This window comes from Chlamydotis macqueenii, chromosome 2 (genome assembly GCF_036417535.1).
Source record: "Chlamydotis macqueenii isolate bChlMac1 chromosome 2, bChlMac1.mat, whole genome shotgun sequence".
In the NCBI taxonomy this organism is placed as follows: domain Eukaryota; kingdom Metazoa; phylum Chordata; class Aves; order Otidiformes; family Otididae; genus Chlamydotis; species Chlamydotis macqueenii.
This window is the reverse complement of record NC_141557.1, coordinates 105,726,114-105,870,292: the sequence shown is the minus strand read 5'-3', so window position 1 is coordinate 105,870,292 and position 144,179 is coordinate 105,726,114. Positions and strand designations below refer to the sequence as shown.

General features: G+C 37.0%; 1 protein-coding gene across 1 annotated transcript; it reads left to right on the top strand.

The window, feature by feature from the left end:
* Positions 1-31,366: 31,366 nt before the first annotated feature.
* Positions 31,367-103,322, top strand: LOC104478246 (cadherin-7). The gene is made up of 11 exons (XM_086742176.1): positions 31,367-31,576; positions 63,530-63,824; positions 71,283-71,402; positions 73,285-73,452; positions 74,677-74,864; positions 84,809-85,062; positions 89,012-89,148; positions 91,221-91,342; positions 92,827-92,944; positions 94,996-95,247; positions 102,691-103,322. The coding sequence occupies exons 1-11, from the start codon at positions 31,367-31,369 to the stop codon at positions 103,182-103,184; spliced, it is 2,358 nt and encodes a 785-aa protein (XP_086598302.1). The 3' UTR covers positions 103,185-103,322.
* The last annotated feature ends 40,857 nt before the right edge of the window (positions 103,323-144,179 follow it).

Sequence of the window (144,179 nt, the reverse complement as noted above, 5' to 3'; positions counted from 1 at the left end):
ATTATATTTCCTCAGTCTTTCAACTCAATGGCTGGCACCATTCTTCATTGACCTCACAACTAGCTCCTTTTTTTTACAAACATCTCGATTAGAGCTACTCTTTCTGACTAAAGTAGCCATCTGCCAATGCTGTGAGTCCTTCTGCCCCTAGAGAGGACTATTTCACCTCACTCTTTTTAGAAGAACTGACTGCCTGGACGTATTTCTACTTGCAGTGTTTGGCCTACAAAATGAACTGCTGATTTCAGGCCATTTCCCATTCATCAGGCATACCAATTGGCAAAAACCATTAGAACAGATGTTGCTATCTGCTAGTGGCTTTAAAAGAGAAGACACTGGAGAGCTGAACTACCTTGCAGAAATTTCCAGATGTGGAACGGTCTAATGCACATCTGAAATACATATTAAAATAAAAGTTTGGGATTTTCCTCCAGATAACTATCTCTATCCACCATTACAGTACAAAGCACAGTCTTCCAAATTAATTCCGTTCTGGAGCCTAGTGTCACCTTGAGCATAACTAGGTTTTTCAAGGTATCTTCTTCCAGGCATTGGAAGTTGGTGAGTTGCCTCTCTTCCAAAAAACAGTCATGATCTCAGTCTAAGGTACTTGTAGCCTTCCAGTCTACACAGTGAGTACAGTGCAGATTTCTGTTTAGATCCATACCTCCTGACAATTTAGATTCAAACTTCATACATCCTTGTCTTAGACCACTGAAAGACTCTGTTTTTTCATAATTGTGTTGGGAATTAAACGTGTCAATGCATTCGACCTGGGTTTGATAGTCAATAAGCTATTGTCAATAGCAACTTGAAATATTCGTTTAGGGCCTAAAGTAAATTTAATAAAAATTGCATAAGAGTTAATTAGCATAAAACAGCCAAATGTGAAATGAATTATACAAACTAAAATAAAGTTCATGTTTTAATCAGCAAAGCCTTGTTGCTTAACAGCTCCTCCAGGCTTAATGTTCAGCTTAGTTTCTCGATCACACTCTTTCAAATTGCTCCACAGAGACATAAATCTGACTGTAGCTACTGTATACTCTTGTGAGAGTAAGTACATGTGTGTATTTCTGAATGGGAATGGAAAATATAGTGCGCTGGTGCATTGCATATGAATTAATTTTTTCTGTAGTAGGAAAAAATACACTGTAATATTTTTCTTTTACAGAATGCTGTCAAATATTTTCAACTTTCTTTTGTTTGGGGTGATACCAGAGAAATTCAAGGATTATATTAGACTCAATTAGACTGCATGGAAGCAGAATAGCGTTATTGACTTCACTGGAATTTTCTCGAATATACTTCAACATGTCTGAAATCTAATGCTACCCCAAAGTTTCCTGCTTTGGAGTGCCTTCACTGCAATATTTTTCTTTCTTGAGACAAATGAAACAAACAAAAAAATTCACAATCTGTTAATCCATTGATCCAGGACACATATATTTCAAAATAATGTCCAAACTTACACTGAAAAGCATGCAACTAGATAAATTATCCAGATTATGCCACATATGTTAGCCTGCTCTGACTGATCTGTTACATCTCATCATGCAATCCTCTGAATACTGTGAACACAATGAGTGAAAATGCAGCTTAAGATGTTTTTTCTACCTCCGGTCTCTTGCACGTGTTCAGAAAAAGCTGACCACAACATGCTCTACGCAATAAGGATGTTCTTGTTTGACAAGGTACAGCAACTAAACAATCAGTACACAAGCCGGCCACTTCTTGGATCTAAAGTGAGTGGGCTGAGCTCCCAGCAGGTGTCCACTGCCCGCCCAGGACCCTGCCCTGGCTGCTGTGTCTCTGTCTGGGAAGATCGAGAGAGAAATGTTGGATGGCATTATCTGTAACACTGGGTCCAGGATGTATTTTTTGTGTACTCAAGGATATGTCTGAATTTTCCTAACAAATGTAAAAAAAAACTTTAATTTTTTTGTTAATTTCTACATGGAAATCTGCCTGTATGGTCACCTAGCTTAAATGTATATTAGTAATCTATGCCATTCTTCAGCCTATATGTCTGCTAAGGACTTCTATTATCATGTTATCTGAATTTTCTTTTCTAATTTTCCTTATCTGTAAGATCGTAATGGTACTATCCTGTATCATAAAGAATGTGAAATTTCATAAAAGTGTCAGGAAGTGCGTTTTGAGCCTCAGGTGGAAAGTTTCACACAAGTGTAAAGCATTTTTTTTTTTAGTTTTTGAAGTCTATAAATAAATCTGCACCTCAGAGCAAGCTTATGAAAAGCAATTGTCTGGGGCAAAACAGTTCACATGGTCCTACATAAGACAGGTAATTTCTGTTGTGGAAGTTATGTGCTTCAAGTACAACTAATTGAATTCTAGAATTTTTTTTTATATGGGAACAATTACAGAATGAAATCATGCTAATATTCATAATTAATATTATTAAGCATAAGTTGTTTTTTTTTAAGCAGTACTGATTTCAAGTATCTGGAGATCACTATTAAAGAAAATCTCCCCTGACAAGCCTGTAGCCATCAGGACTGTACCTGAAAAGCAACACTTGTGAGAAAAAAAGGCCAATAATTCTTTTACTATTGATATGACTTAGAGAGTCACTGCATGAAGTTTTCTGTGGTTAAGAACATATTCAATGAAAAAAAGGTTTTTAAGGGAGAAAAGTAACAATGTGTTTGACAGCTGGGAGAAGACAACTCCTCAGGTACACGCTTGATTTTAAACAAAATTGGTAAGATACTAGATTTTGATGAATGGCATTTATAGTTTGAAATACTTTCTCTGAGACCAACAACTCTACATCAGCATCTCACTGCTATACCCACACAGTAAAACTGATTTGATTTTGGTCATGTGGAGGAAGGTGCTGAGGCTTCTTTAGACACAATTTCCTACAACTTGTCTTTGTTAAAACTTAAAAAAAAGAATGAGGTCTAATGGATAGCCAAACTGATTTAAAGGCATCACAAGCCAGAGGAACATCATGAATTGCAAAAATAACTATTGAAACACAGGTAGACTTTCCTTGACTTGTACCGAATGATGCAATGTCACTTGTCCTCATGGTATCTCTTTGACGGTATGATGGAAACTAAGGCAAATAACATTCTGCCCCAGATAATATTTCTTGGGAAATTTTTATTGCCTGACTGTTGATATTTCCCATAAGCAAGGATGGTCCTGGTTAAGGCACCCAAGAAATAGTGGTAAGAGCTCTAAATCTGTTTTAAAGTAGATTACATGCACTGAAATAGGGCAAGGATATTAAAGCCGGACCTATACATTGTGCAGTCTCTCCATTCAGTTCACATACAGCACATGCTGCTGCAAAAAGCGTTGCTGTGAATTTGTTAGCAGAATGCCTCCAAATCAACATAAAGATAGAGGTCAAAATAAAAGTGAAGAGGAAATCGGTTATTGAGTAACATCTAAAGAAAACCAAGGCCAGGTTAAATGCAGCTTATGCAATCCTTTTTAAAGAAGAGATTCAATAAATTTATTGAGCTGCAATCCTGATTCTCAGGCTCAAGCAAATAAGAGTCGAGTGGAGAATACATTTTCTTCATATCAATCTTAGCTGTTCTGCCACAGACAACTGACCCCATGAATGACTTGAAACACAGTTCTATCAGTCATTGGATCTTTTGATTGTTGTCTTACCTTACCTGGGATCTCTGCCCAGCAGAACATTTTATGTTTTGAGAGATTGTTCATCAGTTATAAGGACAACTACTCAGAGTGAAGTAGAGGATTTATCCAGACAAGAAAAAGAGGCTAATGTGCCAAAATATAACAAAATTTAAAAGATGCAGTGTCTAAGCATAGATGCTTGACAGTTAAAGAGAGCATGATTTCAGAGGACTTGCTCTATTTGCAGAGTTGTTTCAATATACCAATTGCATATTACTCATTCGAGAAGTTATATGTGCAGACTGGTGACTCCATTTTGCTATATATAATGTATTGTAATTTAACCCTTTAACACTCATCTTCATAGGGCTTGTGTTGATTCAATATCTACAGTAATTCTAAGTACTGTGGTTTTATTGATTTAACTCTAATATGCCAGTAGATCAGTTTGATGCATTTTTTTTTCTCCAAAATAAGTGACTTGACTTGAAAAGTGAATTTACATTTTGTTTTCTGATTACATCTCAGAACTACCAGTCAATATTAGATGAACCAAGGAACTAACTGAATCTGTCATATTCTTGCATTCCTTATTTTCAGTGCATGTTTACATTTTAAGATTTGATAGCAACATTCAAAATATACCTCCCAGATACATAGACTTTACTTAAGAACTAAAGTAGTTAGTAGAATGGTCTAGTTATTTTATTTTAATAAATTAAGTACCATCTGCATCTTCACAAACCTGTAAATCTTACAGTATTGACATTCTTTCTGTCAACTAGCTCATCTGAGTATGGATGGCTTTGCTGGAGACAGAGTGTATGTTCAGATTTAACAAATCAGCCTGGTGTTCCACACAGTTTAAATTAGTTTTAGTAATGATGATCATGGTACACAACTTCAGATGTATGCTGTAATGTTCTTGAGGCTGAGATGTGTATTGTCTTCCCAGTTTGCACTGATTATTACTTTATACCTAGGGAATTAAAAATTCCCAGTAGATATTGCAAGGTTTTGTTTCTATGTAATAGAGAAAGATTCCCTCAGATTGTCATTTCTTTCTTTGTTTCTTTTTTTTTTTTAAATCAGTAGAGGTTTTTTTTTTGCAAACATAGATTTCTGTTGTCCATTTGTATACTGTATTAAAATATTATTTTATCTCTTAAATGTATTTCTATGCCTTTTTACTCATGGTTTCTTCATTCTACATTACAGCAAAGTAGATGAGTGCATTGAATTGCTTTTTATAGATTTCAGAGTCTGATAGATGACGACGATTTTCAAAAGTATAGAGGGCATTTGATATCCAGTTCAATTCCTTCGTGTCTCTAGGAAAGTAGCAACCTCACCAGACATCAGTTTTGTAGGCTGTTTCTTCTTTTCATTTGAGAAAAAAATGCTCTTTTAAAATGTATTTTCTTTTGAAGGGGCTTGTAGCAAGCAGTAGTGGAATGCCCTTTGCCATAATCTCTCCAATTAGAGATCATGCTTGGGACAAAGTGACACTGTGTATTCATGATATTTCTGAAGAATAAATTTAGCTTGTGTGCTATTTGATATCATTGCTGTGTTAAGATTGCTGTATTTACTGAAAATAAAACACCTAGAAAAAAATACTGTTTAGGTACTTTAAGGTTGATTGATTTTTTTTTTTATCAATGGAAAATAAGCACTGAAGTTAAAAAAACTCTAGGAACATTTTATCTTTACTTCATATAAAGACATCTTCTAAATCTTCCTCTATATAGAAGACTTCAGGATGCTCATAAATATTTATTGAGTGACCAAAACCAAACAAATTTAATTTCAGGAAAATAAACTCAAAGCTAATTTTAAATGTATTTAATTGGATATGCAAGGTTTCATGGTTTGTGTTTTACATTTCAAGACTCAAGTTATTGTAGCGTGCTTAAACTATGGCTTATTCCTGTTACTTTTTGATTGGTTTCTCCTGGTACGTTATGATGTACTCTTCACTTAATTTCTTCTGTAGACTTTTTTTCAAAAGATAAGGACTGTTGTCGGACCAAATAACTGGACTGCTGGGGACCAAATACATTTGAATGTGATATTCAACCCAGTGGCATATCTTGAAGCTTAAGTAGCCTGTAGGAGTTGGAGAATAGTACTTTATGGAACACTTTATCTTGGAGATACATCTGTAACCTATATCTTTGCTTTAAGACTAGTACAATCCTTGTCTTCAGTGAGAGTTTTTTTTTCTGAATAAGTAGTGACAGAATTATTCACATAAATATATAAATACACACACGCACACACACAGATGCATAACCACACATATATAAATATGGAATAGACAAATCTCAAAATACGATAAATGAAAAAGAAGAAGAAGGATAAAGAAAAAAAAAATAATATGAGTGTCATATTTTAGAACCGGTGAGAGTGCCATTTCAGCTGCCAGGAAAGAATAAATTTAAATTCAACAAGAGTGAAATCCTTTTATTTCAAGATGTCAGTGATATTCCTCCATCAAAAAGGAAGTTGAAGACATTAAATGGGGTTTTATAAGGAATTTTTAGCATTGATTTGTCTTGACTGTTCAAGTAAAAGGGTTAAGGGAAATTCACTATTGAAAACCTGTTTGTATACTCTGTTAAGTAAGTACTAATTAGTTCATGCTTATAAAGTGCTTTGAGAAATCACATTGTTACATAGAAGGAGACATGTTTTTACTGTAATATAATGAAACTCCTCTAGCTATTTCCCACTTTCACAGTATATAATTTTAAACTGTTCAGTAATTGATACAGCCTGCCTTCTTGGGCAAAACTTGCGTGAAAGAGATCATCATTGGATTGTTTTAGAGAGGAAAAGAAGTGACAATATGTTAACTACAGAAACTTAGAAATGTTCCTGCAAATTTGCAACCAGTTCTGTGACTGCTTTATTCTATAATTACACAGGAATTGCAATAGTGGTTCAGATCCAAAAATCTATCCTGAGCAGTCTTTCTCTAAGAAAGTAGCTCGTGTCAGATATTTTAAAGTCTTGGAGCCCTCTCCATGGGTGCTCTTTATCATACAGTCTGTGTCCACTTTTGATGTTTTATTTGGTTGCAAGTAGAGATATAGCATGAAGTGCTTCAATATGTCTCGATATACAAAAATCTAATACTTGATATATTGTGTGCAAAAAAGAAAAGTTGTCCAGGTAGAGCTGGATGAAGAAAAGTTTTTGGCAATTATACACAGAGGGAATTAAGTGAACCAGTGGACTGCCATAACTCTCTTAATCATGTGAGGGATGCTCAAGGAACAACGGTATGTACAAGTAATCTCCAATCCTTAGCTGACTTTCATTCTGTAAAACCATTATCACCTCCATTATTGATCATCTCATTTTCAGTCAAATTTGCATCCCTGTTCTGATTTTACTTCTCTGATGTTTTATTGCACTGTCTTATTATAGTGCAGTGTAACTTTCTGTATATGCTAATCCTCTCACTCATAAATCAATTCTTTATTCTGAGCTTAAAACTAAACCAAGATAAAAAACCTTCATAATCTTTTGTTTTGTGTTTAATTTGGATAACTTTTTTTTTGATAGATGCTATAGATACTGTCCAAAGAGTAAAAGGATACTGTGCAAGCGGGAATAAGTGAAGTACCTTCTCTGTGAAAATATGACAGGAGTTGTTACTAAACCCTTGCTTATGTTCCTAATTTGTTGATATTTCCATCTATATTCACTGTATCCTTAGCAGGCTCTATTCAATTTAAACAAGATGGAGCACAGTAGATTCCTGTGCAGTAGAAGGCTTCTTTGTAGAGATGTTAGTTACCTTAGGCTCCTAACTTCATTAGGAGACTAATTGCAGTTGGTGGTCTCAAGGGCCCGACAGAGAGAAACTTGTGAACTAAATTGGGGTAGTGAGTTCTCATCGGGGTGTGCTTTGCAGCTGGCATGGTGTTAGAAGGATCACCCATCCCTTCAGCATTGCCATATGCAAATGAGTGCCAGAGGTTGTGGTTAGCAAAAAATCGTTACTAAAGGGAGCCCTATGAAAGGCTAGAAATGGATGGATTGAGCACAGTCTGCCCTGAAGGGTTCCCATGGATCTATAGTGGGCTAAATCTCTGAACTGCTGCCCAGTCTTCTTGAAGGTCCTTGATTTGCCTGAGATTGCCAGCCTACTAAATGTAGGCATCTCACATAAACACTAAATTAGGCAGGTGATCACCCTCTAAGTCACCTACAGTCAGTGAAAACTGTGGCCTCCACAGGGAAAGAAGCCATTTCAAAGCTGAATATTCCCCTTCAGTTTCTGTCAGCTTGCTTCAAGTAGAAAAAGAAAGACCATGCAAATTCCTTATAACTTCTTTCTTCCAAAAGGAAGGATAAAACTATAACACACTGTAGTGGACCAGAACATCACTGTATACCCAGTCCTAGTGAAAAAGGGAAGAAGAAAGATTTGAAATAGTGTTTTGATTTGTTTTTTCTTTAATTTGTAAGGATACCAGAGGGCAATAAATGCAGTTTGGTGCAAATAAGGCTTGCTTTGGCACTGCTGTGGAAAGAAGCTCACTTCTGGGTTGTGAGCTGGAATACATTCTTACTGTGTTTTCTGTCTCCTAATTAGTTTTTAATCCATAACATGACTGTGCATCATCCCCTCTCATTGCTTAATATCCTCAAAAGGAGAGATTTTTCAAAAGGCTCTTGAAATTCTAAATCAGTTATATTTTCTGCTTCTATTATGTATTTTGTTAACTATTCCAAGTACTACTAACCCTTTAACAATGTAAAAATCCCTGTAACAATAAGCTTTGCAGTTTTTTTCCTTTTCATGCTGTACTCATCAGAGATTCTTATGGACCCTTGGTCAGTGATACCAGTTAGGAGCCATACCCATACAGGAGATCAGACTTAGCTCTGTACAATTCTTGCCTGTTCCTATGAGTACTGAAAGTGACTGGAGTAGAATTAATGTGGTATGGATAGTATCTCTACCAAAACATGGCATAGCAGTAATCATCCATGAATTCTCTCAAACAGTAAGGTTTTAAAAATTTCTATTCTTTAGTAACTTATCGGCTTAAATTTTAAAAGCTTGAGTATTTTTTATATATATATATATATATATGAACTTTTTTAGATATCACCAAATAATTTGTGCACATCTGAATATTAAGATTTGTACCCTTTAAATGAATATATTGAAACTAATGTAGGTTTTTTGAAAGAGGATTCACTACTCAGAAAGGGCAGGAACAAGCTTTTAGACACTTATTATTATTATTATTATTATTATTATTATGCACAAGAAAAAACCATACTGAAGCCCAAATGAGAGCTTGCTTCTGTCAAAGCATGAATTCAGGTCATTTCTGTTCCCTAGTGCCTAGCTTATTAAAGTGCATATTACGTCAGACTGACAACTGGCAAATGCCCATACCCTTTCTACTGGTCTCCTCAGCAGTGTTTGACACTGTCAGTCATACATTCCTGCTTACATGCTGTACAGTTCTGACAAGTGTAGGCAGAAGTACACTGAAGTGACTCGATCTTTCTTGTCAGATTAATCCCAGAAGGCCCCATTTCCATCTCCAGATCTTGCCACTAAAGAACTCTGTAAGATTCAATTCCTTCTCCTTTCTCGTTCAATAGCTATACTTCAGGAAACCATGACTTGGCAGAGGCTTGGGAAAAGAACAGCAAGTAGAATCACAGAATCATAGAATGGTTAGGGTTGGAAGGGATCTTCAAAGGTCATCTAGTCCAACCCCCTTGCAAGGAGCAGGGACATCTCCAACTAGATCAGGTTGCTCAGAGCCTCATCCAACCTGGCCTTGAATGTTTCCAGGGTTGGGGCATCAACCACCTCTCTGGGCAACTTCTTGCAGTGTTCCACCATCCTTACTGCAAGTTTTTTTTTCCTAATATCTAACCTAAATTTACCTCCCTCTATTTTGAAACTATTACCCCTTGTCCTATCACAACAGGCCCTACTGAAGAGTTTCTCCCCGTGCTTCCTGTAGGCCCCTTTTAGGTACTGGAAGACCGCTATAAGGTCTTCCTGGAGCCTCCTCTTCTCCAGGCTGAACAGCCCCAACTCTCTCAGCCTGTCCTCATAGGAGAGGTGCTCCAGCCCTTTTATCATCTTCGTGGCCCTCCTCTGGACCCTCTCCAACAGGTCCATGTCCTTATGTTGGAGGCTCCAGAACTGGATGCAGTACTCTAGGTGAGGTCTCACCAGAGCAGAGTAGAGGGGCAGAATCACATTCCTTGACCTGCTGGCCAAGCTCCCCTTGATGCAGCCCAGGATGCAATTGGCCTTCTGGGCTGCAAGGGCGTGTTGCCGGCTCATGTTGAGCTTCTCATATACCCTGCCAGCAGAATGGGATAAAAACCAGATGATATACCAGCAGATCTGCCCAAACACCTTTTATATTGAGCTTCCCAATTAAGTATGTACAAAATTTCTGAAAGAAACTTAAAGTGTAATTTTAATTTGTTTCTACCCTCTCATCCCTATTTTCTGTTCTGCATAGTTACATATGTACTTGTGCTGTAAAGTTGATCAGGGAAGCTATCTATGTTAAATAAAACAAAATGGAAACTTCTCTTGTTTATTGCTTGATTTCACTTGAATTATTGAACTCTATTTTACAACAGAGCCTCAAACACATGACATCACTCTAGCTGACTGAATGGTGAGCAGCAGCCTGGGAGCAGGAAAGAAGGAGAAGAGGAATGTCTCAGCTGGCTTTGTTGCCAGTGACACTGAAACACACAATTCTCTTCCTTGTCTAGTTGAAAACCACACATCTTACAAAAGTGAGTTTTTCAGACGCAGCTCTTCAAAACTCATACACTTAGTATATCCAATGCCTTAAAGAAAAGAAAGTTTAAGAACCACTATGAAGGAGATTTCATGATATACATATTCATTTACTTATTGTTTCTATGGAGAAAAAGAAGTTAATTTTCTGTTGAAGATACAAACTCTTCTTGGTCTTGTTTTAAAACTTTTATTTGAACACACAGCATTTTTTTTCTATTTTATATGCAAATATAGTAGCAAGTAATAAAATGAAATACCAATAAAGAAAAATGGAGATGTACCTCACTTTTTTGTCTGTAATTTAAGGAGTAAAAAAGTTGGGGTTTTTTTTGAAGGGGAGGAAGTAATGTATCAGAGACTCTAGCATACTATTTGGACACTTTCTTTTCTACATCTCAATGTTTCTGAGACAACAGGCAGATTTTTACATATCTTTTCCCTTAGCTTCCATTTCTGTACACACTAACTGAGTAAATAGTAAGATCTTTTTCCTTTCTTCTCTGGCTTACTAAACTACCTCACGGATAACTGTACTTCAAAGGCCGCGTTTTATACCCAGCCATTCCATCTAAATGCAGAGCCAGAGTAAATGCTGTAATTCCTAATTTCCCCTGATATTAAATCCATGGTTTTATGAATTAACATAAAAATCTATTTTTTTTTTATTACTCTGGTAAAACTACCTATATATCTGTAGAGATTTTGCTCTCCTTTCAGAGGCATCAAAGAATGCTTTCTTTTGAAGTGGTAAGTGCTTGGTATCGTGTCTTAATGCAGTACTGTATTGTTTTGTTTGGCCTCAGCCTCAGAGAGTGGTTGGTCTGATCCTTCACACAGTAGAAAATACCGTGATTTGATATCTGGGACTGAACCAAGTAATTGCAGGAGACTGGCTGCACCAGGGAAAGGGGAAGGGTTATGCCTTCATCTTTCCCTGCTAATGCCTGCTGTGTGCTCTTATCTCATTTAGTAGATTAGAAAGAATTTTAAAAGAGGTAAATACCAAATCTTCATCTTCTTTTTCTTTCTTTTTTTCTTTAATTTCCTTCACCCCCCCCCCTTGAATAACAGCCATGTAGCATCTTCCAACCACTGAAATACATTGATAATATAGTAGGAAATGGTTATAGTGATTATTCCTCTTTGTAAATCGATCTTAGAAATAGTTTAGAGAACTTACAGACAGAGTTTCAAGCAATATTGGGAGTGGAGGGGACAACAACTGATCTTGATTCATGCTTACATCAAGAATATTCTGCCAAGGGTTAAATAGCAAGATGTTCCCGGGCCTGAACTGTCAGTGTTACTATTTTAAATGTTCCCCAATTAAATAATTAGGTGTAACTTAATAAATGTTTGGACACCATTTTCTCCCCTCTTCTTTCAGTTCAACTGTCTTGTAGTTTATGTCACGATGGCCTACTTTTCAGTAAAGGCATGTCTTAATATTGAGTGTATCAAATCTAATCCTATGGTTTATTGTGAGCAGCCCCGGTTGGTCCTGTTCTAAGGCTTTCCCTCCCTTTCTGGTGAAAAGCACTTGTACTCTGGCCCTGCTGGTGGCCTGAGTCACCTCAATTTGTTCTAGCAATCAGAGGCAGCTGCTCCATGTGAAAGGAGTGTGGACCACTGAAGAGAGCATTAGGACTGACCTCAGGCTGAATGCAAAAGGCTCAGCCTTTTCTGCAAGGCCAGTCGAGCATGTGCAAACAGATTTGCTGAAGTACAAAATGGTCCAGTGATTTAAAGCAAGTTTTCTTCTCTCTTTCTCTCTTTTTCCCTTTCAGAAATGAAATAGGATAGAGGATAGCCTGGGTACAATCTTAGCAACATCTGTTGCCTTTCACCGGGGCCTTGGCCAAGGACAATATCTATTCAAAGAAGTACTGACATTTTATTGAAAGAGAAAAAAGCCTTAAATAGAGGAGTGTTTGGACATGTTTCCCAACATACACAGTTGGGTCTTTTTATGGGTCAGAATGTTTTTGAAGAAACACTTTTTCCCTTTTTTCCCCTCCTCTCTCTCCCTTTTCTAGTGAAAGTGTCAGAAAACAAATCTTCAGCAAATTGCAGAGCCCAGTGGGCTTACAACACTGAAGAACAGTTAAATTTTCCTTTGTTTGCTTTTATTCTCTGAACCAAAGGGTGTTTGACAACTGAAATCTTAACCACACTTAATAAGAAGTGTGAAGGAATTTATGCTTAAGATTATTTCACATCTGTTACTTTCTAATTTCCACATTAATTTATCTTTTAAAACAACTGGTAATAACAGGGGAGCAGCTGCAGCATTTTAGCACTATTGCAATGACTGATATTGTGTGAAGATATATTTTGTAAAGTTATTTTTTATGTTTGTTTTCCTGTGTGCACTCCACCCCACCCCACCATAAACATTAATTTCATCCAGCACTTAGGAAGAGGCAGTTACCTGTTTCTCTCTCCCTTTTTTCCTCACATAGCTTTTCATAGGCAATTTTGCTCTGTCCAACCATGACATGCCTTCATAAAAATGACAGATGAAGCAGTTGAGTAACTGGTGGGTATATTATCCTCCTGCAGGCATCTGCTGCTCAAAAGGCACCTATTCTTTTGTTGGCCTTGAGACTGAGTATGTATATTGCATCCCATACATGAAGCTATTCTTATCAGCCTTCCACTATTTTGGAGGTAATAGTGGTAAATTAAATAAAAGCTACTCAAAAGAAGTCTATTATAGTTATTCGGTTACATAGATTAGCAATAAAGCTTTATATAAGTACAGATTTTCAGACAAAGAAGGTAGTGCTAGAATCCTGAAAGGAAATCTTGTGCTGCCTCCAGTTTTACTGAATCTTGGTTGATCAGGCCATGGTCATTAAGTTCAAAGCAACATGAATATGTATGGATGAACACAAGCTCTGTGACATGAGATGATTTAAATGCGCTAACTTATGTGTATATTGCATGCATGTGTGTATTTGTATGTATTATTAATATTTGGTGTGGTGGCACTTCACACTGAGATCATGGTGCTCGTGCTCTATGTCCCATGACTGACCTAAAAAGACCTTGTCCCAGAAAGTTCACAACAGAAATACATATGACAGATTTCAGTGACTCAAAGAAAAACAAAAGCAGTACTTCTGTTGAAAAAAAATAAAAGGCATATAGGACTAGACTGGTAACACTAAGGTCAGTGTTGCCAAATGGTTAGACACAGCATCCTAGTGACCAGTGCCTGCTGTATCCAAGGGCTAGACTGGACAACACACTAAATGAGTGAAGGGGATTGAATGGCTCTTCTGATGCTAGGGCACTATACCATTAACCTGCTAAATATGGGAGGAAGCAAGTTCCAGAGAACTGCTATTTTATTTCACCCTTTTTTTTTTCAGCCCTTTTTTTTTCCCCTTACACATACAGGCACAGGTGGAAGTAGGAAGTAATAAGAACTGATAAACCTCTGTTTTTATTCTTGCAGCACAACAATTGGTGTAAAGTCATGGGACCTGCAGCTTCACAACAATGGGCAAAGATTTCTACCACTTTCTGTGGGAGTGGGACAAAGTGGGACAAGCTTGGCTCAATACTCAGCTATTTTTTTAACTGACAATGACTTAGATCTTTCATAAAACTTTTCTTCTCTCGTTCAATCAAAAGATGTTTTTCCACTGATTTTCATGATACAAAATGCAGAATCTATCCCAAGAACAAGTAGAAGCTGAATAGGATTAGGGATTTATAATGTTTTTAACATTTTAAGTATAAAAGTGATGTCTGAGTTGTCATTCCTAAGGAAAAAAAAAACTTGATGGATACATTAGCTGGGTGGAAAATTGACATATCAAATTATGTTTCCTTCGGTACTCACACCAAGTAATTGCGAGAGTGGGCAGTTCAAGATTATGAAGATAGTCACATTTTTTTCTCTAGCTCACTTAGAAGATATTTCCATCTGCTTTCTATACAACAGCTTACACGCCATTTTAGAATTATTTCACCATAAATATTCAGATATAGGAGTTTAGCACTTAGGTTAACATTCAAACATTAAAAGTTTCATTACCTGAAGGTGAAAAAGGTCACAAGCATGCTTTTTCCTTGTAGCGTTTCTTGTACTTATAATGCTTAGATCGTAAATGTTTAGTGTTTGGCGGTTGGGTTTTTTTTTCCACTTGTTTTTGTCTTTGGTTTTGGGGTTGTTTTTTTTTTGAAAGAGAAAGAGAGCTTGTCCAATTATTGCTATGGTCGAGGGGAAAACACGCAGATAAAAAACCTTTCACTTAGCTAATGTGTTCACACAGGGAAGGTTACGAGCATCTTGAATACCAGTCATGATGTAGGAGTATGCACATTTTGGGCAAAATATTCAGAAAAGCCTTCTAAAATCGCAGATGTAATCTCTGATTTTGTTCATGCAAGTATTCAAGCTTGTACTGACGAGATACATTGGAACACTGAAATCTGGTTTGGGTTTAGAGGTCAGTGGGGGAGTTATCCACATTAATTTTGTACGGTTGATGCAGAGCATAGACTCTGTCCTGAAGTGATACATCTTGCTGTGTATGGGCATTTACTGGTTTCTTTGTGTATATATTGGCATTTTTCCTAAGTAACTTAGCTGCAGATTTTCAGATGAATGCTGCACAGTAGCAGTCCCCTGAAGCATGCAAAACTCCCCGAAGTCAATTTGACTTCCTGTGTATAACTTTTCATAGATTCAGATAAATGTTTTCAGTATAGATTGCAATTCCTCTGAAAAATTGACCTTAGTTGTACCACAGTGTGAATGCCCTGTGGAATTGAGCTTAATATCCAGTAGAAACTTATCTAACCCAATTTTTTTTTCTGCATACATCAGAAAAGATAAGAGTGCTGATTATAAAAATGGTGATGCTTCTTCACCAGCAGGATCATGTTGGCATGAAGCATTAATCTGAGATGCAAGTGTTTTGGATTTCTTTATTTCTTTATTTACAATCTGAACTTTTGTATTCATCATGAGATGCTCGTAAGTGTAGTTATGTGAGGTCTGTTACAGAGCAACTGTTTAACTTGTTTGGAACCATTGCAATGTTAATGCAGGTCCAAGGATACACAAGTAATTGGCACTTTGCACTTCTCAGAAACTGGATTTTCTTCTGTTCCTGCCCTGACTGTGCCTCTCCCAGCATTTTTGTTTGAACAACCTCCTTGAATGAAACAGAAAAAAAAAAGGCTTTTTAAAGAATACTTCCTCTCTTTTAATTCTCATAATATCTCATTTTCTAGCTTTTATTCTAGCTCTTTTAAAAAAAAATTGAATATTTTAAAAATTATTTTAGTGTTTTTATTATCAGCACTTTTCTTTGGCTGCTGTTGATTTTTTTTTTCTTTCCTACCCTATTGGTAATCCATGCTTCTTGCAGAGCCCTCAGTGCACAAAACTGCCAGCTTTGTCCTGCCATATTCTATCTCAGTGCTGGCCAGCTTGGTACATCCACTTACAATATGATGAATAGCATCTGGAGCCTGGCCACACAGCCTACGTTCTGGTCTTAGGGCTTTTTTAAGCCATCTATCCTGTCGTGTACAAATAGCCCATTCCTGTGTGGCCATAATGAAATTTCCCATTTCTCTTTTCAGTCTCCTGACAGCCTACCTGCCGTTTGCCACCATCTTCTTCAGAGATTTTCAAAATTCTTTCCATGCAGTTGTTTTTCAGTTGATTTCTCCTCGTGCTGCTCTTACTGCTGTGTGACTAATAAATTACCCTTAGTGGTGGAATATTTTCCTTTTAATTTTGCAGCCTCCTCATGATTAAATGAGCCTGTTTTCTACCTACAGTTTCTTAAGTTTACAGGTTCCTTTCCTATAACTCCCTCTGTTGCTTTTCTCTGTTCTTCCTGACAACATAAACTCAATTTTTGTCTGCATTCACATTTATAACTTAGGTAACAGCAACTTCATCTTACTTTTAGAGTTACATTGCCTTAGATTAACTAGATTTACTTCTGAAGAAGAATACCATTCTTGCAAATATATCACTTACCCAGATTTGCCAGGACATGTGGGCCAAACACATCATCAAAAGGCTGTGGAAACTCAAGAGAAGATACAGAGGAACCAAAGAGGAATAGATGGAGCCATGGTAGTAATGTTGAATTGACAAGGTAACACTTCCTAAGTTGAACAGTAGATTGTGGATACATAAAGAGACCTAATGAATTGACCAATTGAATCATCAATATTATTATTTGCTATAATTTATTTCATACTATTATGCATTTTGGGATGCCACATCTTTAAAAGATGTTCTGCAAAGTATCTTCTAAACAACAGGTTGCTGAATTTTTGGGGACTATTAGGTATGTCTCAATAATTACTGTGGCTCCCCAGGGACTGGGGAAAAACTTCTGGAAAGTAAACGTCAATGTAATTGCCTAAAAAAAAATGAGTTTAAACAGGGAATTAAGTCATAACTGGAAGGACAGAGAAAGTCAGAGTCATTCCTGTGTTGAATATCTTGTTAAAGGCAGCGAGTGTCTTCAATTTCAATAGGCCTTTTGTTTTTCCTTCTGCTATTTGTAGAAATGAGAATAAAAGAATACTGAAGACAAGCAATGTTTGGTTCTAGATTTGAATCAGAGCTACTGTAATGGACAGTAATTTCCCATGTGATACAGAAGGTGAGAAATGCACATCAGAGTTATAGCCATCTGTAAATAATATCTCTGGACAGATGAAGTCCCTACCTATGAGCCACTTACAAAGGCATTGGTACTTCTACAGGGAAACCGTGTGCTAATGACAGTAGGAAGTGCTTTCCGTTAAAAAATATCTTAAGCTGCAAGCTCTCCTACTTGCCTCATGAAAGCCTAATATCCATATAAATTTTCAAGAAAAGTAAGGAAAAGTTAGCATTTTGCCTCTGAGCGTGATACATTCTCATTTTGAAGGCAACTCTGTAAGCTGTTACTGAGTGCATAATGGAAGTTATTTCTGCCCACACAGTTGGTGATTTACCAACATCCAGGTAGCAGTTACCAGACATTGCCTTTTTCAGAACGTATGCTCTGAGTGTACAGGTAGAAATGTCAATGCTGAGAGATTGTCAGTGGCTTAGGGGACTGAGGACAACTGTAAAACTTTTCAATTTTCTACCTCACGTCAAAATCCTCCCTAAGCAGTGGCCACCAAAGCTCTCATTGTCTAAGAAGCATGTGAGAGCATGTTTCAGAGCAGGTTTTGTGGTTCTTAATCTGCCTATGGTTCTACTATACAGAATAGCATCACAACTCATACTGTAAAGAGGCATCCTTGACGCTTTCAAAAGTCAAAAGATGGGAAAGGTGCCAGTACCAATGCACTCTTCGACACCTGCAGGCAGTCTTTACAGGGCCTACCTAAAAACCAGTCTAGCATGGTTCAATATTTGTTTTTACAAACTGTAGACTTTCCTCTGGAAACGGTATACACATACCTCTCACGATGACTAAAGGCACTACAAAACATATTAGAAAGACATACAACAGCACTGTAAGTATGGATTGCAGACAAAGAGATCCAGTTGATGTATTGGAATGGACTGACTCACTGGCAAAAACCCACCACCAAGACAGTCAAGAACAAATTGTATAAAAAAATATACATTTGCTTGTGTTACTAAAAATGGAAGACTGCCAAAAGTGACTAAGAATAATTACTTCTTTATATATCATTCTGCCTGTGCAATAAAATTAAATTGGTCTGCTTGGTCACACTATTTGCTTGGACTCACTGCACTGTTTTGCTCCCATGAAAGTCAAAGGGTTTAATACATTTTATTTTGGTATGACAGCATAAGCGTTTAGAAAAAATAATCAGACAAAAATATCTATCCTATTTTCAACACAGTAAAAACAAGTTCAAATGTTTTCACAAACATACAGTTTAATGAAAAGTTTTGCTTGAGAGAATATCGATTTTTGGAACATAAAGCACATCCTTGAGAGAGGTCTGTTAGTAAGAACATCATGAAATACTCAGTGAAGGTCTACACATGAAAGCTTTTTAATTGGGTGATAATTGGCTATTCCAGTTCTCCATTAGTAATATCTGGATCAGAATCAAAATTAATGAGAAATAATACTTCCTTTATAAAGATTTTAAGTGATTGTAAAACTATTTAGTCCCTATTTTGAACCTGAAGAGCAAAGAAAAGGTTTGAAGACGTTAGGTAAAGTTTACAAGGATAGTGACCCCTTACAGATTCTTTTTTTTCTGTATCATCCCATTCCCAAACAATGTTTGGTTGGTTTTTTTTCTTTTCTCTTTTTAAACTGTTCTATTTTCACCATTGAAGTAATAGCTACTGAACTAAGTAGGAAAAGATAAGGTACTGGTTACATTTCAGAATGAATTTGAAGGAAGATAAAGCAGAGGTGTTGGTGATATTTAGTGATGAAAAAAGATAATCTGTCCTTGAACCTTGTCCTCCAAGGATCAGTGCAAAGAGTCTTATTGTGATTAACTTGAGAAAGATGAATTAGGGATTGGGGCAAGGAGGGCAAAGGAAAGAAGAATCCTTAATTACAATCTTAAGCAACTGTGTGCAATCATGTTTCAGGATTTTCTTGCCTGAATACATCTTATTAAGTTGTAACCATGCACTCAGATGCTCCATAACTTGGAGAATGAAGATTACTTCTAGTTGCCCTCTTTAAACTACTTCTTCAATTTACAAATGTCATGATGCTGAGTTGCCTTTCTCTGATTAGAAGGGTGACATTGGAAATTGCATGTCTGAAAATTAAGCTAAAAGACAAAGAACATAGAGCAGTCACAAATTGCACTTATTACAGTACTCACTCATGTTTGCACTTGTGTATTCAAAGGCTACAAAAAACTCCAGAAATAAAAATTATCAAAAAACTGCCCTTTGTGATCTAAACCAATTATTTTGTTGTTGTTGGTTTTTTTTTTAAGAAATGAGTTTATACTCACACTATTTTAGTATTGTTGATACCACACTTCATAGTATAATGCATAATAGGAATGAAAATTAATTATAAATGCACATTATTAGTTTGCTCGTAGTATGTTGAGAATGCTTTTTCTGAATGCTATAAATCAAAAGACATTGTCCAAGGCTCATTTCTTACAGTTGCCCTTGGTACGATCCATTGTTCTAAAAACAGTAGGTGTTAAAAATATTTTTGTCCGTGGAAAATGTCAGTTCAGCAGGTCTGCCAACACTTGGAAGCTCTGCCTTTTTTTTTTTTTTTTTTTTTTTTTCCAGGAGGCCTCCTGACTCCTGGGTGATTACGTTCCCAGTTGTAGACCTGTTTCATTCAGCAGTCCCAAAAGGCTTCAGCCGTGCTGAAATGAGGCAGAAAGTTTGCGCTGCCGCTTTCCCAGCCGGACCAAGCCCAAACAAAGCAGGTATTCATTTCCCAGAGACGCTTCCCCGGGCAGCGCTGGGGATGCGGGGCTGTGCGCGGATGCTGCCAGGCACCAGCCCCAGCGTGACTCTGCGCCTTCTCCTCCTACCGCTGCGCAGAGCCCCAGCACGGGCACGGTCTCCTTTCTCCACTGCTTATTCTATGAAAGCACCTGGTTTATGTATTCCATGCTTTTTTCCTTTTTTTTTTTTTTTTTAATATCCTCTCCTCACTCTCGCTGGTTTATACAGGGGCCGGGTAGGAGGGACAGCAGCACTGGGGAGGCGGAGGGCAACAGGAATGCGGGGTTTGGGGTCCCTTGAGCAGGTCAGTGGCAGGTCCGTGCCTTGCCCCAGGAGACCCCGTCCGCGGCCACGGGGAGGGGACCCTGGCCCGGCCCGCTCACTGCTCCGCAGCCCCCTTTCCCACCGCCGGCAGAGCGAGGACCCCGGGGAGGAGGGGTGACTTTTGCAAGAGGGAGCAGGGCAGGCTGGCGAGACCAAAAGGGCAAAACTGTCAAGCAAGGACCCAGCAAGTTCGGATTGGTTTCGCGACTTTGCGTTCACGCCTCGGGAGCTGAATTGATCGCGGCTTCCAGGACAAGTTGGGGGTGGGGAGGTACCGGGAGGGGGGGTAGGGGTGGGGAGAGTGGGATAAAAAAAAAAGAGTTCTTAAACTGTCTCCTTCAGCTCCGCGTTTCAAATGCAAATCGGGAGATAGATTGGCTCCCGCCCCACCCCCTAGCCCAGCTCCTGATTTTTCTCCAAAGGACTCCATCTGTATATCCTGTCGAGGAGGAGGAGGAGAGGCGGGGGGCAGCGGGGCCGGGCGGGCGGTTCACTCCCCGGATCCCTTTCCCGCAGCCACCGCTGGGTCTCCGGCTGGTACAAAGAGCCCCGGCGCTTCCTCCCAGCGCCCTCGGAGGGAGCTGGCAGCCGGCTCCGGCCGCCGAGTAGTGATATCCCCTGCCCAGAGCAGCATCTCCACCTCCTCTGCCTCCCTCCTTCCCTCCCTCCCCCTTCCCTCCCTCCTCTTCCTCCTCCTCCCGCAGCCACGATCCGCACCCAGTCGGAGCTGGGCTTGGCACCGGCACCCACTTCTCCCTCCCCGTGCCCAGCGGCTGGCCGCGTCGTGCCGCGGAGGAAGAGGAGGAGGAGGAGGCGGCGGAGGGAGGCGCGGAGCGGCGGCGGCGGCTACTCTACCTCCGCGGGTGCGGGTGAGCGCGCGGGCGGGCGCTCAGCCCCCATGCCAGGCAGGCGCCCCGCCGCCCGCAGCCCGGCCGCCGCCCGGGAGCATCCCGCCAGCGCTCCGCCGCCCGGGCACCCTCGGCCTTTGGGATTAAAATACTCACCGCGCTGGGTAGCCGGGGGAGAGGGAGAGCAGGTAAGTACCGGCTGCACCTGTCCCTTTCCTTCCCTTCCTCTCCCCCTTCCCCTCCCGTGCGGACAGAGGGAGGCCGGAGCAGCCGCAGGGAAGGGCTGCGTGCGGTTCCTCTCCTCGCCCTTGCCCCCGGGCTAATGCGGCTCCTGTGGCTCTGCGGAGCGGCCGGGCGGGCGGCATGGCCGCGGGCGCGCAGCGGAAAGTTTGCGGTTTTTGCCGGGGGGCGGCGAGGAAGAGGGCGGCGGGGCGGCCCGGCTGGGAGCGGCCGCGGGGACACCGGCACCCGGCGCGGCGGGGAAACCGCGGGAAGTAAGAGGAGTGATGCTCTACTCCTGTGTGAACCTTCTGAGAAATAAGGGAACAATAGTATCGCTCTGACTCTTCGGAGAAGTCTCAGCGACAAGCGGGGAGGTGGGGTGGGGGAAGGGAGGACCACCGACTTCTGCAAAATACGGGCAGCACCAAGTCCTGACTACCTCAGCCCTTTCTGCCAAAGCAAAGCGTCCGTCTTCCTTCATCTCGGAGTCCGGCACTTGATGCTACAGAGCAAAAGATTAACGAGGCCAGGAAATGTCCCGAGTTATTTCCCAGAGCTTTCCTCCTTTTATGTCGAGGATGTTTTAGAGTTTGCAAATGTTGAAACGATGGGATCTTATTTCTTGGATTAGTATTCAGCTGGTAAGGCGAGCTCTGCGGTGCTTGGCTCTTTGGTACTGACCCTTCCCCCTCCGCCCTGTGCCCCACGCCTGTCCACAGGCATGTCCTGCTTTCCTGGAATAGGTTGTGTTCAGCGGTAGCAAGTGTTTTGTGATCAGGATCCTTAGATCTTCTACTTGCTAAATGGAGAAAAAAAATACCCCTTTTTGAGATAAGATTTAGCCTTTAAACTCATGCTTTCAAAAGGTGAGGTAGTTCAGGTGAGCCAGAATTCTGCAAGTGTCCCTGGCAAATCGGGAGATTTAGGGAGGGACGGGAGATGGATACAAGAGAGGCGCACTGATTCCGGGAACTGAAATGTTGATACTTTAATCTTTTCCATTGCAAGGATAAAATCTTGTGTTCTGATAGATAACTTCTCAAGTCAAAGCAGAGACTTGAAAGGGCAGCATATACTTTATAGTCTCTCTAACAAGACATACTGCCTTGCCATTTTTCAGTGCCAAAACATAGGTGATTGTACAGCTTTGCAGAAAATAAATTGCTTTTCCAGGACAAATAAATAAATAAATAAATAAGACAAACTCTTAAGAATGCCAGTTTCTGAAACAAGCTCTCCATGGCAGTGATGTGGGACTTCATTTTTCTACCCTTATGATATTTACTAATTGTTCCTCTGCTACCTTATCTGAAGTTTTCAGGGAATTGTTACTGGTGAGAGCTAGGTACTTATTCTGTTTCTGAAAGAGATAGGTCTACTTAATCTCAGGTGAAGAGGTATTCAGATGGACAAGTTAGATTAATAGCATGAAAGTTGCGTAAGTAAATTGAGTTTGCTTAGAATACAGCTTCTGAAGGTACAAAAGGTCAACAGATAAAGATCAGTGGGGAGATGATGCCGGTTTGCTTTTAGCAATATCATAACAGTTTTAAAGATGCAAAAGTGAAGTGAGGATGTTTAGAGGTAATAACTGTGCCTCATTAGAGACAGTTCAGTGCAACGGGTGTGTTATTATCTGTGGGGGGAAAAAAGAACAAAAAAACCCACTAAACAAATCCAAAAGAACTATCTAGGGACCAAATATGACATCCTGTTTAAAGTCCTTGTACACACTTTTCTAGCTCTCCAGCCTGCAATTACCAGGGGATCTCATCTAGACACACTTCTTTTTTCTTGGGTCATGAAGAAAAGCTAGGTAAGATTTAAAAAAAACCAGTTGCAATAAAATCCACAGCAAGGGGAAAAGAGTAAATGAGCTGACTCTGACAACTTTTGATGTTAAGTATGTGAAATATCTTGGGTTTGAGTACTTAATATAGATTAAAAGCTACCTGGATTATTAGGAAAACATCAAAAGTAATAATCTGAGCTACTACTGCATGTTAGAAGTGCCCATTAGTTGATGTGAATAAAAAACCAAATATCTGTAACGTAGACTATTTTCTTGCAAAAAGTCATTAAAGACTGCAGTTTTAATCAGAGGGCATTTCACCCTTATAATGGGAGACTTTACTGTAATTAAAGGCTGATGTACGTCATTAGAATTGTGTTGAGTCGGATGACAGCCTCACAACTCTCTTAAGTCTACTTCTATTGATTTAGTAGCAAAGCGCTCTTGATTATTTGCTATTGATTCAGTACCAAAGCGTTCATATCTTTCTTTATAAAAGGGTAATTGTAACACATTTGTGTAGCTGCAGATTATCTGTGAATTATCTAACGAGCAGAATGGATACGGCATCCATGTAGATATTCACCTATTCTTTTAATGTATAACTGTGTGCATGTGCATGTTGTGTCCACATTTTTTTATGTTTCTTCAGCAGAGACTTGACTGAAGAAAATAATTTCTGAGTTAAAGTCCTACTTTGCTATAAACCTGGCTAAGCCTTTACTCAAAGGTTTTCAACTCACAAATTGACTCCATTGTCCAATGAAAATAGAAAATATTTTCAACTTCAAATGTTTTGCAGATGAATATACTACTTGGGAGTCAGTTTGAGTGACACGTTGTCCAGTAAGTTTCTGTGTACGATTTTGGCTATAGATTCCAGTATCTGACCTGCTCAGTGGCTCTTCACTGAAGACCCCTCCTGAGCCGTCCAGTTTCTTTTAGTTTAGCATGCACATTTTTTTTTTTTTCATGTATGCTTTCATACTACTACTGGATATTGTTTTCCCATGGCAATAAAAATCATTAAATTATATCTGAGGAAGGGTGCATAAAACAGATGATAGTTACTTCAGTTCTTCTTGTCAAACCAGGCTTAACTCTAAGCAGTAATGCAGGAGTGCCTCCTCTGGGAATTCAGCAACTCTGCAAGAAAGTCATACCTAGGTATTACATGAAGCTCCTCAGCTTAAATGAGGCTGCAGAAATTGAGCTGGTGGAAATTTAAATATTTGACTTGATTGGTCACAGATATACAAATACTGCTAGCGTTTCTTTGCAATAACTGATCAAATTAGCATAATCCTTTCCAGCAACTTAGATCTATAAAATGTACCATAGCAAGGTGAAAAAACCCACAAAGCACTTTCACATGGAGGAAATAATATTTTTTTTAAAAGAATAATCTTTCTTTTGTTATTTTTTCTTGGGGAGAAAAAAGAAATGTAACAACAACCCAAGCAACTTAGTACTCTAGCCACATACGATCAACTGCAGAGCAGTGTGAAAGACCAAAAGCTGTTGCCTGGTTTTCTTTACGCATTTTCTGAAGCCATATCATTTACTGAAGTGTACCTAGTGTTTTTCTGTTGTCTCATCAGGTCCTTTCACCTGAGTCAGAGGGTATTGGAGCCAGTTTAGTGTAACAGTGCCATATGTTTGGAGCAGTGATAGTTTTTTTGCTTGATAACCAGATGCAGACTGCAGGATGTGCGGTACATTTACAGATCTCCCGTGTGAATATTTAGGCCAGTTAGCGGCAGGAGGTTGTGGTCTGTAGTTGTAATGTCATCTGGCACAGGGAGTTAATAGGTTTCATCGTACTGCCTTGACTTGCAGAGCTTCATTTCATGGAAGGGTCCCCACCTCACTTGCTCCAAGGCACCCTCTTTTTTTTTTTTTCTTTCTTTCAATTTTTTCTTTCCCTGAAAAAAGTGGTAACCAGACATTGCAATCTACACCATAATTAGACATGTTATCTTCTAAACCCTTTATCTCAAGGATCACAGAGTTCCTGTGCCTCTGAAAGAGTCTCCTGTGATATTTAGGATGTGTGACATTGAGGAGCTGCAGGCTGGTAACAAAGGGGGATTTTCTCAGCCACGGAAAGTGACACCCTTTCCAATGGGCATTGTAAAACTGAATGTCAAAACATAAACATTTCAGTGAGAGTAGTTCAGCTAGCAGGGGGCTCACCTGCTGATTCCACTGTATTTAGGGGATCATGGTTCAAGATCCAGTGGCAACAGTCACCCTCAGAATTATCTCAACGCGCACGGTCTTATTTTATTGAACGACTAAAGTAGAGAAAAAACTCCCAAACACAGGATAGCTAAGCAGTATTGAACAAGCTGAAGCAAGATCTACTAGCAGATGTTTTTTGGGGTTGCACTATCAGAGATAGTGAGGTTCAGGTTTCAAAAATTGAAGCAATCTGATGAGAGGAGAATAATAGGGATGGTGGGGGAGGTGGGGGCAGGAAAGACAAAAGGCAATAGGAGTGGAAAACTCTTCAGTTGCACCTTAAATGGACGCCCTGAGCTGACAGCGAGATTTCAGAATAGAGAAATGTAATCCAGACTGGTGGATTTCAGTAATGGAAAAAGTTTTGGATTTCCACTTCTTGTGCATTGGAAAGACTTCAGGACAACATACAGTGAAGGACAAAATTCCCTTTTGGGTTGAAGAGATTGACAGGAAAATTACGTGGTTCATAGATTTGGCTGGCACTGTGACAGAGGTAGCAATGTGTGAGTAGAAGTCTATAGGAGTTTGCACTTTGGCGGCAAAGGTTAGGTGGGACAAAGACAATATCAAAAGCCTTCAGCGAACGGCCCTACAAGGCTACAGAAATCTCAAGAGCAGGGTAAGAGAGCTTCCACAAGAATATCTAGGAGACTGAGGACATGTTTTGTCCATATCTACTCGTGCTCTTACACACAAACAGCAGGGACTAGTCTTGATGTGTTGTTTTAGAAATTATGGAGTGAAGCAAAATATTCACAGAGATTTTCAGTGGGTGTAAATTAACCGTAATTGCTTGCAGTGAGGGGAACTATTCCTTAAAGCTGAGGATCTTATTCACGATCTGAATGTTTTCAACAAATCAAGATTGTCCCTCGGAGACAGTGCATAATAGTGTCTTTTTGACACTAGCAGATTGTTTTGGCAAAGTAGAGTAGTAACATTTTTCAGATTAGAAGTGTTCACCAGAACACTTCTGCTACTCGACTGTGGCTTAAATATAGTTCAATTTCTGTACAGCAGATGGGAGAAAACGTAAGGTTTATGATATATATTGGATAAGGAGGTTATTTTTTTTTTTTTGGGGGTGTATATTCTTCAGTCTGATGTTTTATATATCAACCAGCTATTTAAGAACACAAACATGATAGAGTAGACATTTAGTGGATATTTTTAATGCACTTTTTTGGATTCTTATACCCGTTCATGCAGACAGCGTGTTACTGCTCTGTAAGACATATTATGTACACAGTCCAGATCACATAACATACTCTTTGAATTAAGCATTGGTTTGTTATACTTTATATTTTTCATATTTGTGATTGTCAGGGCTACATGCAAAGTAAATAGGGAATACAAGCTTAGATGTGAAAGTCGGAGCCTAGTGCTTTAAATATACCAGCAGACAAATTAATTTTATTTTTAAAGCCTAAATTAGTTTTTATGTAGGCAAAGTGTGAGTGAACAGACAAGATTGCATTTGCCCCTGTTTGGGAAGGGGAGTAGTATTTTGGAGATATGGAAACAAGGTGTAAAGGTGGGCTTATGTCCTGGGGTAATTAATTACAACAATTACAAGTTCTCAGTTCTGTGTATTCTGAGTCCTGTTTGGGCAGAAGGCAATACTGTTTTATAAAAGAGCACTTTTAAACACGAAATACAAAACGGTTGCAGGTCAGATTTGCCTTCACTTTACACTCAAGCCTGTAAATGCTTGAGAATGACAGAGAAGGCACTGGCATCAGAGCACTGCATTCCCTCTGTTGCTGTCAGTGTTAGTCATATACACTGCTGCGAGTGCGACCCTGAACACTGAAGTTATGCCTTGATGAGGGAAAAAAAAATCCAACAGCACTTTTTAGTTTTCAGTTTTAGGAATGCTATGATATTGCTTATGTGATCTTATGGACTTCACAGAACACATGATGTTGAAGTGCTAGTTACGCTTGGAAAGAAATATAATACTTTTATTTTTTTTTAACACATAACCATAAAAAAATCCATACAAATATATGTATTTTTATCAGTAAGAAAGGTTGTGAAATGCAATTTAATAAATAGTTATTCCTAAAACAGGAAATATTTTTAAATACCAGACACTTTTGCTTTGGGAAATATCACACTCGAAAGGCAATGTGCTGAAAGAACTATAAATAAAAACCTAAAAAAAAAGAGCTCTAAGAGGAATATGAAGACTTATCCTGAAGAAGGGGAAGAGTATTTCAGAGCAGAAAGTGCTGCCACACAGCTGAATAAAAATAATTGGAATTCTGGAGACTGTGTGGTGAAAGTATTTGAGAATGAGTAAACGACAACAATTTTTTTTCCATGGGGTGTGAGTATTCTGCTTTTCATCAGATTGTGCTGTCTAGCATATGGGCTGTTTTTCAGTTGGTATTTTGGGTGCGTTTTTCAGTTCTGTGCTGTGGTGCGTGGCTGGGGACCATGGCACTCCATATGGTGTCTTTCATACTTCCCTGCAGGTGTAAAAGAAACGATATAAGAGAACACTGTTTGAGATAAAGGTTAGAGCAATTCTAGGTTTGAAATGTCTGTTCGGAGCAAGAACAAGACATTTCAAACTGCTTAGTGGAAAGATGCTAACATATTGTAAATGTTTTACTGACATTTCTTAAGAAAATCCATTTCGTGTTTTTGCCACTGTTAAATAACAATCTGCTGACACTTTGAAATAAACCGACAGTTTATCAATATCAGGTGTCTTTAACCTGATGTAACTTAGGCACAAGGAGGGAAAACTAGATGGTGCGTAAAGAGCCCCTACTACAAACAGCATTTATCTTATTTGAACTCAGTGGTAGGAAGTGAAGATGTCATCGAGGAAGCACAGCCACCCTCCTTAACACTCATGGCAGCCCTCTCAGTAATTGCTGTGTCATGTGGTCATAATTTACCCGGAGGGCCAGACTGAAATTGAGCTGTGACTAGTTGGGATTAATAATTTTAAACTGTGCTCTGCTAGTGAGGATGACACTTGCGTGTTAATCCCGCTGCGAGAAGAATCTTGGTCCATGTTGGAGAGACGTCTTTTATAACTGTAGCGTTACATTTTGGAAATTAGAGTCTTTAAGTAAGACAATGCCTATTCTTTTTGTTTTGCCTGTAGGGAGACACTGGATTTTCACATACGGAAGCTTTCAAATTGCTGCTGCTCAGCAAACATGCTCAGTAGGTTTGTGGTTTATCCCACTAGTCTCTAAGCAAAGCCTTTCTGGTGCAGGGCAGTACCACAGAAGGGATTACTATAAAAAGGCTTTAAATACAGTCTGTAATCAGAAGAGCTTTTTATTTGTTTCATGTTTCTGCCCTCTAGGTACCTTTGGCAGCAGGATGCATAGGCTTTCTTCAGCTAAAAGAGCCTTACAAACTGAAAACAGATAACAGAGATCACATTTCACTCAGTTTTAATAGTAGTGGGTAGGGATGTAATGATAATCTATCTGGAGCATTTAACATGTATGTGATTTAATGTCTAGCGTTTTTAGATTAATTAAATGTAGAAAGGCTGAAATCTTCTTTCTTCCATGGCTTCCTAATTGGCAGCAATTCACTACAAATAAATGCCTTGTTATCCAATTTTATCTTAATTTTCACCTTGTGTTTGGCACTTCTTAAATATTTCTTGTCTGCCTTATTGCTCACTCAGACAAGGAGGATGCCTGTTTCAGAGAGAGCTCTACTTACCAGGAATTAATGCAGGAGATTCCCCTGGAACAGAAAGCTATGTTTGGTTCTGACTGACAGAACTTACACTCTTAAAAACATTAGACTAATTACACATTTTTACTTGACTAGAGCAGGCTCACAATTGTAAAAGGCAGAATTGCAAAAATCTTTTTAAATATTGGGGGGTGTTGTAGTTCAGCCCCAATCGGGACCAGACTACACAGTCTCTCTCTCACTCCCCCCACCCTCCGAGAGAATAGGGAGAGATAATATAAGGAAAAACTCGAGGTTAGAGATAAGAACAGGGAGAAATCCTTAAAGTTACCGTGACAGGCAAAACAGACTCGACTTGGGGAAAACTATTCATTTATTACTACAAACAGCAGGATAATGAGACAGAGAACAAGATAACCTCCGCCCACCCCTCCCTCTTCCCAAGCTTAACATTATCTCTACTACCTTCCCCCCTCCCCGAGTGGCACAGGAGGGAAGTGGGAATGGGTCTTTCGGTCAGTTCATCACGCATTGTTTCATGCCGCTGCTTCATGGTCGGGGGAAGAACTCCTCACAATCCTCCCCTGCTCCATCATGGGGTCCCACGCATATGCCACAGTCCTTCGTGAAACTGCTCCAGCATGGGTCATCTCTTCCATGGAGTGCAGTCTCTCCAGAACGGCTGTCCCAGCGGGCCCTCCACGGGCCACAGCTGCCTTCAGGCATCCACCTCCCCCGATGTGGGGTCCTTCACGGGCTCCAAGTGGATCTCTGCTCCTCCGTGGACCTCCATGGGCTGCAGGGGGACAACCTGCTCCACCATGGTCGTCACCACAGGCTGCAGGGGAATCTTGGCCAGGAGCCGCATTACTCCTCCCCCTCCTTCTTCACTGACCTTGGCGTCTGCAGCCGTTCCTCACAACAGGCTGGTAGATGTCTCTCAGGATCTTTTTTACATCTTATTCACTTCTCATCTCCTTTCCACTTCTTGTAGCCAGGCTGGACCGAGTCGGGCCCAGTCGGCTGCCTGGCGAGAGGCCAGAGGGTGGGGCCTGCAAGGCCCATGAGGCTCGTGCCTCCCCCTCTGCGCCTCTGCCCCCGCTCAGCTTCTTCACATCTTCTCTTCTCTCTTTTTTTTTTCTGTTTCCCCCTTCTTAAACACGTTATCGCAGAGGCGTTATCACGGAACATTCTGCTACCAATCGGCTCGGCCTTGGCCAGCAGCAGGTCCACCCTAGGCCCGGCCGAGTCCACTGAACAAAGGGGAGCGACTTCTAGCAGTTTCCTACAGAAGCTACCACCTTAGGCCCCCCTCACCAAACAAAACCACAACAGGGCGGAGGGTGCGGGGTATTATTTAAATGATTTTTTTTTTTTTTTTTTAGTGAGTTCTATCCGTTGTTAAATGATCAAGATTTTTAACTAAAACAAACAAGATGCACAAAAGGATAAAAATAGTACGTTAGTGCTGAAAAATCATTCCTCATTAAATCAAAGTTTCACTGAAAACAGAAAATCACATTATCCTCTGATCTTTCTGAACATATTTGTATATAGGTATATAAACTAGTCTAACATACTTCTTACCGTGCCTGACATTTACTTTAGGAATGTAGTACAAATGAGTGAGGACACTCTGAGGGCTTTTTAGCTGGTCAGATTCAGATCAGAACAAATCATAACATCTGGTGTACTGTGACTAAAAATCAATCTCATTGTTCCGATTCATCTTACACTCCTTTATTTTACTTTTCACTCATATGGAAGAGAGTTAAGCTAGCATATGTCCTTGCCATTAATAGAACTTCCTGCCTGTAGCTGGTTTGTAATTGTATCATGGTAATGATGGCAAGTAAAGCAGACGGTAGCAGGCAGAGGAGGGAAAATCAAACCAAATAACTGCAAGTAAGTACACTTGCTTTGCTTATTTTAAAGAGAAAAAAATTCAGCAAATTTTGTACTGGGGAAACTGGTGTATTAAGAGAACAGTCACGAGAAAACTTTATAGCTATAAATACGGATGTATCAGCAGTAGTAATGCCATCCAAACAATCTGCTCTAAACTCTCAGAGACTTATTATGTAAACTCAACTATGCTGATGATGAGAAAAATAATAAATAAATATTTTTGATGCATTATGTGAAAGCTGCAAAGAATTTGCATTCTTTTTTTTTTTTTTTTATAAGAATTCTGACAACAGTTCTTGTCTTTTTCCTGGGTAGGTACCTACTACCTTTCTTTGGTGAAGGCTATTCAGCAATTGTGACTTCTTCCAATCGACCACTCCACGAATTAGTATCTCTGGACGCCCAGCTGACACCCTGCCAGAGGACAGAGCTACGGAGACAGCTGGAGTTGTACCTGCTCTCATCAAGGTTTTTTCTTTCACGGGAAAAAAAACCCCAAAAAGATGAAGTTGGGCAAAGTGGAGTTCTGCCATTTTCTGCAGCTACTAGCTCTTTTCCTGTGTCTTTCTGGGATGACTCAAGCAGAGCTCTCAAGGTCCAAGTCAAAGCCCTACTTTCAATCAGGGAGGACGAGAACCAAACGCAGCTGGGTGTGGAATCAATTCTTTGTGCTGGAGGAATACATGGGTACAGACCCACTCTATGTAGGAAAGGTAGGGGATTTAAACAAACTTTGGAGGGTGCAAATGTTTGCTTTTTCATGTGTTTATATGCTGCAACCTGAAAGGTGTAATTCTGTCAGCATGGTTAACTTAAGCCAGGATGAGACAAAGATTCATAGTTTGAAAAAGAAAAATGTTTAGCACTTCAAAACAGCAACACCTGATATTCCTGATTCCTCTTCCAATTTCCTTTAAGAACTCTACATATTAGCTATGCTTCCTTAAAGAAATACAATAATGAAAGTGTTTTACCACCACTGATACAAAGAAAATATTTTTTAACTAATATTTTTTTATGTAAAAATAGAGAAACATAATGATGAATGTTCTTTTATAAGAGCTAACAGCTAGTCCCAGAAAACAGAAGTTCTGTGTTATGCTGTTTGCTCCCTGAAGATCAGTACTGCTGAAGTCAAGAGAGAAAGAATCAGGCATCTGGGGGTGTGACAAGTAAAAAGAGGGCATGTCTACATTGCTGTTTTGCTTTGACGTTGCCTGGCTGGCAGATTGGCACCTTGGGGGCCTCACTGCCCTCTGTGCATAGCACAACCTCGCGGCTTTACCTTCCCTCTGACGGGCACCAGGCCAGTGCAGAACAAGCCCTTACATCAGGGCATCCCAAATGGCTCGTTTTACGCGCCTGTCGCTGCACATGGAGCGTGCTGAGCACAGCTGTGAATCCGGGCCTCAGCTCATTCACTGCCTTGTGCTGGTGGGTAATACGCTTCCCTCAGCAATTATGAAGGAAAAAAAAAACCTCTAACAAAAAACCCTCTTGTGTTTCTCTGTAACATTTATGTATAAACATCTTATTGAAAGAAAACTCAATTTTTCTATGTAATAGCAGAATCAATAAATAGTGTTTCTCATTAAAATACAGCAAATGCATAGAAAACAAGGGAGTGACAGCTTTTGGCAAAATGGAATGCTTACAGAAAAGGAGATGAAGTAATCTGAAATACACCACTTCATATATACGAGTGTGATGAATTTCAGCTCACTTAATTCGTCCTACTGAGACAAAAACCTTGATGTTTGTGTTAACAGTTAAGCACTTAGAATTTAATCATGCCAACTGAATAATCAAGTAAAATGAGGAACTCTTCTCATGATTACAGCTATGGTTGTGTTTAGGAGCTTTTCTGAACTAGGTCTGGTACATTGCACAACTGAGCCTTTAAGAAAGATACACTAGAATCAGAAATATCATCTTTTATTACAGCAGTCCTGAAAATTTTAGTTAAGTTTTATGTTATAGAGCAGTTTCCTTTCTGATGCCATGCAGCTGCTGCTTGGCTTTGTAAGCCTTGTCTTTTAGGCAAATTTGTTCTCAGGTTGGAGCTTCTCTTGTGCCTCTGGAAAGTGGAATATTTGACATTCTTGCCTGGTGTTAAAAAGGGAGAAGGCTTACAAATTAGAATTTCTCTCCTGGAAAAGAAGCATCTTTAAATACTTGAGACCATTTTTGATCTGTAGCAATTCTCATATTCATTCAATTACTGTATTATGGCCAAAGATGCTGTGGTAGAGCTACATTACATGATATTTGCATGTATGTGGTTATTTTTAGCTTCACAGTCTGCTCTTTCCTGTCCTTTACAGAAGTCCTAGCATTCAGAAGCAGATACCTTCTGAAAAGCAAACCTTTTTTTCTGAAGCAGTCTGTGCTCAGCCTGCTTTTGTATCGGCAATATGAGTTGTTGGCTCAAGAACTCACATTTGTACCAGCAATTCATTTTGTAGGAAAAGCAGGTAAAAATTTGCACTTGCAAAAGGAAGCCCATCTTCCTGGAAACAGCCCTTGCTGAGCATCGTATAAGATAAGACGTGCCCAGTTCCTAACCTTCTCACTGGAGAGGCTTTTTACTGTGTTGTTCCTGAGGTGCAATCATGACCAAAGCTGCATTCCCACGCAGGCGAGCAAAGAGGTGAAGAAGTGATTTTCTTTCTACATGTTAACATATTCTATGTAGCACCACTCTGAAGGGAGCAGCGGTTGCCTTCCTCCCCCTCTTCTCCCTTTAAAAATGTTGCTCTTCTTGTTTCAAATCCTTTGCAAGCAGTTAGGGACTAAGACGACTGAGATTTGGATAGGAAGGTGGTTTTTTTTCTTTTTTTTTTTTCTTTTCTTTTTTTTTTTTTTCTTTCCCCTGAGTGAGGAAGCTACAGCAAGCAAAGAGTTGGCATAACTCACTTCTCTCATCAAGTGAAGTGGAAGCAGCAACCAGACTCTGCCTCGTGTTCCGCAGAGTGCTCTGCTCCTGGGGAGGTCAGTCCTGTAGTGCCTTACATTCAGGATGCTTTGCAGGGTGCCAATATAACTGCACATCCAGGAACAAGGAACCTTTCCCCAGATTTTAAGGGCTGCGAGATAAAAATGCTTCAGAAACACTAAGGCAAATGGAGCTGCAATAGGGAATATTTTCTCCCTGCTACTATTCAATTTTACAAAGCCCTAGGCAATTCTGTTTGGAAGGCAGCATTCGGGGAATGTTACAGTTACATGGCAACTTGTTCAAGAGTCATGAAATACCAATGCTAATTCCATGTTCAGCATTAACTCTGTCCTCCTGGGTGTGTGCATTCTGACACTTTAATTACATGATCATGCAGGGTAAAATCCTATTTCTTTTAAATAAGGTAACAGGATTCCTATTCACCTCAATAAGACAAGTCTTTCACTTAAAATAATTTTTCAGTGTTGTCATGTTTGATTAACAAGAGTTCAGATCCTTACCTGAGGTATACTGCAGCCTTTCTTCTTGCATCCTTGACATCCATTTATTGGCAGAATGTTTTTTGTTTGTTTTTTTTTAAAATGTATTTATTTTCTTCAGGCAGCAGGAGCCTGTTTCTTGCATCAGTCTGAAGAAACCTCTGGAGGAGTTCCATTAGTTTTACACTAATAGGAGTCAGAGGTGACTGAGGTTTTTTGCCCTTTTTTTTTTTTTAATGTAGGTCTTTCCTCTCCATGATATGAATTTTAATAATCTTGGATTCAATCCTGAGTAATTCTGAGTGTCTCTTGGGAGGTGCTTAACATGTAATCAGATTGTGGACTGAACCGTGTACAATTTCTTTCTGTCTGTCAGCGCAGCATATGTTATGTTCACTTAAAGGGCTGAAACATTTAACTCTTTAGCCCATTCACCTGTTCAGATAGGCACTGTTCTCTTCCAGACATGTCATGTAGGAGATGAGGTAGTTAACTATGATGCTAATTTAGCTAGAAGCATAGGTGGCCTCTATTTTCTGGAAAATGTTTACTATTGTTTGGTAATGTGTTTTGTGAAATGCCTTACTCTGTATTTTCCATATAAATTACTTTAACAGAATCTATTTGGGCGTAAAAATAATAGTACAGAGCAGTTTTAAATGATTCAGTGCAAAACACCTAAAATTAGGAAAAAGCATATGCTATTATATTGAATGTTTGAAAAGCTGTATGCAATCTTGTAATTAAATTCTGTATGAGAACACATTGGCAAAAAAGGGGTACAGTTAAAGTAGAACTTGAAAATTTTGTTGGTATCTTCTTTGAATTTGTTACATTACCAAGCCCAGAGTTTGCTTTTGGTTGGGTTTTTTTTTTCTTCTGTTGGTTTTTTTTTTTGGGTTCTTTGTTTCTTTGTTTTTAATTTCATTTAATGTATTCTGCTGCAAGACTATCAGTCTCATCAGAAACATTATAATGACACAAAGTCTCAGACAGTAATCCTTTCATTTTTCTCATTAAAAAAAAAAATCAAAAGAAGCCACAAATAAACCTGAAGAAGTGAAACAAGGCTGTGAACTCCATGTGAGATGCTGATTGATGGCTAGCTTCACTGTTTTCTTTCGGATCCAAACCAAAGCTCCTTTTAAAATGGCTCTAAATTTAGGTATAGTTAAAGACAGGGACAGTTTCAAGCTCTTTGCTGAATTCAACTCTTTTTTTTTTTCCCTGAAACCTCGCTAAGGTATGAAGGACTGAAAATAAAAGAGAAAAAGACATAGGCTTGATTGAGCACAAACCCAAGGAGCTGATATTTAACTTTGAGAGGCTCACTGGTACTTCTCAAAAATAACACTTGGAAATTGAAGGTGCCCTGCATATAGTTATTGTTTATAATCTACGGGGAAGGGAAGCATACATCCTAATCTGCATTTTCTAGATGGTAAAATCAAGAAAAAGAAAGGTTAAATGAGTAGACCTAAGAGCATGTAGTTTGTTAGAGCTCACAGTCATTGCCTTCCAATTCCATTTTACCTGCCTCTTTGTTTTTCTTCTAACTATTTGAAGATAGAAAAGATAGTTGGATTCAATTTTCAAATATGGACCAAAGTGCATAAAAGCTCATATTTGCATTATTATTCTCTGGAGTAGTACAGAATGAGTGAAACATAAAAAAAATGCAGTGAACTTAAATATTTCCTAGAAGATTGGTGCATTAAAGAAAATCTACAGGTTTGCAGCAAGGCAGGATGAGGAGATGGCTTTTCAAGCAGCAAAATAACAAGAGACATATGTTGTTGATGGCATACAGAGTGGATTGGTTTTTCCAGTCTCATCATTTTGGAGGGAAGGAGGCCATGTAGGGGAGGATACTGTTTTTTTTGTGTTTGTTTTTTTTTTTTTTTAAAGGTGTTGGTGAATGTGTCGATAGAGTGACAGATTTATTCACATATGACATTTATCTGTAGTGTTACCTTATATCAAGCCATACAGATGTAGTCAGAAGTAGAACTCTTTTTTCTAGATCATAGCCTGACACTTTCAGATGTGTCTGATGACTTTTTGACTGACTTGGGTAATAAGTGTCTTTGCTAAAATACCTTAAGGCAGAGAGTACTGTGGAAGCGCTGGGCACTCAGACCTATGTGGGGGAATATCAGCTACTGAGAAACTGAAGGAACTTCATCTGCGATGAAAGAGCTGAGGATCTCTGAATAGAAATTAGGCCAAATAGCTTTTTTTCATCTACACTACAGTGATTTTACTGACATTTTGGGAAACGAAGAGGAGATGGGGTGAAATTACAAAGGCTAAATGTAGGTAAAAGAAGCTAGTCAGCCTCATTTGCAGATAGCGGAGCAGGAGGTAGGTCGAGTGCAATTCCCTGGAGGGCTCTGTCCCTCCTGCTGCCTCTGGAGGCAGCCCATGGGGACCTGCACTCTCTGCCCAGCCTCAACCTGAGGTCTTGCCCCTCCCAGCATCCTACACAAGATAAATGTTCACAACCGCTCTGCAAGTAAACTCATCACAACTATTCTCTCAGCTGAGAATAGTTATGGTTCTGCACAGATGATTTCTTTTTTTTTTTTTTTTCCCCCCCGAGTACTTTTGGGGAAAAAGAAAAACAAACCAGCTATTCTTCGTTTGTCTTTGTGCACGCTATGTGAAAAACAAAGATGGCCTAATAACTCAAACAGAAACTTATCCCTTTGTAACATCTTTTGCTCCTTTTCTATTTATGTTGTCTTTACTTTTAGCATAATCTTTGAAGCACTGTTGTTTTATATACTTCCCAAAGGCCATTTATGAAAGTGAAAAAGCACATCTGCTGTATTTCTGATATTTATCCATCTCATGAATTCTTTGTTGTTCTGGGCTATGAAAATTGATAACAGTTGACCTTTTAAGTAAAATGGGACATGACATTCCTGTCAATGTTTTTCTACCACCAGTGCTGCAAATGAAACAAACTAACAGACAAAATAGTCAAGTCCTGCTTGCCTGCTTTGTGGATTGAATAGGTCTTGGTGAGGGGACGCTTCAACTGTACAGCAGCGGTATGAATTTACCATCTCAGCTGGTACTGAACAGTTACTAGTACCACACGCTTTTCTTCACTGGGTAGTCACCGTGGGCTTTGCATTATTCCATGCTTTGCTTTATTTGGATTACCCTGAATAACTGAGAGCTGGCAATCTGAATATTTCCTACTTAGCATGCAGGGCTAAAGTGTCTCTGGGGAGAACAGTGAGATTAAGGCACACAGGAAGAATTATCCAAAGAGATAACCTCAAATCTACTGCTTTTTCCTTGTTGATTTCATTAGCCTGCACAGCTATACTGTAATTTCCTCTTTCCCTCTTTATAGGAAGTCATCTTCTCACGTAGCTGAATGGATACAGAAATGGGTTTTATGCCAGGGATTTAAAGTGAAGACAATTTCACATGCTTAAAGGCTAAAAGACAATTTGTATGTAATTTCATTATTAGAAGCGATAATAGAGTTGAGAGACTTATGATTGGATACTGAAGCAGAACATGCAGCTTTTTGATCTTATAGTATAATATAGAACATTGATCCTTAACATGTGGCATTACAGAAGAGGAAGGTTAGTGAAGGTGATGACAACATCTGTAAATTAAGTAGCCCTCATCACAGCTTTTTATTCAATGGCACAGCTATGCTATTTATATAATCCTGTAATATCAGTTCTGTGTTTCAGTAGACTAATGGGCTCTACCTGCAGCACTCTGCTATGAATTCATTTTAGACATTGTTTAAAGCTATATTTTATGGGTCTCTGACAAAATAGAAAAGCAAGAGTAAAAGCTAATTTTGCAACAATATGTAGATACAAGTTGCCTTTATGCTTGGCTAGATATCAGAAAATGTGTTCTTTTCATGAGAGCACGAGATTTACAGTTTTGATATCAGACAAGCTCATGCTGCTTCAGATGACTTTTTTTAGCCATGTTCTAACATTTCTTGTTTTCATCTGCTGAGCTTGTTTTTAGTCCTCTAGTTCACGCTATTGGCTGTCACTCAATATCCAATTTTACCTCTGTCCTCTAGTCTCACAGTTGTGTATTAATCACACTGGAAATACAGCACTGTAAAACCAGGACTACCAAGAACTGTGAGTATTTGCATTATTCTAGGTCTAAGGGAGTCCAGTCATGAACCAAATTCCCATTGTGCTAGGCACAGTGCAAGCAAACACAACCCCTGCCCTGAGGCAATGGTCTTGTAAGACAAGAGGCAATAGCAGGTTGAGAAGCAACGACAGAATCCAGAGAAATATGGAGAAGTTAGTCAACATCCCAAAAACAGCTTAAGAACTATAGCCCACTATTGTTCTTTGCTATGAAGACAGAATATATTTTGTTCTCAAAACGAAAATGATGCAACATTTTTAAATGTTATGGACAGAAAACAGGGAGTTCTTTCCTGCCTTTGTTTTCCATTCTTTATGGGTGACAAGTTAGTTGAAATTCGTAAGTGCAGATATATTTGATATCTATGGTAGTACAAGGCTACTTCTTTTTTTTTCAGACCAGTGAAGACAAAGGATATTTTTCCATTGCTTTCAAAAGATCTAACTGCATATGCTTTGAAGTTTTACATCTTGTAGCCTGCTAACATGCTACCTTTTCCATGTTGCCTTTTTTCTTATGCACGTACTGTTAGACATAAGTGTCTGGGCATTCATTCTATGTATTTAGTATTTTCAATGTGTCACAGTCTGAAAGTGCTGCCAGGACTGTTGCTGCCTTGTCACAATTCTCCAATACAATTTATTCTTTGCTCCGCACTATTTTTGTTTTTTTTTTTTTTTTAAATGTCACATTGCACTCATCAAGTTCCTTGTCTTTTTTTTTTTTCAATAATCACTTGATAAAATAGTACGTGTGTAAACATGTCAGTTTTTCAGTGCTAACTTTTACCAGTTAAGGGGAATATCTGGGACAACATATTTAGAGATCCCCAAAAAAATCAAGGAATGGTTCCTTCATGTTCAGTAAGTTGGTTTTTACATAAATATACTAGTGATAAGTCCTGAAAAATCTCTACAGTATTGTCGTAGTTCAGGCCTGATCAGGACCAGACTACGCAGTCTCTATCTCACTCCCCCCACCTTCCAAGAGAACAGGGAGAGAAAATATAAGGAAAAACGGCTCGAGGTTTGAGATAAGGACAGGGAGAAATCCTTAAAGTTACCGTCACGGGCAAAACAGACTCGACCTGGGAAAAACTATTCATTTATTATTACAAACAGCAGGATAATGAGACAGAGAACAAGATAACCACCCCCCACCCCTCCCTCTTCCCAAGTGTAACATTGTCTCTACTACCTTCCCCCCCTGAGCGGCACAGGGGGGGAAGAGGGAATGGGGGTTGCAGTCAGTTCATCATACGCTGTTTCACGCCACTGCTTCATGGTTAGGGGAAGAACTCCTCACATTCCTCCCCTGCTCCATCGTGGGGTCCCTCCCACGGGCCACAGTCCTTCGTGGAACTGCTCCCGCATGGGTCATCTCTTCCACGGGTGCAGTCCCTCTAGAACAGCTGTCCCAGCGGGCCCTCCACAGGCCACAGCCTCCTCCAGGCATCCACCTCCCCCAGTACGGGGTCCTTCACGGGCTCCAAGTGGATCTCTGCTCCTCCGTGGACCTCCATGGGCTGCAGGGGGACAACCTGCTCCACCATGGTCTTCACCACAGGCTGCAGGGGAATCTTGGCCAGGAGCCACATTACTCCTCCCCCTCCTTCTTCACTGACCTTGGCGCCTGCAGCCGTTCCTCACAACAGGCTGGTAGGTGTCTCTAAGGATCTTTTTTTACATTTTATTCACTTCTCATCTCCTCTCCACTTCTTGCAGCTGGGCTGGACCTAGTCGGGCCCAGTCAGCTGCCTGGCGAGAGGCCAGAGGGTGAGGCCTCAAGGCCCATGAGGCCTGCGCCTCCCCCTCTGCGCCTCTGCCCCCGCTCAGCTTCTTTGTATCTTCTCTTCTCTCTTTTTTTTTCTGTTTTCCCATTCTTAAATACTTTATCGCAGAGGCTTTATCACGAGACATTCTGCTACCAATCGGCTCAGCCTTGGCCAGCAGCGGGTCTGCCCTAGGCCCGGCCGAGTCCACTGAACAAAGGGGAGCGACTTCTAGCGGTTTCCTACAGAAGCTGCCACCTTAGGCCCCCCCTCACTAACAAAACCACGACAAGTATAGTCTTTTTTTTTCCTCAGCATTATGCACTTCCCTGAAAGAGGAGGCTGAGCCAAGTGCTAATGGTGGAACTACTGAAAGAAGAAAGAAGTTAATACACTAGGTTGCTTACTTCTCTCAGAGTCTGTTAGCTACTTTATGCTACCAGTATCTTCTCTGTCATTTTTGCACTGGAGGAGACACTTACTGTCACGTAAATTAGAGACAAGTAGCTCTTAGAAAAAGCAGTGGAGTTTACGCTGTTAAGAGAACCCTAATTCAGTCCCAGCTGTCCAAACCATGGTGATGTTATGAATGCCAGCCTACAATACGAGCAGAAGTTTGAGAAGGTCGTAATGCTTTGTCTCTCATAACTTCAAGTCTGTAAGAAGGAGGCCTAGACAGTTAAAAATAGGGGCGTTTGGTTCACATGATGTTAAAAATATGTTGTTGTCGTAGTTTAGCCCCGCTCGGGATGAAGCTATACAGTCTCTCATTCGCTCTTCCCACCCTCCGAGTGAACAGAGGAGACATAGTATAATATAAAGGTTCAAGGTTTAAGAGAAGGACAGGGAGAGATCATTGAAGTTACCATTACGGGCAAAACAGACTCTACTTAGGGAAAATTATTTATTTATTATTAAAACCAAAGCAGGATAATGAGGAAAAGAATAAAAACAACTTTCCCTTACCCCCTCCCTCTTCCCGGACTTAACTTCATCCCAGTTATCTCTACCTCTTTCTCCCCAACCAGGAGGCACAGGGGGGAATAGGAAATGTGGGTTATGGTCAGTTCATCACATGTTGCTTTACGCTGCTCCTTCCTCCTCGGGAGAAGAACTTTTCACATTCCTCCCTTGCTCCAGCATGGGGTCCCTCCCACGGGCTACAGTCCTTCATGAAGTGCTGTGGAGTGGGTTGTTTTTCCACAGGGTTCAGTCCCCCAGGAACCAGCTCCCCCAGCGTGGGCCCTCCATGGGCCACAGCCTCCTTCAGACATCCGCCTGCCCCTGCATGGGGTCCTCCACAGGCTGCAGGTGGATTTCTGCTCCTTCTGTAGACCTCCTTGGGCTGCAGGGGCACAGCCTGCCTCACCATGGGCTGCACCATGGGCTGCAGGGGAGTCTCTGGCAGGAGTAGCATTACTCCTCCCCGTCTTTCTTCACTGACCCTGGTGTCTCACAAGAATTTCTTCATAATGGGCTCAGGCAGACGCCTCTCAGGTTCTCTTCGCATGTCCTCTCTTCACTTCTTGTGGCCAAGCTAGGCCGAGTTGGGCCTAGACAGCCAGAGGCCAGAGGGTGGGGGCCACAAGGCCCACAAGGCTCATGCCTCCCCATCTCTGCCCCCCGCTTGTGCTTCTTCACTTCTTTTTTTTTGTTTGTTTTTCCCCTTCTTAAATACTTTATCTCAGAAGGGTTATCACTGAATATTCCACCACCAATTGGCTTGGCCTTGGGCAGCAGCAAGTCTACGCTAGACCTGGCCGAGTCCACTAGACAAAGGGGAAACTTCGAGCAGCTTTTTGCAGAAGCTGCCACCATAGCCCCTCCCTACTATACAAAACCAACACAGCTATCAACACCTAACTATAGATCACTTGACCTCAGCCTATAAATAGGAACCACCTTAAACTTCCCAGGTTAAGTGTAAACTTAGCCAATGAAAAAGATCAATTGACAACAGAAGAACATATTATGAAAAGATGCTGATTACCAAAATCAATAAATATGCACATAAAATCATACAATATATTTAGAATTAATTATTGCAGGTATTTTTGACTCAACTCAAAAATTACTACCGTTAATATTTCCTTCTATACTAATTATTTACTGGTGCTACAGCCCAGTGCTGTTGCAAAAGTAATATTGTTATTTGCACAAGTGTAAAACACGTAGTACAGCGGTAGTACTCTATAAATAATGAACAATATAGTGAAGAATAAACACTATTTTATCTTTCAGAATAATAGGAATACCAAGACAAGTACAGCTCTTTTGCATGTAGTAGTTCATGTACATTACTCACATATCAGAAAATACAAAATATACTTACTGGCTCAGACTTTTTCAGAATGCTTCCTTGGAGAAAAAGGTAGTTCTAAACATTTGAGAAGAAGGCAAAAATCTTTTAATATGTGTTGTTTATTAAATTGTGCTGTTCATAGCATAACTAAAGATTCAATCCAGAATTTTGAGATCAGTTCTACCAAATCTAGGAGACCATTTGAGAATATTAATTTTGGCCATTTTAAAATTGAATTTTTAACTGATATTTTATTCTGTAGGTTAGTAAAAGAGGAATACGAAGGACTGATTTACAACAGGTAGCAAGATATTCCTGATTTTGGGAGTGAAGAAACAGTGGCTTACTTTCACAGAGTCATTGAGTGTTCTTAGAGCACTGAAGGCCTTCGTTATGGTGTTTTATATGGGTGAAGAGAATGGGTAGATGTTAAGAACAGCTAACGACAGTCCAACATAATGTTTTACCTACATCACAGGAGACTCTTTGGCTCTCTCTGAGTAGAAAGAAATAAATTTAATGCCATTTTCCAGGTAATATAAGGAGATTTTGCTGCATGAATTCTACAAAATGTTATCGTAGTCTTACTGTCCCTTTCAGTTTTCCTGTTTCTGTAAATCAGGAGAAATTACCTTGAGGACTATAAACACATGTAATTTTGTTGCTGTGGAGTGCATGTGAGAAGAATTGAGCCCACAAAGTTATTTTCCTTTTGAAACGCTTCCAAAATATGGAAAATCTGGTACTTGCATACGTGTGTAGGGATGATAAGCTGCTTAAACATTTCATACTGAGGTACTAAATTGTAACCCTGCTGACTAGGCAATCAAGCAATTCATTTTCCTTATAAGACAGGCAGGTGCTGTATTAGGCAAAGTTTAGCTTGTTATTCTGTAACAATGAAAAGTTTTCAAACACAGTTTGGAAGAGCAGATGGTAATTTCTTAAGTTTCCATGATCATGATATAAATGCGGTGCCATAAATCAGCAAAATATTAAACTTGTCTTTCTTATACGATTTACACACATTATATGGGCAGAACAGGCATTTGGGAAGGTACTTGGCATATTTTTATGTTTCTTTTTTTCACTTGTAGGGTTATAATGCTGCATAGTGTTCATACTAAAAACTGTTCAATTATTTCTTCTGCTCCTGGATATTCATAATCTTCATGCCTATGTAGATGTCCTACCCACCCATCTTCTACCCTTTGACACTTAACTGTTGCTTAGTCAGGCAATGTATATTTCACACTTTTAAAGATTTCCTCATTAGTCAGCACTGCAGTCCTGTGTCCATCTTTACTGTTTGCATTCATTCCTTCTATTTTTTCATTCTCTTCCTGATAATAAAAAGCCGTGAACAAAAGCACACCTTCAGTTAAACAGGAAATAAGCCAAGTGAAACTGTTATTTCCTGTCTCATTGTATGGTTCAAATTGCACAATTCATATTTGTTTCTTTCTTTGCAAGCTCATGTCCACTACTACTCTAAGGATCTTATAACGTTATTGCTTTTCAGTTTTATTCTTTCTGCTGAATCAAGTGTACTCCTGAGTGCATATCAGTCCCTCTTGAAAAATTTGGAGAGCAAAGGAGATGTTAGTTGTTTAAAAACTTCTTTCAGTTTATCTCTATGACCGATAAACTGATTGAAGCCATGTAAAAGGAGGTTTTATGGATGAAACCAGCAGAAACTGGAATGATAGCAGTGATGGAGTGTATGCATAAATGTGTGCATATGTGTGTAAGTATAGGAAACAGTGGAGGTGCCTTATGCTGAGAAATAATTCCCACTTGTACTAACATATTTATTCAATTCAGATTTATTTTCAGGTCTTGAATTCCTTTGCTTTTTGCTAAGGATGCTATATGCATGTATATGGGACATACTGTGCTGTAAGTCACATCAATCCACCACACAGGGGTTCTAGAAAGGCCTTGTACTTACCAATGATAGCTGACTTAATTATGTTAACGCAGGTGGGAAAGGAGGGTAGCTAGCCAGAAATCCAGTAACACCTAGGTTTAAGAAATATGCAAGAGACTAGGTCTGGTAAAGTAGCAGATGCAGTTGAAAGGGACAAAAAGTTAAGTAAAGTTAATTTGCAATGGAAGAGGAAGATGCCGTGTACAACAAGGTAGTCTGTGATACAAGACAGCAGCAAAACCAAATATCATCAAGACAAAAACTAGTAGAAAAGTGATTTATGTTTCTTTTCTGGAAACAGGGAAGCAAAAGATAGAAAAGGAATGATGTAAATATTTCAGAACACTGGAACAGGTTGCCCAGAGAGATGGTGGATGCCCCATCCCTGGAAACATTCAAGGCCAGGTTGGATGAGGCTCTGAGCAACCTGATCTAGTTGGGGATGTCCCTGCTCCTTGCAGAGGTGTTGGACTAGATGACCTTTGAAGGTCCCTTCCAACCCTAACCATTCTATGATTCTATGGTTGTTGAAGAGGGCTGGAGAATTCAGAATATGATAAAAAAAAGAGCCTAAAACATGAGAAACATGGTGCCAAACAACATAGGACAGGAAAGAAAAACCTTCCATCCATAGAGGTTCCAAGAATTACTGTGTCAAGATAGAGTGTGTATAAGCAAAAAAGCAACATGCAGATCTGGAGGAGTCCAAGGAGGTTTGAGCTCTCAGCAGATGGATAGAAGGATGTGAATATGTGCAGCTGTAAGGACAGCAGCTGGTCCATGTCCAGACTGTTTCCAAATTAAGAGCTGAAAATCAAAAGGATTAATGTTCTGATCTACCACTAAGGAAGGCAGCTCAGACCTTACAAAATAAATTTGCATTTGGAGTTAAGGGGATGCAGTAATAATACTCGTGTATTTTCTAGGTCTTTCAGAACCTCAGTAGACACCTTTCCTTCTAGACTGGTACTTTGATATTCATAATTTCATGTAACTGTATTTCCTTCAGTCTATTTTCAGGTTATGTAAGACTTTTTTTCCTGCAGATTAATTTCAAAGTCCTGTCAAAATTAGATTTTGTTCCATACTATGTACGCCACAGTATCATATTCAACAATTTCCCTTCCTCTGTTATTTTAGACAGTGGAGCTGGGTAAAACATGGTCCATTCTGCCAGTCTGACAGCAAAATTGTCTTTCCAGAATATTTTTTTGACAATTTTACTTCTAGTAGCACAAAATGAAATCAATGACTGATTTTCTTGTGGGATGATACAGACTGAGAGCCCAGGTGCTTTGTCTTCCAAAATATCTGCCAAGCAAGCAATGAGGCTATGAGGAAGACAGAAACATTAAGATACTCACCTTAATGACAGATCTTTCTGATAGCTCTAGAGATATGAGGGTCTGTATCTGCAGACTGTGCTAAAAAATCAATACATGTACCTTTGCTTCTGAAATAATTTTATCTTTCCTGTATTAGATACAGTGCCTCACCTTCCAGTTCTGACCATTTCATGTGTGTTTTGTCCTATGCTTAAACTGCAAATATCAATTTGGAACACAATTTTGGACTGTAGCAGGGTAATCTAACAGGTTGTGGATCAGATTAAATTCTCTGGAAAATTACTTTGAATTAGCAAAATACGGGGAAAACATGCTGCCACTTAACCAGCAAGGCCAGAAGAGTTAAGTTTATTACAGTGAACAAAGTGATCAGCAGTATCACAAATTTTCCTGGAGTCCAGTGCTCTTGGACCTGTAAATAACCTTTAGTGATAACAGAACTCTGACAGAACTGATACGAGTGCCATTGTAGAGAGCAATGGGGTGAAACTGGATCTTTTTTTTCCTGTAATTACTTGGATATATTGACAATATAAATATAACTGGTGGTGAACATTACATTCGATGGTTTCCTAACATTCTCAAAATCAAAGTACACTTTTGATTTTGTTGGTGACAACATAAGTAATGCAATAAAATAAGAGATTTTTTTAAACTCTAAAACATTAAGATAGTATTTAATAACGTTTGGTAGAGGTTAACATTATTTTATGAAGGATGTTTTGGAAGGCAAAATAAGAGTTGTTCTGTTCTTTCATACTCCTGAATTTGTGTGTGTCATTAATCAATAGACCCTTGCTGATGTTTTGCTGTAAGGTTGGGCTTAAGGAAAACATTCAATACTGTTATTTTTTTTTTTTTCCTCAACTGAAGATTTAAATACCTTCAGGGTGGAGAGTGGGACTGTCAGAAGGAGCAGTAGGTTGCTATGTGGAAAAATCATCTCAGGGCCACGAATCTTCACATTGGATTAGAGACCCTGAGTGTCTTCACTAAACACAATATGAGGGTCTGATATGTGTCTGATTGTTTACAGAGTAGCAGAAAATTTGCTCTTAAAAGTGACTGCATAAAATTATACTTCGTTACTCAGTAGATGAGTTCTATGTGTGAGTCACACCTGTCTGTTCCAGTGATTTTTTTTTCCTACTTATTATTGCTATTAGCCCTGCTGAGCTAACACAGCTGAAAGACAGCAAACTGCATTCTGTTATTTCTTGAATGTCCTCCACAGACTTGTTTGTTATGTTCCACTGACTTACACCTGCATAACCCAGTTGTAAGCTATGGGACCATACATTTTTACAATGAGAACAGAATCTGAAGATAGCAGGGGTTTTACTTGCCTATGTAACTGGAGGCATAATTTGTCTCCTGGAAAGAAAGAGCTTGTCTTTATGAGACACAGACAAGGTTGCTATGAACAGCTTACATATGACTTGCCCACTGAGTCTTTTTGAAATGCAAGTTACAGAAGAACATTGCTGGTTTTATACTACCACTTTTCAGCATGAAGCACATTAATAGGAAGCTTGTTTACTGTCTTAATATCTTTTTTATGATCAAATTGGTTTACTTGGTTAATTCAGTTTGTTCTTTGCCAGTTAGCATTGAATTCAGTAGATTTGCTGTTGAAGAACTACTATCCTTCCACTTGTACTGCTATTTTTGTGCATATATGGACACAACAACATGGCTCTATTACTGAGCTGGCATGCTTCCTCTTTGATAAAAATTGGATAATTTAATAGTGCATTCTGGTTCCTTTTTTCTCTTATATAGCCATTTTTTTTTCCTGGCAGTCCTTTTCTAAAAGTAGCTGCAGAGCAGACTGAAGATTATTCCTTATCTTCTGCTGTCATAAGCACTGACCACCAGTGTTTGATCACTTCTGTGAACAACATGCTTTAGAGTTTCTCATGTATTCTTCAGTGAGAACAAATTTAAAAAAAACTGAACAATATTTTTGCCTTCTCGTAAATTTTGTTGAGCAAATACAAGTAGAGATTAATGGAGAAAATGAAAGAGGAAGAAGCAATAGAAAGGATGTATGTAGGAAAAAAATAAGCCGATGCTAGGCAATCACAAATTCCCAGAAGGGCAGAGGATCTGTGGGACCGTTAGGAGGACAAAGGATTCACCAGTTAGGAATGTGAGAAATAGAGTATGGTTGAAGAAACACAATGGCCTTTGAAGATGTATATAAACTAGAGACACGTGGGGAATATAAATTCGAGCTGTGAACTGCAGATAAGATTATTAAGTAGAAATTTCTGTTCATTTCAGAAAGTTTGATTTTAATGATATTTGAAATTAATACATCCTTGATCTTCATTAGTTTGACTGATCTGCCTGTGACTTTTCTTTGCAGAAGCTTTTATTTGTGTTATTTTCACAAGCTAGATTTCACCTATTTATAAGTAATACAACTTTTTCCTAAACTGCCATTGTATTTAAATGACAATTTGCACATTTTTGAAGTGGAAAAATACAGAAAAATTCCATACATATGATTTCTGTTTCATCTGCAAAACCAGTTACTATTTGGAAAATATTTACTAAATTTAAAATAACATTTTCCTTTTAAAATATACTTTTTTTTTTGGGGCAGTATCTATTAATGTACAAGGCTCAGAGCTTTATGAATGGGGATATAATTAATTATTTGTTTTCCCTTAAAGTTGTAGGAGCAGATCCTCAATGAAAGGAAATTGGTCTTTCCTTCCAGTGCACAGAGCTGTGCTGATTTACACTAAGCCGTACAGAACTTCCCTAAGGGGGGATGTTTAGCACAGTTTGTTAAATTAAGTGATCATTTTAATGGACCACACAGAAGGTGTGAGACAAAAGTGAAAATGCCTTGAGTATAAGGTTCTGAACATTACAATTGGTGACAGAAGGCCTATCAATGAGACAGTAATCCTATAAAAATACAGAAATATCAGATTGTTTGTTGAATTAGAACTGCTTTAATATGGATACATGCAAGGGGACAGCAAAGGAGTTGGAAACTTTCCATCTGCTTTGTATACAAAGTGATTAGGTTGTGATCACTTAGTCCAAGAGAATAGAAATGATGCACAATTCTGCCAGGATGAGACATGCAAATTGGATCAATTAAGCTTTGAGAGCGCTCAGACAATCTGGTAGAGAAGTTTACATGCTGTGTCAAGTGAAACTTAGCAAAGATCAGTCTCAAATGCTGGAGGCAAGTATTATAGTGATTTAAACTCTAATCTCCAAGAGTAATTCATTGTTTTCGGATTTGGTTATAAAACTGATCAGATATTATAATAAAACAATCAGATACTATAATAAAAGATCCCTTCAGGAGATATTTGATGGTATACACAAGAAGTATGACAGACACATTAGTAACACTCATCTCAGTTGAAACATTTGAGGTAGATGAGTGTAAATTCAGATGACTGATTTTGTTTGCAGCTAATGAAATACACTATACTAATAACTCCTGTACCTTCATTTTAAACACAATGCTTCAGAACCAAGGAGTATTCTCATACAGAACTCATTCTGTGCTCTATTTTTCTGGAACCAGAGCGCACTCAGAAGGGGAACAATGTGAATATGATAATTAGATAACAGTGTTCTAATTTCATCAGGAACCATCTAAGAATTTGTATTATGTACCCTATGTAATGTCTTTTATAGTGGCAAAAGGACATGTTTCAGATAATCAGAGAAGTCTTTATGCAAATTGAAAGTTCTGAATATATGTGAAGTACTGGAAACTTCAGAAAGTAGTTTCTGAAGTAGGACTTTGAACATTTTCAGTAGAATCCAGATGGCTTTCAGAATTAGAAACAGGTCGGCACAATTTGAATTTTAGTGTAGATTCAGCAAGTATACATGGCCAATGTAAAATAACATCTGTGATTTCAGTATTTTCTCATCATTTGTTTGTCAATGGCATATAAATTAATTGTATTACCAGCATTTAATAGTAATGAGTAAGAAACATAGCAAGAATGTGTTTTGGTGAAAACATGAAGAACAGACAAAAAAGTCTTTGGTTGCCATCAGCATTGTACACGGCAAAACTCATATCTATGGATGGTTTTTTTTTAAAAAACAATGAGTGAATTTCAATTTTAATCCATAAATATCTTTTGTCATCATATGAAATATCAAAATATGATTTAAGGAAAACCAAGTGTAATGACTGCATAGGAATTTTATAAGATTGTCTTTATTGAACACTCATCGTACTCACCAAAATAGAAAAAGGCACCAGGAGAGCAATGCCCTTTGCATACAGCTGTTAAAATCCTTCTAAGCTGGAAGGCTTTACAATTAACCTAGTATTGTTCATGTTAAGACAGTTTGTTATGGTTTTGAAATACTAATGCATTATCCCCCCTCAAGTGTTTTCTGAAAAACAGCAAAAAACATGGGCATTAAAAGCATTTCTTTCTCAGCCCTTAATCCTGTGGAGTAAAAATGCCTATCAAAATATGAATTACTATCTTGAGATCAGTCTGGTTATATCTGAAAGCCCTGGCAGACCTGCAAATTTGAATGGTTAAAAAAAAAGGTAAGAAGAAATAGAGCCTTTTAAAGTATTTATTTGCGAAGGATCACTTTGAATGATCTGAACAGTTTAAGGCAGACTTTCAAATGTCTGCATTTACTGTACATACTCTACTTCAGCTTGTTCTGAATACTGATCAGCTACAGTGTGAATTTATGTAATGGAAACACTTAAGCTTTCAATTCTGCTTCTTACAATTAGTCTATGTGATGCACATTGCTGCTCATTAAAGCACCCTTCCTTTGCACAGGGATTAAGGCTCTATTTCAGAAAGGCGCTTAGGCATATGCTTAGTACCAACTTTCACGAGCACTAAGCAAGTCCTGACACTCTGTACATGGATAAGGATGATTTCCTAACCTACAGAATTCTAAACCAGAGATTTAATTTGATGTAGAACAGAGTTAAATTTCACTACTCCTTCGAGTAAATTTTGAACAATGAGCTGTTGATTAACTAGCTGATATATACAGATGGATGGATATGTATTTTAGAAACACTTTTGGGTAAAAATCAATGTAATAAACCATCCTCAGTGAAATATGTAAGAGTAGGAGAAAAAAGAAAAAAAATCATTCTCCTAAGTCTGCTGAAAAAAATAACAACTTATTTGTCATACAGTATTTTACCTTTACTGAACTGCAATATTAGTAATCAGTTATAGTAGTTAATAGAAAGCACTGCAGAAATGTTAGGATGTTTGATCAAGCCAGACTGAAAAAGAGAGTCTAAATGAAATGTAAACACACTGACAACAGTTGCTCGTGTTTTAAGATAGTAAGTTAACCAAGGGATTCTTCTGCCCTTTTAAAGTGAATTCATTTTAGGACACAAGACAAATCTCTACAAGAAGATAATCTAGTACTGCACTTTATTTGGTCATGCATTGTTTTTTCATGTTATATTGTCATACCAGCAATGAAACTTTAATGCTTTGCTATAGATTTTCATTGCTGCCCTTTTCATATGAAATAATTTACTAATATTAAAATGTTTTAGTAAAATTTTACTTGCAAAATTCTCTGTTCTTGCTTTATTTCCTTGACCCACTGTCAGTTCTGAGCAGTTATGACTCTTTCCCTAACATACCTTCCTAGGGACTAATTACGTGTGATATGGATATTGTGTCAAATTCTTAATTTCACACTTTAAATCTAGGAGTAGTCACATTGATCTTAGTGGGAATATTTATGGGATTAGTTTTGTAGAACATGCTTTGAGAACTATCTCGGTGGTGTGAAACATTTTATAACATATAACCAATATAAGCATATGAAAAACTGTCAATTGCAAGTTGACTATAAGTCTTTCAAAAAAGCGAGCACTAAGTTTTACATTTATCCAAACATAGAAAACTTTATAAAGAAAGACAATAGAAATTTAATTTTTAAGAAGCAAAACACAATAACAGACACTGATGCCCTGACATGTATATTACAATTTATGTATGTTAAAATTGGAGATGTAGATCAACATGTTAATTCTGCTCTGTTTTCACACTTTAATAAACTTTATTTAATGACTTAACTGTTTTCAGGGAATTATAGGTTAGTGTGGCTGTGGACCCTGTTAATTATGTTTTTCTGTGCTGTAAATGTTTCATAATTAAAATGATCAGATCATGATGTCTTCTGTAGTCCAGTACTTTATAAGCTTCTATAGACACAATTAGTCACAGTAATTACTTCAACTGCTTTACAGTTACATATTTTACTGTTATCTTCTAGTCTGTCAGGGTTTCAGCACTTCCCACTAACACACAAAATAGAATTGTAAGCTGATTTTTAGTAGCATTAAACTTTCAAGAGCAAATGAAATTTGAGGAATTGATACAACATAAAACCAAACCAAAAGCAATAGAAAAACCTCTACATCCTTTAGCTATCTGTTACTGGGTACTAATGTTCTTTGGAAGCAGGTTCCTATGAGAAAAATCATTATCAACCAAGAAATGCTGCAGGCTATTTTGGATAGTTGAAGCAGAAACAGGATAATCACTCTAAGCTATAGATCAGTAGTTTGACAAAGAAGAGACGATATGGGAGGTATAATTTCCAAGACATTCAGTATAAGCACGTATCTTGTCTCAGAAAATACTTTAATACCGAATGAATTTTTGTTTGTAAATTTGTTAGTATTGATATGGTAGTCAAACAAGAAATGTGTATGATTATTTTTCCTGTTCAGTGCTATTACAGATAATTCTTTAGATTATAGAGTTAGATATGAAAAAAATAGATCCTCTAATATGCTCTCATTTCTGTGGTTGAAATCCCAGGCCTGAATTATCACGGCTAAGTAGAAAAAGCAGTATGGGAAAAACAACTTTCCAATCAACATATTTGTATTCTTTTTTCTTATTTCTGTTTTCAAGAACAGGGAAAAAGTAAAGCATTCATTTCGCATTATTGCAGGTATATAAATTCTGCTATTGCCTTTCTTTTTCATCTCCCCTCTTTCCCTCTTCCCTGTGCCACAAGGAAAAGTGCATTCATGCATTCTCTGGTCCTAAAAATAACTAACTAACTAAGACTTAAAAATAATAAATAATTAATAAAATTATTAACAATTTTTACAATGTATAGCAGTATAAGAACAGAAAATATTCATATCACTGTAAATATTTATGTATTTATGCATATATACTTGTATGTATTTCATTCAAGAAAAGCATATGCTCAAGAAACTGTTCTTTATGTATGCTAATAATGTGGAAGTAGAGCTTGTTTGATGTATAGTGGTGAAGCAGTTTGAGAAGAAGAAGGAGTGAAGCTTCTTTAAGGCTCTGTTTCTGTAAGCTGCTGCATATGCATAAACTTTTCAAGCCCATAGACATCTGCTAGCCCAGAGATATTCTTCCATGAAGCATATTACGGCCTTTGGTTTGCCATGCTACATTTTTTAAGCCTGATCACTTTCATAGAAGCTATATGAGGGGAATGCAGGGAAGAAGCTATATGTGGGGAATTGCATCCTCACGCAATTTTTATTACATTGCTGAAATAGAGAGTAATAAAGTAATAAAATACCTTTCAAAAAAGAGGGGTGAAACAGGAAAAAGAACAGTGAAACTTTTTTAGTTCCTTAATGGCTATTGTTTAAACAAACTTATTACTTTAAGATAAGTTTGTCTTACAGCTTCAGTGATTCTTGGCAACAAAATAAATCAAATCACTGAACCACTAAATATGTTGGTGTATTATATAACAGCAAGTAGTATGGTGCATTATAAATAGATATGGATCATGTGAAAATACTGTTGGTACATATGGAAGAGAACTTTGTTCGTTTTCTGGAGAATAAGCAATGCAGAGTCCCAGATACAGCTGGGAAGAATAAATAATCAGAAATTTGTAAATAGAATTTCACTTCACTGGTATTTTCACATGACTTAATTGTTTAAGACACTTGTATAAATGAGGTTTGAGTCATTGGTTTCTTTAATCAAAAATTAAATCTATTAGGCTAGAAAGAGAAGCGGATTTTATATGGTAAGTTAGATAGCAAATCCACTACTCTATGGTGCAGTTTGTCACTGATGCAGTTTTGTTACTCAAATACTCAGAATGAGTATTCCAAGAAATAAATACTGACGGACTGAGAGTGGTTTGGGAAAAAAAAAAACAAAAAAAAACACCTAAAGCTGAATATTGAACATATTTGTGAGACTTCCAGTGCGCGTATTGTTTTCAAACACTGTGGTCTGTTTCCCCATTCTAAATTCTAGCAAGATAATTTCTGAAAAGCTTGAAGTGTGTGTATGAGGGGAGAGCAGGTCTCTTTTTCCATTCCTATTCTGAAAGTGTTATGTTGCCTGCAGGCTCTTGGTGGTGCTAAAATACAGTATTGCTATCCCCCCACTCCCAATAAATATTATGCAATTAGTTTGTGAGGATGCACAGTATGCAGATGGCTTTTACCTCCCAAAGCTGCCAAACTGTCTTTTTAAGAGTGTGGATGACAAACAGTCATTTTGGAGAGTGACATGTCATGATGATGGCCCATTAAAATGCCTCAAGAATACTCAGTCGGCTACATATGCCCACTCAGCTCCATCTACAGCAGCAGCTGCTTCTGAGTTCCTTCTGTAGCTGCACTAATCTTAATGGGCTGGCTGCACAATTCCCAGTCGCTGCAGGGCATTTCGTGTTCTTATTAAAACTAGCGGGGAGAAGGCACATATTTGTGAGTACAGCATCTGCAGAGATTGGAAAAGAAGAGGATAGAATAAGGAAATGTACATGTGTGGGTTTGTGTGCACGTGTGCACATATGCATGTATACATACATGCACTTAAATGGATGCATACATTGTATACACATATACAATCACTGTATCGCTTTCTGTATAAAAAGCTGAATTATATAAACAGAGAGAGAACACTCTAGATACAAGTGTTATTAAGAGAAAAAATGTTATTAAGAGAAAAAAATGTCATAAAAATGTGACATGGTTGCTCTTATCACATCCAGTTTTCAGTATTTCCTATTAATTATTCAACTCACTAGCCTTAAGATGACAGTATCTCTTATTCCTAGAGGAACCTTTCATCTGAACTTTGTCTTCCACTTAGAAGCCTTGAGGGCTTACTTAGATACTAACTGAAATGTTATGAAGTTTAAGTTTTAGAATTTTGGTACTTCTAGTTCGAATTTTGTTTAAACAATAGCCATTAAGGAACTAAAGAAGTTTCACTGTTCTTTTTCCTGTTTCACCTCTCTTTTTTGAAAGGCTGGCAAAATTAAATATTCACTTCACTTCATTTTGCTGAGGTGATGAGGTGGTTATCCTCCTGGAGCACTGATCAGTCACTCAGGAGTATAAGGGCTATATAGTCTTCACTAAACTCTTCCACCAACATTTTTGAAACTTTTACTGGGGAAAAACAGGGGAAGGAGGGGATAGTAAAGCCTAACTACTTATTCCAAGTTTGGTCATGGAAGAGAATAAGTCTGAGAAAATTAACAAAAATTCTTATTATTTTAATTTTTTAGATACAGAAATATACATTCCGTGTCAGCAAAAAAAAAAAGTTCAAAAATTACATTAATAGGGGAAAGAAGGATTTTTTTTTTTAAATGAATGATGACTAGTTAATTCAGAATAAGCTGACATTTATGCTACTCTCCCTGCCCACCAGTCTGATTTCTTATGTTTGCCTCTCTAGTTCCAGCACTTTAAAATAAATGACAATTTAAATTACACTCTCTTCCCACCTCCCCCCACCCCCTGCTGAGTAGGGGAACTTGGAGTGAACTTGTCAATTTGGAGTAGTAGTAATATACACCCTCAGTAAAATGGCACCTGACCAAATTCAGGTTATCAGCCTTACTGATTCCTATTGCATTAAACAGAACATGAAAAGAAGATGCTGGTGAAGTTATACAGCTTTACTTTCAAATGCTATTCTTGCCTAATACTGATCAGTCATTGAAGATCAGCTCCACTTACTACTTCAGTATTTTCTTTAATTTGTACTTCTTATTTTTCCTTGCTGTTTCCTCCTGTTTCGACTTCTCATTCTTCCTTTTGCCTGTCTCCTTTTGTCTTCCTCTGCCCCAGTTTTCTCCTGGTCCTACAGACCTGTCCATGTTCTCTTCCACTTTGTTTTTTTTGGTTTGTGAGTTTTTTTACCTAGGTTTTTTTTTTTGTTTTTTTTTTTTTAAACTCAGCTTCATTTCTTCCCTCTTTAGCCTTCTTTTCTCTCTTATCCTGTGCTTTCTTAATCATGCATCTGCATGAATACCTTAATCATGCATCTGCATGAATATTCTTGGCTGTAGATGGAGCTTTGTTCTCATAGGCTTTATATACACTGTTGAATATGAAGATGTTGGAGGTCAAAAGACACCTAATGACATACAATTTGCCTGCGGGAGGAATATTAAGGACAAGTTATGGAATAACACAGCTAGTACTCCGAAAGGTCTGTGCCCTGATTTTACTTTGGAGGTGAAATGTGCTCATGTGATAGGTCGCCTCTCATTCTCTCATTGCCTTTGTGGTGATCCTGGATAGATCTATTGGCTTGTGGTCATTTGTAGGACTCTCGATTACCTGTAGTAAGACAAAAGAGGATTCAGAGACAGTCTGAGTTCAGGCATTTATAAAGACAGTGCTGAATGTGAAGCGATCTAAGGAATGTCTTGGATCTTGTTGTCTCAGCAGCTCTTAGGTCTTTGGTCAGGTCTAAGCACTCTAGACACAATTTTGGGGGTTTCAGATCAACACAGAACAGAAGTCTTGTCTAGGCTGACTGGGTTTTGAGCAAGCCTGTCACCAGCTGCTTGTGTCAGGTAAATATAATGTGGTCATACTGTGGTCTACAGCATGGGACCTTGTTGCATTCTCTCTGACTTGCCTGGCAAGGAGAAAGTCTGGAGGCAACAAAACAGTGCATGAAATTGCTAGTATGTCAAAGTGGGAAACTGTGCCACAGTGGCACAGCTGTTTGTGCTGGTTCCCTACTATACTGACAACATTGCTGAGACAAGGAAACTCTGGCAGCATTGCAAGCATATTCCTTCTTTTCAAACTCTAATTTAAAATGTTAGGGTTTTGCCTATACCTGTTTATATTGACTTGTTCTCTTGCCCTCAATATTATCTGTTATGCTGAAAGCACAGAACATAGACCAGCATATTTATTTCTGAGCTCAGGCTTGTACTACAGTTTTACATAAATTAATAAAACCAAAAGCAAACAAAAGCCCTCAAGGAGCTCCTTTATCACTTTCTCAATGTTTCTTGGAAAAAAAAAAGACTTTTATAAGAAAATCATTACCTGCTGAATAATACTTTTGCTAGTGCCTGGGTGTGAAGTCAATTATATGAACCACAAGCCTTTGCTGACATCAGTAAAATGCTGAGGAACCTGTTTCTGTCCCACATAACTTCTGGAATGACACTGAAAAGGAAATTAAAAAAGATATCTTAAGCTGTTGATACAGAAATATTGTTACAGTTTACAAGAGTGAGACTTTCATAGCTCCCTCTGAAAACAACAATTGTATTAGTAACTATTGTGTTTGTGAGGCCTTTAAACATTGCAGAAATGTGGTATGTGTGCACACTGGATTTTACTTAAATGTTAACTCCATTGTCTATGCTGTATTTTAAATTTTAGTTATTATTTGCATTGAAATTATTCCAAATCAACAATATTGAACCCTCAGTAATACTGATAGTTAAAAAATATAGTGTTATATTTAGGAAAAAAAAAGAAGAAAAAAGTACAAATATCTAGTACTTTATGAATCATCACAATTCAGAACACTTACTAGCAGTGATAATCTGAGGGGAAAAGGAATTTCCAAGCATTATAGGTGCAATTGCAGTAAATATCCAAGAAAAGAAGTTTTAAGAACCTGGCTATTGTGATGAGGAAGTTTAATAGAAGTAGCCAAATTCTTTGTTTCAGATGACCTACTTGCTTCACCTTCTGGCAATTACATGTTTAATCTGTATACATCTGACAAGTTCCCTTTTTAAGTCTCCCCAAAAAGCAGGGTGGGACATGTTGTATATGAAGGTAAGAGTGTCTTCCTCCCACAGTCAATTCAGTTGTTTTGTGATAGTAAGTTGTGGTTGTAAAACAGACAAGAGGATTGCTCCTGGCTTGGTGTTCTTTCTTCCTTTTGTTCTTTTTTGCTTCCCAGTCCCTCCTTGCTTTCAGTGAGAAGACAGGAATAAAGTTGCAGTCATATCAGTTCCATATCGTCAAGAACTATGGGTGCCTGTGCAGTCATGCAGAGGCAATTTTAATTTCTTTCCTCCCTTTCTAGTTACTTTCTCCTCCCTTTCTCGTTACTTTCACAGTGAAAAAGGAAAGGGTGCAGGCAAAGTAACTCCTCCTTGAGAAAAGTCTTCAGTTGTTCCGCAAACAAGTGCACATTTCTTGTGGGCTCAGAGAGCTACAGGAGTTAGGTTGTACGAAGCATCTCGTGTTTCCTCTGCCTGTCTCTTTCTCACCATTATCTCTCTGATCCTGCTGGTGCTGGACATCCAGCAGCTCTTCTTGTTCTCCTTGTCCTTTTCTTCTTCACCCAAAATCTGTAGACATTGCAATGAAATGTTAGCCATGCTGCCACAGGGAGGAACAGCTGCAAAGATAGATCTTTGAGGAAGAAAAAAGGAGAAAAGAGGCATAAGAACATTGCACCTGCTTTAAGACAGCCTGAACTGAAAAACAGAGAAATAGCAAACCTCTCATTCAGACCTCAAACAGATAAGTGGTGGCCAGGTAAACTGATTTTAACACAGTGCAGTACCTCTGCTGACTGATAAAAATAAATATTATTGTCTATTGAAAATACTACATTACCATACTTTAACGGCAAGTGATGCAAAATTACATCATCTTTGATTGTACAGATCTGTACCTACAAACAGACAAAATCCAGAAAATATTAAGCATTAAAGATCTTGATGGAAATGTATTATTTATGTATCCTTAGAATAATCATAATCCTGAGGCTTCAAAGAAGTAAAAATATATTGAGTGAGACCCTATACTAAGCTTTTATTGCTGCACGGACAAAAAGTTTAAGTGAGGACAAAATTGCCTTTATTAAAGGAGTTAGGGTAATAGTGCCTTTGCTACTGAGTTGAGTAGACGCCTTCCTTCTCTCACACATATTTAAATAAGCATTTTCTAAAATTGAGAGGAGTTTTAGGAGATGGGCCTAAGAAGATAAGAGTGCCCTCTTTTTATCTTGTTTTCAGAGACAAGTAGAGGGCACTCAGTAAAAAAAAAAAAAAAAAAAAAAAAAGAGTGCACTTCTTATAAGCACCGGCCCTCTGCTTCCACAAAGCTTGTGTGGCTTTTCTTATTCGGTTTGTTCACTCTCTGTAACTTTCCTAGAATATCAAAAGTTATGCTCCTATTAAAAGGCCTCATCTGTGCAGAAGCTTGCTACTTCCTTTTTCTGTTCTTCTGTACTCTTTCTTGTACATGGTCTAATGCAGGGAACACTCAGTGTCAAAACACTTAAAATATTCTGGTTAAATGTATGTAGAACGTGACAAAGAAGCAATAATACCAGCATATAGTAATTGGATTCTGAATCTCGTATTGGGAATAAGGTTGCTTGAAAACCAAGGAAAACTGGAGAGTGACCATTGTGGATATTGCATGGAGATGGCAATGGACTAAACGAATTGGAAGTATGCAACCATCTTTACCTACATAATTCCCCTTTCAGAAAATAGGGGGAGTAATGAAGCTCATTTCCCTACATTATGGCCTAGATTTTCATCTTCTCACACCAGAACTTGTAAGAGACACAAGGGTGAGAAATTATTTTATTTACATTATTTATTGCAAGCTTCTTCTGAAAGAAAATTTGTCTAGGATGTTCCAGAATAGGATCAAATGAGATTTACCCAGTGAATCTTTGAATCCTCCATATCTCTTGAAATAATAATTTGAAACTCTCTTTCTCTTGATCCTCTCTACTTCTAAAGCTATAGTTTCCCTGTGCAGCTATAGACTGAGCTGCAGTTCTGTCTCGTACATGGATGTGTCTGTAGAAAGTGTAAGAAGTAATAGACAAGCTAGTAGATGGCACTGCCATAGCTGCATTCTGGTGATTCCTGTAAAGTACTGAAGTACCACGGTTCTGGGGACTAATATCATTCTGTATAATTATTAACAAATCAGTCACAAGAACAAATAACAGCATGTGCTTAGTCCCAGGTCTCATTCTTAAATGTAGTTCTTAAAAAAGGGGTAAAAGGCAAACAAAAAAAAAAAGGAAAAAAAAAAAGAAAATAAAAGGTGCAAATTGTTTTCTAAAGCCAACATTTTAAGGAAAATATTACTTCTGACTTCCTAGAATGTTGAACTAAATGGCTGGAAGTACAGGTAGTTTGAAATCCCATTTGGTGGCAGCAGAGCTGAAAATATGGTACAAGACTCCTGCATTAAAAAAAATTTGTTCCTAATTGTAAAGCACTATTGTCTCTACATTAATGACTTTGAAGATCACTGTTTGGAAGGATTATATTGGAGGGAACTGGAATAAAGGTGATCTAAAAACTGCACCAAACATACATCTGGATCCTGTCAGCCTAGGGTTTTTTTTTCGCATTGTTCTTTTGTATTGTACTATCTCAGATTGACACTGAAATACATACTAAAAATGTTGAAAAAATTCTTTAGAATGCTTTACATGGAATTGATTGTAATATAGTGCCAAAGATAAACTAATTCTTGAGCTATATCAACTTCCTGGGGTTAAGTAGGTAGAGAATGGTGCCTTGTTAACTTCAGCATGGACCAACATTGTTTATTAAAGGCTTAGTAGAACAACATTTTAATAAAAGATACAAAGAAGTTTACTCTCCCACAGCCTCAACCTTGGAATAACAAAGGTCATTGCTAATCACTTTACTAATCCATGCGGTAGCAGTTTTCTACCAAGGCATTGTTCCAAAAAGTGGCTTCTGTTTAGCATTTCACTCCAGGGCACCAGCCACTGTAGTGTAATCCATGAGGAGATTTATGAACCTCAGAGTGGGACTCCTTAAAAACCAATATGTTAATCAGTGAGCCACTGAGTGAGCAAATGGGAAATGCTGAAGCTACAGAATTTATTTTTTTCTCTGGGATGTGAAAGGCTTATTCAGTGCATTTTTGAGGATTTACACTTCTGGCCTCACCCCGAAGGTCTCTTTTCTTTCAAAACACTGCTAGAAATTTATTCAGGACAGAGCTGGATGTGAATACAAGGTGAAAGGAAGGCTGTACAGCCCTGCAGCATGAGACCCCGGTGTGAGTGCTACACTCTGGTGTGCTTATGGGTTCGGCTTCACCCCCACAAGAGAGTACTATGCTGCTCTCAGTAAATTGGGGTGTGGAATGCATTCCCTTATCTGTCTGAAGAGATCCACTTGCACATCTCTAAACTTCAAAAAACTGTTCTGCCTGATAAACTACCAGATATGCTGGTGTCATCTGCTTTTCTCTCATCCGGCATATCCTTAAGCATGCCACAAAAGGTGGAATAACTTTTATAGGGAGATTTGGAGAGTCTCAGCCCCCACAGAAAGACCAGTCCTCTGCTAGAATATGGGATATGGAGAAAACCAAATCACTTCAAGAAGGCAAAAGCATCAAATCTTTGTATCCCATAACTTCAGCTCTTGGGTAATGTGATGCTCTGCATTTCAGTCTAGACTGTAGGATTCCGCCTAAGTATGGGAACCCACAAAATGCCTCTGCAGCACATAGGAAACTTATAAACCCTGAAGTAGATCTTAGAAAAAGAAAAGAGGGGAAAAAAAAGTAAAATAATATGCAACACAAGCCAGATGTGTTCTTACTTGCACAAGCCACTGCTCCTTTGCAGGGAAGATCTGTACTTCTTCCAGTCAAATTTGAAAAAACAGCAAGAGCCCCAGCTGCCAGATTTGTGAGATGATCAGAGGCATGGTTTACTAAATAAACCCTCAGCCATTAGGTCTGAGGACTATGCAGTGCTGTGGATCTTGAAAGAGTCTGGATGTGAGATAAATTTTACCTTGATCTGCTCACATTGACTGTTCCTGAGTGTGCTGAGAAGTAGGACTTTAAATATTTGGGGAACTCCACTAAAGAAATCTCAGGCTTGTTTAGGCATCTCGGGATTTAGGTAGCAACAGATGAGGATAAGCCATATTTTGAAATGATGTACGTAATCTGATTTAGACACCCTAGTTCTGTTTTTTTTTGATCCAGTCCAAAGCTCAGACTCCATTTCTGTTTGTCTTAAAAGACAGAGGGAGTGCACTGTAATTGCATAAGTATGAGATATCTAGACAGTGTAAGTTAAATAATGTGTAAGAAATAGGCAGCTCTTTACCCAGATGAAAAATTCAAAACTGATCACGAATACTTCCCTGCTGACATAGGAAAAGGTTTTGCAGCTGTGCTAAGTTATGCCTGAGACAGCAATTTTCCGCATGTATTCTGGAAGTGATTACTATCTCAGTGATACTCCCAGCTGAGAGAAAAAAAAAATGTTAGTTGATTAAATTATGATGATGATGACAGTAGAGTTACCTCCAAACTCAACATGACATGGAGTTAGGGCAGGTACAAAGTAGATAAGAGACATAAAGAATTCAAACATCTTTAACATTGTCCTCAGCTATTTATAAGTAATAATCCACTTTTTAACAAGTGAGCAAGTACTTTGAATCATACTGATGTTCTTTTCACTTATACCATATTAAATATCTCATGTGTTCATGTTACTTTAATGTGATATCCACCTCAATTACATTGCTGATACAAGTTTGAAAAGTGCGTGTGAATCATTTGAGTCTGCATTCTGTAACAGAAAGGTGAGATAGGCATAAAAGAGATACAAAACCTGTGGAATCTTGCTCTGTAACTTAAAATAGCTTGCATGATGGGGAAGAAAATTTCTGTAAATCTGTCTTGCACTTCTAATGAAAAATACGTTTCGATCTACTAGGGTACATTTGTTCTGTGCCTGCTACAAGTAGTGCCAGGGAAACTACATCTGATTTTCGAGGCTCTGTAGTTCAGGTGGTGCTAGGACACTTCTTGGTCTTTTTCAGACTCTGCATTTTTCTGGAGTTAGATAATGGAAAACAAGACATGCAAGTGCAGTTACTGGTCCATCAGATAGTAGCAAGTAATCTACCAACCAATCCATTTTAATTCATTTGATATGCTTTACTATTCTACACAGTAAACACTGAGGAAATCAGTGTGTCGTTTCCCATACATGCACAGGAGCAAGCACACACTGACATTAGGTTTATAGTGACATTTATTTGAAGTCTCAGACTTCAGTAGGATAATCAACTGAAATCAACAGTTTAGTTAAAGTCAGGTAGGAATAAAGTTGCAGTTATAATCATATATGTGCATATGTTTATGTGTGTGGCTATGAAAAATCTGATATGAGAACTGTAAGATGATATCAAATGCATTTAAAAATGAGATTGTTTACAGGAAAGAATGAAATTATCTTGCTCAAAAGAGCAAGCTGACAGAATCTAACTGTCCCTCACATGCTGTGCATGATAAGCATTCAGCTTATTTTTCCAAGGACAATAAATTTTTGTGTACTACTGCCCAACATAATAATTATTTTTACATATCTCCATGCCAGTGACTGTCTTGTAAGTTAATCTCATCTCTCATCAATTTTTCACCAGCTTCACTCTGATGTTGATAAAGGAGATGGTTCCATCAAATACATCTTGTCAGGCGAAGGGGCAAGTTCCATTTTCATTATTGATGAGAACACGGGGGATATTCATGCTACAAAGAGGCTGGATCGAGAAGAGCAGGCCTACTACACGCTCCGAGCACAAGCACTAGATAGGCTGACTAATAAACCTGTGGAGCCAGAATCTGAGTTCGTCATTAAAATTCAGGACATCAATGACAATGAGCCAAAATTTCTGGATGGTCCTTACACTGCTGGAGTTCCCGAGATGTCTCCTGTGGGTAAGTGCAAAATACACTGTTGATGTTGTGGGAAATTTGTTCCTATTGCCTTTTTAAAAATTTCGTTATTTTTTACTATATTGCACTAAGCTACTTAATTATCTATGAGGCACCTGCAACAATTAGATATTTCAAGACTTGACTGGAAATAACATGCTAGATTAAGTATTTACCCTTTCAAAAATGTTGTGAAACTCAAATTGCTATGTAGGGATTCAGATAAGTGTTTTATGGTGTATTTCTCATTCCAGTGCCCAGAGGCTGTGTTTTATAATTCTCATTACCAATAATAAGTTTCACACCTATGCTATGCTATGGTAGAGGTGATAATATATCATTTTGTTCACATAAAGTCCATTATTAACAAACTCTTCACATTCCTGCTAATGCATAGCATTTTTTTTTTAACAAATGTTGGATATATCAGTAACAGTTTACTGTATATATTTTCTAATATTGAAATCCAGCTCTCTGGGAAATACATGGAAGCAGCAGGGACTGGAGTACAACTTGAGATAGTTTCAAAATTCCAGCAGACTCAGAGAATGGCTTTTAGAGGCTTCAGAACCTCTGTTGGAAAAGAAAAAATGCTAATTTTTTTTTCCTGAGTTTGAATTAGAGAAGACTTTCAATATTCAATCCTCTTAATTTTAAAGAGACCAAATGCTCATCTGTTGTCAAGTGTCACTGTTCTTTTGAAAGCGAGCTGATTCAGATAGGAGTTTGACCCCAAGAAAATTTAGTAAATTTTACTTTAACCTGAAATTAAAAGTGCAATCATGAAGCTAAAAAAAGCAGAACAACTTCATCTGCTTCAGTGGAAATACATGTATGGCAAGGTTAAGGGAGTTATATGGTGATTGAAATTCGGATTTTCTTTGCTTGACTGATTTTAAACTGTATCAAAATTTGATACGTTTACAGTAAGACTGCCCATATAGAATTAGCTATAGTTTCTTCAATACCATTTCCTGTGGTTTTGGATGTTAACAATAACTCCAAATTAAAGCTAGAGAGAGAAGAAGAATCTTCCCCATCTAAGCGCCCTCCAGCAATCATTAGTCAACATTGCTTTTATATTTGAAACTCAGCTTAGGAGACAATTGGAGATAAGTAAAACATTGCTAATGAGCTTTCTATTTATTTATTTTACTAAGCAGTGAGCATAGACGTTATTTCTCATTTGATACTTTGCACTTCTTCATTGTCATTAGAACACTACGTGGATGGCTGAAGAGGTAATAGTAGTCTTGGAAAGAAAGATGGACACCACAGATTTTGAGGAGTATCAGGGAGCAGATGAAATTGTGATACAATGCTGGGAACTTTTTACTGGTGCACTTTGGAAAAACAGAGATAATCAGATAATCTAAGACTGTAAAAACTATATATTCAGCACTTCAAAATTATGTTGTGTAAAACATATATCTTCTTTTTATTTTTTTTTAAATTGCTGTTTTATTTTAGAGTTAGATTATTTAAGTGAGCTGCAGGATACAGCAATGATTAGATTTTTGCACCTTTGTCTTTTGCCCTGTATGTATCTCCACATTACCCTTTTGAGTGTGCTACCAATATCTTGTCCTGAACTGGTATACTGATGTATGAACAACTACTACAGATATATGAGGTTCACCTACACACACTAATCCATGCCTCTGCCCCTCGCTTATGCTCCATTTGTTCCAAAAATATATTGGGAATCGATCTATAGGGAGTGCATAGTGTGCAGTGGAGAAGATAAGGACTGTTTTTCAAAATGAGCTGCTTTTGCATATTTTATTGAATCTATACCATATAAATGACTGAAATAATAAAGTCTTTCCCATATGGACAGCAGCACCAAATATGTATTCAACTTAAGTGAAATATTATGCAAAATTATTAACCAAGACGTGCACTCATTGGGATTTGTGTCGACTAAGGGAGGTTTCATCTTCATGAGCTTTCTGAAACTGTACATTTTAAGCATCTTCACTGTTTGTATTACACAACTACGCATCTACATTGTTACTGAATTAAAGATTAACATGAAATGCCTGCGTGGCACTTGTCTTACATAGTCACACCGATTCGTAGTTTATTCATATAACACAGTTTTTAATTAATCACCTAGAGCATTCATGAAATATTAAGGAGAAACAAAGTATGTCTCTCCTATTTTGTTTAAAACTATATCCATGACAAGGATTTTTAATTGAGTATTAAACAATGTGAAAGAGATTACAGGATTATAAACTCAAATTAAACATAAAGCTAGGAGAAATATAACCTTCAACCTAAAAGATGGTTATGCAAGTGTAATGATTCTGTATTTTATTTGACAAATATTTTAGGACTTTATCTAAGGCTAATTGAAGTAAATCTTTTCTGTTATATGAAATTACTTCGGGTCAGGTTCAAATTATATTTGGGTCAGGCCCAATTATATTGATTATCCTGGATAGGATAAATATCTTGATAGCTTGTAAATCTATTCATAGGAAAAAGCTGAAAGATAGAACTCATATGAAAATCATAGGGCTTTTTTTTTTTTAAAAAAAATCTTTCTTACTTAAAAAATCTAGCAGTATTATATTAAAAAAAAAAAAGATTGCAAATTAGTTAAAAGAGTATTAAAATAATACTCCTGTGATGTTCACCAAAAAAATAGCTAATGTGAGATATTAATCTGTTTGGCTTATAGCTAAGGGAACTGGGGATAAAAATTCCTATACCCAACATAGTTTTGGTTTTGTTTAATCTTCTCTATTCTCCAGACTTATCAACAGCTTTGCTTCTTACCCAGCACAGCAAATATCTTTCTTGCCACATTTATTATTTGTGATTGAGATGGATAGAAACATCTAATTTGTTTACCAAAGGGGGAAAAAAAAAAAAAAAGAGCTTTATACCATGCTTGAATATTTGCTACAAGTGGACAATGGGTTCTGAGAGCCTGAATGAAGGGAGCATTTTTCTCTCCAGTCACAAGCCCCCTCTACTTCCGTTTATGTGGCCTTGCCGCTGGGCTGGGACAAGTCTTGGGCTTTGTCCTCAAGTGAGGGCAACCTAATGAGGCTGTGGGAGGAGAGGGAGGAGATGAAGAGTGTAGAACCTGCCTCCAGGTGCTGTCTGTCCTCCTTCAAGCTCCTGGAGAGGAAAGGCTGTGGAGGCCTTGCTGCATCAGCTCTGGGTGAGGGCCAGTGACAAAGCAGAACTAGGCCAGGCTGTTGTATGTAAGGATTAAGTAGGTATTATGAATAACTTGGTAGTAAAGGTGCTTAATATTTCTAGTAGCAGCTGATATCATGTAGAACTGTGATGCCATCAGGGAATTGTTTTGTGTATTAGACATATTACACACCATTAATTGATATCGGTCGAAGTCTTTAATAAGTGACTGTTTTTAAGGATCTGTTTTTAATTTCTGAGTGTGGCTACAACTCAATAGATAAGAATTTGTGCAGTTTCAAAAAAAACTATTTGTTAAGTTAATCTAGTTTTAGAAACCAGTTTTCCCCTTAATGATTTCACCAATGTTAAAAAAACCAGAAGTAATATAAGCATTTCTCATACAAACTCGTTTTAAAACTTTGATAAAATGCCACACAAATTACTAGCAAGCTTTTTAAAAAGCTCCATGCAGAGATTTCTAAAACAATAAACTCGGAGATGTAAAAAGGATCCCTTTGAAGGATCTTCAACTCAAAATAAACTTTCAGCAACAAGTTTACCTTTGTCTGACCTATCACAGAAAAGATTGATCTCTGCAACATGTCAGAAACATTGCTGAATCTTGACTTGGGTAAATAGCATTCTAAATTCAAGGTCTTTTCTGCAAAAACTCCTCCCTTCCTTTTGCCCTAATATCAGAACTTAAATAGGTCAAGTTCTCAGATTACTGACATTCAGTAATGACTACTAATATCTATTAAAGCTTAGGTTAAAACATGGCTTAAACATTCTGGAAAATACCCAGAAATCTGTGCCAACCATGCGTGTTATTAGCTAGTATCAATTAAAAAATATGTGGAACACCCTTTGATTAGCAGCATGGATTTTCCCTTAGTATTTGCTGCAATTGCTGAAAAAGTTTATGAAGTTGCTACATGTGATGTGAAATTCTTTTTAATGAACTAATATTCAAGCTTTGTTACAAAGACATAATAGTAGAGAAAAATAACTGTAGAGGAATCCATATCTGAGAGGGAAAGACACTTTTTGAGTAAATAGCTCCCTTTTATTTTTTCAACCCTTATCAGATACACAAATTGTAAGAAATATTTAAAGTTGTAGTTGCGAAGCTATAAGTTATAACAAGTCACTAATGAAAATTTGGGGTAGGGGTAGTGTCATGTTTAGACCTGCAGTCTAGGGCTCTGAGCAATGCTGCCATAAACAAAATTTATTGGGACACTCATTTTGATGGATGGAGTAAAGGTGTGGTGCCATTTGTTGACTGTCCCATGTTACCTGTAAATCCTGATCTTGGATGCATGTATGGCAGCTGACTGTCTGTGTTATGAAGTAGGGGAATGTGTTCAAGGATAAAAGGAAGACTTAATTTCAGTGCAGGAACACAAACTATCCTTTTGTAAAATGATGTAGTTGAAACTATGATGCAACTACCCATTTTTCCTCAACCTATAGATTTATTGACTATCCATGAGTATCCATAGACCTTTATTGGTTTTGTTTTTTTTTTTTTAAGGAAAACAAGCATATGAATTTGACATCAATCCATTGCAAGAAAAATTAAGACAGCTCTATATTGCAATGATCATCCTCTGAAGGAATTCCTATTCTTCAAGAGAAATCTGCTTCCTCTGGGAAAATCTCTGGAAATCTTCACATACTGATCTCTCCATGCATTATGTTTCCTTGGAACTGATTTCTTATACATAGGACTTTTCACATAGCTAGCATTTTATGTTAGCTTGCATATTCTTTTTAAAAAATACATTGTGCAGGGATCTCCCTCTTGGCATGGAACTCTTTGAAGCTCGAATTTTTTTGTGTGCATCTAGTCAAGAAATAATGACAATAGTAGTTGTTCTAAAAGGTCTTTCCCCCATGAGGTTTGAAAGCAGTTGACTAGAACAAAAGGACTAGAAGAGTATCACTGTTTTTTTAGTTTGTGATTACACTCAAATGGGTTAAGTGCAGAAAGATTTGGTGTTAGAATTCTCCCTAAAAAAACCCTCACCATTTCTAAAGGATCTATGTGTTCGAATGGGCAAAACTTCATTTTAGGAGAGAGCCAGTTAGATTCAGATACTGACTTTATTCATCTCATGGAATGTAGAGGATTTGTTTCCTACATCAATGGATTGTTACAGCAAATAAGCACTTCTAAGCTTGCAGGATTTCCAAAGTGTCTGTATGGAGGTGGCAGAGCCTGTAATTTCTTTGATCTTGTATTGGTCTGGAGTCCTTGAAAGCAGCAAGAGCAAGGAGGAAAGATGTAACTGTCTGTGAGGTTTATAAGCACTTTTGCCAATATTTGCAGACATTGTAAGCTCCATTGGCAAGGCGTAGGGACTTTGTAAATGTGGTAAGCCTGACTTTCACAAAGAACACAGGATGTCAAATATTCATTATGATACCCTTGTACTCAAGAGCTGGAGAGATTTTGGTAAGTTTAAAATAGGTCCCTGTATGAAATTACATTATAGAGTAATCTGTAAAATCAGTTTGACATATTGAATCAAAGCTTTTAGTTACAGGTTAACAGAAAATCGATGTATTTTAAGTCCCATAATTGATAAACGACTTCATGGATCAACTACCAATTTTCTTTTTAAACTTTCAATCTACTTAATAGTTGCTTGTGAAATTTCAGGTTGAGAAGAACCTTTTTCCCGTCCAAAAATGTTAGACAGTCCCTAGGAGAGAAAAATTGCATTTAAAATAGAATTTCAATCATAATACTTTGACATGGATACTTCAGGAAGAGAGATCAGGGATGTGGGTTAGCTAGACCATAACTTAAGTGAATGAAGTTGTCTTATAAATGTTCATTTCTGGTTAGAATTCATTCAAGCAGGTCCCATCCTTTGTAATCTGTACCATTTTATGGACGGCTGCACTTAATCCTCTCTCTCTCCAAGCCTCCAGCCTGGTCCCATTTATGATCCTCTACTTACCTGAAAGCTGAGGAAAATGGATGGGGGACATACTATATCAGACATGAAGAATTTCAGAGCTTTCTCCCAACCATTTCCTGAAAAAATCCAAATAAAACTGACGAGAATACAGCTTAGGTTAAGTTCACCCTGGACACTTACTATTGCATTTTGTTGTAGAGTTATTTCTAGACTTGCTGCTCTCATTTTCACATGTCAAAAATGAATTCATTTGGAAAATGAACACTCTCTTTTACAAAATGCTTTCTTCTAATCTTGTGCCTAAGTGCAGTTTATGAAGGAATCTAGTCCTCTATTAAAGACCTTTACTGGGCATCTGCCAAAATGCTACAATATTAATTTGCAACCTAACCTCCAAATGGGTCCCTGGGCTGTTGAATGGAAGATCTCAATGTTCCAGACAATCTGCCAGTGAGAAAAAATAATCCTTTCTGGCTATCAAAGGGTAATGACCGTGGCCAAGGCCCTGGCTCCCAAATATTGTTTTATTCTGCTCTCAGCATACATCATGGAAGCTGTTGCACAGAACAAAACAAATCGGAACTGACATGGAGAACATAATGAATAGGAGCTGGATGCAGAAGGCGATCTTCACAAAATATACCCTTCTTGCCAGCCAGTTAGACATTTCACTTTCTTATTCCTGTCAACATAGAGACACTTCTTACTCAAGAAATATTTGTGCAGTAGATTGTTGCTGTAAATGATACTAAACTATTGCAGATTATTGAAATAAATGTGTACTTTTCAAAGGAATTTAGAGACAACTCACCAGTTTTTCTTTGAGCTGAAACAGAAACTCTTCAGCTATCTCTTCATAAAAGGGTAAATCAATTTATAGGCTAAAATTAATGTTTTATATGAACGTATCTACCATTATAAAAAATAATACTTACATATGTATGTATATTTAAATCTATAACTACTCATTACAATTTTAGCATGCAGGTTTCTCTTCAAAGGTAAACCATTACTGTATTTCATAAGCATAATTCAGGCATCACCATCGTTTAAGAAATATTGTTCACATACCCTCCACCAACCAAGGGCAGAGATAGATATGGGGAGCTACTGAGTGAGATGTTTTTTAATGCTATGAGTCAAAGGCTGAGGCTATTTGGGAAGACGGAACTCTGTAACAGCTGATACTACTGGTTTACAAGGAGCACTTTTTACTCTAAGCTGAATCGGCATGGAAATTATGAAAAGTTGTGAAAAAACCACCTCACACTGTTCCAGATATATGTTGGCACATGTCCTGGCATGCTGAATAAGTACAGCTCAGATTTTTGGATCTTTTATGTACAATAATCCCTTAAAAATTTTACAGGTACCTCTGTGGTTCAAGTGACAGCCACTGATGCAGATGATCCTACATACGGCAACAGTGCTCGAGTGGTTTATAGCATATTGCAAGGACAACCTTACTTTTCTGTGGAGCCAAAAACAGGTAACTTCCCATAAACTCTCTGGAGTAATGCTGAGAAAAAAAAAAAGAAAATTTGCATTAAAACTTGCTAAGAATTTATTAATGTGGTCTCTTGGTTAATTGAATACATTTGAATTTTGTTGATCTTTTAATTTCTTATACTTCAGAAGAGATTGTGAAAACCACACATCTGAGCTATGTGATAAGCAGACATTACTGGAACAGGAATTTTCACCTTCTTCTCAATCTACCAGTTCCCTGGTCTGCTGCCTGTTGCTGTCTTTCTGATCAGTGAAAATTTCAAGATGATGTGAGCAAGTTTTTTTGCAGATGTTTGTTTTAGGAATACCTAAATGTCACATAGCCAGATTCCCTTAAGTGTAGATTTACCCCTCTATTCTACTTTTTAAAATTGGAGATTTGTTGTGGGGAATGTATCTTTTCTTTATTAGTTTGGAGAAGAAAGCACTGTGCTTCCTATCCTTATCTGACATAACATTTTACTGCCACTTTCACTATAATTATCTCCATATTGCAATAGCTCCATCCTCAGCAGGGATATATAGCACTTTCTTTTTCCCCACAATGTGTATGATTTATAGTGGTTTTCTCTCTGTCCATGCATATGTATATAAAGTATATATTGTCTTGATGACTGCAGACAACCCTTGAACAATAATATGGTAGTTTCTGCTAAATCAAAATATTTTAGGTTTCAGACTGAAGTGTTTCCATATATTTTCACTTTGATGTGATACTCAAATTTCCTGTGTGCATAATAATTATTTTTCAAATTATTGGTTAATGTTGCCTGGTAATTTAACTATGATAGAAAAACAAGCAGGCCAGAAAAAGCAATGTAGAAACAATAACATTATGAACTTGTATATTAATTGTATTTTAAGATGTCTTGTAAAACAGATTAAATAGTGCCAGAAAGTGTGTTTGTGAAATAAATGTTTCAACCCAGAGATGATTAATGGCAAGTCCTGCATTCATAAGGGAAGAAAGAAATAAAACTCTAACTAAACATTCAACAAATATCAGATGGAGATATATGTGTCCCAATGTGCCTCTCCTTTATTTAGTTTGTTTATGTTTCTTTTGCTGCTGACACTAAGTGCTGGTGGAGTAAACGACTGCCTCTCTGGAAATCAGAGTTAGCGGCTGTACTGTGTGCTGAGCGTAAAATATTCATAAAGTCATCACATTCAAGAAGATTTTCTGATCTATATCAACAGAATGGAAAGGATGAAATGTGTAGCGTTCTCCTAGTTTTCATTTTGAATCAATTAATTAAATATTGTATGCAAATCATCAAATGCATATAGCAAAAACTACTTCAGATGTTAAAATATTTCCATTGATAAATAAAAAATCTCTTTATTACACTAATGTTTTAGAAGTGGGTATTATTAAGCAAATATATGTTAAAATAAGATAATTTCATATATATGCAGTGTGGCATAATATCAATATTAGTAAGAGTTAATGTTCAAGACATTGTGAGATGAATCCTGAGTTTTGAATCTTAAAAAATAATGCAGAACATTCTGTTCTTTCCAGCCCTAAAAGAGTGGAAATCAAACAGTGAAGATTACATCTTCCAGGAAAGGGAGTGTTTCCCAAGATATTATGAAGTCTATAGTTCAGGGAGAAGATATTTGGAAAACAGTTATGCATGCCATTACCCAAATAATCTAATACTAAATAAAACATTACTTAAAATAAGCCTGTAGTACTTCAGTTCAGCTCCTAGTCAAAAATTGTGACATAAGTGTTGAAATTAACTCATTCCTCTCTTGTTGCAATCATTGATTGCTGCTACCTTTTATAGGCAAACTCAGCTTTCACAGTAATGCATTTGCTTGTGCAACCATTGACATACCTTGTCTTACTGCAGGCGTTATCAAGACTGCCCTTCCGAATATGGATAGAGAAGCCAAGGACCAATACCTGCTAGTTATTCAAGCAAAGGACATGGTTGGGCAGAATGGTGGATTATCAGGGACTACATCTGTAACTGTCACTCTGACTGATGTTAATGACAACCCACCCCGCTTTCCCCGACGTGAGTTACGTTGTAAAAATACGACTTGTAATATTATTTCTAAACATTGTTATTTTCCTTACAGGTCATGCTATTTCTAAACAAAGGGTAAAATTACTCAGCTTCCATGTTAAGTACTTTGAGAATCACTGACTGCAAGATGACGATGATAAAGATTATTATTATTATTATTATTGCTATTAATACTATTTTTATTATATTGGAAGAATTTTTTTCTTTACCTAATATGTTTCAGATCAGTTGAAACGAAGTGATGTACAGCAGGTGCATTTATTAATGTATGTTACCTGGTCTCAGTGAATAAAAAGACAAAAAAAAAAGATACTGTTTAATAGAAATTTAGCTCTTGCCAGTTGGACTTCAGGATGCATAGTTGTGCATACAGTGTTTCTTAAGCAGTATATCACAGAAGAGGTGCAAAGTCATCTTCTCTCCATTTACTTTCTTTGGCCCACATGGTTCTCATCCTAACCAAAGGAGTACGTGCAAACCTGAAGAGCTCAGTTTGTTAATATCGTTCTGTCTGAGGAGACTTTTTCTTTCAGAAAAAAAAAAGAAAAAGCAAAAAGCCAATCAAAACTTGCAAAGTTGAATTAAAATAAAGTGAAGAATATATTCATGTCCACTCCAGTCTCACCTCCAATGATATAAAAAGTAGACCTCTACATAATAGATTTCCTGCTTTTTTCAAGCCATCAATTACTTGAAACAATAATAGAATAACTGAAGTTATTTTTGAAGGTGAGGGTGTTATTTGCTACAGACTGCACTCAGATACCTTTTTGACAGCATGTGTATCATTTCCTACTTGAATGAAAAAGCTGGAATTTTCAAGAATGCAAATGGTGTACTTACTGATAGTTTCTAGTCATATTCAGATTGCACACTGCCTAATCAAGATACACAGCTATAAAATCATAAGAGTTTATGGCATTCACCTCATAATTTGCGCTTAAGTTTTGAATTATATTTTTGCGTCTTTGCCCTATATTTCTCTCATCATAGGAAGAAATTATGCCCATAGCACTCAAAGTAGAGTCCATCACAAGGAAAACCTAGCAAAAAAAAAGGCAATTCTATTTTAAACTGAAGAATGTATTCTGGTAGCCTGAGTAAGTATTCAAGTATGTGATTTAATGAAGGCAGATTTTAGGAAGTCTGGATTTTTTCTTTAGCCTACAGTCCCAGAAGACTCTGAATTCATTAAATTTTTAAATTTCACAGGATCATATCAGTATAATGTCCCAGAGTCTTTGCCAGTGGCTTCTGTGGTGGCCAGAATAAAGGCTGCAGATGCAGATGTGGGACCTAATGCTGAAATGGAGTATAAGATTGTGGATGGTGATGGTTTGGGAGTATTCAAAATTTCTGCTGACAAAGACACTCAGGAGGGAATCATAACAATTCAGAAGGTAAGTCTGATTTTTCTCACTGCTTCTGTTTGGATCTGTGCAAGATGAGGGCAGGTAATGGGAGTATTAGCTTTTGTTTCTTAAGGCCTTATCTGCTGTAAAAGTTTCCACCAGCATATTTCATATTGATGTCAGTGTTTGTGTGTGTGTGTCTAATTTTGAGCTTTTTAATGACTTACACCGAAAATCCCTGTGTGTTTTTTCGGCAATAGTTGTATCATTTTGATGATGTTTTTTTAAAGCTCTTGCACATACAAGTTTGGATGGGAATCTAAACTTTAGTTTAATTTGTTCTTGTAGTAAGAAAAAATATGAAAATATATCTTAGAGTAAAAATGCAAGCTCCAAATACAAAATGAATCCCAAACATAGTTTTTTTAAAAAACTATGTAATTTTTTTGACTGATCTTGTTCTATTCAGAAGGCACACATTAGTAACATTAAAACTATATACAAGTAAGAATAGTTAATTTACAAGATGATATATTATAAAAAATATTATTTTAGAAAAAATGAAACATTTAAAGACATATTTTGTCTTCTTTGGTTTCTATATGTACAGTTAGAAAACTAATGTTTTAAAATTGAAATATTGTGTTTATATAAAAATATTAAAACTCAACATTCTTACCTTGCTGCAACACATTTTGAAGAGTATCCATTTACAAAATAAAAGTGCTGAAATATTTGGCAAGAAAATCTAAATTTTGAGGAGAATAGAAAAAAAACTTCAACACTTTAGAGAGAAGAATCTTTTCTTATATAATTTCATTCTCTTAATGTGTGAATGCTTGGCAATGACAATATTGAATTGATGGAGCTAAGTCTGCTAAGCAATTTAATACCTCCTAAAATGTGAGACTGACTTGGCATTTTAGAATATACGTAAGTATGTTCCTGAACAAGGACCTGTATTTCTAGTTGATATGATTCCATAGCAGATTTTTCTTCCCTATGTACTCTTTAATCTCTGTAAAAAAAAACAGTTTTGGTTTTTGTGGGTTTTTTTTTGTTTTCTTCACCCCCTCTGGTGTATTCCTTTCTAAAGCAATACAAAACTTCACTAACATTTCTCTTTTGAAATAAGTTAATACTGCATGATGTTGCAAAGCAACGGGCTAATTCTCTGATGCCCTGAACCCCTGTTGAGAGCTGGTAAGCATCTATAGATGTCACAGCCAATGGAAGATGTTCAGCACCTTTGAAAGATCAGGCTCTAATATGTGTAATGTGAAGCATCTTTTTTCAAGGAAAAAAACATCCTAAGCTTCTTGCAAACTGTTAATTTCTGCTTAGCACATTTGAAATATAAGTGATGAAAAGTTAGTTGTCTCTTTGTTCAGCAGCCAAATTCAATGTGGCTCCTTGAGTTTGCTCATTTAAGATTTTTGAGCAGAGATCTGGGAGAAATATGCATATCCTAGGGGGAGAGCATTTATCAATGCCACAGTGAGCAACACTGAATCAGTCGGAGGCTTTAGTCATCTAATTTGAGAACAGATGAGTTCATTTTCATTTTTAGTATGGTCTTGTAGTCACAGTGTTTATTCTCAGAATATCCTGACTCCAGTGTTGTACAGTGGTCCAAATAATTGTCATTTATTATTTCTATAATCACTTTAGCTGGGGAATTGAACTGGACTTTTCAGTACTGAACATTTGTCCCGAGAAGAGTTCTATTAAAATAGCTATTGGACTACATTTACAAGGTTACAAAATTTTGACCTGATGAAATGCTTCAATTTGCTAATAATGTTTGAACCTAGGTGCTATTACATTTTGACACAGGAATTCAGATTTTTCTCTCTGCAACGTCAGAACTTTTCTCTCATTTGTCTATTATTATGGACTTTCTTCCCCTGCCATACCTAAAGGGGAGTCTCCACATTGAGGGGTACCTCCCAAACCTCTGGATGGCCTTAGCTCTTCATTTGAACTCCAGGGAACTTGGTGCCTTGCACAAAGCTGAAAGATCCTCCTGGCTAACAGGCAGCTGTGCCCTACTCTTCTCTAGAGGGCATGTACATAGAAGACCAGTAATGACAGTGTATGCATGTTAAATGGGCTCCAATCACCAAGCCTAACCTGCCACATCACTATGGAGTCAGGCAGATGTTATCCCTGCATGGTAATGTGTGCTTGTTAGTAAGGAATCAAGAAAGATATTCAGTCTGTAGTCTGGAATCTGCCTAAACATTTTACTACCTGGCACATGACATTCTGTACACCTCTGACTACAATTAGCTCTCTCCTTTTCATGCCTCCGAAGTCAGCTGAGGCATTGAGAAACAGCTTAGCCTCCAAATACATGCCCATCATTTTAAACTCATGTGTATCTGTATGCTCAGATGATGTGTCTGTGTACACATCAAGTGGTAAAATGCCAAGGCAAAGGCTTCTGAAAAGGCATGCGTTGGTTATAAATGCAAATGCATGCCTTAGCTTTGCATGCTTTTGCTGCAATCACATATCGAAATCAGCAGGCCAGGCATGAAAGTCACTGCCAGTATCTCTGAGTAGCTGAAAGCACTGCTCCATTCATTTTTGTTCTGGGTGTTGTGGAGAAAGTTTGGCAGCTGGTTGTTGGACTTTCTCACACAAACTGAAGATTTTACATCCTATTTTTAGAAGGATAACTGTTTTGAGACAATTTGAAAAGTTGACTTCCTTACTAAAAACTAAGAATTTTTTTTAAGTCTGCACATAAGGAACATCAAGTTAAAAAAAGTAAAGTTTTCATTAAAAATAAAAAGGAGATAAATGAGATTTAAGAATTCATTGAGCAAACTAGGGATTTTTGTATACTCCAAGTGGATGGAACATGAAAGAAAATGCCCAAGGATAAGCAAAAATTGCAAATAAAATATAAATGCAGGAAAATTAACTTTTTTTTTAAAAAAAAAGACGGATACCAAGAATTGTGATATTAGAAAGATAAAGGTGTTACATGGCTAGGTATTTCCCAAGATTACTTGTGTATAATGGACTTGACTAATATATATATTGACTTGAAAGATGTCAAAATTGGTGAATGAGACTTAGACGTGTTTGATTTTTGCATTTGTTTGGATTTTTTTTCCTTGCACATTTGAACACATTCCTTCTCTGTGCCTTATAACACAGAGACTTCAAAATATCCATAATCAGCAGAACAATATAATTGTGATTTTACTCTGACAGTGATATTCATGGAAATATGGAGTGTATTCCCTCATTTATATCACTTCTGCATTGCTAAATCCAGATATCTCTTTGGTTTGCATGGTTTAGAGAAAAACCAATCCTGAATAAACAGTTTGAGAATAGCGCTATTTTTCAACTAGTAGTAATTTTGTTAACAGTTTTTATAGCCATGGCAGGACCAGGGATTACATGTTCCTGAACATACTAGTACTGTTGCTGCCTAGTGCCTAGTGTCAGTGTATACTAGCTACTAGACTAAACCTCAGTTCAAGGAAACATTTTGACAATAGGCTGGTACTCTTATAATAACTCCCTTGACCATACAGAATCAGAAAAGGGAGGAATACTTTCTCTGTGTTTTCATCCACTTGGTCATTATCCCTTCCAAAGAGTAAAGAGCAGGATTGTACTACCTTATGCGGCACAACTAAGGAGCATGCATGCTGTACCACTATACAATATTTGCTGCTATATGGCTGTTCACATAGTTGTGACACCTTATTTTCTTTCATCTTGGTTAGGATGTTTGCATCAGGATTAAATGAATGAGATGTGAAGTTCATGTATTCTAGCAAGTTTAAGTTCATTCTGGACAAAAAAAAATCCTTTTTCAAAACACTGTTTGGGAGAAACACTAACTTTTATTCATTAATTTATGGCTTAAATAATAACAAGAGGTTAAGTCTGGGTAGAATTGATTTTTTGTGAGATCAGTGAAGCTAGAATTTAATCTTATGACAGGAGGTAGTAAAAACAGTATTGAACCATTTACTTGGTTATTGGCGTAAAAAAAAATAAAGTCCACCTTCTTCTGCAATACATTAACTAAATTCATTGACTGAATTAATATACAAAAACTTTATCTAGCATTTATCTAGGATAATATATAAAAATGCGCAAGTTTTTTTTAAAATGCCGTACTCTGTTTCCAGTCTGCAATAGGATATGAAAAATGCTAGGAGACAAGCTTTATTTTCCAGAAACTGGTATAAACAATGAGTGAATGGGATCCGTAAGCACAGCTCAGAGAGGTATTCTCAGCTTACAGGAGAGATTGGAAAGTGATGGGAAAACTAGTGGGATTTTTTTTCCTATAGCCTGCTATATTCATAGAATTTGTTGCCTAGTAGTTTCAAGTCACTGTGGAAACTTTCCCATTTTCTTCTGTTCACAATTTTTCCTTTATTTAATAATAATAATAAATAAATGAAAAGCTTTCACTTGTTAAATGAAGCAGAAGGAAACATTTCCTTTTTTTTTTTTTATCCTGTACAGAGCAATCTAAAGATACTACCTACTCAGACTTAGTGCTGGAGTTCTGATGTTGCAAATAATGGAACAGTTTGGCTATTCTCCACCCTGTAGGCACACTCTTTGTAGTGAATTCCTAAATAAAGCTAGATTAAATGTCTAAGTTATTTTCAAGAATTATTTGAGAAAACATCCACCTTAGGTGATCTTTTCAGGGAAAAAAAAAGTCTTCCATAGTTTTTGGAAATATGCTGGGCATTTATATTTCTTAGAAGTATTTGAAAACATTATCCTGGTTCACACTCTGATTCCGTTCTCCATCTGTAGAGCAGGATCAATTCCTTCCGGTTGTTTCATTTATAATTCACATTCTGCTATCAATGTTCTGTTAGTAAGGACTCAGATAATTTGCTGCATTTGGCTGCATTTCACAATGGTGAGGGTGTTTGGAAGGGAAGTGTAGTTTTTCTGAATATATTGGAATTTAAAAAAAAAATGTTTGATTTGTCTCTGGAGTAGCAACCTTAGAATTGAAGAAATGTTTATGAAAATGAATGATGATTCAGTTATTTAGTACAACAGATTCTGAAGTGTCCATGCAGACCTATATTTGTACAATTTCAAACTGAATTCATGTTGACTGTTCACAGAATCCTGATTATAATACACATGAATGACATCTTGGCTTCACATTCTAAACAAAATGCATACAGAAGGCCATTTTTTTTTCAGTTTCCAAAGCCCTATCCCTAAAAATAGTGTACAGGTCTCACTTTATTCACAAAGTTGCAGGCTATAGTTACTTCAGTAGTAATAAGAATAACTTAGCAACAATACATCTTTGATAAAAATCTGATAGATCATCTGTATCCACCTACACCTTTATCAAATACTTCTTAAAGTAGTAATAGTAATTTAACAATTAAAAAGTCTGCAAGGTATATTTTTGTGATGTGTATCGTACGTGACTTTTTGGAAGCTTATGAGAAATGATTCAAACCTTTTTGATGTCCTTGGAGAGATTTTAGTGGACTTAAGTGAAAAAAAAAAAAAAAAAAAAAAAAAAATCCTGAAGACTCTAGTGAGAGAGGGTTGTCATGTATTACTGTAGGAAGTGACAAGCATTAAGAAGATTTCCCATCTCACTTTGCCTTTATTTCTCCCCCCAATACACAGCCCTACCACCAATATCACTGACCAATTTGAATGTTAGAGAGAAAAATGTGAAAGTAGTGTTGGAAAATGCTTTCTTATAGAAATTGACTGCTAAGAGATTATTCTAAAACCTGACTTCATTCTAAGAGCTATACTGACAACTAGAAAAATGGAGGTTAATGCATAATCATTTGAGTAAAAAGCTATCTTTTTACTACTGTTACCATTTCACTTCTTTTTTTTTTTGTTTTTGCAGCTAGAATTTTTTCTAATTTTCTTTCAATTGTATATCAAAGTTTACAATGTAAGAACTTGAGGCTTCCATGATTCCTTTGAGAGATAATGTGTATTTATTCGATGTACTGCAGTTTTCAGTGTAAAACCTCAACTGGGCTTAAAAATGGGATTTTCACCTCCGAAAAGTACGTTATTACAAAGCTACCATACAATAAAAAATGAACATTATAAAAATGGGCTTCCTGTGAATGATAACTTCATATCCAGCCTCTGTAATATAGATGACTTGTTTTATAATTTCCGTCAGACAGGATAAAATTCCTACATGTTAAAAGAAAAAACAAACAAACAAACAAAAAAAGAAAGAAATACACCATAAACCTCCAAATGAGAGAAAGATTAGTGGATCTTGCACAGGATCTAATCAGATAACACTAATGTACAAGTATTAATGAAACTGTCAAGCTCTATTCACTGAAGGACTGAAGTATACATCATCCATTTAACTTTCAACACTGATATCGTGATTTGTAATCTGTTGACTTGGTATTCCATTATTGGAATCTTGTGCTTTTGTTATAGCAGGAAATAATGAAGGCATGATCTGAAGGCCAGTTAAATAATGCTCTCTGTACAACAGACATCAGTGATAATTAGAAAAGAAGAAAGGAAAAAAGAAAATCTTTTCAGTTCACTTTTCCGGTCTTTCATTAGTGTCTGTAGTATGTAATGTCTTCATTGTATTATCTATTTGGGGTAGATTTAGATTGGATATTAGGAAAAAAATTTTTACAATGCGAGTTGTAGAACACTGGAACAGGTTGCCCAGAAAGGTGGTGGAAGTCCCATCCCTGGAAACGTTCAAGGCCAGGCTGGATGAGGCTCTGAGCAACCTGATCTAGTTGGGGATGTCCCTGCTCCTTGCAGGAGGGTTGGACTAGATGACCTTTGAAGGTCCCTTCCAACCCTAACCGTTCTATGATTCTATGAATTGTCAAAACATTTCCACCGGGCCATGAACTCTTGCATACTAATCATATCTTAGAGGTTTTTTTTTTTTTCTTTTCCTGGATTATAGTCTGCCTCAAAACTTGTTACCTGTGTATTCACCATAGAATCTGATGATGTGTATCTTACAGGAACGGACTGAGGATGATGACTATAGCTTTTGTAGACATTGTCACACGCCACAGGAGATAGAGTTTGCTACAAAGAATTAAAATAAAACAATATTACTGCCCCAATATAATATTGTAAAACCCCTTTGCCAATCCATACTTCTCCTCTTCTAAACACCAATTGGTCTCCACTGTATATGGACATACATTAGATTTTTTTCATTAACAAAGACCCTTATAGCTTTTGGAATCTATCAGCAGCATTGGGTGCCTGAAGATATCTGAGGGAATCCTAGGGCAGGATTCATGTTGCTGAAAGCAGATATTTACTTCTTGCAGTTATTAAGAGTCCCTTACTACTGACTGGTGAAAAACCAGCATTTATAAGTAGACCAGCTGATTTCATCCCTGGAAGAATTTTGCTACACTCACTGTAAGCATCATATGGTGATTTTCTCAGATTGTACATCGCTAAGTTAGAGAAGGTGAAACCTGCTCTTAGTAAGCAAGCCTATTTACAATATGCATCTACACCATAGAGAGTTTTGCATCTGTCTCTATGAGGAAATATAATTTTCTAATGAAAAGGGGGTTTTTTTTGTGTGTTCCCTAGTAGTCTCACACTCTTGTAATCCAGTTAAAGAAAGAGTAATTTCTTTCTACATTACAACAATGAAATATGATGATTTAAAAGTGTGTGTCAGCCCTTGTGATAAACATTCACATGGAAAACACATGTTTTTATGATTTCCATTATTGATGTTCTAATTTAGTCTTCTTTAATGACTATAGAAACATGGGAACGGCTTTAAAAATTCATTTAAATAATGTTTCTTCATTAATGTACTTAGCCTATTCAAATTAAAATGCATATAATTTGTCCAACTGAATATATTATGCTCTATGGGCTTTCCTTATTAAATTTGAGTTTTCATAATCTCTTTTTCTTAGGATGACTGTGGTGTTGACATTAGTATATCATAAGAAGCTATATTATGATATGCTTATGATATGTCTGCCGTCTCATAATATATTTCCATGTGTTTAAGTACCACTGTAATCTCAATCATCCAGTTTCAACAGGTGTCACTGATTAATGAGAATGAATTAACCTTCCTTCTCTGCTACGTATTTTTGTACATTCTGATGGAAAATATACTGTTTGCTAAAGGTTTACTTTTTTTTTAGCTCAACAAATCTCAGTCTTTTATCTTTGGCATTCTTCAGGCTATAATTTTTTTTTTTAGTTAATATGATACTTGTATTGGAAAAGGAGAAGTTTTAAGATGTTTGTGTGCTTGGTTATCTTCTCCTTAGCCTTGCTGCTCATCTGGTCATATCAGTTGCTTAATTGTTGTCACCACACAGTATAGTTTCTGTGATATTTTTCATCATCCTAACACCACATGACGTTTGCATTATGACTGTGAGGTTTGTTTCATAGTACTCATATTATACTTTAAATATAAAAACAAAATTAAAATTAAAAAAAAAATGTGCTTTGGTAATAAATACTGACCACTTGTATCCAGTATAGTGACCAGTATTCAGACAACATTTATTTTGTGGCATATCTGTGTTTAAACATCTATGAATACTACGGCTCTGACTCAGTACAAGAAATAAGCACTTGCATAACATTAGGATCACATGTATTCCTGTTCAGAGAAGCCTTTTGCTGCCACATAGAGTTTGTAAAAGTTTAGTGCCTTTCTGAGTGTGATGTGTTGCAATTCACTTTTCATTTTAAAATCTAGACTGTTTACAGCTGTATTTTAACGTCAGCATAATCACTGATTTTAAGATGCTAATTTGGGATTTATTCTACCATAACTTGATGGAGAACTTAGACCTTTGCATTTGTAGGTCAACAGATGTGTGTTTCACTCTGCTGCTCCTCTGAGTGAGTACAGGAATGTTTTGCAGATGCTGGCAGATTTTTTTGCAAGTACATTTCAGATCCCTATGATGTATTCAGAACCAGACCTGCAGAAAACCTTTTTTCATCTGTTTTATATATTTGCAATTATAGTTCAGAAGTGTAGTTTAATAACCAGACTGCAGTTTTAGAAATACTTGGGTCCTTTGTTGCTGTTCTTAATGATTAAACTTGGAATTGCAAAGAAATAGTTAGCTGGGCATTTGATACAAGCTGATAAACCAAGAAAATATATATAGGGTAAATGGTGCTAATATTAACTCAATTATTGTCTGTGAGGTAAGATGCTTTTTTTTTTTGCTTCCAAAATAATATTCTTTACAGATCTTAGATATCCTGTTAGTTGTGGGGAGTAATCTTTAATTCTAATGCAATATTTATTCTGAGAGAAACTGTACTTCCATCAAAAAAGTGGGAAAAATTAATGTGTATTTTGTTTAATAAACAAACCAAACAAAACCAATCTCCAGGATGCATCTCAGTACAAAATATTGTCATAGAAACAATGTAGTTTAACAGATTGCCAAATTTTCCACACAAATTTATACAGAGCTTGGAGTAATCATTAATTAGTGAATCCCAATGCTATGCAAAAAAAAAAAAAAACCCACAATTTTTTGTGTGAGGTAATTTCATCAGTGAATATTATATTGAGTTTTTATATCTGGCTAGTATGACACATTGTATTTGACATTACCTTAGATAAAGTATGAATAAGACAAAAATAAGTATATATTCACAATGATGAAATAACAGGGGAGAATTTTGTCCTCGCAGAAGTGACAGGAAGTTTTGTCATTAAGTCAGAAAATTCTTGTTTCATTCACAGAGTAGAACTACCTTTACCATTAAAGTCTTTGGGGAATATTCACTAGCGAGGTGCTGTAAATAGTGTTTTGAGAAAACTAAAAAAATGAGCCATCAACTATGCTCTGCCAATCAAAAGCGCTAGCTGGATATGAATGGCAAAGTTCATGTTGTACTTACTGACAGTTTTAAGTGAAACAGTTTTGTGGTGACATCACTGGATAATAAAATTTCCAAATAACTTTCCTGTATAGGAGTTGGATTTTGAAGCTAAGACAAGCTATACTCTGAGAATAGAAGCAGCCAATATGCATGTTGACCCTCGCTTCCTGAGCCTAGGACCCTTCAGTGACGTGACAACAGTGAAGATAATCGTAGAAGATGTTGATGAGCCACCTGTGTTTACTTCACGTTTGTACTCCATGGTTGTGTCTGAAGCAGCAAAGGTCGGCACTATCATTGGAACTGTAGCGGCTCATGATCCAGATGCCTCAAATAGTCCTGTCAGGTAGTTATAAGATGTCTTAACTGTTTGTGTATTTAGCCTTTGTATTGAAGTTGTTCATTTTGTTCTGGGAGGGTCTTTGGTCAACTGAAAGAAATTAGTTAGCTTTTTTCCCTTGCAGAGGGAGACTGAGATGCTTTAAGAGTTTGCGTATTTTGACTTTTGTACTCCTAAAGTACAGAACCCTTAAAAAAAAATAATATATTTAAATTTCTGTAAAAGAAAGAAGGGAACAGAAGATATAATTTCAAGATTCCAAAGAAAAATAAGCAATGTGGCACTCATATTTATTTCTGTCTATGTTTAGGAAGAGTCTTTTATTATTTATAAGAAGTTATGTTCTCTTAAATCAACCATGACCAAAAAAAATATATATAATATACATATATGTCTGCATCTGTGTGTGTGCGTATAACAAATCATATTCTGTGTGGGCTCTGCAGAAGAACGTAATAGCACATCATAGACTCTTGGATGGCAAACCAGAGCTGAGGTCCTGCAGAAAAAAAAGGTTAGAAAAAACTCTTTACATGAGAGAAATGGACTAGCAAGACATGTCCTGTCCTAGTCAGGATGGTTAAAGGCAATAATCTTTTGGCTTTTCTGAATTCTGCTGCAGCCAAATATCTTCCATTCAAATGAGAAGAGATATGAACATTACAGATGCATGAAAACTGTCAAGGGCCTCTTCCTTTGTTTTCAGTGTGTGAAGAACCTGCAAGTCTTTCACAATCTAATGTCCAGGATAATAAGAACACCATAAGAAAACACAAAGTATCGACCTTATGTTTGCCTATATCTAAGGTCAAAGCTCAAGGAGAAAGACTCACCATCTAAGTTAAACCAGTGATGAATTACTTGTTACTTTTCTTATGCAAAATAGTAATACCAATTGTCAAAGGAACATGCAAAGGATCTAGAGGTTAATAATTCTGACTCAGGAATTTTGGGAACTTAAATATCTTTAGGAGGAGGAACACATGCACAATTAAAAGTTAGGACTAAGTTTCATTTGTTATTATTGTTCATTTAAGACATACATAGAAAATAACTTTACAGGTACAGAACTCATTTGAATGTCACCATTTTGGCAGTATTAAATTTTTACTTTCATACATTAAAGATGAACTTGGTAGTCTAGTCTTGCTCTTTAATTTCTAAAGCAGTGATCTTAAGTTGTAAAAATAAAGCATATGTTTCACTCCTAGAGGTGACTTAATTGTTCTCTCTCTCTCTCTCTCGTTAGATATTTGCAACATATTCAAAATAGCTGATGCCTATTATGTGTAAACAAGTCCTAGATGGATGGTTGGCATGGATTTACTTGTGAAATTCATTTTTGATGAGCTGTTTCTTTGCTGTGGCAGTGTTTTCTGGCACTGATGTTAGCATCTGGTGTATAATATCTAGTTTAGCAGAATCATGTAGAACAGGATTAAATCCAGTTCCATAAATGCAGTCTATGTTAAGAATGCTTTGTGCAAACATAAGGATGAGTTTATTGATGAGTTGATCTGGTTAATTGTTACAATTCTTGCATAAAAAATAGTTATATCACCACCTTAACTAACATATTGAGGATTTCTTCTGCTTCAAAGTTCTTTGGACTTTGAGAGGGGGAAAAAAGAGAAATAGTGAGGGTTTATACATATGCTTGCAAACCTACTGTATGCATTGTCAAGCGTACTGACAAACCATATAATTTAAAGCTATACTGCATCTGCTATGATATACATCAGAACCAGATTCACCTAAAACTGGAATGTGTTAAGGATGATTAATGCATAATACTTTTCATGATCTACTTAAGAAGTTTAAATTATTAATCTATAAATAAGTATTCCAAATTCCAGACATTGGATTACATTGATATTGGTTAAAAATTAGATTTGTTATAATTCAGACAATATTGGAATTACATGATCAGACACAATTAAAACCTTAACAATACTGGATGAGGGGGAAGTAATAAATATTTTTAAAATTAGAGGTTATCTTTTACGGATCAGAGAACTATTGATGTTTGAACTAGCTTAAATAAAGGATTTAAAACTCTTGCAGCTCAAAGATTTTCAAGTATTAATGGCTGCAAGGAATTAAAGGATTAAAAATATTTAAAATGGTTTTTTTTTAGAATTTGAATATGGATAGAACATTTGAAAATAAGTTAAGGGAAACTGTTTGCTTCCTATGCATAAGAATTATTTTTCTTCTTGTTTCATAAGAATCTGTTGTCAATTTATGTAACTTGTTTGCTCTCCTTCTCTTCTCCCTTCCCTCCTGCCTCCCTTCCTCCTTCCCTCCTTTTTTCCCCCCTCACTTCACACCTCCCTCCTCCCTCCCTCTCTCCTTCTCTCTTTCCTTCTTTATTTTTTCCCTTTTTTTCCTTCTATCCTTCCCTTCTTCCCTCCCTTTTGTAGCTTTCTTTTTATTGCTTTATTGCTTTCTTTTCATTTTTCTGTCTTTCTCACCTCTCTCCTCCTCCTCCTTCTCTATCTTTCCTACTATATTTTTTAGGAAAGGTCTTTGGCTCTTCAAATTGCATAGTGATAGCGTTAATAATTGGGAAATCTAAGCACTGTCAGGAGATTGAATACCAGCTACGAGGTCTGCCAAGATTGACTACATAACAGAGGTGACAGGCATCGTCTCGTGAGGAAGCTTGCCAGCTGCAAAATAGTTGAAAAGCACTGCTGACCAAATAAACAACAGTGCTGGCATGAAATAAAGTTAAAAATGAACTATAGTTAACATAAGATGGAAAAAAAAAAGTGAAAGAGGGAGAGCCTTAATCCATGAAAACTGCTGTTACTCTTTTCACGACTCTACTCCAATCTATCTCTCACTGTGACATAATATGGCAAAACAATTCTAATTATGCAATAAGTCTCTCCTAGCAGCCAAGACGGATAGATAAAAACACAGTAATATAACAAACTAGAAGCAAGTATATTACAGCACAGAACAAACAAGTAGTGTCATAAGGTCATTGTATCTGAGAAGTCTTGTTTTAAACTATCTTCCATAATACTTTCCTTCCATGTTGTTAAAAGGTTTTGATTAGTGTTATATCAATAATTTAATATATCAGCAGTGTTACAATAATTGTAATGATCACATTTGATGTAACAGACATTTTAATTCATTCTGAGCATTCTGGAGTACACACTTGATCTAAATGAGAGTGCAAGAATCTGACCCCATATTAAATCAAATGTCAAGAATATTCCAGTTGTAAATCTAAATCTGCCTAATCAACTGTCCCTTTCTCTCAAAAGAGTTATAAACAAAACATCCACAGGCATTTTAACCTTTTCCCTTATGCTATTTTCTGTTTGCTAAGGAGCTCGTTTCCCCTTCCTGAAACAAATTTGGTGGTAAAAGTAATGTTAAGCCAAAGAGTTAAGGGCATGAGCCTGTGTTTGTCTAATGACAGTAAAGCACCAGGAGCTGACAGTGATGACATGCAATCTTTTGACCTACTCTATATCGTCTCTCTTTTTTTCCCTGCCCCTGCAGCTCTGGATGACTCAGGGGCTCTTCTACTAGTGATGGAAAGCTCTGTGCTCAAACTGCCAGCCCCCATGGGAGCAGTACCCGGCTGGTACAGCCACGTAGCAAACTTCCAACTCGCCTTCTCCTTAGCTGGGCTTCAGGAGGATGCTATTCCATGAATAAATGAAAGTTTGCCTTACAGCAGAGAGGAAGAAAGAAAAGAGAGGGGAATACCTACCACCTCACTTAAGAGGGCACTGTGGGAACAGGGCACTGTGTAACTCTCTTGCCTTTGCATATGGCGTTGCTTCTCTCAACACCCCAGAGAAACTGGACAAAACAAAGCTCAAATTGGAGAAATGGTGGAAACTCTTTCTCTTTAATAAGAAATCAATGAAACATTTTTACAAGCTATAATTGAACATAAATAAAAAGTTTTCTTTCACCCTTCACCTAGGTACTCAATAGATCGAAACACAGACCTGGAGAGGTATTTCAATATTGATGCCAACAGTGGAGTCATTACAACCGCCAAATCTTTGGACAGGGAAACTAATGCTGTTCATAATATCACAGTTTTGGCTATGGAGAGTCGTAAGTAACAATATAAAGATTTTATTGACTGTTTATGTGTAAAACTTCAGGCTTGGTTGTGATCAGCTGCATTGAGAGAAATTATTACTGTTGCAAACCATGGCAGTTAAAAATAACCTCTTACTCAATGTAAAAGAAATCTATGTAACAAAAATTAAGAAATACAACAGATAAGTATTTGGTCTTTTCTTTCCCTCATACCTTGTGTAGTCATTTGTCTTCTGAAAAAGAAGTACAAAGGAAGATGAAATATGTTAAGTCAGCAGTCTCAGACCAAGTATCACTAGAGGAAAAGTGATATGAAATACAGAGCAGAGCAGTTAGCCTATCTTAGTGATGGCACTCACTTAGAATTGATTGCTGTTTGTCAGCCACAGCATTCCTAAAGGTAAGAAGGAAAGGGGATGTGAATGCTCATGTGGTTTCTCTTTCCTGACTCTAACGTAAGACTGTGCTGGATATTTGGGTAATTTGCACTTGATCTCTTTTCTGGTGTAAGATGAAAAGTGCTGAAGAATTGAACTTTTCAAGCACATACAAGAATTCTTTTAATGCAAGTTTAAAACTAAACTTGTTCAGCTCTGAATACATTCTGTGAAAAACGATATATTTTTGCCTTTATATTTGAAGAGTTTATTACTTCAAATTTCATCCATATTACTACTCTGTTGGGCCGTGATAATAAAAGAGCTATCAGTTCTCTGACCTGCCATTTTAAAAATCCTCACTTTTTGGTTTCAATGAGGTTAATTGAATGTTTAACCTGCAAGCTAACATTTTTCATTTAGTATCTGTATGAATTTATCTTGTATTGTCAGGAGCAGAATTTTGGTCTAGGAGGCCAGCATGGAAGCCAAAAAATTTCCTGGGTAGTAACAAAACTGACAAGGTAGCCAAGGGGCATACTTGATGCAAATTAGAGTCTATGAGCACAAGTAATGCCTTACAGTGCTTTAATTCATGCTCATAGCCTGCTTGGTTTCAATAAGCTTAGATCAGCAGAAGAAAAAGTTTATGTCAAAATTGTTTACATCTCTGGTATTACACATGTGGGATAAAAAACCAAAGCAAACCAAAACACTTAGTGATTTACATTTGGACATTTGGATATATTGCTTTAAATACTTCTAGTATTTACTAAATTGCGGTTGCAACACCCTATAAAAAGATAGATACGTATTTGAAGGTCTGTACAGTTTTTCATTCTGCCTTGCTGTATCACTAGAATCACCATTTGTGGTAAAAAAAACCCCAACCAACCAAACAAGAAAAACCAACCAACCAAAAAAAACCCAACAACCCAACAAAAAAAACCAACACAAAAACCCAATCTCAATCCTTGCTTGAAAAGAGAAGTGTTGTCTAGCAAAATAAGTGTAGCACACACTGATGTCCTTTGTGGTTAGTCCAAAAATATCTACTGTTTAAGATTATATGGTGACATTTGACCCTGCACAGATTCATATTTTAGCTAAAGATTATTCATATTTAAGGTGTGCAATAACACCTTAAATGTTAATAACAATGTTGAAATACTTCGTGTGTGTGCACTTCAAATACTCTGAGATCTTGGGAATACAGCATCCTCTTTTTTGCAGTTATATATAGCTGATGAAATTCTGGTTTTAACTTCTTAATAGCCTAATTGATCTGAATTGCAACAAAAAATTATCTAATCCATAATACCCATTCTATTTCTGATATGAATAGAGCTCTTCTGGATAGCTATACCCCTTGGCGATGGTTTTACGTAATCTTGCTCCTAGCCTTCCATATGATGTGATGCAATGCTGCGATTAGCAAGTTAGATTTTCAGTGTATCCCTGAGAGTAAAATCATAATTTAATCAAAGCAGCTGGAAAAAAAAAAAAAACACAAAAACAAAAACAACGCCACATTGTTTCCACTAGGTCTAGAAGATCAAGCCAGGAGCTTCCTTTGTCTTTCTGGGAGAGATTGCAATTGATTTGACAAGTATGTGGAAAAGAAGAACACAAATTAAAAATGTACTGACCCAAAGAATAACATGCAACAAGCTCTTATTGATTGTTTTATTGATTCTTTTCCTATAGAGAATCCAGCACAGATTGGGAGAGGCTATGTAGCCATCACTATCCTTGACATCAATGACAATGCCCCTGAATTTGCCATGGAGTATGAGACAACTCTCTGTGAAAATGCTCAGCCTGGTCAGGTATGGCTTGATAGTTTTTTTATGTTGATTTCTATCAGATAGGCAGCCGTTCCTTATGAAAGCCTGCCAGCTTTAAGATAAAATATAATCATCTTATGGCAGTAAAAATGGTGCTTTGATGTGCAGTACAAGCAAATATTAATGAAACCTTAACTTCTTCGCCATACCTGTGAAGAGAAAGACTCAGGTGTAAAAATTGCTTGTGGAAAGCAATTGCTTTGTGGAAAGTACTGTTGAAATCTCTGGCTTTCTTACTGATATAACTGACACGTTTTGCTAAACTCACCTAATTTTGAATAGTAGTAAGAATTCATACTACCTTCTAATTTTACTGGGAAGTAGGAAGTTGTAACATGGAGGTTATTCTGAGACTAATAGTGTACCATTCCTAAAATGAGTACATACTTTTATTTCCCTTAGGCTGTCTGGGCCATAAGGCCACAATTTCAAAAGGGAGATGTATTCCTACCATATTCCCTGGTGTTTTTACCTGCTCAAAAGTCTTCCAAGTAGTCTTAGACTCAACTAAATGTATTTGGTGTTGTTTTTCCTTGGTGTCTCTCACATTTGGACTTTTCCTCTCTGCTTTGTAAGACCTCAGAATATATATATATTTTCTCATTCTTTTTTCTCTCTCCTAGAAAACTAGTAGATGTTTCACCCACATAGATCTCACATGTTCCCTAGGAGGCTTTGCACTTTTATGCCTTCTCCCAGAATATTGTCCTTCCTGTGGCAGATGTTGTTTGTTGCACATTTCAAAATCACAGTATAATTTAAATCCTTAACAGAAAACACTGTGATTATTAGCTTATGTTCATGACAAACAGAGAGTATGCGTGCTCTTATTGGAGTACTTGTTTGTTTTCCCTGTGATCTAGTCAGAACTGTCAGCTCTGAGTATTAATTCTTTATGGATTTTAAGCAATGGCGAGTGACACTTCTTTTTAGAGACAGATTTTGACAGAATTTCAGAAAATAAAATCAGAAAAATAACACTAATTTAAAAAAAAGAAAACCCAGAAAATATTAATATACTTATGACTCACGTTTCCTTTTCATGATATTTAAAAAAAAATAAGAGAATTAAAATACTTAAAAGCATAACCTTCTCCTTGCAAAAGTTTACAAAGTTGATTGTAGCCACTGATAAGTACATTAAGGGCCATCTAGAAGATATGTTTCTTCCACTGTTATGCAGTTTGTACTCCAAGCCTTGGTGACTGGCAGGACATAACTTTCTCAGAGGCCTTGCAGATCATTGCTATTGGCCAATAAATTTGGTACAGGGAAAGAAAAGAGTCAAGTCACATTTTAGTTTTAATAGCATCTGTACATACTTAGATTAGAAAACCAAAATACAATATAAGCAAGGCTCAAGGGAGAGCTGATACTTTGATAGATAATAGAGGGGTTATACAACCTACATGTATTTATGCTTCTTACCATTCCAAAAAATGAAATCCAAATGTATCTCAAAACAGGTCATCCAGAAAATCAGTGCAATTGATAAAGATGACCCACCAAATGGCCATCAGTTCTACTTCAGTTTAACAGCAGAGGCAGCAAATAACCACAATTTTACACTGCTGGACAACAAAGGTAAGGGCATTTTGTTTGGGTAAATGTTCTTCACTAACACCTTTCATTTTGAATATATCATGCTGATTATGATCTACATGAACTTCTATTCTGGTAAGGACATAAATTAATCTGAAATAAGCCTCCAAAATAATTTTATCTGTGGATTATTTGTCAAGGGAACTAAACTGTTGTTTGAATCATTTAAAGCCTTATGCCAAATGGAGCAACATCAAATCTTTCTAATTTTTGTTTTTGTTTTTGTTTTTTTTTTTCCAGAAGTCACTCTTCTCACACTTTTTCCTTGCATTTATAGAGTTTTTTTCCTAAATTAGATGTTACCTTGGGGCAGTAACCAAAAAATGTCCAGGAATTCATGTTTTATTAATATAACTCAAGGCATAAAGAATAAGTGCACGGTAAATCGACAGGTTGTGGTTTTTTTTAGAAAAACACATCTTTTCAGTAAGTATACTACATATTGAAGAATGCTTTTGATAATGGAAGCTGCTTACAATATTTACATAGACTTCTTATGACTGTTTCCCCAAAGACTTACGCAAAGACTCCCATTGACATCACATTTCTACTAGTTAAAATATCTGAGAATACACTTCTAATTAGTGTTCTCATTAGTTGCACTGCATAGTGTGGCATCTGGGCATGTATCAGTCTGGTTAGCTATTAGCTGCAGCAAATAGAGCTAAATAGAGACTATGTTACTCTTGCTTTGCTCTTTTATGGATCAGTACTGAACCAAAGCTACAAAGTCATCCTTATTAATAAAACAAAAAAAACCCCAGACATATGGTGGACTAAAGGATACTGTTTGTACAGAAAGACTTTGAACAGCATTCACTAAGTATAAAATGTAATCTAATAAAGTTCTCTCACACAGCTATTTATCGCCTTACGCTGCATGTAGTTAATGACATGCTTGATTTTCTTCATATGAGCAGCTTGCAGTTTGAAAACAAAGACTGTAATAGTAATAATGATCAAAATAATAAAAATGCATTAGGATAAGACTCTGTTAAGAAATTTGACACTGGTACAAGTACTGTAAAGTAATGAAAAGCCAAACCCTCTTCCAGAGAACTTATAATTTGCAATGCCAGTAAAATCAATGGAGTTATACAGCAGCAGTTACCTCTTTGGATGTTACTTAATTTTATGCATATCTCATATGATGCTATATGAAGAAATGTTTGTATACATGTATGCCAGATAAGTCATAATAGCTGAGACAATAAGAGAACTTTACAGGACTATCAATATTTCTGTCTATAGATAGATAAGTAGATAGATAGACAGACCAACCAACCAAATGACCTTTTCTGTACATTGTAGGAGATTTCACTCTCTGCCTCTCAGGAGTTCTCGACTTGTATTGAACTCCATGAGTTTTGCACGTATTTTCTGGAACATATGGACTTTTTAATCACCCAACGCAGAGCAACATTGAAGCACATATTTTAGATTGGTTTTATTAGTCATCTTGTTGACCCTCAGCTGAGACTGAAAACAAGTGCATGTCTTTGTTACAGGTGCAATTACCTGTGTGCACCAAAAGGATTATTTTTGTCTTCAAAAAAGTATTTAATTGACTTTCAGAACTTATTCTTCTGTGAATATACTCATCACTTCCATTAATATGATACGAATATGTGTAAATAATTTAAATAGATCCTTGTAATTTAGACTTGAAACAGGTAAATAGATACTCAATCTGATTACTGAAGATTGATTTTTTTTTCTTATTTATAATGATCTCATTTTCAACTCTCTATCAAGCATGTAGAACTGTGAGCTTAACTAAAACCAAATAGACAATTGCAATTTTGAAACCGTCTTCTGCGGAAAACAGAATTTTTTTTTTTTTTTAGTTGAGCATCGTTTCTCAGGTGATCCTATCTCTGCAGCTTCAAAAATATATGACCAGGAAAGATAAACTTGTTGAAATAACACATATGTGTTTATAAAGTCTTTTAAGTGAAAGGATGTATTATTTATAGGCCTGTGGTTTAGAAAAGTCATATATTTTATATTTCTCTTTTTATTCTTTTATCTAGATAACACTGCAACAGTATTAACCAGAAGAAATGGGTTCCGAAGACAGGAACAATCTGTTTTCTACTTGCCGATATTCATTGTGGACAGTGGATCACCTTCGCTTAGCAGCACTAATACTCTCACTATCAGAGTCTGTGACTGTGATGCAGATGGTATTGCTCAGACATGCAATGCAGAGGCATATATCTTGCCTGCAGGACTTAGCACCGGAGCCCTGATAGCAATATTGGCTTGTGTCTTGACACTGCTAGGTACATCTTCTTCCTGTTACCATTATTTTCTCTTAATGTATATTAGCAAAAATAGATATATATGTATGTATAAAATCTCCAACCCCACATCCTCCCACCCCTCAATTTCTGTAAACAGGGGTGCCTAACATTCCAAGCAGAATAGCATCTTGTATCATGAGCCACACAAACTCTTTAGTCTGGGATTTTCAAGTTCAGATATTTTATTTCTATGATAAGCTGTCTCCAGAGGTAGGTATGAAATAACTGTAAAGAAAAAAAGGCCACTTGCATCAAACATAATATTTAAGAAAGAGACAATGAAGTTTATTGAAGTATTTGGTTTAGCACACTCGCCATATAACCAGCGTTAGTGTGTGTCCCTTTTTCAGAGATACAACTCTTTTTTAAAACATTTATTGATTTGCAGGGAACAAAATAAATTCATAAAATAAAACAGATGTAATTTACTTATGGGAATCATCATATTTAATTAAACTCTTTCTACAGAATGGTCTTTTATTACTTCTGCAACTGGTAGCACAGTTGGATTTTATGTTGTGCAGTCAGACTACAACTAGCTAAAAGACCAGGGGAGCAAATCCAGGTTTGGAAACAGTGCAACAGTGTCAACAGGCTAGCTTGGTTAGCGTTTCTCATTTCGTGCTTAGTCCTTAAACAAATTGAATACAAGGTAGCAGTAAAGGCTCAAATCAAGGAGTAAAGACGAAGGATCATCCTGCATCTGCAGGATGCGTATGAACAAAGGTGCAGTTTTGCTTATTATCAGAAACTTTTCTATTCCCTGACTGTACATATCAGTCTAAGGGAATAAGTTTCCTCAAATTGGTATAATCCTAGTGGTGATTTATCTGCCACTGTTATATGAGTAATTTGCAGAGGTCAAATCGAGAGACATTTGCCTACATTTCTGTTCATGGTGGTATTTCAAACACATGTAGAAGATTTCTGTTTTTATTGGCTTTGATTCACCTCACTGTAGGCAGTGAGGAAGTAGAAAGAAATGTCCCTTCTGCCACAAACATTTCTAAAGGACTCAAAAAAAAGAAAGCCTTTTGCAATATTGTTACAGAGTAAGGAAAATAACTACCTCTGCAATGAACCAAAACAACTTACTCAATGGCTAGGTATAGGAGGTGGCATTTCCAGAGACTTCCATCTTTGTAACAAAAAAAACCCCAACAACATAAGATCCTTTAAACTCACTCAGCACATGGTTAGGCCTAGATTTAAGGAGAAATTGAAGGGAATCATTGTCAAATGCATTAATGAACATTTTAAATAACATTGACATCAGCAGAAAAGCGGCCATTCAAAACTGGTCCAATGGACTGAAGAAGAAAAGTTCTGTAACAATAGCAATTCACTTCATCCCAAATTGAAATATCACTATTTCTACTACCTGCAGAAAGCGAGTTTCTGAAGATTGCATAGGAAACTACTGTTGATACAAGGCAATCCAGCCTGGGTATAAGCTTTTTCTTAAATAGGAGCCATATGCCTTAAAGAGGGTCATTCAGTGGAGATGGAGCAGGTTACCAGGCAATAACTTGCTTATTCTACTCAGTGCACCAAGGATCAAAACCAGATAATAAACCAGGAAACTTGAGTTTTTATTCCGGTCACTTTTAGAGTGTACTGGACAAGTGTTTGGTAAAGAATTGAGGATAAGCTCTCTAAACATCGTGTTTGAATAATGGGCTATGCATTGAAGAGGAACCTGGCAGACGACAGCCTTGCCATTGATTTCAGTTGTCAAAGCACTGGACTTCCAAACTCAGCTGTCTGAATGCATCACCAGTGTTTATCCAAATAGATATTTGTATGTGCTCTCACCACTTCCAGTCTAAACTGTTCCTTTTGGGTACAGTTCAAAGCCACAGGCATAGTTCAGGCTGTGTTCATATGCTAACCCTGGCTTTGAGTCCTGCTTTTTGGTACTGTATCCTACTGCCGTTTCATTCCCAGCCAGATGCCAGTCTTCACAAGAAAGAGGTGCCTAAGCAACACTGCTGCCTAGTGAAATCCCAATTAAGTGTTGTTGCTTCTGTGGTCCCAGAGCCTTCTCTCATTTGTTCCTAGAAGACATTTTCGGGAATCAGCTGAATGGTAGTACTGCTAGGAATTGTCCTTCTCTTTTTCTTTTTTTTTCTTTTCACATCCATTCCTGAGAAAAAAAAAGTCCTGAAGATTCACTACTGCAGTGTAAAAAATAGGCTTTAGCTGTTGGCAAGAGGTTCCATGGCTGGGACCAAGGGATGCACCTTTTTCTGTAAGAGTTTATCAGTGAAAAGAGGAGTCAGGCTACTGGATTAGATTTTTTTTTTCCGATTTAAGATTAACATGCAGTGCAAATCCAGTCACATTCATCAATGTCATCTCAATGTGCGTGCCAGTTGTAAAGCAGAGAAGGGATGAAATTTGCATAAGTGTCATGAATACATGCATTCTGGCACTAGTATCTTGAATTCTCAACAAGCTTTTATCTTCTTAGAGTTAGTATGATGTACTTTGATATTTGTTCTTGCCCCATACATCCCTTTGCCTAATAAATAACCATTTGTCTTGACTAAGAGTCAGATTGTTTTAGTGGGATTTCTTAGTATTATTATTTTTACTTAGACAACCAGTCAGTTTTAGACGAGCACAATGTTTTAACTGATGCTAAGAAGTAAGAATGTTACTAAATCATACTAATTCATTATAATTGCATACAACATAGTGCAGTCTATTTTTTCAAACTAAAATATTTTTTAAAAGTTAGAAACATTTTACCAAAATCTTTTCCCTTCTCATATTGACTGATGGGGATTAAATTCTAAATTTTATTCTACAACAAAGTTCCAGTACTTTGTTAATTACTTAAAAAGGCTTTGTAATTATTCATTCTGCAGTGAAGTTATGTTTTAACGAAAAAGAAAAAAAAAAAAACTTAAAAAAGTACTTGCAATTTATTTTATAAAAAGCATATGAAAAGCTAGTTTGTGTTCATTTTAGACTGTACATAATTTTTAGAGAAGTAAATAAGAATTTTAAAACTCCTCAAAAAATTATATGGTAATTTAATTCAAGGTAATTTGTTTTTCAGTTAGCATCTTCCAGACACAATAATTGCTTTTGTAACAAGTGTTTAGCACAAAATGTGTACATAAAATCACACAAAAAAACAATGTTCACCTGTAGAGAATCCAATCATATTTGAGAGGTTAAAGACTTTCTTTGTATTAAAACAATGGAAAGCTAGATTGAAGATTGACATAATGCTATTTCATTATTTTTATCTTCTGTATTTCTGAATATAATCTATTAATACCACCATTTTCCTTAGAAACACCAAAGAAAGCCTTCTACTAATGTGATACTAGAGTGTACAAGTTAATAATACATTGACTAAACTTCAAAATATAGATTTAAATTATTATCTTTTCAATTGAAAGATGCAGAATTTGTTATTATTATCATAATACCTACTAGAACCCAATTAAATCAGCACATACAATTGTGTGATTCGTAAACAAGAAGAAACAGTCCTAATCATAAGGACCTTATTCTCTAAATAGGTAAAATGTGTACAGAAAGTGACAATGCAGTATGTGTGGATTTTGTCTTGCAGTTTTAAAAGTGATAAATCTATAGCTGTTTTAATTTGGAGGTATTCAAATTGTGTATGCAATGCAGAAGCTGATTCCGGGAAATTATAGATCCTATTAGGGTCACTCAGTGTGGGCATTTAAAGGTCACAGTCACTTTGCAAATATCAGTCCAAACTGATTAAACAGTTATGTATGAAGCTTGTTAACTGGGAATTAAATGCAGGTTTCCTGACTCCTGGCTTCTGTAATCCCCAAATCTCATCTGACTGTACTAGCAACTGCAAGGTATAACTGAATAGGTTATTAGTGTGCTGCTTAGACGGCTGAGGATTTCCAGCCCTCAGCTTTATGAATCATAACACACCTAAGGCATAAACCAATGTGCAGATTTGCTTGCAGCTGATGTGGCTTATTGCTATAGTAAATGCCAGGCTTAGGGGTATAGCGCATACATGGCATGAAAATGCTTGTGATTTAGCTCTGTCCCTCAGTGTATAGCTCTGCATGTAGTCTTCTCCCTCAGGTTGTCTCAAGGCTTTTATGGCTTCCTTACAATTATATTGCAGTTGCCTTGAGTACAAAAGGTAAGAATAATACTAAAACAGATAAATATGCTCAGGTGACCTAAATCTGACTTTTTACCAGATCATACCGAAATGGAAATTTCCTAATAATTCCATAAAGCACACTGCAAAATGACAAAGCAAAAATCCAATGCAGTATGTGTGGATTTTGTCCATAATCACACAATTATACGTGCTGATTTAATTGGATTCTAGTAGGTATGATTATAATAACAACAAATTTCGCATCTTTCAACTGAAAAGATAATAATTTAAATCTGTATTTTGAAGTTTAGTCAAAGGTGCTTGTTTAAAGACTGATTTAGGTGAACTGAAGCTACTGATATTATCATTCCATCTAGACTAACAGAAGGATAAAACTATGCATTATCACAGCTAATATAAATACAAACAAATGACATTTTATCTTGGTTATTGTACCTGTTAAACAATATTAACATTTCTAGCAATTCAGGTAAATCAGAACAAAAAGGTTAGTTTAGATCTATCTTTGTTAATTCTGGTTATTTAGTTACTTCTAATATAAATTGATTTGTTTATTTGTTAAATCACATATGAAATCAGTATTGCTGTTTCATCTCTCTAGCATAAGTTTAGTGTACCAGTAGGGAGCCAAACTAGTGGACTCCATGTGCGGTATGTGTATCCCTAAAGCTTTTCCATTGTATTATTTCTTCTCTAAAAAGCATAGAATTAGTTTTTCTAGATGTTCGGCCAGTCACTAATTACTGACATAATCTATGTTTTTGTGATAAACCTAGGAAAAAAAAAAAAAACAAACCACCATGACTTAATGAGAAATGGATAAGCTTTAAAACCATTTGCACTTGATTTAGATATCAGCGAAATTAGTTTTGGGCTTATATTCATCTCTGCAGTTCCTGCAATGCAGCTAAAGCTTTGTTCATTTAGAGGTTAAACTTTATTGTTCATAGCTGTTGGAAACGCTAGAAATTAATAATCTCGTAAAGCCATCTAAATGTTAAAATATTTAACCTTTAGAAAGACTCTATGTTTTTCTTGGCTTCAAGCAAGTGTGAGATGTACAAGGAATACTACATAAAACATTCATTGTATCTTGATTTTTATTGTACCTTCAGGCAGACCTGCCTGCTAAAGTTAATATTTTTCACTTATTAGCAGGTATTTAACTTTCAAAATGAAGTCTGTTAAGAGTGATAGCAGTGTGAAAATGCATTTACACTTGAGTAAAGGAAACAATTAGCTGCTTACTTATATGGCAATAAAAATAGTGGCAGTGAATGCTAAAAATAATTAAGAAGTTATGTCAACAAGCAATCTTGGCTTAAATGTATATCCGTACTGTCAGCAAGCCTAATTCATCTCTCACTTCAAAATATCTTTTGTAATAAGGAAAAGCATTGAGAATGAAGTGCAATTCTTGTCTTTATGATGACAATTTTATGTTCTTTATTGTATAATGCACAGTTCAATTTGTATTATACAAATATCAGAATGTTTTGAAATTTCACAAAAGTAACTTTAAAGGTCAAAAACTTACATTGTCAAACTGCTTATGTAAATATTGTTCAAAGCAAAACGCCCCAAACTAGTGGCTTCTGAATTCAACACATAAAGCACGAATCAGGGAGACGCCAGGGGCTAAAAAGTGAAAAAGTGATGCGGATGCTGCAGTAATATAAAGTCACAAGGCATCTGTTAGTAGATGGCTCACTAGATGTGTGCCTTACAGCCCCTGAAAAAAGGGGAAAAAATATTGCCTAATAAATTTCTCAAAAAGTTTAGGAAAAAAATGAACTTGTTCCAGTTTTATTTTTAGACATACAAGGCTCCAAAGGGGAATAAGAAGAACTGTACGAAGTCCACCTTTAAAGTCATCTTACGCTTTAGCCAGTTCCAAATAGTACCATAGGTTCTGTAGACGTATGATGCGGTTTTCTGCATGTGCAGTCTCTGAATGAATGGTTTGTTCTAACAAAGTGATCCCAATATTAAATCATGCCTCATGATGACTAGATTGGTATTGATTTTAAAAATTTCTCCATGAAAAGGACTTTCAAGAATTGCAGTCCTACATTATAAAATTTATGGAGGCCACTATTGAGAGTACCTAAGGAAGCTCAAGCTTAATTTTATCTATATCAGCTTTGGCTTTTACAGATGTTTATATAGGATTTAGTTGGCATATCAAAATACTGTTAATAAAGATTGTAAACCTTAGACACATGAATGCATATAATCACATATTCTTAAGATTAAAAATAAACATAAAATCATAAGAGATTAATTGAATGTGGAATGACACTTAGTTTCCAACGTACTGTTATTTTTACAGTCATAGTGATGCCTGCTATTTTCTAGGAGTATCGTTAACTCAGCAAATATTATCCAGATGCTACAATATAGTATTAGTCTTTTTCTAGGATGATTCACACTTCATCATGTCCCACAGATGGGTGCAATATTCACATTACTGGTTCCATATTTTGTGTGTCAGCAATGATGTTTCTCTACTAAAACCATATTTGAAGAAGAGGAGCCTTCAGTTAATTTCTCTCAGTTCTTTTGACCCTCATTGCACTTTAGAATTAGCTTTCAAGCTGAAAGAAACTTTAAGGATTAAAATTTAAAAAAAATAATTACATTTCTAGCACTGACTGATCCAATAAACTCCAGTCCTAGCCATTCTCATTAGATGTAATTCATAAACCTGAAGTACTTTGCACTTTATAGGAAAGTGAGGTCTTATATAGACTTACTTTTAATCCATGAAGTAAGACAATCTTATTTTACACATTGCTTAATAATTCAATGTTCACCAATCTACGATTTTTAATTTTTTTTTTCAGCAGAGATTGGCCATATACTTTAACTTAGTCACTTCCCAAACCATGGTTGTTAAATTCTATTCAGTTACTTTATGAATGTGTTTTATCACTTGGACAATTAAGAGTTCAGGAAAAGGTCCTTTTTTATTTCATGGCTATGACATTGTAATAGTCAGACTAAACCAGTCTCAAAATTTATGTTTAGCAGACAGCATAAGATATGGAATTAGAGATGAAGATGTTAATCCAGAATGGTTTTGGAAATTGATTCTTTAACATCTAAAAAGCTTATGGTTTAAAAGCTGTTTCAGAACCCACTAGGTTTCAAATCTAACTGCATAAATTGCCTGCTATGTCCTTGGGTCTTTGCCCTACAAATTAATTAATACTTCCACCACTAGAAAAAATATAAGGAAACTTTAACATTGCTAAAACTCCAGTCTTTCTCTGTTCCAGTTCTTGTGTTGCTGATTGTCACCATGAGGCGACGGAAAAAAGAGCCCCTCATTTTTGATGAAGAGAGAGATATTAGAGAGAACATTGTCAGGTATGATGACGAGGGTGGTGGAGAAGAAGACACTGAGGCTTTCGACATGGCTGCCTTGAGAAACCTCAACATTATGCGAGACACGAAGACCAGAAGAGACGTGACACCTGAAATCCAGTTCCTGAGCAGACCGACTTTTAAAAGCATCCCAGATAATGTCATTTTTAGGGAATTTATATGGGAAAGACTAAAAGAAGCTGATGTGGACCCCTGTGCGCCACCCTATGACTCCCTGCAGACATATGCGTTTGAGGGGAATGGCTCAGTGGCAGAGTCACTCAGTTCTTTAGATTCAATCAGCTCAAACTCTGACCAGAACTACGATTACCTCAGTGACTGGGGCCCTCGCTTTAAAAGGCTTGCGGATATGTATGGGACTGGACCAGACTGCTTATACTCATAGCCTTGGAACCTTTCTCTGAAAATGCACTGAAGAATACTAAAACAGAAAACTCAACCTTACAGACTGAAGGAAGTTGTAAATATTTATCCATTTTTAACCTTTTGGGTTTTCTTTTTGCCTTGGTGGAACATATCTTCATTAAACTTGTCCTAGGGACTGCACTGATCACACACAATATGAGCATTCGGTGGCATTTTTGATAAAATGAAATGCTTAGCCACGTACAAATAGATAGCAACCCTCAGATATCTGCAGAGGCAACTCACTTTCAAGAGTATGTTATGTTATACACTGTGACCTCAATAGCTAATGATACTCTGTAGATGCCTTCGCAGTATTGCTATATCTAGAATACAGAGTCTCTGGTATGAGTTAAGAGTAAGAAGAAACAAATTTACAAATATAATATATAATTCAATACAGCATTACAATATATAGAATTTACAGATGCAAGGTGTTTGTAACAAATTTTCTTTACAGTGTTGCATGCAGCTTGCTAGGCCAAAAGGTGAAGAATAGACATGAAAAGAAACAAAAGCCCAGCAGATAATTTTTTTGCTTCTCCCTGTTTGTTCTCAGAGCTATTTAGTTAGAAGTCTCTGTAATTTTCTGTGTAGTTTTATGAAAAATTACTGTTTGTACTAAGAAATTACACAATGTTTGTCATCAACTTGCTGAAGTAGTTTACAAACCACATAAAACGAGAAATATGGAGGGGTATTCTTATAGTTGAAAAGTTTTGTGATGCCCATGTAGGTATAGAAAAGGTGTTGCTATCTATTTGCTATTTTTTATTATCTCTTCTGATTTGTACAGGAGAATTTATCCTTTTTAATTATTATTTGTCATAAAATGTTGTATTTATTTTGGAGCTCCAGTCTCCACTAAATTCAGGTCCATTTTACTGCCTCATGGTATTAGACTTGTCAAAACATGCTGATTTTTCTCCAGTCTCAGATAAATGTAGGAAATGAAGCATGGAAATGGAGAAATTACAGTAAAGCAATCTCACCTGTCATTCATCTCTCCTGTCATTCATCTCTCAGAAAGGAGAGCAGCTACAAGGACATGCAGTTGTTCTTCTGAGCCATTACAAAGTCTGAGACATTTAAATAAAATATTTGTACATTGAATTTTTGGAAAGAAGACTACAGAGGTAGCTGGGAGTGTCTTTAATGCAAGATTTAATTTTCAAGGTTAAGCATACTATATATACTTCAAAGACTGTAAACACCTTCCTTTTCTCCTTCCCCTTCTCTTTTGCAGCTGATGAATCACAGTAAAAGACTCTTTTCAATTTCTTTCTAATGTTAAGCAATGTAATGCTATTTATTCCAGAAATCATCTTTAGATCCTACTGCACATAAGTATTTTTCCCAAAGGTGTTAAACTCACCACACATAATTTCTACACTGGTTCAGGAGTGCCAAAACAGAAGGACAACTGCTGTCGGTTAAAATACTGTACAATTTTGAAGTAGAATTTCTTAGAATAAGACAAGTTTTTTATTATTCTGACAATATTTATACTTCATCTTTCATGATTTATTACTAGATAATAAGGCATATACTCAAGTAAAATAGTGTTTTTAAGTATTATTTCAGATTGTTTTGTTTTAGATACCTGTAGATGAGTTCCTAAGTTAGACTCTGCTCCTGCAAATTTTTTACTTGTACCTAACTTGACATGGCTTGACTTACCTGCAATTACTGAGAGGTATACAGAATTTGCTTGCAGGACTGTGTTTGTGAATAGAAGGTACCTCATGGAGGATGATGCTCACTCTAAAAGTACTTCTTTCTGAAAGAAGGATCCTTGTACTAAAATCCTAATGTATGGGTGACACCAGACTGGGAGATGGGAAATTATCATTAAGGCTTTGTAATTTTTGCAGTCCAGAATTATCAATTAACTATGTGAAAGTGGCCTTCAGCTCCATCAAAGAAAACAAAATAATTTTAATCATCTGCAACGTATTTAATTTGAGTTACATTTTGGTCGACAATCATTGTTTCATAATTCAGTAGATTTGCTTCTGGTTGTATTAAATATATATATATATATATATATATAAGTATATATATATATGACAGATTTTGTAATGGAACTGAAAGATATCTCCCATGACTTTTAGTCATACATGTAAGATTTTCAATAAAAAAAAATAAAAAGAAGAACCACGTACATGCAGTTTAATAAGAGTGAGATGTGCTGCAGGAGTTAAGCAGGTATTAAATCAGCAAGGTGCTGAGAGAACAGTTTTTTATTAATCTCCTTGTTGTTTGTGGGAAGATAATTCATGCATTTGGATTAAGATGTCAAAAACGCTGATTTTAGCACATAACACTCAAAGGAGATTTAAATGTGATTTAGAGTAAACAGCACAATGCCCCTGCTTTTCTGCCTTCTATATCTGTAAAAAACCAAAAAGCTAGCCTCTTAGGAAGCTGTGTTAGAGTTTGGATTTTTTAATGTTTTCTATGGAAAGAAATATGCTTTACTCTAATGCCATAAACTCTTGCATATATATGTTTTCTGTTGCATAGTTCTAAAATAACTGAGTAAATTTGTTTTTACATCACACATGCTTACCTATTGATCATATTATTGCAATAAGAAAGAAAGGTGGAAACCTCTTACATTTGATAACAGATTTTACTATTATATATATATATTGTCTACACAATGCACATACTATATAATGCTCTCCATAAGTTACCGTGTCTATACGTTTTCACATCTTATAATCTTATTCAAATGTTTTTCTTTGAGTGTTATTTATATTGCATAGCCTGATATTATAAAGTATATCCTACTGACTAAATAGTGTAAAGTTGAAGAAATATTTTCTCTGTCTGGGAAAGGTTATGGAATTATTTGAGCAAACTAATTAGAAAGACCTTTTAAAAAGACTTCCAATTATATTTATTTATTTAACTTTCTGAAGAGCTCCAGTATCTAACTAGAGGTGACAAATTCTCCTTAGAAAGTATGTAAAAGATTATAAGCACTCCCATCTAATAGTGAAACGCCAATTCTTTTCACCATATGCACTCTATCTACGTACCTGTATTTGTGCAAAGCATTTGACGCTGTCCCATAGGACATACTTATCTCTAAACTGGAGACATCTGGATTTGACAGATGGATTACCCAGTGGATAAGGAATTGGCTGGATGACAGCACTCAAAGAATTGCAGTCAACGGCTCGATGTTCAAGTGGAGACCAATGACAAGTGGCATTCCTCAGGGTCGGTATTGGGACCGGCCCTGTTTCACATCTTTGCTAGTGACATGGACAGTAGGATAGAGTGCACCCTCAGCAAGTTTACCAACGACACCAAGTTGTGTGGTGCGATAGACATACTGGAGGGAAGGGATGACATCCAGAGGGACCTTGATGGGCTGAAGAGATCGCCCCATGCAAACCTCATGAAGTTCAATGAGGCCAAGTGCAAGGTCCTCCACATGGGTCAGGGCCATCCCTAGCACAAATACAGGCTGGGTGGAAAATGGATTGACAGCAGGCCTGAGGAGAAGGACTTGGGAGTGCTGGTGGATGAGAAGCTTAACATGAGCAGGCAATGTGCACTTACAGTCCAGAAAGCCAACCGCATCCTGGGCTGCATCGAAAGAAGCGTGGCCAGCAGGTTGAGGGAGGTGATTCTGCCTCTTTACTCCGCTCTGGTGAGACCCCACCTGGAGTGCAGTGTCCAGCTCTGGAGCCCCCAACATAAGAAGGATGTGGATCTGTTGGAGTGAGTCTAAAGGAGGGCCCCAAAGTTGGTCAGAGGGCTGGAGCACCTCTCCTATGAGGACAGGCTGAGAGAGCTGGGGCTGTTCATCCTGGAGAAGAGGAGGGTCTGGAGAGACCTTATAGCAGTCTTCCAGTACCTCAAGGGAACCTACAAGAAAGATGGGGAAAGGCTGTTTAGTAAGGCCTGTTGTGGTAGGACAAGGGGTAATGGTTTATAATAGAAAGAGGTAGATTTAGACTAGATATAAAGAAAAAAGAAAAAAAAATCAATATAGTACATAAAATCTGTGAAACCTTAGACCATACAATTGCAGACAGAAATACATTTTTTGAAAAAAAATGGATTTACCTAGGCATTGTTATGACACAAGATTGCCAGTGAGTCTTTATGTATCCAATTAAACACAATGAAAGCAGAGAACAGCATAGGCATTTGTTGGAAACCAGAAGAAAGTTTTATTTGAAGCAATAGTGGTGTATCATATGCGTACTTCTCTTATCTCATATGTGAACACATATTTCCTTAAATTGTATGTATATTTAAACTTTCCATTCACACACTATTTATTTTAAAATATCTTATTTAAGCAAAGAGTATCTGAAAAAGTTAACCCTACTCTCAAAAACTTTTATTTGGTTTTGACTTCAAACCCACCTTTTTATCTTCTGTTAATAGGACAAAAGAAATTCCTGAGATGTTCCTTCTCTTTGATATCAAAAAACTGTGGAGAAAAAGCTAAACATTACATCAACAGGCTGCAGTGAAACTGATCACTTTCTCTAAACACGAGTACACAAACACTGTAGTTAAGCTGCCGTTAACACCATCCAAATCATGACATGGGTTTAACATTACAACTTTAAAATATACTGTAATTTTCTGGCACTACTATCAGTAACTTTTACACATTTAGCAAAATTGTTTCTTGTAGCACAGTTCTATCATTATTATTTAAATCATGGTCCTGATGCACAGAAAAAGAGGGAAAAGTTACAAAAGTAAAATAATACAAGTACAAAATGTCCCTATGTGCACTGACATTTCATGTAGTATTTTCATTATTACTCCACCTTAGTACTCCCTAATATATTGATAGCTTTTCCTCTCATTAACACTAACTACTCATCAATAAGGATAAATGTGATATTCAGCCAGACTTTCAAGCCACATTAGACCATTTGAGTCTGACAAGAATGTTTAGTCTTAATTTCAATGTCCTTATATTTCCTTAATGATCAAAATATCCTTTATTATTATCACACTGTTGAAACTGTGTGGAGAAATAAGTATTTACAAGTATTTACTGATGTACCTAAAAATGCTAGGTGAAATCTTGATCATGTTGAAGTACTTGGCAGATCTCCTTATGGCTGTCAAGAGGTGTTAAGATTTATACATAGTTATGGGAGATTGATAAAAGACCACTTACAGCATCAAGAAGAATGATTGTTAGTTTGAGTTGGATACATTTTATTTTTACACAATCTCTTGTACTGGCTTTCCGTTTCTAGAAGCCACAATCTGCATCTTTTATTGGTAGTGCAAGCAGCTTAATAGGATGTTTTTAATGGCATGAACTACTTACTATCAGTGTAGTATACATAGCCTTGTTGTAACAAACAGTACCCTTGCTCACAAAGATAATTTCTGTGAATATGCTAAATACAGACAGTGTTACGAAAGGTTTACACTTGATGAAGTATGAACACTGAAATACTGACTAGAGGAAAAAAATAAAGTATCTTTCTCCCTAAAATTAAGAACATATAGAATTTCTGAGATATAAAATCAAATTATTATCCCTTTCCTTAGACTGTGTGACTATCTGTAGCTTTACTGACTTCCGTGACTGTGGATACAACCCAAATGAATCATAATCTTCCTGTTTGGGAGTCTGTTATCTCATTGTTGCTTGAGATTTCATTAACATAGAAAGCGGCTGGAGCAACAAAATGACAGAGAGATTAAGAGTACCAAGTTTTTCCTGATGTTTTTTATTGCTTCATACATGATCTAATGATGTGAAAAATAACATTTACCAGATGCTACTGGAATACAATTTCCTCTGAGCTAATAATGTTTCCATCCTGTGGAACAATATCTTCCAACAATCTATAGTACTTGGCCTGGTTTCATATTCTTATTCAAATATAAAGAAAATACTGTTAAGAAAAAGATTAAATATGTAAGTGGTAAGATTACTAAGAAGTTTGCTATTCCTCAGAACATTTTGTTTTCCTAGATTATGTGTGATGAACACATGAAGGGAACTTTCATAAGACGTACAACCTGTTGATGCAGTTACTATTTCTGTCTGGATATTTGCTCATATCCTTTTTCCCCTTCAATTTCTAGTAGAGCTTGACTGTGACATATAGAAAACAACTACAGCAACAAAAAAGTGCAGTATATTTACCTTCAAGGACACTGAAGATTCAAACAGTGTAAAAATTTACTTATTTAAAACAGGTTAGTGAAAAAATGAACATTTTGTCTCCCCCCTTCTCTTCTTTCCCCTTCCATTCTCTTTCCCCTCAAAGATAATATATTACACTAAAGCTTTTGCTAATGCATCATTTTGCTGGTTTAGTATGCATTCATTATCTTTTGTAGTAGTCACATGTAGAAGGTGAATGGAGAACAAGTCAGCGTCAAAGTCAAAGCTTTGAAATTAGGAAAAAGCTTCAATGGTTTCCTACTCTTCCTATGACCTTGACAAAGTAGCTTCGAGGTAGAACTGATTTATCTTTCAGAGTAAATTATTATATGATAACAAAATAAAATAATATGAAAAAATTGTTACTTAGCTTATCATGAGAAATAGATTAATATATTATGTATGACATATTTTTAACGTGGATTAGTACAGGTCAATATACTTTATTGTGACTCAAAGATTAAGTAGACCATCTTGGCTCTTGCACAAAGCACTTTTATGAAGGGATATTGATTCAAATAGCTACTGTGAAATGTGAGGTTATCTCAGCATTCAAAAGCCACAGTTCCTTGGAAATAAACAGAAGTAACCAACAGTACAGACAACTTGTCCTTCTGGGAGCAGGTAGATGCGTACAGAGAAGACAGGAAGGGGGAAGCTCTTAGAATTTAACAGCTATAGTGAATATATGCATAAATCCAATTGACTACAACTGAAAGCAAGACAGAAGCAGAGGAGGCATCTTTCAATGGCATGCATTCTAATCAGTCTGATTTAGCCAATTATTGTCATCTGTGTTAAGAGTTCTTTTACTTTAGTTTGGCCTTTGTGTACTACAGAAAAAAAAAAAAAACAACACAGCTTCAGAAACGGAAAAGATTTCTGTTGTCTTCTGCTGAATTTGCATTCATGAAGTGGTCAAGAAAATACATACCAAAGCTGTGGCTGACTGGCAGACTGTTCTCCTCTGCAGTATAGTTAAGACTCACGGTATTCAGAGACCATGCTGAATGACAAGGTCTTGCTGTCTCATTCTTCATCTTTTCCTGTATACATCCACTGCTTGTCTTTTTCTCTAGTTGCTGTTTCCTAGAGGGAAGTTTTATCTTTTTGAATTCTCTCTCTCTATGGTGCTTCACACAATTGGTCACAGATTATTATTAAGGCCTTCTAAACAAAGCAGCAATACTACTGTTACTCTAACCCTTAATATTAATGATACTGCAGAAAAGAGACATTGTTGGTCTTGGAATTGGAATATCAAGTTGTCAGCCCATCTTTGTCACTGCTCTGTTCTGTGATATTGATTGATTCATCTGTCTTTAGCATCTGTTGATATAAAGGCCTGAAGAGGAACAGAGTGTTTCCTATATTCTGGAGAATGAAAATAGTATGGTAACATCTACATAAAGCTTGTTTGTTTGTTTGTTTTATCTTTTAAATTGAAAATATGAAGTATTCTTGTGGGTAGAATTCAGTCCTGGCATAAGTCTGGTATAAATCATTCCTCAGCCAACGTCAGCAACAATGTAATTTCAGTGTTGTATATGGGATGGCAAAAGAGCATCAAGAGACAAAGAGGATTCCTGAAAATGATTTGGCATTAGGAAGTCACACAAATGCAATATGATAGTCATACCAGTGGGATGGAATGTTGTATAAAAAAAACCCCACAAATAAGGCCACCTATACTTTCATTTAGTATATCTTGTGTTCCATAGAGTGTCAGACAAAGAAACACTGAATTAATTTACTTATTCATTCTGTCTTTGATGTCAGTATTCTCTCAAATCCATAATTACAGTGGCATATAAATACATTGGAGGGCTAGTATGCTTTGTTCTGAGGTAAAAGAAAGCTTTACATCCTTCTGTTGAGTATACAAGTAGATGGAGACAAATACTTAATTGATGTTTTAACATAGAAAAAGACATATTTGCAAGTAACCGGGAAAGGTTTTGAGAATGTATATTCTTCTCAGCTAATTTACTTCAACAGCTAAAGCTTATTAAAATCCATTTCCAAAGTAAAACATGTATATTTGTAAACCTTACAGTTTAACTAATCTGAGATTAATAAATAGAAAATTTATTGACATGGAAGCTCCATCTGAGGAGGGAAAGTTAACTTATCCTTCTTGCTAGTCAATCATAAAAAACCCCAATGGTTTTGTAAATTTAAAATTCTATCCTCCCTTTGGAAATGAGAAATTAAGGGCTCCCTCACTAGCAAGATGTACTGGCAAAGCAATGTACAGGAAAAGATAATAGTCCTAAACAGACTATCTCACTGAATAATATCCCTAAAGTTAATCTGCCGTGTGAATCAGGAATCACTGCTCTGTTAGAAATTAAAGTGGAGGCAGCTCAGGTAAGCTATCATCAACTTCAGTGGCAAAACAGGTTTTGCTTTATCAGTTTATCTCTGTAATTTGATGGTGAATGGAAATGATATAAACCAATTGATACAGAAAAAAAAATGATACATTATTAATTTTAAAGTTGATCATACTGACCAAAAATATTATGTGTGAAATAATTTATCAAGATTCAGACTAATAAAGCTGGACTGCTCAAAATTTTGCTGAGCAAATTAAAAAAGGACGCCAATACTCTGATACCAAAATAATTTTCTAAACTAAATGGAATTTCACAGAACACGTGTTCTACTATTTGCTTTTCAATATGTTTAAATGAAAAACAGTCAGGGAAACAGAAGACATAAGAGTTCAAAGAGCTCAAAGAAGACTTTTTGCAGCTACAGCAGCTGTTTCTGTTTGTCATCCAATAGCTCAGATTTTGTGCACTATGACAACAACAATTTTGTACTAAAGCAGCAGTGAATTGACTTAGAGAACAAGATGTCTTTCATTGAATGAGGGCAGGTTCATATCTTCTAAGGTATATATGCAGATGTTCAGTGACAGTCTGGTAGCTAAACACCTCTAAAGGCTAGGATCAGAACTATTCCCTCATCTTCCAAATTCTCTGAAGACCAGACATCTGAGCACAACACTCTTTAGACAGTGGAATGTGACAAGACTCTCTACCTTAGGAAATCTAGTTATAAGAGAAAAAAAAGGTCATATGTAACTTTCACCTTTATATTTTGTTATTATAGTGAAAGAGATCATACCGGTCTTTTATCTATAAATGACCAAAGCATTGCATGAAACTTTATCTGCACGATTCCCATTAAAACTGCATAAGCTAAGCTCTTCAGAAAGCCTCCTTGATTTTTCTTGGAAATCTTTGGCAGTTCACAACGAAGTCTTTTATCATTTCTAATTATTTTTCAGTTGCTATGCCTTCTTTCTCCACTTGCTGCAAGAAGAACCATACAGTAGGTCAACAATAAAGCTTCTCTTTTTACGTATTTTTTTTTTTTTGACACTCAGTGTGAGCTGAAGCGTAGAATCACAGTATCTTGTGAATAGTAAGCTAGCTGGGCTTAGGACAAAAGTGTAATAGCTCCTGAAACATCCTATTCTTTATACGATTTTTTCTATAAATAAGTTCCGACTGACCTTTACATTGCACAATAGAGTGTAAAGGTAATAGTTTTTGTACAAATTGTTCAAGGAGCAAGGGAAGTGTTATTTGCAGTCAACAGGCAGAAGTGTGAGTATGTGCAAGATGACATGATGTTAGACTAAAAGGATGCAACTTTAACCAGCTTAGAAGCAGGACATCTTGTTTACAATGGAGTGTATTCATCAGAGAGCTGTTAAGTATGAATTATTAAACTTAGTGCACTTCAGAAAATGTAATTGAGCACAGGAGACTAAAAATATAAATTATAGTCTGCCAGCAAGTAAATTTAATGTTCTCCTAGCTCTGAAATAGATATGAAGTATAATATTAGCATACAATTTAAAGGTCAATTAGTAGTGGTGGTCTATTAGTATTTTGTAGGTTAGCCATGTTGTCATCTTGAAAAATAAATGACTGGTCACATGGTTTTGTAGACTTTTGTTACGCCCATAGTCCTTCACCTTTCTCTGATATTTTTTCTCATCTCATTCCCCTTCACTTCTTTCCTCTTTTAATAAATCTCTTTTATTATACAACCTTGTAATCTCTGAAAGGTTAAGACGTACAAGGTACTCTCACTATTTAGGTTGCAAAATTAGATTGCAGCAAAGGATTTCTTAATCAGTGCTTCTAGTGCTCCCTTCTAGATCCACCTAGAAAAAAAATTCCCTACTCCTGTTTACAGTGTTCAGGATTTTGCCCATTTCTTATAAAAGACATGGAAAAGACATAAAACCTATACACTGTCTGATATGTTCTCCTTCTGCCTGTGTATTCTATAAATTTTAAAATAAAAACTTTTCAAGAAACTGTGGTACTGTGTAGAGGAAAGGACAGAGTAAGAAAAGGGATTTCATGTCTCAGGAAGTAAATAATGAGTTTTAAGTGGGAAGGAGACGCTAGTCAATAATATTTGAAAGACATTACGTTACTCTCAACTAGCTATCAGGGAGCCTATGTCAAACAAATTTGTGTTTTGAAACTAGGTCATAGAGAACAAGTCTTCATATAACTGCTGAGCATTAATTTAATATATTTTTGGCAGGCCTAGTAAAAACAAAAAGTACTGAATTAACAAACACATTAAAATACTTTCTCTCTTTCCATCTGATTTCAAAATGTTCCCTTTAGGTCATTTTTTTTTCAGTCACACTGGTGAAGAAAACCTGTACTAGCCATCACAGAATAAGATCAAGAAAGCTTCAGATATTAATGGACTGTTAATTCAGCATTTTTATAACAGCATTCAAAACAAAAGAAAATAGTTGACTAAGCAAAGATAATTCAAGCTAAGGTCTGTCATAAAACCTTTCTGCTATTTAATCAGCTACCATGCTCAACTTCCAAAACTTTTAGCAGTTACGTTCAAATCTAGTCAAAAGTAAACATTAAACCGAGTGTGTAATTAGATAGAATTCAGATTAAATTTTTGACAAAGTTCCAATGTATTTATTTTTTCTTACATCTTTTTTCCTTTAACCTATATGAAATTGCAGATGTTCAGTATGTAATAATCTCAGTAAAATTCTGGAAGTAATAAGTAACATAATTATGAAACACTACAGTTTTCTAGACACATATTGTGAAATAGATATCATAACTGTAGGGACAAGATATTCTTGTACATGGAGCTGGCAGATATCTCTAACAAATACTGAAATGAAACAGTGAAATAAAGTATTTTTTATAACAGAATTAGCCACAGAAATTAATCTATGACTGATGTGTTGAAATACAAGACAAAAATAAACCTGACATTTTAGATTCTTACATCTAATTGATGACATTTATTGGCTTCAGTGAAGAGCGCAAGGATTTGAATGTGGAACAAGCAAAGAAATATTTTATCTAAAAAGGGTAAATCTAAGCAGGATATTTTATTCAAAGTAGGAGGGCAAAATAAATGATATGGAAGAAACATGAGACTTACTGAATGAAAAAAAAAACAAAACAACAAAACAACCTCAAACATATCTAAAAGAATATTAAGAAAGCAAGCATGAAGTATGGAAAAAGAATCTGCTAGAAGGATGCCTATGACACTGTTGGAAGAAAGTACAGAAACAAAGTGAAAATAGCCAAAATACAGCTAAGCCAAAGTTTTTAAAGAAAATTACAACTGTCAATGACAAAGGTAAAAATAGAAAATGATGAGCAGGGACAGGAAGCATAAAAAAAAATGATACTAATATAAGCTCAGAAAGGAGTAAAGATCAAGGTTAATCTACTCCAGTTGCCAAAGGAATATTTTTGCCTCAGATTTTTTTTTTTTTTTAATGCAGCTGCTATACAGAAAAAGTAATGGTAACATATCATTTTTTTTTTAAAAAAAAAGTATGTAACAGAAATAAGCATATCTGAAATTGAAACAAAGCTTAGACTCCATATTCTAACAAAATCAGAATCATCCGTTAGTCTCTACTCCTGCAGAATCTGTACCTTAAAAAAAGAAAATAAAATCAGAAGTCCAATATTATGAGTGAATGATGGCAATGCTCTCTGAATGGCGAGGAGAAAATACAACACTGCATATACATCAGATATGTGTACATAGCAGAGCTCGGTGCTGCATAACAACTTAGAATACATTTTGGAGAAAAAAAATTACCAAATTCATGGAACTCCACAGATCCCTGAGTGTTACAAAGTTGTATTAAAGCGATAGCACATTAAATTTACTCCATATATATTTGTAAGTATATATATGTATATTTTCTAACAGCAGTTCTATTAGATGATCATAGTTAAATCAGTCCAATCTATCTAGACTTACAGAAGAACATCATGCAGCTCCCTGTAGAAAGTGATATTTCAAGGAGGCTCCGGGGGGACCTTATAATGGTCCTCCAGTACCTCAAGGAGGCCTACAAGAAAGATGAGGAGAGACTGTTCAGTAGGGCCTGTTGTGACAGGACTAGGGGTAACGGTTTCAAAATAGAGAGAGGTAGATTTAGATTGGATATTAGGAAAAAATTTTTTACACTGAGGGTTGTAGAACACTGGAACAGGTTGCCCAAAGAGGTGGTGGATGCCCCATCCCTGGAAACATTCAAGGCCAGGTTGGATGAGGCTCTGAGCAACCTGATCTAGCTGGGGATGTCCCTGCTCCTTGCAGAGGGGTTGGAATAGATGACCCTTCCAGCCCTAATCATTCTATGATTCTATATTCATCAGAAATAATGAATAGCTAGGTAACAGGAAAGTGAAACAAATTACATCAAACAGATCAGACTGGAAAATATTAGGTAATGATTTTCCTCAGTTGTTATTCTTGGGGTAGGCTTGTTGTATATTTTTATTAGAGACCTTTATGCAGGAAGTAAATGGCTGCTCTGAGACATGCAGGTGATAAAAAGTGGAGAGTATTACCCACACTCCAGAAGACCAGATCAACAAGTGGAAGAATCAGATGAACTTGTGGACTAAAGTAATGGAAATTAAATGAAATTTGATAATGTAAAGTACAACGATATAAACTTCAGAATTAATAAGAATTTGAGCCTGTAAATGTAAACTATATCAACTGTATGTGACAAAGCAAAGGAAAAATTTGAATAAATTTGTGAGTAATAGGATGACAGTGTGACATGACTGTGAAAGTGCTAATAATATCCTGGGATGAATCAAGTAAGGTATTCTCAGTACAGGTAGGAAAATATTGCTCCCATTTTTTAACATGTTGGCAGGATTTTACTCAAAATATTCTGCACAATATTACTCATCTGATAATGATGAAATTGACCTGAACTAGGTACAGAAAAAGACTATAAGGATCACTATGGCAATGAAAAGATCCCTATGAAATCAGGTTTGAAGAGACAGTAAATCAAGAGTTGAGAGATTACTTTCTCTGTAAGTGTGCAAATATAAGGACAAGAACTATCTACTTTAAAAGACAATGCTGTGCATGACCATACAGATATAAAATGGTCATGAATAATTCTGTCATCACAATTAGAAAGATGCTTCTAAGGTACTGGGGTAGCCTTTCTAGTTAGTGTTTTTGGCTTTAACACAGAAGTTGAAAAGATTATAGAAGAAGGCATCGCATCCGACAAAAATGCATCAATCATAATTCTCATGATGTAAGACTATATGTTTTCAACTCATTTATATTTTCAAAGGCTGTTGAAATAAACTTAAGTGTTTCATTGATCAACACCATGAACCCTTTCTATTTAGTAGTACACAGAAGTTATATGTTGTTGAGATTGCCTCCTAGAGGAGTAAAATGGCTTGCTATTTTGGTGTTCTGTTTTTTACTCTCCGTCCTGAAAAGCACTTGGAGACTGGGCACAGGCTTTACTGTATAGGTTCACAAGTGGCCCTAGAAATACTGAAAATTTTTCAAGTGTCTAAATGGTGCTTCTTGCTCAGATACTCAAGTGATCATCACTTATCATTAAATTAGTAGTCAGGAGCTTTTGATCTGATGTTGAAATACTGAAATCTTTGGTTTGTTGAGAGAAGATAGTGTTGTGACTTGTGAGATGTTCAGCTAAGGTTTTTTGGTGACTATTCAAACATACATTCATTAATCTGCAACTGTTGAGCACTGGTCTCTATTGCTATAGATTGTTTTGTTTTGTTTTGTTTTGTTTTCCTACAAGCTCTATTTCCTTACTTATTTGCATTTATTTATGAGTTTAAGTTGTATTTTTGACTATTTTTCCAACCTGGTAACAGAAGTAATACCACATTTTGTGTAATTCTTGTTCTTTGGGATCTTAAAGCAACATTCTGGGTCTGTGTTACTGAATGAGTCTAAATTTGATTTGGGATTAGATGAAATTCATGCAATATTTTAAAATTTATGATCTATATTGCAAAGAACAGAATTCTAGCTCTTAGAGCATCTTAAACACTGCATATGTATATACCTGCAAAATCACTGGCTTTAGTTAAGTAATTTTGACTTATCTTTTTTTTTTTTTTTCCCCTTACTGGTACATATCTCACCTCTCCAAATTTCTGTAATTTCTGGCTGAAAATCTGAAACTATCTGTTATCATTTCCTTGTTTTATGTCACTCAAGATGACTTTCCTGGTAGTTATTGGTAAAAAACAACTTACTCTGGCAGTCTCTAGCCTTATGATATTTGCACACAGGAGTCTATCACTCAATCCACTATCATGACTGATGCTGCTCTATATATCATTGTACACAAAAAAAAGCAAGAAATTCAGAAGGTATCTCCAGTATGTTTTTGTACAGTGCTCCGGAAGAGAAATGGGGCAAAAACTAAAGGTAGTTTGTTAGAGAGGAAAAAAAAAAAAGTATAAATTGAGATTAAGCAAAGGTAAATTTAGATTTTTAATACTGAGGAGAAAACACAATATTTTCATAATTTCAATTAGCAGTCTTACTATTTTTATATGCAAAAATAAAGAGTTGTAAATCAGTATGGAAATAGGCTTGCATGACAGTATTTTTCTGTTTCTTAATCTTTTTCTTCTCCACAACTTTCTCTGCTCTATCGTGACAAGAAAGTAGCAGGAAATAGTAGGTTATATTTTCTCAATTTGTAATTGTCTGTTTTAAAGTAGTGATTTGTAATTTATACATAATAGCTTTGCAAGGTACATATTTTTGAAATAAATATCATTCCTCTATAGAAAGCAGATTGTCTTGTAATATTAGATTCACTGACAACTGAATCACACTACCTTTATATTATTAATGCAATTGTTTTTCCTAATTAGGGAAAGGTCAGTGTAGAATGAGAATAATAATGATAGTGATAAAACTTTACATTTATATAATGTGTTGTGTGTGAAGAACTGAAAGTATTTTTCAAGCTTAATACCACTTAAGTAAGTATTATAGGTCTGTTTACACAGAAGAAGCTAAGAATCAGGGCATAGACAATTTAAGTTACTTACCCAAGGCAACACTATTCAATTCTGGTAACAAAAATAAGGTCCCATAATTTAAGTCTCCTTTTTTTTTTTCATAGCTAGACCTCATTCCTGCCAAGCACCTGTCTTATAGACAAATACCCTTGTTCACAATGGTGAAATGAAATGAAAGGAAATGAAATCACCTTTTGTGATTTTATTAGCTGACCTGTCTTGTTGAAATATGCATCCGTTAAAGATGGTACATAGAATTTACCTTTCTGGTCCTAAATATGTTAATAATATTCTTTTACTCTTTCTCCTGTAGAAAATTTGAATGTGTCACCAGAGGTGCATCCGTACACCATCTTTTGCAATTGGGTAGACTTAAAAGTAAAAGAGAGCAGATGTGATAGAAAAGGACTGACTACATTAACAGCTTAAATAAAAAGTAAATGGCATATCAGACAGAAAAGTGAAGGAAGTGAAATACCTTCTATCTAAATATACACATGCAATCACAGCTGTTTCCGAGGTAACACAATGTGCTTTTCTGAACAGTAATTCCCAAAAGCAGGTGTAACTTTTAAGGAATGAGTCAGTGCAGAAAGACATTCAGACCTGTAACATTTATAATACCAGCAGTTAGTTATTTTAGGTGAATCTTTCTTGTCACAGGCTTTTATATAATCACTAAGCAAAAGTTTGCCAAGAAAATAAGTGCAGTCTTCTGGTAATCTCTGTCTCTGCTTCCTGTAGAGTGATCTGCACTTCCGTATGTCCGTAAAAACAAGAACAAAAAATAAGTTGATAAGATAGTCAGGAGGAGTAAGAAAGAGTATTTGATTAAGGTTTCATTTATTGATTCACTGCCTGACAGTGCATCTTTTGTGCATCTTTTACCTTTGCAAAACTGGGCACTAGCCAGTAGTGTGCAGTGCTCTGTAGGCAGGGAATCTAATTCTCTACTGCCTGAAACCTGTGTCATTTCTTATGGCTTTCCAGAGTACATGTAAAATGTCACTATTCTGCTCATAATCATGCTCTCTTTTTTTGCACACAAGATAGTGATTACCTAAATCAGTGTGGAATCAGACCAAGAAAGACAGAAGGGAAGAGGACTCTTTCCTTATGATCGATATTTGAGTGATAAAATACAGAATAATAACCACATGCATTTTCATGAGCTTTTTTTTCCCCAGTGTTTGCAATAGCATTAATCAATTTTTAATTATGAATTCAGGCAAACGTTAAAATATTCAAACTGTACAAAATTTTCCAATGGATTACCAATGCATTCAAACCCACTTAAAATTATGTTTTTTGTGATATATCTATAAAAACTGTTACTTCATAATCTCTTCAGAAGATCTATTTAAAACCTATGCATGGATTTAGAAAACTAGATTCCTGTTGTATTACTTTTGGGTGCTATAATGTTCCTGTTAGAACTTTGCTAAGAGTGCTAGTGGACTAAACCATCTGAAAATGCATGGAATGAACACAGAACATCTTCTTGCTAATCTTTTATTGTCTCTGAGCATATCTTGCTGCATCTTAGTTGATTCATTGCATCTCTAAGGGTGGTTTACAGAGAAGGACTGCAGATTTGCAACCTTAATGGGTTTGTGGGCTTGTTATTGCATGAGGTCCCACAAAAGCTTTTACAAGATGTGATTAGCCGTATTTGTCATTCATACTTATATTTTTCTTTCATGGACTGAAAGTAGAGGCCTACAGTCAAGGGAGCTGTGATAGGCTGCCTTTCAGCACTACGATGGAGAATAATAATGCATCATTTATATTCTCCTCCTCTCTCACACACTCCTGCTTTTACGTGGAAATAATTGTAGTCTAGATGAAACTGCAGAGAACATAAAATATCCGTGTTCTACTGTATTTTTGAGAAATCACAATAGATTCATGTCAACAACTTTTAATGCTACGTCAACATTTTAGGTAAGAAGAAGATGAAGTAATTCAAAGAAACCTTGAAAATTTGGAGACGTATGTCAAGACACAGACCAGATTAAGAACTTAGCATCCACAAGAACATAAGAATGGCCATAGTTCAGACTAAAGACCCTGTAATCAAAGTGAAAAATTAATATAGAAGAAACCCAGCAAGCAGAGGATGTGCTGAAATGTTCTCAAAAGACTTTCCCAGCCTTGAGATGGGAATTGCAGTTCCAGGATTCAAGGCAGCTGATATGTTCTTGTTTGTACTATGCAGATGAAAGCTGGGAATAGAAAATGCTTTCACATGTCTAGGCAGATACATTCTTCTTGCTTTTTATTGCAGACAGACTTTGTTTTCCTCAAAATAATCTGTCCATAATTGTATAAATATATCGCACTTCAGAGACTTGATATTCTTTGGTAATGATCAGTTTACTAGGATCAGTTTACTGTATAGTTATTGTTCTTCCATACTATACTGCCCATTAGTTTCAGCAGCACTGGTATTTGATTGCTCAATATAAAAGAGAGAAGGAGGAAAGGAAAGAAGGAAGGTGACAGAAAGTTAGGAAGCAAGTATGCCAGACTTAAGAGCTATGAGCTAATTCCAGATATTTATTACAACAGTTAGGAAACTTACATACTTGGAGGGTGCAGGTGGGGGAGCAGTACTGTTGTTTTCAGTTTCAGCTTTTTGCTTAGCCATTTCAGTGATTCAGTTCTGAGTAATGTCCGTGGCTTGACCCAAAGGCACAGAAGCAGTCATACTGACTCCACTTGCCTTGGAATATGCCATTGACAACCAGATGTATGGACCAGGCACAGATCTAACTCTGATGTCGTGAAGTTGTTTTTCTCCATATAGCGCAAAAAAGCAGATGAGAACAAGAGAGGACCTGCAAGTCTGAAATTTAGCTTTCCTCAGTTGTGCTTATTACTACTGCGCAACAGTGATAATTACCACATTTCTATATTTGTAGAAAACTGGTGCCTCATAAATATCCAGCTGCGCTTTTATCTAAGTACAATATGTGACCATTTTCTATAAATAAGGACATTTGGCAGGAGCATTTTGTAACTGTTAAAATGCAGGATTAAGCTACAGGAATGGTCACCAATTTATTTACTTTTTATTTTTAATACAAAAAAATGCTGCCTTTCAGGAAAATCAATACTACTCATTGTTATTTTCAGTGAATCCATCACTGAACATTTAATGTTTTTTGACTATTAGGACTATGCAGGGTTTTTTTTTTTTAGTAGAATGTCTTGACAGGAAACAGACAGGTTAACAAAGTTTTCTATTATGATGGCCGTAGTCAAAACATAGTCAGTGCATAGTCAATGACTATGCTGACTATAATGCTGGAAACACTGGCACCGAGAAATCTATCAGTCAGCAATGTGGAGCTGTACAGGTAGAATAAAAAAGAGACATTGATTCAGATGAGATAGGCGGAACGTTTCAATTATTTATCTGCAAACAACCACAGCAGCAGCAAAACCCTGACATAACATAAGATGGTTAACTTTGAAGTTGGAATAGATTTTATAGTCACCAAGATACTTCAGAGGCAGAAGGCAAGTTGTCAGTAATTAATGGCTTGTGGATTTAAGAAAAAAGCAAGATGTCAGCATTTACGCAGTGAAGGGTAGGAGAGTACGTGGGATCAATCTAGCTGACAACTGCAGGGAGTTTTGCAAATGTTTGCAAGTGGCTTCTTAAGATATATTCATCTGAAAATGACTATACATATAAATGGATTATGGTATCTAAAACTCCATATGCCTTTTATTGTCAGTTCTGGCTGCTGATCTTCCTCCATCTTGTCTAATAAGATTTACCTTAAAATGTTTGTCCTATTTTAACAACAGCAGTAGCCAAAGAGAAGAAAAACAACCAACTCCCTTTTTTTTTATGCCAGACAAACCTCTTTCTTTTTATAAGTCCAAATGGCTGCAAAGTCTGTTTTTGTACAGTGCATGATGTGTGTGTAGCTGCAGTGGCTATATATAACAAAACCGGCAAGGTGGATTTCAGTCTAGCACTGATGACCTGGCCTCTTCTATTACTCTTTCTTCCCTGAAATAAACTGCTAAGCTTTCAAATGCTATCCTGCTTCCATGTAGTCAATTGACTAAAACGAATTTTAAACTTTTCACCTGTTAAAGCTCTTCTTTTTCAAACCGCACTGAAGGAATCCAAAGCATTAAAAAACTGGCAGAAGTCCCAATGTCATCCAGAGAAGGAGAATGGGAGAGCTCAGGAAACTAAATCACTACTCAAAATTCCAGTAATTAAAATTAATTGAAAATAATTAGGTAACTCCCATCTTCCTATTCCTCTTCAGTGTTTATTTAATTTTGATATTACTACTACAGTAAGTTCATGTGCAGGCTGGAAACAAGTTGAAAGTGATCTGCAGTTTCATTCCTGATTCTTTGTAGGAGCATGTCAGGGTGCTGTTGGGGCCGGGGGCCATGTCAGGGTAGGGTCTGACAGGCAGGCCCCATCCTACCAGACCAGCCAGAAGCAGGGCAGCCAGAGGGACACTGGGGCAGCCCCAGTCCTGGGCATTGGGCACCTCCCTGGGGATAGGGATGGGCCAAGGCTGGGCTGGGTCATGGGCCTGTAGGTGGGTCTGGCTTGGTGGACCCCAAATCAGGGCTGTGGGGACAGGGACAGGCTTAGGCCAATCCAAGCAGGCTGCCCTCCATCCCTGCTTTGGGCAGGTGTGATGTGAAGCCCCCTTTTCCCACTTTCTCTCCTCTCCTCCACCTATGGAGGATCTGGACTTCCAAGACAAGGTTGGTCTATATCTGCATGTGGTAGGTGCTCTGCAGGAAGGTCCCTGGCGCCCCAGGGTGCTCAGCAGAAAAAGGGCAGCTCAGTTCGTGGTTGTTATCTCAACCTGGGTACCTCCACCTCTGTAAAAATCCACATATGAAAAAGCTGAAACTTTTAGGGAAATTACATTTCAGGAAGTTTTGATAGCAAACATATTTTAGCACAACCAAGACATAGTCATAACTGCAGGAGAAATTTGTCCTTCTTGCTTTTAACAACTGAACACTGTTCAATTCTTCAGTTTTTCAGTTAGGATTTTAGCAACTGAAAATAAAAATATTTACTCTGAAGTTAAAATGAAGAAGGAGAAGACAACACTTTCTAAACAAAAACACTTAGTGGAACCATGTTAAGGCACATGGAGAGCAAGGAGGTGGTTGGTGACAGCCAACATGGCTTCACCAAGGGCAGATTGTGCTTGACCAATTTGGTGGCCTTCTATGACAGGGTGACAGCATGGGTGGACAAGGGACGAGCAATGGATATCATCTACCTGGATTTGTGCAAGGCATTTGACACTGTCCCGCACGACATCCTTCTCTCTAAACTGGAGATGGGTTTGGCGGACGGACCTGTGTGAGGGATTTCAGTGATGGTCCATGTAGGGCCACTGTGGGAAATTACAAGCTTAAGAGTGCAGGTTGTGGAATACCACAGTGTCCCAACTATGGACCACGCGGTGGCATGTGTGAGGGATTTCAGTGATGGTCGGTGTAGGGCCACTGTGGGACATTACCAGCTTCACACAGCTGTGAGAACGCGACCTTAGGAGAGGGTAGCTAGGAGGGTTGTTATCTCAGAGAGGGGAACTAGGAGGGTTGTTACTGAGCAGGATGTTGCTGCTATCTGGGAACCGCTGTTAGCCAGCAGGGCACGTACTTGGCAGGCCTTGCTGCATGTGCTGGCCACGCGTGCATCAAGACCTGGTCAGTACTCTTCCACTGAGTCTGCTGAGGGTATAAACAGAGGCAGCTCAGAGCAGAGGGAGAGAGAGAAGACCCAGAGCACACTCTACAAACAACAGAGACACCCTGAAGGTGCTGCGCCTACCTCTTCTCTGCTCTGACCCCACTGATCATCATCCTCCTGCTCGGCGGTGTCTCCGGCTTAGTCAGGTTGGTAACACTCTCACAAAGGGAAAACAGTACGCTGGTAACTGCTTATGCTAGGAGCTGTAACTGTTTATGCTAGGAACTGTAACTGCTTATGCTGGTAACTGCTTATGCAAGGCTCTAATAGAGCAATAAATACTGTTGTGCTTTTAAATATCATATGCTGAGTGAACTTTGTGCATAGGAATCCTACGAACCGGTTACAGGACGACTCAGTGGATAAGGAGTTGACTGGATGGCCACACTCAGAGAGTGGTAGTCATCTAGTTGGGAATGTCCCTGCTCCTTGCAGGGGGATTGGACTAGATCATAGAATCATAGAATCATAGAATGGTTAGGGTTGGAAGGGACCTTCAAAGGTCATCTAGTCCAACCCCCCTGCAAGGAGCAGGGACATCCCTGACTAGGTCAGGTTGCTCAGAGCCTCATCCAGCCTGGCCTTGAACGCTTCCAGGAATGGGGCCTCCACCACCTCTCTGAGCAACCTGTTCCAGTGTTCTATAACTCGCATCGTAAAAAATTTTTTTCTAATATCCAATCTAAATCTACCTCCCTCTATTTTAAAACCATTACCCCTCGTCCTATCACAACAGGCCCTACTGAACAGCTTCTCCCCATCTTTCTTGTAGGCCCCCTTGAGGTATTGGAAGACCGCTATCAGGTCTCCCCGGAGCCTCCTCTTCTCCAGGCTGAACAGCCCCAACTCTCTCAGCCTGTCCTCATAGGAGAGGTGCTCCAGCCCTTGTATCATCTTTGTGGCCCTCCTCTGGACCTTCTCCAACTGGTCCATGTCCTTCTTGTGTTGGGGGCTCCAGAACTGGACACAGTACTCCAGGTGGGGTCTCACCAGGGCAGAGTAGACCTTTGAAGGTCCCTTCCAACCCTAACCATTCTATGTTTCTATAAAGAAAGTGAGACAGGTCTGCAGTGACAACTGATAATTAGAAATAATAATGTAGTTGTGAAAATTAAACTTTTGAACCCATCACCTCTTCTTTGTATCTAAAAGAGGAGAAAACCTCAGACTAAGGCAAGGCTGGTAGTGACTGTACGGTTCATACACCTTCCCCTGCCTTCTCATGCCCCTGACTTTTCCTTCACAGGGTCCCTCATACAAGTCGTGTGTGCCTCAACTGTGACAGTAAATTCTTGCAGGCCACTAGTGTAAACCAGATGAGTCAAATGATTCAGAGTAATTAGAAGTCTTGGGAAGTAACAAATGTGGAAAGAACTACATCAGGTTACATCCTGAGCTGAACGTACTTGTGTTTACTGTTTTTGTATGCTTTCAGACTTGATTTGTGTCAAGCAGAAAAAAAAGTTAACTGTGGGAGAAGTAAGAAAGGTGTTTTAGTCTGCAGAACAGTGAGGGGTAGTTACCAGCTCAGAAACACTAACAATTGCACTGGAATAAGGATGAGGAAATGTATACAGCATAAAAGAATAGCCCTGTTGAGACTTTTATTTTTAATATTAATTTTCAGGGGGAAATAAAAATATTCTGATGGGAAAAAAAGTTTCACTGCAAGTGAAAAAAAAGCAGTGAAAAAAGTTTACAAAGCCTGGTTTTAGATTAGCACTTCACAAAACATTAATTTTTTTTTTTTTAGGTTTCTCAGTTTACTTCTATAGAAAATATCTTTCCCTAGCTGCTATTGTTCATGTTATGCTTGTGCTGGGAACAGAACATGGTATGTTTCTTAACAATAGCTCATCCTCTATGTCTTGCTTTTTGAGATGTCTGAGCAATGAATTTTCTCTACTGGATACTTGCTGTCTCATCAGGTCTTCGTCACTTTTAAAATGTAAACTGCTTTCTTCTGTCCTTTGATTCCTTTAATTTATTTCCCAAATTTCATTCTGAATCAGAGCATTTCCTTCAATCAGCTGGTGTGCTGCTGGGCTTCTATTTCTTTTGTATATAGTGTCAGGTACAGACACATTTAAAGTTGCCCTCCTCAGCATAACTCTCAGCATTACGAGATCTAGTTGTACAGCACAAGACTTTTTATTACACAGTATGGACTGGAGCTAACCTAATCCCTTTGAAAAATGAATTACAAGTATAGCAAACTGATGAATGTGGGCTAAGCACTCAACTTTCATCTATTCACAAAAAAAAAAAAAAGAATTAACAAGTACATAAGACTTGTTAAAAGATTGGCTTTTTAGCTCAAGCTGCCAAAATTCATGTTTATAGTTTGGGAATTTCCCGGTCTGTCTGCTATCATTGCTATCACCACTGACAGTTTTTCAAAACTCAGTTGGACAAAATTCTGAGCAACTTGATCTCAGTTTGTATTTAACCCTGCTTTCAGCAGAAGGCTGGGCTATGTGAGCTTCAGAGTTTCCTTTGAACTTAAAATTATCTATGCTTCTAAAAATTCTAATGAACTTGATGAGGGCAGGCCTCTGTTCAGTAGTGAGTTTAATGCTCATTCTCAAAACCCTGTAACTGTAGCTATTTTAATTTATTTTTATCTCAAGTTTTAAATGACTCACTGAAATTCTACCACATTTTACGTCTGAGATTTCATCTAGTGTGTTGTTTTCTTTTGCTTACAAAGTAACTGAAGAATAGAAAAGGAGTTGAGATAGTAATAATTAGTATTTTTACTGCTTTTTTATTCTTCTGATTTCCCATAATTTATTACTTATACATTTTGCCGTGTTTCTTCCTTTAACCCTAATACAGTCATTACTATTCTGTGAGCAGTCATCCCCATTTCATCTGTTACTAGTGACAGGAGCAGCTTTCATTCACAAAATCTTTCACGAAGAATTATCCTTTGGGAAGCTAACTAACATGTCAATAATTCTGGGCTGCATGCTGGGCTGCATCAAGAGGAGTGTGGCCAGCAGGTTGAGGGAGGTGATTCTCCCCCTCTGCTCTGCCCTGGAGAGACCACATCTGGAGTAGTTCTGGAGCCCCCAACATAAGAAGGACATGGACCAGTTGGAGAGGGTCCAGAGGAGGGCCACAAAGATGATCAGAGGGCTGGAGCACCTCTCTTATGAGGACAGGCTGAGACAGTTGGGGCTGTTCAGCCTGGAAAAGAAGAGGCTCCAGGAAGACCTCATAGTGGTCTTCCAGTACCTCAAGGGGGCCTACAAGAAAGATGGGGAGAGGCTGTTCAGTAGGGCCTGTTGCGACAGGACTAGGGGTAATGGTTTTAAAATGGAGGGAGATAGATTTAGATTATATATTAGGAAATTTTTTTTTACACTGAGGGTGGTAGAGCACTGGAACAGGTTGCCCAGAGAGGTAGTCTATGCCCCATCCCTGGAAACACTCAAGGCCAGGCTGGATGAGGCTCTGAGCAACCTGATGCATTTGGAGATGTCCCTGCTCCTTGCAGGGGGGTTGGACTAGATGACCTTTGAAGGTCCCTTCCAACCCTAATCATTCTATGATTCTATGATTCTACGAATTTTCTTAACAAGCTATTGATTTTCTTGTGTTTTTCTCTCCACATCAAACATAGGACCTTCACACTTTTGAGGATATTGTAAACAAGAAGGCAATGCATCAGGGTTGTTTTTGCACCAAATTTCCCCTTTAGTCACTTAATTTTTTGATTCTGTGAGTTTTTAAGCTCCTTTTTAACACTATCTTTGCCAAGCAATCAAGTCTCTTTTGAATGCATAAGCCTTTAAAAGCCCTAGAGATATGAAAGAACGTTGCTGACTTATTTTGGGACACACCTATAAATTACACTTTAATGTTACTGTCTAAACCTTTTGAAAATCAGAGCAAATACGCTGCAGAATTAAGTTAGTAGGAAATGCAGCCATAAAGAGCTAATTAGTTTATTTCCCAAAACAAGAAAATTAAGTAATCTCATTTTGTATGTTTTCATATACTATCATACAAAGCGAAAACTATCGAACATTTCATTGCACTCCTGAAGATATGTAAGAAAAAAAGACATTTCCTTCATTAGAGATAAATATTGAAGAGGTTGTTACAGATTATTTGAGTATGAAGAAATCCGCATTGAATATAGAATAGTAGAAATCATCATTATGTTCAGTTTCTGTAAAAGGTATAGGATGAATGTTAATCTTCAGTGAATATCAAGATGATTAGATTCCTAGTAAAATCATTGGTATCCAAAGATTTTGGAAGGCAAGCTACTTGTTTGGAACAGTAAATACAGGCAGAAGCCCAAGGCTGCAAATCCTCTTACTTGTGTGCTGTCTTATTCCTTCACTAGTTTTGCAGATGTACAGACTTCTAACAAGTAACCATTCTCCTACAGGAACACATGCAGTACTTGTGTTGGCAATTACACCTTTTAGGTGTAAGTATAAGCAAATCCTTTAAATAACCTAAGGCTGGTAAGAAGGGCTATTCTTTGTTCTAGGTGCAAGCAATAAAAAGATGACACTGTGAGAAAGCTGCATGTAAGTGTAACAAGTTAAAACCTACAAGAAGCGCTGGAAATAGGATCTGGGCAACTACAGACCTGTCAGTCTGACCTCAGTGCTGGGGAAGGTTATGGAACAGATAATTTCTAGTGCCATCACACAACATGTAAAGAACAACTAGATAATTGGGCCCAGTCACCACATTCAGGGCACGTACACGAGAACCAGGTGATCAGGCCCAGTTACCATGGGTTTATGGGTGCTGCTTGACTAATCTGATCTCCTTCTACCAAAAGATGACCCACTTAATGGATGAAGGAAAAGCTGTGGATGCTGTTTACTTGGACTTTATTAAAGCCCTTGACACCATTTCCCATAGCATTTTCTTGTAGAAACTAGCTGCTCACGACTCGGACTGACATACTCTTTGCTGAGTAAAAAGCTGGCTGGATGACTAGGCCCAAAGAGTTGTGGTGAATGGAGCTAAATCTAGTTGGTGGCCAGTCACAAGTGGTCTTCTGCAGAGATCAGTATTTGAACCCATTCTGCTTAATATCTTTGTCAATGATCTGGACAAGGGCATCAAGTGCACCCGTGGTCAGTTTGCAGAAGACACCAAGTTAGGCTGGAGTGCTGGTATTCTTGAGGCTAGAAAGGCTCTATAGAGGGATCTGGACAGGCTGGATCAATGGGCCAAGGCTAGTTGTATGATATTCGATATGGCTAAGTGCTGATTCCTGCACTTGAGTCACAACAACCCCATGCAATGATATAGGCTTGGAGAAGAAAAACCGTTAACGACTCTGAGGTGCAGGTAGTATTCTCATCTATCCTCCCAGTCAAAGAGGAGGGGCCTGAAAGGGCCAGTCAAATCTGGCAATTCAACAAATGGCTACAAGAATGGTGCCACAGCCACGGGTTCGGCTACTTAGACCATGGGACTCGCTTTGAGAAATCGGGTCTACTGGGAGGAAATGGAGTCCATCTGACAGAGAAAGGGAAGAGCATCTTAAGCCAAAGTCTTGCCAAGCTGGTAAAGAGGGCTTTAAACTAATGTAGCCAGTGGAGGGGAACCACAATCCATCTCACTACTGTCAGGTGTCAGTATGGCACCAGTGCCACCAACAGGTGCCCAGAACCTGGGCAAGGGTTGCAGGTAAGTAGAACAGCACCTAAAGTGCAGCTCAAAGGAATGTCACTCACTCTAGCCAGCAAGTCAGCTTCATCAGGGGCCCAGATTAAGGGCCTCTATGCTAACGCATATAGCATGCAGAACAAATAAGATGAGTTAGAAATGTGTGCACGCCTGCAGGGCTACAACATTGTTGGCATAGTGGAGATGTAGTGGCATGGGTCCTGTGACTCGGGAGTTGGAATGGAGCGATATAGGCTCTTTAGGAAGGACAGGCAGGGGAGACGAGGAGGGGGTGTTGCCCTCTCTGTCAATGACCAGCATGAAGCTGGTCATGAAGCTGGTGCATGAAGCTCTGCCTGGGGATGGATGAGGAGATGACAGAAAGCTTATGGGTCAGTATTAAAGGGAGAGCAGGGACAGGTGGCATTACAGTGGAGGTCTGTTACAGGCCACCTGACCAGGACGATCGAGCAGATGAGGGCCTCTATAGACAGATAGGAGCAGCATCATGGTCACAAGCCCTGATCCTCATGGGGAACTGCAGCCACCCCGATATCTATTAGAAGGAAAACATAGCAGGGCATAAGCAATCCAGGAGGTTCCTGGAATACGTGGATGATAATTTCCTCCTGCAAATGATAGAGAAGCCAATGAGGAGAGGTGCTATGCTGGACCTTGCTCTCACCAACTAGAAGGGGCTGGTGGGGACTGTGGAGCTCAGGAGGAGAATGTGCAGCAAGCTCTCTACTTTGGACTTCAGGAGAGCAGACTTTGGCCTTTTCAGCAATCTGCTGGGCAAAGAACCATGGGATAAAGCCCTGGAGGGAAGAGCGGCTAAGGAAAGACAGTTAACAGTAAAGAATCACCTCCTCCAAGCTCAGGAGCAATGCATCCCAACAAAGAAGAAGTTGGGCAAAAACATCAGGAGGTCTGCATGGATGAACAAGGAGCTTCTGGACCAAAAGAAAAAAAAAAAGGAAGCCTACAAGGGGTGTAAGCAAGGACAAGTAGCCTGGGAGCAATAAAGAGAGATTGTCTGAGTGGCCAGGAATCAGGTAAGGAAGGCTAAAGTCCTGATGGAATTAAATCTCGTCAGGAATGTCAAGGACAACAATAAAAGATTCTTTGGGTACATTGGGTATAAAAGGAAGACGAGGGAGAATGTAGACCCTCTTCAGAAGGAAATGGGAGACCTGGTTACCTGGGACATGGAGAAGGCTGAGGTACTCAATGACTGTTTTGCCTCAGTCTTCACCAGCAAGGGATCTAGCCACATCGCCCAAGTCACAGAAGGCAAAAGCAGGGACCAGGAGAATGAAGAACTGCCCACTGCAGCAGAACAGCAGGTTCGGGAACATCTAAGGAATCTGAAGGTGCATCTGATAAGATGCATCTGTGGGTCCTGAGGGAACTGGCAGACGAAGTTGCCAAGCTGCTCTCCATCACATTTAAGAAGTTGTGGCAGTCTGGTGAGGTTCCCACCAACTGGAAATGAGGAAATATAACCCCCATTTTAAAAAAGGGAAACAAGGAAGACCCAGGGAACTACAGACCAGTCAGTCTCACCTCTGTGCCTGGCAAGGTCATGGAGCAGATTCTTCTGGAAATCATGCTAAGGCACATGGAAAATACGGAGGTGAATGAGGACAGCCAACATGGTTTCACTAAGGGCAAATCATGCCTGACAAATTTAGTGGCCTTCTATGAGAGGGGCAGCCTGGGGGTACTGGTTAACAGCCGGCTGAATATGAGCCGGCACTGTGCCCAGAAGGCCAAGAAGGCCAACGGTATCCTGACTTGTATTAGAAATAGTGTGGTCAGCAGGAGTAGGGAAGTGATCGTCCCCCCTGTACTCAGCACTGGTGAGGCTGCACTTCAAACATTATGTTCAGTTTTGGGCTCATCACTACAAGAAAGACATTGAGGTGCTGGAGTACATCCAAAGAACAGCAACAAAGCTGGTGAAGGTTTTAGAGAACAGTGTTATGAGGAGCTGCTGAGGGAACTGGGTTTGTTTAGCCTGGAGAAAAGGAGACTTAGGGGAGACTTTATTGCTCTCTACAACTACCTGAAAGGAGGTTGTAGCAAGGTTGGTGTTGGTCTCTTCTGCCAAGTAACAAACCATAGGACAAGAGTACAAGTTGCACTAAGAGAGGTTTAATTTGGGTATTAGGAAAAAGGTATTCACTGAAAATGTTACCAAGAACTGGAACAGGCTGACTGGGGAAGTGGTGGAGTCACCATCCCTGGAGGTATTTAAAAGACGTGTAGATGTGGCACTTAAAAGACGTGGCTTAGTGGTGTTATGTTCATAGTTGGAACTGATGATCTTAAGGGTCTTTTCCAACCTGAATAATTCTATGATTCTATGTTTTTTAATAATTTTCTCTTTCCAGTTGCAAAATAAATAGAGCAGAGAAAGTACCACATCTTGGACTTTTTAATAGGTATAATTCCACACTATTTACTGTTACTTCTGACCTCCTGTTAGTCAGCAGCATTAGAAAATCACTATTCATATGACATGATTACAAGGCATTAAATACACTTTTATAAAATACAAGTCCTTATATTTGACTATAGACATATTTTACAGAGGGTCCTGTTATATTTACTTAGATTTCTGATCTTACAAAATAGTTCCCTTTCAAATGTGTAGAAGCTGTGACTGCTACACATTTTGTTAACAGGACACTGGAATTCTTATGCTCATAGTCACTGAACCAAAGTGGACGGTTTCTGGATAAGGCTCATATGACTATGCAATAAAAAGAACACTTTGCAAATGGTTAAATATTGGTGTCCTGTAAAAGTGATGTGAGGTAGATAAATGTTCTTATTAAGCCGCACCAGCTTTTAAAACACTAATAAAGTTTCCCGTGTCTAGGTGCTGTAGTAAATTCTGGCAAGGAATATATATGTAAGTGTCTATTGATTAAAAATACCTACAGTAAGTATTAAGTAGGTTTGGAGTGGAGAATTTTACAGATTTTCTATCAAATCTCCCCTCTTAGCAACTGTTCAGATTAATTTTTAAAAATCCTTTTCAAGAAATATTTTTAACAGATTGGGTAATAATTGTAAGCCAACACAAATCTATATTTGTGATTGAATCCCTCCTTTACTTGACCTCTGGACTCACAACCTGTCTCTTATCTAGCATATTCCCCTCCTACATCATTTACTCTAGTTTCTGGTCAGAAATTGTAAATGGTCTGGTTCAGTGTTCTTAGAAAGATAAAGAACTTTTAAAATCCTTTAATTGATAAAATATTTAATTGACTTTATACAGACATTTTAAACTAATCCACACATACACTAATGCAAAGCAGGCAACTTCTCATCTCCAGGTGCACAATAGGATCTGTAAGTATTAAAAAACAAATCATAGAGGAAAGGAGACCTTAGGAAATAGGCACTTTGATCACTCCTTTTTCTATTTCCAAATGCATCTCATAATCATTTGTCTTCAAATTATCACACATAACTCCTAGTACAGACTCCTCCTAGTTATTCCTATTTCTGATCATTCACATCTGCTGCAGAAAATTTAATTTTATTTGTTCCTTTAGAGTAACTATGTTTTTCAAACTCATCAGTAAGACCATGAGGTGTATAAACTGTATAGGTCAAGAGTTTGTGATTCTCCAATGGCAGAAAAGCTGGAATTACACAATGAAATATAGCAAATAAAAATTGAAAATAATTCCTTAACAGTTTAGTGAGAGAGTTTTCCAATAAAATTTTCTTCTGTATCATTAAAGTATTTTGTAAGAACTGGAACAAAAGGAAAAAAGGGAATATATACAAAAAAAAAAACCTCAAAAGAAAAATGGAGAATAAAGAAGGAATGATGATAACATTCATCAGGACATTGTTAGAGGGAATTTAAAAAAAAAATGATGTAAGGATTAGAAAGACCCATATAAATAGATTTGGGAACTTGTGACCCAAATATAAAATGAATCAATACAAAATGTTCATCTGTGAAGGACTGGATATAACCTAATATAAGGATAGACTAGTTTTTTAAGCCAGTGCTTAAGAAGTGAAAATAAGCTGCCTCTAGGCAGCAACTATCCTGTAATAGGTACACTTTTGAAGAATTGGTTAGTCTCAGGTTTTTGTCTCACTAGTCTGTCATCAACTTTTCATTCCTTTTCCATAAAGAAAAGTATCATCCCCAAAAGCTCCCTAAATCACAGGCTCAACAAATTTCCCCAGTACAAATCAGAGGACTATGAAACAGCTCTTTGGAGCAATTGAAACCTTAGCTGTCTCTTCAGAAAAAAACTTCAGGCAGTGAGGAGTCTTAATTTTTAAGCCAATTGGTGAAATATCCTTTGTAATTTCACTTATAAACTTTCATAAAAATCCCTATAGTTTTGCTTTAAAAATTTAACCAAGGTAGACTCATTCTGTAGGAGAGCATTCTACCAATATTATCACCTTTTTTTTGAAAAAAAAAAAAAAAGTTTAATTCTTAACTGTATTTTTTTACTAGGTATATGGCATCCTCTAAACATACAAATTCTTATTTGTTGCTTAAAGACACACAGAAAGGCAAGAATTTCAATTCAGATCCCAGGTCCTCCAAAACAGGATGAGATTAGTGCCCAGTGTTAAGCCTTCAGCCAGCATAGTGTGCTGTCTCTTCCTCACCAGTGCTTGGTCTATTCCTGCATGAAGAGCTTTAAGAAGTGAGCCTCCTTAGCACCTCTTCAGAGAAGACATTTAGACCTTTTAATTATCTCTCAAGTTACATTTGTTCTGTTTCAGAGTGATTTTTCTTTTTTTTTTTTTTTTCTTTTTTTTTTTCCAGGGGACATGTATTTCTGCATAGGTCCTCCTTTCCCTGTGTGTTTTTGGTTACATCCTCTAAATTTTCTATATCCCTTCATATTTAGCTCTTGTTGATTTTAACTCCTCTGCCACGTTCCAGTTAAGCATGTTCACTGAAATGGAATAGTCACTTGTCCTTGTCATTAAGAGGCACCCTGTATTAACAAGTTAAAGTTATCAAAAAGGTTAACAAATGAAATGGTGCATTTCAGTGTTACTTCGGAAGTTCATTAAAATTTAGTACCCATTATTAGTTTCTTTAAGATCCCAACTTCCATTGAATTATCTGATTTTATCCTTGTAGTTTCATTAATAATTCGAAAACTTTTGTTTCAAACACCTCATGTCAGCATCTCTGTCAGCATCATGCTAATAACTTTAACTTCGCCTGAATATAAAAGGAGAGAGATTAGCATAGACAGAGACAATAAAACCTGAATTCCAACCTTGCAGTAGTGATCAATGAAATGAAAAGTATTTTCCACTGACGAATACACTGAGGCTAAAGAGAAATTTTTTTTAAAAAAATTAATATTTTATTGTATGCTAAATAGAATCGTACATTTGTACTGTACAGAATATTCATATAAAGTTCAGATATAAAATATGAACACCAGATCATATCATGGGAAAAACTCATAGTGGCTTACTGCCTCCTAGTTAGCATTATATTGCCAAACATAGTCATTCAAGTGACAAGAAATAGAGTAGGTAGGGGGAGAGAGACAGGGGGAGGAAGGAAGAGAGAGAAAGAGACTGTGTGTGAATCAGTTCTGATTCTGATATTAGTTAGGCTCAAGTTAGGAAAGAAACAATCACACAGGAAAGAGGAATATAATTTTATAATAAATTCCTATTTATTCCTTTACATTTATAAAATACACTTATACATGTCATCTCTGCAATCCATGCCTCTCACATTCTCTCTGTGAAAGATGTTTTTCAAAAGATCAATAAAAACATTTTAATAAACAACTTGCCTGCCATAAAATTAGCAGACTCCAGCAACTTTTTCTCTTCCTTTATGCACTTTCAATGGAAACCATTTTATATTTAAGCAACACCTGAAGTATTTTTGTGAATGCATAAGCCACATCTTCTAACATATGAAAAGGATTAGTTTCATTTAATACTGTAAGTGGCTTTTATTCAACAAATGAATAAATTTGAATTCATATATCTTGCTTATTGGATATTGATTTGTACTCTTCTTCAAAAATATAATTTTAACAGCTATTGTTGCTCTTAAGAAACATCTGGTTTTTACCCTGCTTTGTCAATTACATCCACATATATTTCCTTATTTTTTGCTGCTTGCAGAATGTGAAAAAAAAAAAAAAGATTTCTTGAGAAAGTAGTATCATAATGAATACTTTTATAATATTGTTTAGTTTCATAAACAGAAATTTTTTTTTTCTACTTTTGGAAAATCTCAAGTAAAGAATAAATCTTACCAAGTACTTAGGTTAGTCTATTGGGCAAGGATTGGCTTTCTGGATATTTTTCTGACTAACTGACGTTATAAGAACTTTCTTCAGTATTGGCACTACTACAATCATCAAAACCTATGAAAATTTTAGCTTATGTAAGAATTTCACTGAAACAATAATAGGTAGATAAATGTTTGCTTCCCCCTCAAAAGACAAGTGTTTCTCCTATTGCATATGTTTCGCTCTTACCTATATTAAAAGAAATGCCTATTTAAAAATCTGTTTCCAGTGTAATGATTGTCTAATATATGTGCTGATAGTGACTACTGTATGGCAGACACTCAAGTCTAATATAAAAAACTAGCCAATCTGCACACAAGGATTCCCTCAATAAACTTGTTGGAAACCAAATATTTTCTTTTAATTTCTGCTTGTGTCCATACATTATACCTCACATAAAGACATCCAGTTTCATTGCATCTGGAAGTATATCGCCTGCCGTATATATTTTAACTTGTATTAAATGGAACAGTTACCTGGTTCCACGGGCAAGGACGAGTATGTCAAGTCCTTCAAATAAGGGACCTCAGAGACATAGTTTCTTGGAGATTATTGCATCTTTCCTGAGTATATAGAAAATGCATTATAATCATTGTGTTTGAACAGATACTTGTGAAATTTCCAAGGTGTGTTTGTTTTGTTTAGTGGGGTGGGGCAGGCTACGGTGGCAGCTTCTGCAAAAAGCTGCTAGAAGTTTCCCCTTTGTCCAGTGGGCTCAGCTGGGTCTAGGGCGGACCCACTGGTGGCTAGCGCCCAAGCCAATTGGTGATGGAATGTTCAGTGATGATGCCTCTGGGACAACATATTTAAGAAGGGGAAAAAGAAAAAAAAAAGAAGAAGTGAAGAAGCAGAAGTGGGGGACACAGAGGTGGAGGCATGAGCCTTGTGGGCCTTGCAGCCCTCACTCTCTGGCCTTCTGTCGTGGGGTTGCCTGGGCTCGGCTCAGAGAAGTGAAGACAGGAGATGTGAAGAGATCCTGAGAGGCATCTGCCTGAGCCTGATTGTGAAGAATTTCTTGTGAGAGGAACGGCTGCAGATGCCAAGGTCATTGAAGAAGGAGGGGGAGGAGTAATGTTTCTCCTAAGATTCCCCGGCAGCCTGTGGTGCAGCCCATGGCGAGGCAGGCTGTGCCCCTGCAGCCCATGGAGGCTCATGGAGGAGCAGAGATCCACCTGCAACCCGTGGAGGACCCCACGCTGGGGTAGGCAGATGCCCAAAGGAGGCTGTGGCCCATGGAGGGCCCGCACTGGGGCAGCCGGTTCCCGCGAGACTGCACCCCGTGGAAAAACGACCCATGCCAGAGCAGTTGATGCATGACTCTAGCACATGAGAGGGACCCCATGTTGGAGCAGGGGAAGAATGTAAGGACATTTTCTCCCGAGGAGGAAAGAGCAGCAGAATACGAAGTGTGATGAACTGACCACAACCCCCATTCCCTATTCCCCCACTGTGTCACTCAGGGGAGGAAAAGGAGGTAGAGATAATTGAAAAGAAGTTAAGCCCGGGAAGAGAGAGAGGTGGGGAGGAAATTGGGTTTTGTTCCCTTTTTCATTACCATGCTTTGGTTTTATTAATAATAATAAATAAATAGTTTTCCCTAAGTAGAGTCTGTTTTGCCCGTAACAGTAACTTCAATGATATCTCCCTGCCCTTACCTCAAACCTCAAGCCTTTTTGTTATTTTATCTCACCCGTATTCCCTCAGAGGATGGGAGGAGTGAGTGGGAGACTGCATAGCTTGGTCCTGAGAGGGCTAAACTGCAACATAGGGTGACATGAGAAGCAACTTCCATTCCGTGTGATATTAACTATTATCATGGTAGTACTTAAAATGAAGAAGTGACATGTTTGCTGTCTGAAAGTATAAGAAAGATCAAGCAGGCATCCAGCCAGAAATGATGTAAAGAGGCAATAGCGTGAACAGCAGGTTTTTTATACAGAAATTTCATGGGTGGAGATCTCAAGGACAAGAACAAGCCAAATCTTGGATGGAGTCTGTAAGTTGTGAAAAATGAGCAAACTATCTTCTTTCAGAGATTCTTAATCTAATCCTGAAACCTTTATTAAAAAAAAAATCATTGCTTTTCAGCTAGAGAGAGAAACCAAAGAAACTTACATTTTTGATGGACATAATTTTATGGGGAAATTAGATGCTAGTATTTAGGAGAGAGTTTATGAGGTGATTGATGGGAAATCACTGAAATGTTTCTGACAGTAAATGAATAGTCAAAACTGAAATTATTCCCGGAAAACTACTGTCCTGATTAAAAGCTCAGTAAAAAAATTGAGAGCAAATTTAAAATTGTCAAAGCATTCTACTTTTATATTCTTGAAGTAGGAAATTTACATTTTAATTTGTAAAAGACCATTTCCCTATAAAACTTGTTTCAGATTCTCTCTATATTTTAAGTTTTAAACTATTCTCAGTGCTGGTATTCTTATGTCTCTAATAATTCTTATTCCTTTTGGTTTACTGTGTTAGATTTGAACGGAAGAGTAAATACTTATTTGAGGATTAAACTGTCATGCATATTCTAGTTTCATTGTATTGTTGTTGTGTTATACTGTAGGTAAAATATTTTAAATTCTACTAAACAAGAAAAAAGGTACAATGGCAGAGAGATCTTTAGAAGAAACCACTGTTTCTTCTAAATATCAAGATTTAGATGATTTCAGAAAATCATGAAATAAAAAATTATAAATTGGTAGCTTTTTGGGACACCATACATTGCAAAAGTACTTTATCTTCTTAAATGTTCACCAATGAGCTGTCTAGACCACGGCGAGGCAGAGCAAATATTTCCTTCAGGCTTCACTTCTTTATTCTAGTTTGATATTGATTTCTTTCATAGAAAATTTAAAACTGGTCAAGCTTACTTAGTTCCATAAAAAAAGTTTGTCATTCAGACAGAGAATGTTTAATATTGATAGGAAAACACACTTCAACTTTAGGAAAGAAAAGTAATAAATTAAATAATTAAAATATTTTGCAAACATTACTTTAAAACATTTGTGTTTAGAGTCAAAGATTTGTACAAATATACAAAAAAATAAAAGGTAAAAAAGTAAAATAAAATATTTTACTTGTTTAACTTTTTTTTTATACATTTGGTTCTGATAGCGCACTGAAAAGATAAAATTTGCAGCTATAACAACAGCTGGACACAGATTTTTCATGTTAGACCTTTATTCTTCTGTCTTTTCTATAAATGCTTAAACTTAGCAGAAACAGAAATAAATAAATAAGCACAATAAATCATGCAAGAGGGAGGGTAAGTACCAGAACAAAACATATATTTGTCACTATCAGGCAATATTCACTTCAGAAGATAATGAAAATTATTTTTACTTAAGTGTTAGTAAATGCATTCAAAATGCTGGTAGTTTGAAAATATTTTATCGTATTTTCAACAAAGCAATACAGCAGCCTTTTGGCACCATTAGCTATATAATTACGGTGTGAAAAATCCTTATCCCCATTTTTTAGATCTTGTACCATGTGGAATCCAAAATAAGTGCTTCCTACCCATAATATAATATGCCTATACAATACTCAATACTTTTTTTTTTTTACAAAATACTAGATTTACATCCAATGTATGTTAACATTTTTTTCATATTCTACTGGAAAACTATGAATTATAAAAGCTAAAGGCTACTGAAATTCTCTCACACAAACTTTGATTAGTTAAAATTTCTACATAGTTCTTTCCCAAATGAGATAAAAATGCTCCAAATGTAATTTAAGATGTAAGAATTTTGGAGGAATATTTATGATTTCTTTAAACTAGATTTTACGGCTATTGAGCCGTGATTCTACTAGTATAGTCTGTTGGAAAGTATTCCAAAATATTTAGAATTCAAAGGTATCTAGTATTCAAAGACTTATTTTTTCAAGTAAAAAACTAAGATAAGTTGAAAATTCTATGGCCTTCAATCTGTCATCATAATTTAATACTTAGCAAAGGGCTTATGAGGATCACAGACTTCTTTTACTGTTAGTTACGTTTTCCTCTATTCCATTGTTGAGATTTAACCTGAGCCGACAACTAAGCCTCACACAACCACTCACTCACTCCCCCTAGTGGGATGGAGGAGAGAATCACAGGAGTAAACGAGAAAACTCTTAGGTTGAGATAAAGACAGTTTAACAGTTAAAGCAAAAGCTGCACACACAAGCAAAGCAAAACAAGAAATTCATTCACTACTTCCCATCGGCAAGCACGTGTTCAACTGTTTCCAGGAAAGCAGGGCTCCATCACGTGTAACTGTATTATCAACACTGTTTCCAGTACAAATCTAAAATATAGCCCCACACTACTATGAATAAAATTAACTCTATCCTAGTCAAAACTAACATAGATTAAAATAAAGGGCTAGAGTGGAGATATGGTCTTTTTTTTTCTGTAGAGATTTCTTATGATTTTACTTCTATCATGGACATAACTTTAAGATCACAATAACAGATTTGATCTCGTAATTATTACTTAAGGATAAAGTTAAACAGAATCATAGAATAGTTTGGCTTGGAAGGGAACTTTAAAGGTCATCTAGTCCAACTGCCCTGCAAGGACCGGAGACATCTCCAACCAGATCAGGTTTCTCAGGGCCCCATCCAACCTGGCCTTGAATGTTTCCAGGGATAGGGCATTTACTGCCTTCCTGGGCAACCTGTTCCAAGTGTTCCGTCACCCTCATTGTAAAAAAAATACAAATTCCTTATATCCAGTCTGAATCTACCTCACTCTCTTTTAAAACCATTACCCCTTGTTCTATCACAAAAGACCCTGCTAAAGAGTTCCTTCCCATCTTTCTTTTAAACCCCCTTTAGGTACTGCAAGGCTGCTATAAGGTCTCTGCAAAGCCTTCTCTTCTCCAGGCTGAATAGCCCCAAGTCTATATGTATATAAGATTCATATCTATCAAAGCGGCTTTCTACTCCTTCATTTAGCTCTATCGTAGAACTAATTTGTGTGTTTGTGTACTTTTTCTTCTGCCCTGTTCTTTACACAGGGCTGAAGTTAAAACTTCTTGCGTGATAAAAAGTAAGAAGTTTTTTTTTTATACTGGTTGTCTTATCTCAACTGAAATAGTACTTTTCAAAAGTGTCTTCCCCTGCCCCTTTCTTGCAAATCAGGCTTGCAAAAGCATAATGCCAGAAATAGTTTGGAAAAATAAGTTTATATAGTGTAGCTGGGAAACCAGCTCCTAGCATGCTGTTTGCTGACTAACTTTTTATCTTACAGTCATACTGATTACATTTCTAAACATATTGCTTTCTAGGCAGTGCCATGTTTTGCAGAACACGATTGCTATGCCTTATTAATACATCATTTGTATGACAGATTCAACAGCATGCTGAAGCAACAGCTCATCAGAGCAGCAGCACACTGATGATTTATTGCCATAACATATCATCAGAATGAGGCACATTAATAATATACGATTTGAAAAACCCTACAAGGGTATTATGCAGGAGTGGATTCAATTCAGGCGCCAGAATGAAGGTATAACTCCTAAACCTTCAAACCATTTTCACTGATGCAACAGTGTTTGCATTCTCACAGAGTGTCACATTATTGTCTCCTAGATGCCTTGTCCCTTCAGCATGAACCATGAAGCTCTGTGGAAATGTAAGGTTTCAACTCACTAGTACAATCTCTCTGAATTGTCTTGGGATAAGACCATGATTTAACTATTCTCCAGGTTGCAATTTCACTCCCTTCTTTATCCTAGCTAATAGAGGCATATGAGTGTGGCACATAATGCACTGGTAACGTGCTTCTGCAAGATGTTCTCAGAGAATATGTCCTGAAATATGATGTAGCCAAAGAGGACTTATTATCACTAGTTACAAGGTCAAAGTCAATGGCATAAAAAATATGAAATGAAAATTGGATACAGAGAGAATGCATTGCTTAAAGGTTGTCTGCTAACTATGTTCTTGCTATTGGAAAGCTTTGCTACAGAGAAGGATCAAATAAGCTGAAAAATGTAAGAACATCTTCTAAGAAGATTAAGAACTGAATTTAGTTTTGGAATGCTTACCAAATGGAAATCACAAGACATGAGGTAGTAAGTACTTCTCCTTTGGTCTCAGTCTTACAAACTCAGGAATTCTGCTCCTTTACTGCTGAAGGCATTGAGGTACTCAGAAATTAATTCTTTGGGTATATCTACAATTTTGTAGAAGTGTCTCATTCTTTTTTATTACATTCTAATATTTTTAGATTATCTTTGACTAATATAGAATGATTCCACTACGTGCAAGAGGTTGGACATTTCCAACTAACCATTTGATTTATGCTAATTGAAATAATTACAAAAATGAATCTTACCATTACTAAAGATGTGCTTATTAATTTAAATATTTATATAGTGTTATCTGTTAGAAAGCATTAGCAGACTAAGATAACTATAACTAAAGATATTAAGAATGAATTACTCACAATATTTAAATAATTATATAACCATCACATACAAACAGATACATGCACTTATGCACATACAGACACAGAATTCATGTAACAGCTAAGTCAAAATTATTTGATACCCAAGAATGTAATCATATCTCACTAGTTAACTGACCCAGAGAAAAATATTTCCCTCGTGACCTATACAGGCCATTTTGGAACAAGTATGATACCTATATATTTTCAAAGTAGTGCGCAAAACTTGGCTAACTAATCCATTTATGCTAATCCATTTATTTAAAGCACTTGAATCTAAATGATCTTTATGAGTCAGGCAGAATCTTTTTCTGTTCCCACAGTATTTTTTTTTTTCTACAGAGCCTTCCTTTATGGGTAATTTTCCTTTTTTTTTTTTTTTTCACTCTTTTGTAATCACTGAACAAATTAAAATTATCTGGAGCTACCTGCATGTTAACCACAGTGCTAGTTTTAGAATTTAAGACCAAAAATAGATAAACCATACAGTTTCACCTGCTCTCCTGATTTGTATTTTTCTGTGTACCACCAAGAATATTTCTTTTAATGCTAAGAAATCTTGATTATTTTACCTTGGAGATAGAACACAGTCAGAAATAGAGGAAAGGTAAGTCTTTGCTCTCAAAGGGTCTCTTCATCTGTACACATGCAGGTGCACAATAGAATTTGGGTTTGTTTTTTTTTTGGTGGATAGACAATTTTTACTGTGTCTCTTTCTGATTTCTCCTCTTTTTACTGAACAATTTCAATTAGCATCTAATTCCAAAACCAATAGCATCTGGAGTCCAAGACCTCCCATAATCTGTAGATCCATAGACCTGTTCTTTACAACTATATCATGTTACCCTCTGTTTAGCATCCACAGTTTATTCTTCCCTTTGCTCCCACAGTTCAAAAGTATTTAACTTGTTTAACTGTCACTTTTCTTATACTTGATAAATGATGTATCAAAAAAGATTGCCCTGTCATGTTATTACTATTTCAACATATAATTTATCTGAGGTGTTTGATAGGTAACAAAATGTTTAGTTAAGATATTTCACACTAACAATATTATGGAACTAATTTAAGCATGTGGGGTTTTTTTTTTCAGTTTGGTATGACTTTTGAAGGTGTACTTTATCTTACTTTCCTAAATTTGTTTCGACTGTCAAGGTGTTTTAATCATCCAAACTGTATATACTACCTTAGTTTTGGACAACCCTCCTGATGAAAATAATTATT

Excerpts from the sequence above, each read along its gene's own strand:
- LOC104478246 (XM_086742176.1), top strand. The coding sequence starts at position 31,367 with ATGAAGTTGGGCAAAGTGGAGTTCTGCCATTTTCTGCAGCTACTAGCT. Across the intron at positions 31,577-63,529 it reads ACCCACTCTATGTAGGAAAG|CTTCACTCTGATGTTGATAA; the intron begins GTAGGGGATTTA and ends ATTTTTCACCAG. Across the intron at positions 85,063-89,011 it reads GCCTCAAATAGTCCTGTCAG|GTACTCAATAGATCGAAACA; the intron begins GTAGTTATAAGA and ends CCCTTCACCTAG.